Source organism: Callithrix jacchus, chromosome 5, assembly GCF_049354715.1.
Source record: "Callithrix jacchus isolate 240 chromosome 5, calJac240_pri, whole genome shotgun sequence".
Classification (NCBI taxonomy): domain Eukaryota; kingdom Metazoa; phylum Chordata; class Mammalia; order Primates; family Cebidae; genus Callithrix; species Callithrix jacchus.
In genome coordinates, this window is record NC_133506.1 from 146,230,159 (window position 1) to 146,374,337 (window position 144,179).

General features: G+C 39.9%; 1 protein-coding gene and 1 pseudogene across 2 annotated transcripts; one reads left to right on the plus strand and one right to left on the minus strand.

Annotated features, from left to right (window-relative positions):
* Positions 1 to 1,723: 1,723 nt before the first annotated feature.
* Positions 1,724 to 107,438, minus strand: USP12 (ubiquitin specific peptidase 12). Of its 2 annotated transcripts, XM_002748938.6 has the most exons (9): positions 107,164 to 107,438; positions 52,195 to 52,275; positions 42,358 to 42,571; positions 31,747 to 31,976; positions 25,958 to 26,034; positions 25,757 to 25,840; positions 10,447 to 10,644; positions 6,673 to 6,751; positions 1,724 to 4,947 (listed from the first exon to the last, which is right to left on the minus strand). In XM_002748938.6, the coding sequence occupies exons 1-9, from the start codon at positions 107,209 to 107,211 to the stop codon at positions 4,846 to 4,848; spliced, it is 1,113 nt and encodes a 370-aa protein (XP_002748984.1). In that variant the 5' UTR covers positions 107,212 to 107,438; the 3' UTR covers positions 1,724 to 4,845. The 2 variants fall into 2 exon arrangements, with proteins under 2 accessions (XP_002748984.1, XP_054112701.1); XM_054256726.2 differs by lacking the exons at positions 52,195 to 52,275; positions 107,164 to 107,438 and adding an exon at positions 38,137 to 38,219 and having other exon boundaries at positions 42,358 to 42,509.
* On the plus strand, positions 78,625 to 79,430 carry LOC100389058 (proteasome (prosome, macropain) activator subunit 2 (PA28 beta) pseudogene; annotated as a pseudogene).
* Positions 107,439 to 144,179: the final 36,741 nt, after the last annotated feature.

A 144,179-nucleotide genomic window follows, 5' to 3' on the forward strand; every position in this document is an offset into this window, starting at 1 on the left:
ACAGAAAAAGCATTTGACAAAATTCAGTACACTTTCTTGATTTAAAAAAAAAAATCATACTCAAATTGAAACAGAAACATGATAAAGGCCATATATTAAATACCCACAGTTAGTATTGTACCGTGGTAAAAGACTGAAAGCTTCTCCTCTAAGCTTTCAGTCAGGAACAAGACAAGGATGCCTACTTTTACCACTTCTATTCAATATAATACTGCAAGTTCTAGCCAGAGCAATTAGGCAAAATGAGTTAAAAAAAAAAGTCATCCAAATTTGAAAACAGGTCAGGTGCAGTGGCTCACGTCTGTAATCCCAGCACTTTGGGAGGCTGAGGCAGGTGGATCACCTGAGGTCAGGAGTTCGAGACCTCCCTGGCCAACATGGTGAAACCCCGTCTCTACAAAATATACAAAAATTAGCTGGGTGTGGTGGTGGGTGCCTGTAGTCCCATGTACTCAGAAGGCTGAGGCAGGAAAATCACTTGAACCTGGGAGGCAGAGTTTTGCAGTGAGCTGAGATCATGCCACTCTACTCCAGCCTGGGCAACATAGCAAGACTCCATTTCAAAAAATAAAAACTAAAAAAAATTATCTGTTAGCAAATGACATGATCTTTTATGTAGAAAATCTTCAAGATTTCACACTAACAAAGCTAATAATTCAGCAAAGTTGCAGGACACAAAACCAACAAGCAAATATCAGTTGCATTTCTATATACAGACAATGAACAATCCTAAGAGGAAATTAAGAAAACAATACCATTTATCATAGACCAAAAATAATAAAATACTTAAAAGATCTGTACAATAAAAACAACAAAACATTGTTCAAAGAACTTAAAGACCTAAATAAATGGAAGACATCAGTATTCACAGATTAGAAGACTTAAAATTGTTAAGTCAATTTAACCTTTAGATTGCCTTGGGTCGTATTGTCAAAGGCAATCTTGGGTAGTATTAGGCAATCTACAAATTAAATGCAAGGGTGGGTGGCAAGGGACTCGACTTTTCAACAGTTCATGAAAAACTCTTAGGCATATAAGATTTCATTTACTAAAAGTTCAATATGAAGTGTGTGATACAGATGCTTAGAAAAGAGAATTTAATCTTAGGTCCCCATCGACAGTCTAGTTCACCTGTTACTGTTTGTTCTAGGAACACTCTTTCAGAGACATGAATGAAAAAGAGTGCTTCCAGAATAGGGCTCCCAAGAAGGATGAAGTCTCTGAAAGCCATCTAATACAAAGGTGAGCCCTGAGAACAGAAGCACACTGGGAGACAGAAGGATGGACTGAAAATAATGACAACATAAATAACAATTCAAGTTATTCAACAGGCTCCCAGCACTCAAGTGCAGGTTGACGTACCTCTTGTGAAACAGATTTTAAAGGAACAATTACTACACAGGAAAGGAGGAAGAGCAGGAGAAACAGTGACCTTAACAGTATTTTACCCTCTAAGATTCTATGACTCTCAATTTTCAAATTTAAACTTTGGACTTTTCGAAGACATGCTATCACATAAAGATAACACAAGCTATGTGCTAAATAAATTCAGGAACATGTAGAATGTTATTTTACACACATACAATTCTGTTCTAGGGAAAATCTCTTTGGATACAGAAGTCATAGCCTGAGCAAAAGCAGTAACACAATTTCCAAAGCGTCTACTTCTACTCTGCAAATACATTTTGGGCAAAAAAGAAAAAACACACATAAAACCCACACGCACAAATAAACCAACTTTAATAGATATTATTTTGTATTTATATAGCGCCTTCTTCAAGAACCTTAAATGCTTTACAGACATTATCTCTAATTAATCCCCACAACAACCCTGTGAGGTAGGTATTACTCCCATTTTACAAGACAGGGAGACTGAAGCACAGAGAGGTTAAGTGACTTGCCCAAGGTCACACAGTTAAATTCACTGAAGAGCCAGGACATGAGCGCTTTAGCCTCCCAGCTCCTAGCCGAATACCTCATGATAGAATCTTTAATAAAAAGTGTCTTTAAAGAAAGTATGAAGAGTAGTTATGTTATGAAAATGAGGTCTTTCTACTGCCATCAAGGAAAGAAAAAACCCTATACTGATGGTTAGAGGCCACAAGACCCACATAATACAACATTTCCTTCTTTCCCTGTTCCTAAGCCTCCTGGTTCCTGTCATTAAAAATCTTCTAAAGGTAAAATTTCCAAGACAGAAGCCATGTGACTTAAGAAGTAGGACTTAATTTAGAATATTTACTTTTAGTTACAATAATTTATAGAAATTTTTATTCCAATATACAAAATATGGGACAGCCATCCCAACAATCATGTACATAGTTACACAGCAATCAGCCACCATTTACAACCTAACCGGCCCCGCATTTTAATCACAGTCAACCGACACACACCCTCACAATGCTTTCTTCATGGGTCACTGTTCTTACTTACTGTACCTGTATTTTCCCCCCAACACTTACCCTACATGTTTTAAAAGTATACTGGGTTTCTGATAAGCTTAAAAACATTTTACTTAGATCCAGCTGCATAAGAAGAAAAAGTAAATGTAAAACTGTCACCCCACAGTGCCTCCCCTGACAAACCATACTATGAAGTATGGTGTAGCTGTGAACAAAGTATGTGACTACCAGGAACTCAATACAAATGCTAGAACTTGCTTTAATATGGAATTTAACTTGGCTTTTACTGCATGTTCTTTTTTAATGCAAAAATGTAAAAACAAACACAACGTTGTATTTCAATGCTGTACCTTTATGCAAATGACTTCATCTATCTTTTTTAAACAGGCTGTGATATAGCTAATGTTAAAACTGACACAGCTTCACTTTCCTCTTTTTCTCTGTACTGAAAGCTGCAAAAAATACACCTTTAATTCCAAGACAATCTGGTTTAAGCCCTCAAAATACAAAGTGTACATCCACTTCCCCCGCCCTGGCTTTCCCTGTTGATTGTGATACTCTGTGCCATGCTGGTAGATCAGGCAGGCTATAAATAATTTGTACAAAACATCTCTAGCCAGGGTAAGGCTTTAGAAACTATCTTAGGAAAAAAAAAAAAACTGTCAAAATACTTTTGATATTTAGTAAATACTAAATATTATAATTTTCTCCCAGCACATCTGTTTAAGCAACCCAATTAGCTAAGTGACCCTGTTAAAGATCTGCTTATGGAACAAATAGGTGAAGTCATTTCCTGAGCCAAAAGATACAGTTAATAAATGTTAATAATAGCAGCACACTAAAAACATTCCTTTTTGTGGTTTGTTTTCCATAGTCAACAGTTTTAGCAAAAGAACTTTAGAAAATGACAGATTTTTTTAAAATTTACTGCCTGAAAAGAGTTTAATAAAGAACATCCAAGGCCTGATTGCTATTATTCTGAATATAACTTTCTATTATTTTCTGCAAGTTACATTCAGCTACTGTCAGACAACTTACTGATGCATAGAAAAATGTCCAAAAAACCTGCAATGTTTTACATACATTTTACGTTACATATATTACTTGTTAAAACCCCCAACAGAATAAAGTCTTAGCAAACACAATTTTTAATTTCTGAACACCCTTCCAGTAAGATTTGTAAAGGTGGGAGGAAGGATTTGTTTTTTGTACTCCTAGTCTACTTGATTAAAATTTAATCTTCAGAGGGTTTATTTAGCTCACTACCCAGGCTGCTAGGGTTATGATGAACATTATTACTTCTTTCCAGGGTGAAAAATGACATTTGAAAATAACATAAATGCTATGACGTGATTTTCCCAAGCATGACCTCAACTTGAAACATTAGAATACTTAAGAATTCTAAAGATTGGTATACCACCACTGCACCAGAATTTTTAATTATTCCAACAACTACAGGAATTTTTTAAATAGTTTTTTTAATTTTACAAAATTAAAGCTGAAGAAAATAACTGATTTAGAAACCATGATAAAAGGACACATATTTAGCCAGAGATATCAGTTCCTCCTGAAAAAGGATATTTACCTCCTCTCATTGTAGTTCTTCTCAAGGTATCTTACTGATTTCAGATAGAATTTAAAATTCACCTTAAAAATAGAAACAAACACAAGGACTACTTAAACTGACATTAACTAATAAAATATGCTCAAATTTACTGACAGAATCATGGGCACTTCATACAATACTTAGACTCTACCAGTTTTAGGTAAAATAAATAAGGAAAAAATTATAATTACAAAGCCAGTCTTTCCCCTTGGGGAAACAAAAAGCCACTTTTGACCAATTGTTCCCTACATATACATACACTGTATATTATTATAAGCTTCTTCAGAGAAGCAAAACATCTTTGTCTTCCCGACACTGGATTATCTAGCACGTTAGTTTTTTACATCAGGAAGGCAACTGCAAGTGTTGGGCCCAAAAGTATTTCTGGTTTACTCTTGAAAAGACCACTGAATATGCTTCTATACATACTGAACAAATTTTTGTGGTGTGTTCAACATCATCTCCTTATTAATACAGCACAGGTTCCGATTCTTTCTACTGCACCCCCAAGAAATTCAAAGCATTATTGGTGCAATTAATGAAGAGAAAATGGGTGTCAATGACTGGAAGGCTGTTTTACAAGAGGAGCTGGTATCTCTGATTTCACCTCCTTGTTGTATGGAACTGTACAGACAGCATGATACCTGAGCAAATAAATCAACTACCATGATCGGAAGGGCTTGTCAATCCATCGTCTTTGCTTTATCGTGTGCAAAGTGTGCTACTGCCCCCTGAGCTTCCTGCATTTCTCTTTTCTTGAAAAATCAGTGCTTGATCCTTTCCAAAATAACCAGAGAAGAAATGAGGCAGAAAGTATCTCTTCATCACGGTTCCCCCTCAGTCCCGAGACTGATAGAAAAGGATGTAACCAGACTCAGAGTTCTTTGAGATATCTGATGTCAACCCGTAGAATTCTTCAATAGCTTGTGCATCTATTTTCTGTGAGGCAAAATGTAAACATTAGTACATAAATGAGCTCTGTACAACCAGAATGACTTAAATTTAATAGACTGACAATACCAAGTATTTGGTGAAAATGTGGGGAAAATGGAACTCTCATACATAGCTGTAGGGAATGTAAATAGCCAAGGCACTCTGAAAAAATGTTTAGAAATACCTGTCCTCTAAAGCTGAACATACAACTACCCTTTGCTCCAGCAATTCTACTTCCAGGTATAGGATGAATTATATGAAACCACTAATAGCTATTTTGGACCTACAAAATGGCAACTTCCAATGATCCAACCTAAGATATACCCAAAACAAATGAGTGCATATGTCCAGCAAAAGGGGTTGTACAAGATGACCAATGCATTTTAATTCACAGAAGTCATTAACTGACAAAAAGCCAAATTTCTAACTTGGTATATTCATACAGTAGAAAATGACAATGCAGTAAAAAAAACTGTTATTACCACAGGCAACAAGAATGCATCTCACAAATATACTGAGTGAATAAAGTCTGGCACAAGTGACATCATAATGTATGAGTCCATTTATATTAAAGCATAGGCAAAATTAATCATAATGATAAAAGTTCAAAGAGCAGACTCCGGAGAACGGAGAGTAGAGGTGTGAGGTGTAAAGCAGTAAGTTCTGACCAGAAGGAGGAATAGGGGGGCCTACTGCGGTGTCGAAAATGAATTATATCCTGATCTGGACGGTAGTTACTTGTGTGTATGTGTGTGTAAGATATGGGGGGACACATGTATCTGGATGGTAGTTACGTACGTGTGTGTGTGTCTGTGTGAGAGACATGGGGGCACATGTATCTGGATGGTAGTTACGTGTGTGTGTGTGTGTGTGTGTGAGACATGGGGGGCACATGTATCTGGATGGTAGTTACGTATGTGTGTGTGTCTGTGTGTGTGTGAGAGACATGGGGGGCACATGTATCTGGATGGTAGTTACGTACGTGTGTGTGTGTCTGTGTGTGTGTGTGTGTGTGAAAGACATGGGGGCACATGTATCTGGATGGTAGTTACGTACGTGTGTGTCTGTGTGTGTGTGTGAGAGACATGGGGGCACATGTATCTGGATGTAGTTACGTGTGTGTGTGTGTGTGTGTGTGAGACATGGGGGGCACATGTATCTGGATGGTAGTTACGTGTGTGTGTGTGTGTGTGTGTGTGTGAGAGACATGGGGGGCACATGTATCTGGATGGTAGTGACGTACGTGTGTGTGTGCCTGTGTGTGTGTGAGAGACATGGGGGCACATGTATCTGGATGGTGGTTACATGTGTGCATGTGTGTGTGTGTGTGGTGTGTGTGAGACATGGGGGGCACATGTATCTGGATGGTAGTTACGTACGTGTGTGTCTGTGTGTCTAAGACATGGGGGACACACGTATAAAAATTCATCCAATTCAGATTTGTATACTTTACTATGTTACGTGGCTTAATAACATTAATAAAAAAAAGCCAGCTCTGTTGTTGAAAGCTTTCCCTTGTTTCATTCTCGGTGTGTAAAGGTTAGGTGACCACTCAACAGCTGGTTTTGGACACTGCAGAGTAGGAAGCAGGAACTGGACCACAAACTAAAGGCCCAGACGTTTGTCACGTTCATCACCAGTCATACATAAATGAAAAACTGTAAGAAAAAAGTGACGAGCAACATATACATACAGCCTTCAAAAAAATAAAGAGAGAAAGAAACTACTTACTTCTACAATGTCGTCATCAAACAACAACCAAAAATCATGACTCTTAACTATTGCAATGTAATGGCCTCGATTGGGACCACTAAAATAAACAAAAAGGAAAAGTTAACTTATTAAGATATTTAGTAATATCACTCGTTCATGCTCTAAATTTTATGTTTTGTAGAGACACTGAAACAGGTAAAAAATATCCCTTACCTATTCTTTCCAAAAAAGACAAAGCCACGCTGAGTTGAACTGGTAATCAATTTTAAAATCAAATAATTAGTACTCAAAGAGATATAATCAGTATTCTATTCACAGAGCTGTATTACTGAAATTCTTTACTGTCTTTGTAATAATTTTCAATTTTGCTGCTATAATCAAAGACAATTTTTTTCTATCATTTTATAAGGGAGGAGAACCACAGCAGAACATGCTGAGTTAAACTACAAAACAATGCATACAAAATTATTTCTAAGTCTCATTCCCTTGGCAAAGGTTTTTTTCTTGAGGGAAGATCCAACATGATACTTGAAACGGCAAAGATATCAAATCCTTGGCTCCAAAATCAAGCCTGAACTTCATAAAATGTCTTTAAAAGCAAATGACCTTTGCTCAGTGGTGAGTCACTATTAAGCACGTAAGTCTTAATACCACTGTAACTATTACTATGATTGCCCCTGCATCTCATCTTAAACAAACCTGGAATATATAAATGCACACATGCATAAAAATAAAGGAGGCATAATTTCTTTTAAAAGTGATTCTTTGCTTTATAAAAGGATATGACAAAGGTCTTAATCTCTTCCATTTTAAGTATGATTCATTATAAAGGCTTATATAATTATTTTTATTAAATTATAATTCTACAATTAATACAGAATTTGAAATTCTTTTCAACATAAATTCTTCTTTATGGTGAACACTATTTTATAAATAGTGACCAGACATTAGAATAAGACACCTCTTATCATGTCTTATGTTTCTCAGATCATTTGATCCAGTAGGGGAGATAAATATCTTAGGTGACAGAATAATTTCAACAAAAATACTTTTTTTTTAACTATGGAGGATAATACCTCAAAACTTTTAATAAAAAAAGCATTTAATGCTTTATTAAGTCTATTTCTACATTTATTGAGGACTCATCTAAAGGGTCTCGTGTGTTATGAGGAGAGGGTCAGAAATAAAAAAAAAATTATGAAAGATGAAATAAAAAACAAAGAAAGGTTGCAGAACACAGGGTGGAAGGAAAGGAGGTGGGTGGGGTGAGGACTAGTAAAGTGAGAAAAATTAGGCGGCTTTTTCCTTAGAACGGCAGACAAAATTTAATTTCATAAACTAAAAATAAAATGAGAGATGAAGGGCTGAACTTCCACCCAAGGAAGTTGTTTCTTAGGCATCTGATTTCTGGACATTAAACATACTCGGTTGACTAGTACAAATGCCGAATATATGCAAATAACTGTCTACTGCTGTGGAGATGGAGATATCAACAACTTCTTGCCCAAAGACCCCGTTAGTACAGTAGATAACTACTCCAAAAACATAATCCAAAGCAGAATATGTTATAAAAGTAGAGCCACAGAAGAGACCTCATCCAGTGAGAGAGGAGGTGGAAGGGAGACAGGGCTGGGGAATCAAGAAATGGAGCCCAGGTCTGACATGGGCTTGAAGGGTAATACTCAGTCAGCAAACATTTGCTGGAAATCTCCTCTAGGCTGAGCACTGGGGATAGAGAAGGAGCAAGCTGAACTGGGACTGACATGCTAACAATGAGGCTGTGCACACCCTCCACATTTTCATATGAAACAAATCTACAAATAAGTCTGATAGATAAAATACACCATGGAAAAATATTCTAAAATATGATTAGTCTGTTATTAGTGAGCAAATTATTTCCTGTTTTAAAAAGCACCTGTACTCACAAGGGAAGTAGACAAACACCCTTTTTGTACATACATACAGTACACAAAGCACTAAGACAGGGTTAGCAATGCACATCTAGTATTTATGTGAAGACAGTGGAGCAGCACCACGTGGGGACAGGGCTAGGCAGAAGAGCATCAAAGAAGACATCCAGAGAGAAGGGGCAGGAAGGCATGAGGCAATGAGAGTGAGACAGGAGGAAGAGTAAAACCCTGGAGTGGGGGCGGGAGTCCCAAAGACCTGCTGTGCCAGATTCCACCAGGAGTGAGTTCCCAGTGAAGGCAGACCACCAGGGCTGTGAGGAAAGTCAATAAGCATCTCTCTGCAATTTTCTGCAAGAATTCTGACAGTAGGGATTCAGACAGCTGGCAAGAGGATTTTACAGTACTTGTAAGTACATGCTTTAAATAACTGACTGTGGAGTTCAAGTTGGGAGAAGGAAGTGAGGTCAAAGAAAAGGTTAAAAAGGGAAAGGGTCAAGAGACCTGAGTGAGGATTTAAGGGTGGGAAAAGAATTGGATTACTTTTAAAAGGAGAGTGGGGAGGGAAACCCTGTTGCCATCTGAGTTAGGATTCTCAACTCAGTATCTCGTGAATAGTGATTCTAAACTTCTAGCATAATTAAGTAGGGTAGGACTATCACTAAATTTAAAGAGATTAAGAATAGTCTAGTTAGGGTGTGAGAAAGTAACTATGAAGTTAGGATGCGAGAAGGTAATATTATATTTTTGTTACTAAAACAACAGCAGCAGTTAAGTGATTTACATCTCCCTTTGAATCCGAACAAAGCAATGAGGTAGTTAGTACTATTGACACTTTCTAGAAGAGAAAACTGAAGCTTTTTCAGGAAGCTAGGCATGATGTCACATGGCCCACAACTGGCAGAAATGGTACTGATACCCAGGTTTCTCTCACTCTGAAAACCTGATCTGAATCATCACACCAAAGTTCTCTAAGTAATCTGACACTACTTCACTCCTTTAAGATGTGATCACTCTTAATTTAGAAGTAGAAGAAAGACACTTGCTGACGATGAAAGACTGGAGCCAAGATTGACCCAGGCAATAGAGGTGGAAGATGATTACTACAGAGCATTTGCTCCCTCCGGATTGTCCTTAAAAATTCTCATCTGAGAGGTGGGAGGAGGGCTGAAGATGGGAGAGCTGGACGTCTTTTTAAAGCATGTTGTTAGGACACGTTTCCCAAAACCAGCATTGATGAGTGCCTGTTTTAAAATTATTTTTAAAAATTCTAAGCAATCAATGAAGACAGTAGTTTACAAATACAAGTTTTGATTATGTGATACTCTTGCAATATGAAAATGTTTTGAGGTATTTAATAAGGTCAGTTATATGTATGTACATTATACAAAGATGTGTATACCATGTTGGAAAAGAAGATGAAAAGGAGACACAACACTAAACTGGCTAATAGGAAATGACAACTACACACATGGGTAAAATCAGAAAATGAATCTTTGAAGATTATTTCCAACGTCATTTTAAACCTTTATGACCATTAATATGAACATATGCAATTAAACTCAGAAGTGACTTATTTTAACAACCCTCTACACACACATGCTAAAAAGGGAAAAGAAAAACAAAGAGACCTCAAAGTTCTAGGAAATAAGATGTAGTAGTTGTAGAGTAACAAATGATAAAAATAAAAATAATATATTTAACATATAAAAACTTTAAGGAGTGATAAAATGTAAAGCTAAAAATCCATTTTGAAACAAAATTGTCTTGAGGAGGATATAGAATTTCTAAAAGTTCTATATTTGAATCATTCATGAATATCTTGAATGTACACTGCTCTTCCAACCTAGAAATTCCACTACTATGTACCCGGAGTTGTAATTACCTTCCACAGTGAACCACAACAGCAACAAGGTCGTACATTCTGTCTGGATTGGTGGCATCACCTGAAGTGTTAAATAGACGAAGTTCTAAAGGAAAAACTACCCGGTAAGAGAGTTTTGTATATCGATGAAGTTGATCCATATATTTAAATCTCTTCAGGTGCAGAGCTAGAATCATGGGCAGTTTTTTAACTTTCATCCTATTAAAAATAAAAATGAAAACAAAATTTCATAAAAGATATCCACCATGTCCTTGAATTATCAAACTTTATGATATCCAATGAACAGACAGCCAAGGGTTGGTTTTAATAGCCCAGCACTGCCCAGTTTTGCATATTTCTACCAATTATTTTTATATGGACAAAACAATATTCTGAACACCCTAAGACGACCCCACCCTACCCATCATTACCACACCACATCATTTGACACAGCACTCAATACAGCTCCAAGACAGATGGAATGGCATTAGTCCTTGGTTAAGGAATATTTATATTTCAAACACACATCTCTTATAATAAGGCTGAATGCACAGGGTGCTCAAGAGTGGTAGAGGAAAAACAAGTTTCTTGAAACTGACAATTCCTTTGGACTTGAGTGGACTGAAATCCATTTTTTTCTATCAGTCTATGTGATGCAGATACAGACTAACAATAGGAGACTAAAATAATAAAAGCACTAAAGACCATTCAATGTGCTTGTCAGAGATAAGAAATAATTCCATATTAAGAACAATGGCTATGTACAGCCTAGAAAGGGAATAAAATAACCTGGAAACTCAGGAGTTAAGATTTTAATTGTGAAACACAGGCTGTTCTTAATGTTCAAAATAGTCTTTATGATGCCTTTAAATGCTATTTCTCCCTGAGAGTGCCTTTGTACTCCTACTTCACCTAAAAATCTATTCTTCTTTTAATGGCTCAGCTCAAATGTCACACCCTCTGGCACAAATACCTGCTCTCTTCAATCCTCCATCAGCACTTTTCAGGTTCACTTTATATATGTCAAGCTTATTACATGGTAAAAGTTTTAGGTGGTTACGGTTCTTTTCTTCTAGGCCCTGGACCTTTGGCAGCTTAGAAAGCATTCCCTTCATTTTTATTTCTCCACTATCTAGCAACATGCCTGGCATATGATAGATGCCAAATGTTGCAGAACTGGATTTTAAATGGATTTAGTGAAGCAAAATATTCCTCACAATTTAAAGAAATGATAAATGGTAAGCCACTGCCTCTAGTAAGTAAAAAAAAAATCATTTTATAACATTACACTAAATCTGCATTCTACACATCTTAGATATGGTAGATAGCTTATTATTCCTAAATTACTTACTATTCAGCTAACTTGGCCTTTTGGAAACATTAGCCAAAGTAAAGGTAAACAACCCAGCAATATGAATTAAGAGCTTTTATGGCCTTTGGTTCAGTAATCCTATTTCTAAAAACATAAATTAAAATATATAACCTCAAAACATCACTTATGAGAATAATCTATTTGTAGAGTTCTTTTACATTGTGAAAAATCCCAGCTATTCAACAACAGGTAATGTTAAAATAAATTAGAATGCAAACATAACAGAGTGTTATACAACTTAAATAAAACAATGCGGATGAAAGTTTCTAGGTGACAATGGAAAATACAAGTTAAAAAGTATATAAAATTATACATAAAATAATTCAACTATGAAACATAAAAATCTTTGATTAAACCCACGTAGAGTTACTGAAACAAAATCTTTACAAAACAGCAGGGTATCCTTTGCGAATTTCCAATGAATGGCAGATGCAAAAGAAGAATTTTCTCAGCATAAAATGAGTGTCAGTGTACTATTAATAGATGGCAGTCAGGTAAGATTAGGAAGAAGAAAGATAATGAACATGGCCTGATGGTTAGGGAAAATGTGCTTTTAGAAATTAAAGAGGGGAAGTCCAAATGCAGAAAAAAGAAAATATCTCAATAATAGCAGATACAATATGTTTGATCAGACAACACATGAAGAAGATGAATCCTATTGGCCAAAGATCCTCCCAGAGAACTGCTGGCTACCACAAAGAAACCAACTGCCCATGGAACTGTCATGCAAAAATATGTGTGGAGCCATATTTTAAAGATGCTGCTAGCTTACAAAATTTCCCTCATATTGAAATGGTTCCAGAAGAAAAAGCAGAAAACTGCTTGAACATACGTGTAAGGAGTGTGAAACTCATTATGTAGATTTTGCAGCAGAAGGAAGAAAAAAAGGTTGATTTCCTGCTCGAAACACCAAGACCACCAAAACACCAAAGAATTTATAGGATTCTGGCTTTCCTTCTATTCAAACTTGTGGGGAGGGAGGTTATGTTAGGGAGCTCTTGATCACTGTCATTGTTTTAAAAAACAGTTGTCTTAGAACATGTTATCTACAAAAGACAAAATTTTGAAGAAAAAAACAGAAGGACAGAGAACATATTTTTCCTTTTTAAAGTCTGAATAGACAATGATTTTTAAAATTCTGTAAATGGATAAAATTAATTTTCTATTAAAATTTATTTTTTAATGACATTTACCGATCACATAAACAACTACTTAAAATGTGGATGAATTTCTGTTATTCAGTTGGCCCGCCACATCTGGGAGTTCCAGATCCACAGATTCAACCAACCATGAATTGAAAATATTCAATCAATCAATCAATCAATCAATAGAATGACAAGAAAAATAATACCATTTTAAAAAATACAGTGTAACAACTATATATAGCATTTACATTGTATTATGTATCAAAGCACACAGGAGGATGTGCATAGGTTATATGCAAATGCTATGCCATTTTATATCAGGGACTTGAGCATCCAGGCATTTTGCTGTATGTGAGGACCCTGGAATCAATTGATACTGAGGCACAACTGTAGGCATTTTCTTCCTTTTACGTCTTTAAAATGACAAATTGCATCCATTCTGTATTCTAACATAATAAGGGTTGCCTTTCTTGATAATGTCTAATTATAATTTAAAACTATTCAGAAAAGAAAGCAGAAGGATGGGAAAAGATACACCATGTAAACACCAATCCTAAGTAAGCAGGCTATCCTAATGTCAGACAAAGCAGACAAGATAAAGAATATTACCAGAGATAAAGAATACTTCATAATAACGAAGGTCAATTCACTAAGAGGACATAACAATCTTAAAAGCATGTGCTCCAAAATGGGAAAGAATTATAGAAGTAAACAGATAAGTGTATAATCAGAATTGCAATGTTTACAGACTTCTCTCACTAATAGCAAAAAAAAAAAAAAAAATCAGTACGGATATAGGAAAATATGAACAACCTAACTATGGATTTAATTGACATTTATGGAATACTCTATCCCAGACTGCACTATACGCATTCTTCTCAAGTTCAATCAAAACATTCACTAATGTATTGAACAATAAAAGAAGTCTCAATAAATTTAAAAAGATGAAATTGGAGTACGTCCTCTGATAAAAAAAAAAAAAAAATCTAGAAAATCCCCCCAGATATGGAAACTAAGCAACATATTTCTAAATAACCCATAGGACAAACAGAACATCACAAAAGACCCTAAGAGCAAACTCTGAGATAAAAAGTCCCAGTCCCAGGCCTGTGATTTATTAATGTAGTGGGTGGATGGACGGGTGTGTGTGTGTGTGTGTGTGTGGAAGGGGGAGGAGGGGGAGGGGTAGCAGGGAAGGGAAGGAAAACAGGTAAGGATTCAATCTCAAGCAAAATCTCAGAAAGGGTGGCTTCAGCCCAGTGTCACAGAGAAACTCCAGAAGCTAAATTTCACCTCAGATATATCTTGACCACAAGGTAGCTGCGCTTTCATATGCTCTTCAGCACCTGTCAGTGGCTGGTCAAAGACTGGGAATTTGAACCAAATTGCCAGAAACTCCCTTCTCCAGTAGCCCACGGGGGAGTCCTTCCCAAAGCCAGCAGGTGCTAAGTATTAGAAAACAATCCAAAGGACTAGGAAGAAGCTGGACAAAGGACCAACATCGCCTGCAACCACCCCCAACCAGAATAGCAATTACCCTGCCGCAGGCAAGCAACACGATTACTGGATGGAATGCAGACCCTGAAATCCAGTGGAGTCTCATCTCTGAATTGTTTTTCTCAATAGTCAGAAACAATTTTTAAAGTAAATTTCCCATTTTTATAAACTGTGTGAGCCAAACAGAGAGTTCTACAGATGGAATTTGATCCAGAAGACACTATTTGCAAGCTCTACCGCAGATGAATGTAATATCCAGCCACAGGCACTTATGAACTTGCCAACATCCTGTCAGCAGAGAAGTCCTGACCACACAGAAAAGCTTAATAATTATAAAGACGCACAGTTCTAAGGTCTGAATTCCATGCTCTTTTAAAGTGTACCATTAACAAGGATTAATTGTGGCACATTACAACGAGGGGGTCAGGGGAAATAGAATGCTTTACGTGAGAAAGACACTAAGGTAACTCAGTAAGATATAAGCAATGAGAGGACATTTAGGTGGCAGAACCTATCCCCAGCATGTGTTAAAATGAGGGATGGGTCACAGGCACAAATGAGGCCCATGGCGTACCCTAACATGTGTATAGAATACAGTATTGAGTGACAGACATCTGGAGATCCACGCAGGCATGCAGGCAGGCAGGCAGGCAGGGAGCCAGGTGGCACCAACTTCTCAACAGATGGAAGGACCCACCCAACTCAGATTCCAGAAGACTTGCACGAGGGTATGCATGCAAGAAGCAGCTGGAGATGTTGACTACAGCAAATCCCTATTGCCAATATGATTTTGACATGATACTACACAAGTAACCATGACTGGGACTGGCTACAGGGGAATAAGATATGAATCTAGTTGGGAAGATTAAATAAAAGGTAGGGCCTTCATCTCAGAAACAGGAAGCAACTCAGTCATTAAACCTAGGGCAGACACTCAGAGATGGACTGTGGCCATGACAATGTAATACAGAGTCACCTGGCCATGAATGGGTCTTCTTCAATACCTGGTAAGGACAGGACTGGTCCTAGAAGTAGAGTCAGGCACATATGGATTAAAGGGAGAGTTAAGAGAACTGAGAGAGGAAAGATGAGAAGGCAAGAAGCTCAGCCCCCAGTCCACTGTCACTAATACTGGATCCCACAGAGTAGTGACAGAAATACAAGCATACCTTGGAGACACAGCAAGTCCAGTTCCAGACCACCACAATAAAGGGAAGACCACAATAAAGTAAGCCACACATATTTTTGGTTTCCCAGTGCATATAAAGTTAGATTTATACTATATTGTAGTCTATTATATAATAGCATTATGTATGAAAAAATATCCATATCTGAATTTAAAAAGTTTATTGCTGAAAACTTAATGTTCATCTGAGCCTTTGGTGAATCATAAACTTCCTGTTGGTGGGTCTTGCTTCAAGGCTGATGGCTGCTGACTGATCAGGGTGGTGGTTGCTGAAGGTTGAGGTGGCTAAGGCAATTTCTTAAAATAAGAAAAAAACGTCTGCCACATTGACTGGCTTTTCCTTTCACAGATTTCTCTGTAGCATGTGATTCTGTATGATAGCATTTTATCCACAGTAGAACTTCTTTCAAAATTCAGTCACTCCTCTAAAACCCTGACACTGCTATCAACTACGGTTATGTAATATTCTAAATACTTTGTTGTCATTTCAACAATGTTCACAGCAGGTTCACCAGGAATAGATTCCATCTCAACAAACCACATTCTTTGATCATCCATATGAAGAAACCTCTCATTCATTCAAGTTTCATCATGAGATTGCAGCAATTCAGTCTCCTCTTCAGGCTCTACTAATTCTTGTTCTCTTGCTGTTTCCACCACATCTGCAGTGACCTTCTCCACTGAAGTTTGAACCCCTCAAAGTCATCAATGAGGGAATGAACTTCTTCCAAACTCCTGTTAATGTTGACATTCTGACCTTCTCCCATGAATCACAAATATTCTAATGGCATCTAGAATGGTGAATCCTTTTCTGCTCAGATCCATCAGAGAAATCTTAATCTATGGAAGCCAGAGCCTTAAAAAATATTAAATAACAAGACTTGAAAGTCAAAATAACTCCCTGATCCATGGCCTGCAGAATGGATGTTATGTTAGCAGGCAGGAAAACAATATTAATCTCCATCAGAGCTCTTGAGTGATCACATGTATTGTCAGTGAGCAGTAATATTTTGAAAGAAATCCTTTTTTTTCAGTGGTAGGTCTCAACAGTGAGCTTAAAATATCCAGTAAATCATGCTGTAAAGAGATGTGATGTCATTCAGGTTTTGTTTCTTTTCTACAACACAGGCAGGGTAAATTCAGTATAATTCTTAAGAGCCCAAGGATTTTATGAATAGCAAATGAACACTGGCTTCAACTTAAAGTCACCAGCTGCATTAACCACTAACCAGAGAATTGGCCTGTCCTCTGAAGCTGGGCATTGACTTCTCTCTAGTTATGACAGTCCCAGACACCCTCTTTTTCCAATAGAAGACTGTTTCCTCTACATTGAAAATCTGTTGTTTAGGGTAGTCTCAAAAACGATTTTAGCTAGACAATCTAGATAACTTACTGCAGCTTCTACATCAGCATTTGCTGCTTCACCTTGTACTTTTATCTTATGGAGATGGCTTCTTTGCTTAAACCTCATGAACCCAACCCTGCTAGCTTCAAAATTTTGTCCTGCAGCATCCTCACTTCTCTCAGCCTTCCTAGAACTGAAGACAGTTAGGGACTTGTTTTGGATTATGCTTTGGCTTATGGGAATGTTGTGGCTGGTTTGATCTTCTAACCAGGCCACTCAAACGTCTCCATATAGGCAATAATGCTGTTTTGCTTTCTTATCATTTGTGGGCTCACTGGAGTAGCTCTTTTAATTCCCTTCAAAAACTTTTCCTTGGCACTCACATCTCGGCTGTTTGGTGCAAGGAGCCTAGCTTTCGGCTTGTCTTGGCTTTCAATGCACCCTATTCACTAAGCTTAATCATTTCTAGCTTTTCATTTAGAGTGAGAGACATACAACTATTCCTTTACACTTGAACCCTTCAAAGCCATTGTAAGGTTATTAACTGGCCTAATTTCAATACTGTTGTGTCTCAGGGAATAAAGAGGCTCGAGGGAGAGGTAGGGGAACGTCAGGTTAGTAGAGCAGTCAGAACACACAACACTGAAGTTTATCATCTTAAATGGGTGCAGTTCATGGTGCTCCCAAGACAATTACCATAGTACCAACAACAATAACTGATCATAGATCACCATAATACATATAATAATGAAAAAGTTTGAAATAGTACAAGAATCATCAAAAATGTGAGACAGGAAATGTGCACATATTGTCGGAAAAACGGCACTGATAGACTTGCTCAACACAGGGTGGTCATGAACCTTCAATCTGTGAGGCGCTGTAAAATGAAATGCAATGTGCTGTTTTCTAAGACCTGAGCCCCAGCCTCCCTCTAACCCCCATGCCAATGCCCAGGCACAAAAAAACAACACCTGAAACATCCATCCATCCTTCTCATTACAGTTCCCAGGGCAATCACTCTCCTCTCACCTATATGCTTTAACCTCCTGGGGGATAAATGTATATGACTATTAGAGTGACATTTCCCAAACTGCTATCTTTCCTGAACTGTGCTATTTACAGAATTCAACAGACATGCTATATAAATAGAGTCTATGTGAAAGTAAATTCTGGAAAAGGCTGGATAAACTTAAGTTTATTTTATTTTGTGAGTCTTCAGAAGCATGAATATCTAACATAAAATGTTATTATACAACAAATTCATTTGATCAGAAAAAACTAATTTTGTGGCACATCATTAACATTCCCAGAAATCATTCTTCAGTGTTCCAGGATGAACCTTTTTGGAAGAAGATTTTTTTTTTTTTTTTTTTGAGACAAAGTCTCACTCTTGTCAACCAGGCTGGAGTGCAATGGCACGATCTCGGCTCACTGCAACCTCCACCTCCCAGGTTCAAGCAATTTTCCTTCTTCGGCCTCCCGAGTAGCTGGAATTACAGGCACCTGCCACCATGCCTGGCTCATTTTTTAATTTTAGTAGAGACAGGGTTTCACCATGTGGGCCAGGCTGGTCTCAAACTCCTGACTTCAGGCAATCTGCCCACCTCAGCCTCCCAAAGAGCTGGGATCACAGGCATGAGTCATAGCACCTGGCCAAGAACTTATATACATAAAAGCAAACATGGATTTATGAGTGACAAACTTCAAGTGTGTGTGTGTATTTTTTTTTTTTTTTTTTTTTGAGACGCAGTCTTGCTCTGTTGCCAGGCTGGAGTGCAGTGGCACAATCGCAGCTCACTGCAACCTCCACCTCCTGGGTTCAAGTGATACTTCTGCCTCAGCCTCTCAAGTAGCTGGGACCATAGGTGCGTGCCATCACACCTGGCTAATTTTTGTACTTTGAGTAGAGACGGGGTTTCACCATGTTGGCCAGGATGGTCTCGATCTCTTGACCTCGTGATCTGCCCACCCTGACCTCCCAAAGTGCTGTGATTTTCCAGGCATGAGCCTTTGCGCCTGGCCTCAAGTGTATATTTTTATTTTAGTTAAAAAGATAGGGCCGGGCGCAGTGGTTCATGCCTGTAATCCCAGCACTTTGGGAGGCCGAGGCGGGTGGATCACCTGAAGTCAGGAGTTCAAGCCCAGCCTGACCAACATGGTAAAACCCTGTCTCTAAAATAAATAAATAAATAAAAAGGTAATGAAATTTATAACCTCAACCATTTACATGTAAGGTACAGCAGAGTTATCCACATGAACATTATTGCATAGCAGATACTTTTTCATTTCCCAAACTGAAACTCTATACCCACTGAACAACCACCTCCCTGTGATCCCCTCCCCAACCCCTAGCAACCACCACTCCACTTTGTTTCTATAAAGTTTAACTATTTTAGATACACATATAAGTGGAATCACGCAGAAATGTCTTTTCTGACCAGCATATTTCACTTAGCATAATGTCGTCAAAGTTCATCCATGCCACACGTGACATAATTTTCTGCTTTTTTAAGGCCAAATAATACTCAACTGTATGTATTTCTACATTTTCTTTATCCATTCACCTATCAATAGACATTGAGGTAGTTTTCACCTCGTGGCTATTGTGAAAATGCTTCAGTGAATATGGGTGTGCAAGTATCTCTTCAAGATCCTGTTTTGAATTAGTTCAGACACATACCCAGAAGTGGGACTGCTGAATCATATGGTAATTCTCTATTTTTAATTTTCTGAGAACCTCCATACTATTTTCCACAGCAGCTATACCATTTTACATTCCTACCAATACAGCACAAGGGTTCTAACCCTAGTCAACACTGGTTATTTTGCTTTTTTTGATAGTGGCCATTCTAACAGGTGCAAGGTGATAGCTACACCATGTGGTTTTGATTTGCATTTCTCTGATAATTAGTAATGTTAAGCATCTTTTCATATGAATGTTAACCATTTGTAAATCTTCTTTGCAGAAGTGTCTATTCTAGTCCTTTGCCCATTTTAAATTGGATTATTGTTTTTGTTGAGTTGTAGGAGTTCTTTATATATTTTGCATTGTAACCCCTTATCAGTTTACCAACATTTTCTACCATTCCATATGTTACCTTTTCACTCTTGTCGTTTCCTTTGCTTTGCAGAAGTTTTTAAGTTGGATGTAGCCACATCTGTCTGTCTGTGTTTTTCTGGCCTATACCTCTGTAGTCACAACTAAGAAATCACTGCCTAATCCAATGTCATAAAGCTTTCTCCCTATGTTTTCTTACAAGAGTTTCAGCCGGGCACCGTGGCCTGACACCTGTAAGCCCAGCACTTTGGGAGGCCAAGGTGGGTATATCATGAGATCAAGAGATCAAAACCATCCTGGCTGACATGGTGAAACTCCATCTCTACTAAAAATACAAAAATTAGCTAGGAATAGTGGAGAGTGCCTGTAGTCCCAGCTACTTGGAAGGTTGAGGCAGGAGAATTGCTTGAACCAAGGAGGTGGAGGTTACAGTAAGCGAAGATCGCACCCCTCTTGAGTAGCTGGGATTACAGGTGCACGCCACCATACTCAGCTAATTTTTGTATTTTCAGTAGAGATGGGCTTTTACCATGTTGCCCATGCTGGTCTTGAACTCCTGATCTCGGGTGATGTGCGCACCTCGGCTTCTCAAAGTGCTGGGATTACAGGAGAGAGCTACCACATCTGGCTGTCAAACTGATTTTTTTTTTTCTTTCAGTAAGAACTATAGTTTGTATATCCAACACAAGCTTATCCTATTATTCCGAGGCTGAGAACTATAAACTTTTAGAGCTTGTAGCAATATTATAAGTGAACTCATCCAAGTAAAGATCAAAAATGCTAAATAAGGCCGGGCACGGTGGCTCACGCCTGTAATCCCACTTTGGGAGGCTGAGATGGGCCGATCACAAGGTCAAGAGATCAAGACCATTCTGGCCAACATGGAGAAACCCTGTCTCTACCACAAAATACAAAAATTAGGTGGGCATGGTGACATGCACCTGTAGTCCCAGCTACTCAGGAGGCTGAGGCAGGAAAACTATTGAACCCAGGAGGCCAAGGGTGCAGTAAGCCGAGATTGAGCCATTGCACTCCAGCCTGGCATCTGGCAACACAGCAAGACTCTGTCTCAAAAAAAAAAAAAAAAAAAAAAAAACTAAATGAATTGCTCAATATCACACCATGAATTATCAGAAAGGTTGATACTAGATCCTAATGAGAAATATGTAACTTCTGTAAAGTTGTCTTTCCAGGAACTTATGTATAATTTATCCTACAAAATGTCCAAAAATATGTGGGGATTCACACAAAACTGTTCATCAAAACACTGTTTATAACAATGTAAAAAGTCTGGTAGATATATGGTACTAAGGTACATTCATACAAAAAAATAATACTATGCAGCAGGCATAGTGGCTGGCTCCTGTAATTCCAGCTACTCCAGAGGCTGAGGCAGAGCACTGCTTGAGACCAGAAGATCAAGGCAAGCTAGGTGACATAGTAAGATCCTGTCTCTAAAAAATAAAATTCAAGGCCAGGCCCGGTGGCTCACGCCTGTAATCTCAGCACTTTGGGAGCCTGAGGTGGGTGAATCACAAGGTCAGAAGTTGGAGACCAGCCTGACCAACAGGTGAAACCTCGTCTCTACTAAAAATACAAAAATTAGCTGGGCGTAGTGGCAGATGCCTGTAATCCCAGCTACTTGGGAGACTGAGGCAGGAGAATCGACTGAACCCAGGAGGCAGAGGTTGCAGTGAGCTGAGATCACACAACTGCACTCCAGCCTGGGCAACAGAGCAAGACTGTTGCAAAATAAATAAAAATAAAATTTAACAAATTACTCAGTCACAGTGGCGCACATCTGGAGTCCCAGCTACACAGCAGGCTGAGGTAGGAGGATCATTTAAGCCCAGGAGTCTGAAGCTACAGTGAGCTAAGACTGCACCACTGGACTCCAGCCTGTGTGACAGAGAGATCTTGCCTCTTTAAAAAAAAAAATATATATATATATACATATACATATGCATGCAGCACCTCCTAAGAATGATATTAAAATATTTCTTCAGGCCGGGTGTGGTGGCTCAAGCCTGTAATCCCAGTACTTTGGGAGGCCGAGATGGGTGGATCACAAGGTCAACAGATCAAGCCCATCCTGGTCAACACGGTGAAACCCCGTCTCTACTAAAAATACAAAAACTTAGCTGGGCATGGTGGCACGTGCCTGTAATCCCAGCTACTCAGGAGGCTGAGGCAGGAGAATTGCCTGAACCCAGGAGACGGAAGTTGCGGTGAGCCGAGATTGCGCCATTGCACTCCAGCCTGGGTAACAAGAGCAAAACTCTGTCTCAAAAAAAAAAAAAAATTTCTTCATTGACATGGTCGCAATTTTTGAAGTGAAAAAAGTTTCAAACTCATATATAAAGTTTGATAACATTTTAGGCACTACGTGTGTATACAGGTACATGCTTTAAAAATCTAAGATATATACAAAAATGCTAACATTTTATAGCTTTTATAGTGATTCATGATTTACACTTATCTGTATTTTCTAATTTATTTACAAAGAATATACATTCTTCATGTATTTTCTAATACATTAAAATCTCATGTCTTTAAAACAAAGAGCTTAACTTTACAGACAATTCTCAATTACTCACATGTGATTACTTGTATAACCATCATTCTAGGGGAAGGGTGGCTTTTGTTCACAGATGAACTTTCAGAACTATAGTCTGAAAGTTGTATTTCTCTTAGCTACATTTAGTCCCTGACTCTTAACTTATCCAACAGTCTTAGGTACTTTTTTTTTTTTTTTTTTTAATTTTTTTTTTAACAGAGTCTCACTATCACCCAGGCTAGAGTGCAGTGGCATGATCTCTGCTCACTGCAACCTCTACCTCCTGGGTTCAAGCGATTCTCCTGCCTTAGCCTCCTCAGTAGCTCTGATTACAGGCATGTGCCACCATGCCCAGCTTATTTTTGTATTTTTAGTAGAGACAAGGTTTCACCATGTTGGCCAGGATGGTCTCGATCTCCTAACCTCGTGATTCACCCACCTCGGCCTCCCAAAGTGCTGAGATTACAGGCATGAGCCACCGCGCCTGGCAGGTCTTAGGTACTTTCTACGGCATTTTCAGGATGAATATAATGCCTCAGCCCCTATCCCTCTGATTAAACTTAACTGAATTGCTCCCCATCATCTGCACTAATGGACAGAAACAATGAGTAATCTGTTTTGAATCTGTGGTCCATCATCAAAAACACTTCCCTTCCTAGGAAATATGTCTGTGTCCAAAACGAAAATATAATCATTTAAAAATCTGAGCTTTTCCCCCTCCCTTAATGAACAACTCAGTTCAACTATTTGATGGGGCCAAATAACACAGACATCTGTACAGGCAGGAAAGGGGGAAGGCCAAGCAGAGGGGAAAGACATGTGGGGGGGAGGGGGTGTGTGCATGTTGTGTATGTGTCCGTGTGTGGGATGTGTGTATGTGTGCGTGTGTGCGGGTTGTGTGTGTGTGTGTGTGTATGCGTGCGTGTGTGGGATGTGTGTGTGTGTGTGTGCATGCAGGGAGCAGAGGAAGAGAGAATAAGCTGGGTTACCTAAAGGTGCACTGACTCAGTAAGTAAATGTAGTGAGGATAACGGCGGCCAACTGTACTGTTGGAGAAAGGAATTACAAATATCATGGGGGTGCCTATAACAAGATATCACCGTGTATTCATGGTTTTCAAAACAGATAAAGAGATTAATAGATGGAGAAAAGAAATAAATGCAGTGTGTGTATCTACAAATACACATCTGTTCTCTAGCTCTGCTCATTAAGGGGGCTAGAGAATAATGACATCCCAAAAGCAACAAGCACAATGATACAAGGTCCTAGTTTTTCATACTCCCCTAAGAGAAATCAGGGCTCCTTGGAGAAATGGCTTGTTTCAGAGTAAGGGCAAACAAAGACCAAAATGAGCCTGAATGGCTTGAGTCAGAAAGGAAAGAAGTACTGGAGAACGATGGGGCACATCAAGAAGACAGGAGCCAGCTTAGAGGAGCTCCCCCTGGCCAGACTGGGGATAATGTGAGCATGGAAGCAAGAATGCTAATGGATGACAATCCACTGAATACAACAGGAAACTCTGGGTCCACCATAAGAGTTTAAAAGTGAATAAATTGAAAGTTTAATGAAGAAAGGAGTATTTATAATCTCAAAATACTTCTACACAAAATACTCCTAAATTACAATGAGAAAAAGTGAAGATTAACAGTGAAGAACTCTGGAAAACATCTGGGGAACATTCACTCAGTGTTCGGTAACAGCCAAGAACAATAATGGGAGGTTCAGAAAAGGATTCACAGGGCCTCAAACTATCCTTAGAAAGGCCCCCTTCCATGGATGGTCCTTTTAGCATCTGGAAACTTGAATTTAGGACATGTTCCCACCATTCTCCAAATGAAAAGAGTGTCTTGCTGTGCCTAAATTGTTTGAACAAACAAGAGAGTTTATGCTGAACTCTTGCTTTCTTCCTGGGAGTCTGGAATTTGGGGGCATGGTAGGCAGAGAGTACCTATGTGACCGGCCTCCAGTAAAAACCCAGGGTACTCAGTATGTAATGAGCTTCCTATATTGCCACAATTCAATGTGGGAAGAATTAAGTAAGTTGTGTGGCTCCACTGAGGCAGTGACTCCTGGGCGCTTGCTGGCTTTCCCTTTGCTGACGGTGTTTTGTATCCTGTCCCTGTAATAAATCTTTGCTGTGAGCACGCCTGGATGTTGAGCACTGTGAGTCCTTCTAAGAAATCACCTGTCCCAGGAATGGTCCTGGGGATACTCCAACATATGGCACAAATCAAGTCACACATAACAAGACATGATGAAAAAAACACTAAGATACCTGTTCAAGACACATAACCTGAATCTAATCAGAGGAAAACATAAGACAAACTCCAATGAGAGACATTTTGCAAAATAACTAATTTATGATTTTCAAGAGTCAGCATCATTAACGTCAAGAAAGGACTGAGAAACTGTTCCAAATTGAAAATGACTAAAGAGACTGAATACTAAATGTAATGTGTAATTGTGGACAGAATACTTCTTCTATAAAGGACATTACCAGGACATCCTGTGATACCAAAGTAAGGTTTGCAGTAACAGTCAGTGTTACTTTCCTGATTCGGATGGATGTGGGCACATAGAAAACGTCCCAGCCAATACTAAAGTGCCAGTGATCATGAAGTACATATCAGTAACTTACTTTCAAATGGTTTAGGGTGAAAAAACTTTCTTGGTACTATTCATGCAACTTTTCTCTGAATTTGAGATTGTTTTGAAATAAGAAGTAACGATGATAATGATGTTTATTATTCCATCTGACACCAAACCACTCTTACAATAACACGCTAAGAGAACATACAAGATCCCATGTAGTAAAAGCAGAAACGGGGGTGTGGGGACAGGGAGTGGGGAGTACTTTCTCCCTCAACCCTCTTAACCAAGAAAAAAGTTTACATCATAAGGAAAGCCTCAAAGCCAAATAGTTTAACTGTACTGGTTTATGATGATTAAATAATCTCTAGACATAGAAAATCACTTGAGTTTTTGTCAAAAGAAACATCAAGAAGAATACCATTTACCAGGTAATACTTAATAAACATTAACTGTTAGTGACAAAATTAAGAATTTTTACTCAATGTAAATTTTCCTAGATTGTTTTTCTAAGCCCATCTACAACATCTATTGCCAAAAAAAAAAAAAAACAACTTAAAAATCCGTAAAGCACTAAATTACCGTTTGTGTGCTTCCTGTTTGCTGCGACACTCTTCACAGTAATACTTGTATTCACTGCATAGAGTTTCCGTGTTGCTGAAACCCCTGTGAGAAATTAAAAATAAATTTATTTTGTAGATACCCGGAAAGCATGTACCCACTAAAAAATATTCCAGACTAAAAATAATTATTAAATTTCAAATTAAATAATTCTACATATACCTTAAGCAGTGAGTAATTGATGTATTTTGTTCCACGTCAACAGAAAGGTCTAAAAAATCTTCATCTTTGCTGCTTATCTGTAAAAACAGTGAATTATCTTTGATTTTTTTTCAAATACTAGTAAACCACAGTTCCCAATTAACAGAATTAAGTGCATTCTATTATAAGCAGTAAGTAAACAATTCTTTTCCCTCAAGTTCAAAAGAAAACTACTTAATTGGATTATCCAAAAGGACACTGAATAAATAACCCGTACCAGATGTATAAGTAAAACACCAAAGCACACTTTTGACTGACTGATTCATTGGCAAAGGTTAGTATGATGTGAGATTTCATGACTTTCCAAAATCTTTCTGTTATTTTAAAGCATAAACAAACTGTACCGTACACACTGATTCTTAAAAAAACATAAGCCAAGACTGAATGAAAATGCTTCAAACGGGACATGATATCTGTATTGTTTTATCATTAAAAAAGCCCAAAATGTTAAATTACATTCTTCATTTATGACTGACTTTCTCTTAAAAACTTAAAGTTTTGTTTGATTTATGGATAAATAATCTTATAAACTTATCACTTGCGCATGTGAATTGGAATAGGACAGAATTTTAGATATAAATTTTCTTAGCTATTTCTTTCAGCAAGTCCATCCTGAAGGTACATGTGCAACAGAAGATCGTCTGGCTCAGCTCCCTGTGCCTCTCATCCATTCAGTTAAGCAAATGCTTTCTCCTTTTTTTTTGTTTTATGATACTGAGTCTCATTTTTGTCGCCCAGGCTGGAGTGCAGTGCCGTGATCTCGGCTCACTGCAAACTCTACCTCCTGGGTTCAAGCGATTCTCCTGTCTCAGCCTCCTGATTAGCTAGGATTACTGGCATGCACCACCATGTTGGGCAAATTTTTGTATTTTTAGTAGAGACAGTGTTTCACCATGTTGATCAAGCTGGTCACAAATTCCTGACCTCGTGATCCGCCTGCCTCAGCCTCCCAAAGTGCTGGGATTACAAGCATGAGCTACTCTGCCTGGCTGCTTTCCCATTGTATACTACATCAAGGTTATAAGCTCAGTAAGTTGTCAGAGATCGTGTGGCCATACATATTATGTATTTATGCAAAATATAAGTAAACCAGGGTACTGTGCATAGTATATTTTATAGATAGTTGGAGTTCCAATGGTGATTTTGACTTTCCTTGATTTTAACATTAAGCTAACCATAGGACCTAAACCCCTTCTCTAAGATGCCATTCCACTGTATGATGAAGATATAGCAACACTACAAGATAACTGACCTGAGCCTCAAAAAGTCCAGTGAAAAAGAAGGGGAAACACAGACAACTCACAGAGAAAACAAGAGAACACGATAGGTTTAAGGAAAACACATCAATTTTATAGAAAATTAGGTAGGGTGTCAAGAGATAGTATGGCAGAGGTAGGCCAAAGCCAGATCATGCAGGAGTTTACATGTAAGCTAGAGAAGCAAAGGTTATACTGTCTAGTGTTTCTCAAAATCAATTTTGTATTCTTCAAAATGAAGTCCTCAGACACCGCCCTAGCGGTGTTCATTTGAAATGTTCACTTTTATGATCATGTAAAAATCTAGACACAGGATGCTCTCCATCACCTGGGTGCATGAGTTACAACATTTATATCTGCAGTTGGCTTGATGCCAAGGGGTCACCAAGAAAGGCAGTATTTTACTTTTCAAAGTGGTTGTGAAGACATCTGGATGCTACTGGACTAATATGTCCCAATGTCATATCATGTATAATATGGGGAGACCCCAGCCTAAATCCTAGGGAAGAAGTCTAGGCTGGAGATGGGGACTTGAGACTCATCAGCACATGTAATAATAAAATAAAACATGATCCTCCCAATGCAGAGTGAGAAGCAACTGACAATGAAACCTGAGGAACACCCACATTGAGAGAATGGAAAAAGAGAAGCCAAGGAATGAGACTGAGAAGGGACCCTTATGGAGAACACCAGAAAAGGGTATTATAGACACCAGCTTCCTACCACCTGAGACATGACCAGTTGCATTTCTAAAATACAAGCATGAGCTCCTCGAGGAAGCCCACCTCTCACCTGCCCAAATCCTCCTCTCTCCCACCTGGATTAGGTCTACCATTCTGTCTGGCATGGTGTCCTGTGCATATACATACAATAACACACTGTACTGGAATCACCTGAACACTGGCTCACCATTCTTCATTACCTATGAGTATCTTGAGATCAGAGGCTTATGTCTTATTCATCTTCTACCTTCTTTTACCCAGCATAGCTGGTGCTTAGCACCCCCCAAAATTAATATTTAAATATAAATCTAACAAAACATGCATAGCACTGACATGAGAAAGAACTGCCAAACTCCAATTTAAGATATCAAGGAAGTAGTAAATAAGGGGAGACAGTGCATGTACTTGGATAAGAAGACTCAATTTTGTCAAGATATCATTTTGTTCCAACTTGATCTACAGGTTCAGCAAAATCCTTATCAAAATCCCAGCAAGTTATTTTGTGAATATTGATAAACTTGATTCTGAAGTTTACATGGAGAGGCAAAAGACCCAGAATAGCCAACAAAATATTGAAGGAGAAGAACAAAGTCAGAGGACTGACACTACCTGACTTTAAGATTTACTCGAAAGCTATAGTAATCAAGACAGTGTGGTAGTGGGGAAAGAACAGATACACAGACCAACAGGACAGAAGAGAGTGCCTAGAAAGACACTCATACAAATAGAGTCAACTCATATTTGACAAAGGAGCGAAGGCAATTCAATGGAGAAAAGAATCGTGTTTTCAACAAATGCTGGAGCAGCTGGATATCCACATGCAAAAAAATTAATTCAGAACAAACCTTATAATATCTTATACAGAAATTAACTCAAAAAAGATCATAGACCTAAGTATAAAACGAAAAACTATATAATTCCTAGAAGGTAACATAGGAGAAATTCTAAGAAACATTTAGTTTATTGATGACTTTTTAGATGCAACACCAAAAGTACAATGCATGAAATAAAAAGTTGGACTTTATTAAAATTAAAAACTAATACTTAAAAAACTAAAAACTTCTCTGCTGGCCGGGTGCAGTGGCTCATACCTATAATCCCAGCACTTTGGGAAGTCAAGGCAGGCAAATCACCTGAGGTCAGGAGTTCAAGACCAGCCTGACCAACATGAAAAAACCCTCTCTCTACAAAAATATAAAATTAGCCAGGTATGGTGGTGCATGCCTGTAATCCCAGCTACTTGGGAGGCTGAGGCAAGATAATTGCTTGAACCCAGGAGGCAGAGATTGCAGTAAGCCGAGAATGTGCCACTGCACTCCAGCCTGGGCAACAAGAGTGAAATCCATTTCAAAAAAAACACAAAAAAACAAAAAACAACTTCTGCTCTGCCAAAAACAGTGTTAAAAGAATGAAAAACAAGTTACAGACTGGGATAAAATATAAAAGACCTACCTGATAAAGAACTAGTATCCAAAATTATACCCCAAAAAAAGCCGCTTTAAAATTCAGCAATACTCAAAGAAAACAAACAGCCTGATTAAAAAATGGACAAAAGATCTGGATACATCACTAAAGATATATGTAGATGATAAATAATAAGACAAAAAGATGATCAACATCATATGTCATTAGAGACTTGCAAATTAACATGAGATACCACTACACACTTCTTGGAATCACCAAAATCCAAAACACTGACAACACCAAATGTCAGCAAGGATGTAGAGAAACAAGAACTCTCACTCACTGCTGGTTAGAAGGAAAAATGGTACAGCCACTGTGGAAGACAGAATGGTGGCTTCTTACAAACTAAATATACTCTTACCGTCCAATCCAGTAATCATGCTCCTTGATATTTACACAAAGTAAAAACTCACATCCACACAAAAACCTGCACACAAATGTTTACAGCAGCTTTATTCACAATTGGCAAAACTTGGACGCAACCAAGATGTCCTTCAGTAAGCGAATGAATTTTAAAAAACTACAGCACATCCATACATTAGAATGTTATTCAGTCAAAAATAAAGGAAATGAGGTACCAAGCCATAAAAGACATGGAGGAACCTTAAATGCATATTGCTAAGTGGAAGAAGCCAATCCAGACAGGCTGCATACTATATGATTTCAACTACACAATATTCTGGAAAAGGCAAAACTATGAAGGCTTTATAGGACTCTTAGCTTTCTTGCTTATAGACCCTCTTTTCCAATGTTATTAAATCCTAGCAGTGGAACTTTCATAGTAAAGACAAGATCATAAATAAATACTAAATCTTAGGCAAGATTTTGATGAGGAGGGAGGTATTTGTGTCTCCCCCCCGACTGCCTACTAATTGTAAACAGATTAAAAAAAAAAGTCATCATAAAGTGGAGAAACTGGCCCCGCATGGTAGATCATGCCTGTAATCCCAACACTTTGGAAGGCTAAGGCAGGTGGGTTGCTTGAGGCCAGGAGTTCAAGCCTGGGCAACACAGCAAGACCCTATCTCTACAAAAAATTTGAAAACTAGCTAGAGGTGATGGCATGCACTGTAATCCTAGTTACTCAGAAGGCTGAGGCAGGAGGATCATTTCAGCCAAGGAGTTTGAGGCTATAATGATCTATGACAATGTCACTGCACTAAGGCCTAAGCAACAGAGCAAGAACCTGTGTCCAAATTAAATCAAGTGGAGGAACACCACCACCTTGACTGGGTGATCAAAAATTAATTTCACCAACGAGAGGCAGACGGATACTGTGTGCCTACAGATGTGATACCCCGAGAAGAACACAACGTGAACGATGTATTATTCTAGCCATGAATGCATAACCTGCATCTAACCAGGAAGAAACATCAGAGAAACTAAATATGAGAGCATCTGATTTTAAAAAGGTGGGGGAGGCATATTCTTAAAAAATGTACTGTTATAACGACAAAAAAAAAAGATTATGGAAATGTTTCAGGTTAAAGAAGGCTAAAGAAACAACTAAATGCAATGTCCACCTCTAAACTGGATTCTGTACTGAATGGGGAAAATGCTATAAAGAATATTACTGGTCAGGCACAATGGCTCACACCTGTAATCCCAGCAGTTTGAGAGGCCAAGGTGGAAAGATTGCTTGAGCTCAGGCATTCAAGACCAGGCTGAGCAACACAGTAAGACCCTTGTCTCTAAAAAAATAAAAATTTAAAAATAAGCCGGGCATGGTGTCACATGCTGGTGGTCCCTGCTACTCATGAGGCTGAGATGGGAGGACTGCTTGAGCCCAGGAAGCAAAGGTTACAGTGAGCTGAGATTTGCCACTGCACTCCAGCCTGAATGTAAACATTTTCTAGCTTCATCCTTACAAAGTGTCCAGCAAATGAAATATTTTCCCCTTGTTGAGGGTACACTATATGCTTTAGTTTTTATTCCAACAATGGACACTGAAGGTAATCGTAGAAAAAGGAAAAACAAATTAATACGCCTCCCTGATCTGTATAATCCTATGAGATTATGTCCTAAGACATAATTTCCGTAACATGGTTCTATGGTCTCTTAAACTGAAAGAAAATCAAACAGTTCAATCTACAGTAAGTATCTTTCTATCACCTCAGGTATTCATTATCAATAAGCAATATTACATTAAGAGTACAGACAGATTCCTTTCAACTAAAAAATATATCTTTAACTCCTATATCTAAGAATTACAACTTTCAAGTTCATCTTCCATCCTCTCTTCCACAAAGAATAACCTTTAATGTAATGATTCAATTTTTTTCTACACAAAATTGTATGATATACTTACAGTTTCACAAGTAAGACATCTGGTTTCATTAGTTAATGTTCCCTGAAAAATCTCATGAACCCACGTTGGGTCTGGTGTGCTGTTATTATTTTCATTATCAATATTACCATTAGGTAAGCGACCATTTTGTTTTTCCTGCTTTCTCTCTTCTTGTAAAATATCAGCAATCGTGTTTAGTAGGTAATTTAAGAATTCATGAGCATCTTGTTGCATGTAGTTGTCAAAAAGCTCTAAAAATAAAAACATAATATTAGAAAATTATTTCTGAACATACAACTTCATGAAAAACCAATTTATCAAAGAAATATATAGTATTGGATCAGAACTAAAATATAAATGCACAATGTTTTTGTAAGGTGTAAAAAATAAATAACTTTCACATCTAAAACTTTCATCTAAATTTGGGGAAAATAAATGTAAAATTAATTAAAATCTTGTTTAAAAATACTACTAACTGATCCATGAGAAAAGGGCAAAACCTATCCTCAGACATCAGCATAACAGATACTGAGAATTTAAGAAGAAATTGCTTATTAACTTATCTAACCTATTGTTCCACCAATATTTCAACACAGCAAGCTTTAAAGAAGTTGGACAACCATTTGCCAATGCCAAGCCAACTGCTTAAGAACCACAAAGTTCATCAAAAATAAATTACTGAACCATACATCCCCAAGATTCTGATTTAGTTAGTAAGGGGTGAGGCCAGAATGTGGGGCTTTTCAAAGCTCCTCCAACTAACTCCGATGTAGAGTCAGGTTAAGAATCATGTTATCAAGAATTATCTATGTAATCTAGATAATCTCAAGTCCCTTCCAAATGTCGGATTTTATAATTCCATGAAATGTTCTCTGCAGTTATACAAATGAGTAAATATAATGGAAATATTGGTGGTGCTAACATCAAGTGCTTTACCCTGTGCTTGGCAATGTACAACTCTACCACAGAACAGTAAGGACTTTAGTGACAGCATCTCATTTGACCCTCAACAACCACGTAATATTGTTGTTAACTTTATTTTTAAATATGGAGATGGGACCAGAGAGGGTAAAGTCACATTGCCAAGAAATGGCAGACCCAGGATTCAAACTGGGCAGCCTGATTCCACCATGCCACACACAAAGTAATAGCCAGTGTGAGCCCACACATGAGAACATACATGAATTATTCAATAAAATGCATTGAGAAAAATAACCTTTTTAGAAAATTTTATTTTTAGATCCTCAATGTACATTTGATAAATTCCAGAAAGATTTTACATTTTAAAAATGAATGCATACAAATTTAGAAAAAAATTCAGGTAAAGTCTAAGATAAAAGCAATTAACAATTACATTTTAGAAGAGATACGGATATAAAATTAAGTTCTGTGTATTAGAAATATTTTAAAAGTTTAAAAAAAGTGAAACCTAAAAATTATTAACATTATAACATAGAAAATCTCACATTAAAAAAAAACAAAGTGGGCAATGGGCTTGCAATCAACAATTTATAAGAAAAGAAAATAATCAAAAAGCTAAGAAACATGAGAAAATGTCCAATACCACGGGAAGAAGAAAAAAACAGGCCAGGTGCAGTGGCTCATGCCTGTAATCCCAGAACTTTGGGAAGCCGAGGCAGGTGATCACCTGAGGTAAAGAGCTGGAGACCAGCATGGCCATGATGGTGAAACCCTGTCTCTGCTAAATACAAAAATTTCACCAGGCGTGGTGGTGCATGCCTGTAATCCTAGCTACTTGGGAGACTGAGACAGGAGAATCGCTTGAACCTGGGAGGTGGAGGTTGCAGTGAGCCAAGATGGCACCATTGCACTCCAGTCTGTGCAACAAGACCAAAACTCCATCTCAAAAAAAAAAAACCTCCGAATACCATCTTTCTTTGCAAGTTATTGTAAAAATAGAAAGGGAACGAGTGAAACTATTTATGGGGGGGCACAGCTGCTAGAGCAAGGCTGTCTGGGTTGGTGCTATGGTTCTACCTCTAACTGTATATGCAGCATAGGCAACTTATTCAATCTCCCTGTACCATAGTTCCTCATCTGAAAACTGGGGCTCACAGCAGTACCTACACCTTACAAGGCTGGTAGGAAAATCAAAAGTGCTCAGAACACAACAATAGATTTTGTTTTCTGTTCAACAGCAACCACAATAATAATATTGGCAGTATTACCACAGGCTGAGTATCCTTTATCCAAAATGCTTGGGACCAGCACTGTTTGGGACTTTAGACTGCTTCAGATTTGGGAATATCAGTATACACATAACGAGGTATTTCGGGGGTGGGACTCAAGTCTAAACATGAAATTTGTTTCATATACACCTTGTAGCCTGGAGGTGACTTTCTATTTTTAAATATTTAGTACAGGAAACTAAATTTGTGTACACTGAACTATCAGAAAGTAAAGATATTACTAACTCAGCCACTCATGTGGCATCATGCAGCTCAAAAAGTTTCACATTTTTGAATTAGGGATGCTCAACCTACGTTATTGTTGTTGCTACTGAACAGAATACAGAACACATCAAAGACTGACTACATAAAAATTAAGAACTTCTGTATGGCAAAGTCAACATAAATGGAGACAAGTGACATATAAGGAGAATTATTTGCAGTGCTAATATCTAGACTATGTAAAGGATTAATATACAGAATATTTTTTTAAAAAAACCTTTACAAAACAAGAAAAGAAAAAACCAATTTAAAAAACTGGCAAAGGAAAATAACAGACAATTCACAGTAGAAATACAAATGCCTGGCCGGGCGCGGTGGCTCAAGCCTGTAATCCCAGCACTTTGGGAGGCCGAGGCGAGTGGATCACGAGGTCAACAGATCGAGACCTTCCTGGTCAACATGGTGAAACCCCGTCTCTACTAAAAATACAAGAAATTAGCTGGGCATCGTGGCGCGTGCCTGTAATCCCAGCTACTCAGGAGGCTGAGGCAGGAGAATTGCCTGAACCCAGGAGGCAGAGGTTGCGGTGAGCCGAGATCGCGCCATTGCACTCCAGCCTGGGTAACAAGAGCGAAACTCCGTCTCAAAAAAAAAAAAAGAAATACAAATGCCTAAGTAATACATGACAAGTGACTGGGAAATAAAAATTAAAACAATGACAAAATATCATTTTGCCCATCACTTTGGCAAAATAAAAATTGACTTAGAGTTCATCCAGTGTTAGCTTGAGTTTGGAGAAATGGACATTCTCAACCATTGCTGTTGGGTGGTATAAACTGTTAAGGCATGTTGTAAAGGCAATTTTGGTAACACTTTCAAAATAATGCAATCTAGTTCTCCCAGGTAGTGATGCCAGGTAAGTATCTGTGCATGTACTGAAACAAACGTAAATCTGGCTGCTTATTTATAACAGCAGAAGTCTGAAAATATCCTAAATGTTTATCAACAGGAGAATGATTTATTTAAATTATGCTATAATTTTGTTAGGGAATGCTGGGCAACGGTTAAAATGGAAGCAGCTCCTTATGAATTAACATGGCAAAACTTCCAAGACAGGAAGCAAAACAAGGATGCTGGACATGTGTGGATCCCACTCATGAAAAACAACCGGGTGGGAGCAGTGGCTCACATCTGTAATCCCAGCACTTTGGGAGTCTGAGGCAGGCAGACCACTTGAGGTCAGGAGTTTGAGACCAGACTGGCCAACATGGTGAAACCCCATCTCTACTAAAAATACAAAAATTAGCCAGACATGGTGGCAAGCACCTATAATCTCAGCTACTTGGGAGCCTGAGGCACAAGAATCGCTTGAGCCTGGGAGGTGGAGGTTGCACTGAGCCAAGATCGCGCCACTGCACTCCAGCCTGGGCAACAGAGTATGACTCTGCATCAGAAAAACAAAAAGAAACAACCACCATAAGTACCCATAAAATGTAACTCTGGCTTCCTATTTGGACATATATATTTAAATGCATAGAAAAGGTCTGGTAGGATCAACTTATTTCAAAGGAAGATGAGACTGAGGAGCTGGGGAGAAAGCATAGCACTCAGGGAAACTTCTAGGTTTGTTTGGTACTGAAATTATAAGAATACAGGCATGTATTATTGTATACTTAAAAATAAAATAGAACTTTCCATACAAAAACTCTACTGTATTGCTCCCTATCACTGCCTGCTACACATTCTCTTATTTTTTAAGAGCTGGGGGTCTCACTGTGTTGCCCAGGCTGATCTCCAACTCCTAGGTGCAAGCAATCTGCCTGCCTGTTGCATATTATTCATATCCAATTACTTCCCAAGCCCTTTCAATTTTTAAAGTTCATTTCCTGCATATGTCTAGTCTGTTCCATTTCGATTTAAATCTACTTAGTTCATATCAGCTCCCTTCACTTAACCCACTAAGTCCCCTTTCCTTCAGTTTCACACTGCAAATAGACAAGCTTAATTCAGAGACCCTGAATCTCTCCCTAAGAATTTTCCCTGACATCTCTTGCATTATATGGTAAAATTCACAATACATTTTTCATGTTCATCATTTAGTTATTTTCACATATCCAAATCCATTCCACAAATTTGGGTCTCAAATCAAACACAATAATATTAAGAATGCAACTGAAGACACTTCGTTTCTCTGCTATAAGTTTAGCCTGAGGAACCTATTAGCCTTTAGCAAACTCCCCATGTTATATTTAAGAACAAGAAAAGTCATGAGTTCTAAGAGTTCAGTATTAGCCTACATGGACTTAAAAACTAACGGATCTTGAATTTGGTACACTGTGTGGGTTTTTGTCCACAAGAGACAGTAGATCTAAAGCACTCCAATCCCATTCCCTTCTCCCTGCTCAGAGCAGAAGTCTCTGCAGCCTCCAACACTGAGACAGCTTGCAACTCACAAACCTCAGCAGTCCACTCCATCCCTCTGAGGCCGGGCCAAGTCATGCATAGAACCTCACAAGGCTCCGCCAGCTGGAAAAGTCTAGACCACAGCAGAGCTAACTGAAGTAAATTATCTAACCTCGCCCCTCAATGCAATAATCCTCCATCCCTGAAAATAATAAACACTTCACCTCTCAACCGCAATCTCCTATCCTCTACTACTCTCATTTGCTTATTGTACCTTCTATTTCCTTTCTCGTCCTTGGGATTTTCTTTGTTGCTCCTTCAAGGTCCTGCATTCTGTTTTCCCCCATCTTATCAACCTTCAGCATTTTCTAGTTCCCTGCTCCTACTTGTTCTCAACCACAAAAATGCCCAAGATCCGGCCATACTATATGACCCTCAACCCTCCTCTCTCTAAGGCCATCTCCCAGCCTCCTCCTCATCCACTGATGGCCTGATTCACAGTTTCTCTTTCCACTCTGCCTCCTGCACCAACCCTGACACCTCAGTAACTAGGCAGCTTCCTGACGTGTATGCGCCTCAATCCCTTACAATTCAAGAACCTTTATCTCTCACTCATCCACCCATTTCTGGGTCACAAATCTGGAACCACCCACCGCAAACAGATCCACTATGTCAAGGAGTAGAAAATAATTATGCTAAAGTTGAGTTGAGGGGCTTAAGGAAAGTAGAAACCAATTGGAAAAGTCCTAGAGGAATCTAAAAAGGATAACCAGAGAGGACTAGTAAAAAAATTTTATAGGCACTGCTGAAGACCTAGCTAAGGTTGGAGATGATTAAGTCACCACAGTGGCTACCTACATACTGGCATGATGCCACAATCTGAAGTGGTCTAATTTTTCCCTGTGGGGGGAAAAAAAAATATTTGAGCATATACATGTTTCTCAAAAGAATTACTTTCTAAGCAAAAATGTGCAAATGTTTTTGCTTTTTAAAAATTTACATCATTTTTTTGGATGCTCTTTTAACACGGAGCAATAATTTCATATTCACAAAAATACCTCAACTGACTTGCATGCTCTGGAAATAAGATGCAAAGTAAACAAAAAAAAATCTTTAAACTTCTGTTGAAATATTTCTAAAATTATTTACTGTCCATTTTCCAGAGTATACTAAATACGCCCGAATCTTGCTGTACCTGAAAGCAGCCACTATAGTTTTAAAAACAACAACCAGGACTGCATAAACAGCAAAATAACACTGATGAGTGACCTCAGGGCAATCCCTGTGAACTGTATTATATTTATTTTTTAATTTTTATTTATTTTTTATAGCCTACAGCACCCGGTATTCCCAGGTGGTCTCCCATCCAAGTACTAGCCCAACCCTGCTGAGCTTCCGATCACAGACAAAGATCAGGCGCGTTCAGGGTGGTATGGCTGTAGACTATATTTAGTTTTTAAAACCCTGGTTTTCTTATGGTTTGCTTTCTTCTTTGCTAAGTAGCATAATGGGAAAGGTAGACTTCAAACTTGCTTTGGAAATTAAACAATTTCATTCATTCATTCACTCATTCAATAAATATTGAGTAAGCACCTACTATGTGCCAGGAACTGGATTATGTGCTGGGAATACAATGGTGAGCAAAAACAAATGGGTTCCCTCCGTCATGGAACTGACAGTCTAGTGGGAGAGACAGACAATTTCATTATTAAATAAATGTATGATTATAAACTACTATCGTCCTGATATAGCTGCAACATTAACGCAAAAAAAAAATGAAAAACAAAATCACTGCTTAAAAATAGGTTATGTTCTCCTCATAATTCAGAAATAGCTATAGCTCTCATTACACAAAATACCATTTATGTTCTTTTGAAGAAAAATTGTTTGAAATGAATATAAGAAATCATTTACTCAAATATATTTAATAGGTATTATTTGTGGGCAACTAAAATGTCCCTCACTTGAGGGAGACCAAGACTTAAATATGTCTGTTTTTTGTATCTCTCCACAGCACATGAAACACTGCTATGTCCATGCAGGTTCCTTAAGAACAAGGATGCTATCTATCTCATTCCCTGCTGTATCTCCAGGACTAACAATAGTTCCTGCCACTAATGAGATGTATTTCCCATTTTTTAATGAATGAATGGATGGATGGATGAACAATAGGGATTGAAACGGCTAAGATGATGACAGACTGGCCCCCAGACAATAACTTAAATGACTGACACTGCTAAGATTCAGTGAATCAGAACACACAGCTACAGATGCCAGCTGATATGACCCTCAGGCCCACCTTAAATGACCTCAAACCGTCCAGCTGAGGGTCAACTCTAGCTAACACAATCAGATCACCAACCTATGTTGTATTTCTTCCTAAATAGTAGACCACCCAGAGGCAGTACCTGCACACCTGTAAAGAGATGACTCCATTTCCTACCGGGGTACTGCAACAGCCTCCAGGCTGATCTCCTGCCTCAACTCTCATGCCGCCTGTGCCCACCCAGCAGCCAGAGGGTCTTCTCATCCAAATCAGAACATATCGTCCACCTACTCAGAACCCTCTCATGGCTTTCCAAATAAAACCCAAGCTTTAGGCCCCGACTCTCCTCTCTGACTTTATCTTCATCTTATTCCACTCTTGCCATGCTAATTTGCTCGCCCTCCCTCAAGCACTCAGGCAACCTGCACTTTCTCCTTACTGATGGTAACATTTTGCCTCAGATCTTCAAATGATGTATTTTTCTCTTCAAATTTCTGATCCAACCACTGACATATGAACTAGCAACTCCCTCATCCTCTGTCCCCTTTCTCAGTCTTCTTTTTATCGCGGCAGTGACACATTACATCATATAACTGATGGCTGTCTGCTTCCCCATGAGGGTGTCAGGTACTGGAAGGCATATTTCTGTATCATCAGTTCCTAGACAGTGTCTGGCACACAAAAGAAAATATATGTCATAATTAGTCTACTCAAACACTCAGCTAGCATGCATCCCATCAGCAGGCAGCATGCATGGAGCCAGTGTTGCTGTACTCTATGTAGGAGCACTGTGCAACAGTCCTCTTATGCTATGATTAGGTAACATGAGTTATTAAAATTGTAAAAACAAATATTCGTTAATAAATAAAAATTAAAATCAGTTCTTTCCAGGGACATCAAAAAGATTAGTAACATAAAGCAATGGTGGTTAAAACAATATGGGGCTAATATCTATTGAGAATAAAGGTTTTTAACATAGTATAGAAGGAAATTAATTTAGTAAGAACCAGCTAACAGTGAAAGTTCATGGAAATACTGAAATGAGTAACATACTTTCCAAAGATTTAAAACAATCAAAATCTCAGAAGGAAAGATAGGCAATGAATAATATATTAAATCCTCTTTGATTTGTATAGTCTTCTCTACACAATTCTCAAGGGAAAATTCAAAAGCCAAAAACATATTTCAAAACGTATTTGCAAATGTCAGCAACATCAAATAATAAAAATGCTTTTCTATTTAAAAAATGGCTTTTCTATTAGGCATTATTTCTGAAGCTTAGAAAAATGAAGCAAAACTTATGAGAAGATGGGCTTGGAATAAATATTTATTCTGGACTCAGTCTCTTTCAAAGAAGTATTTAAGAACTCTATTGTGTTACCAATTCAATCTGCCTAAATAAAAAAAAAAATAGAAACTACTGAATTATTTAAAATAATAATAATAATAAGGGCAGGCACAGTACTCATGCCTATAATCCAACACTTTGAGAGGCTGAGACAGGAGGATCATTTGAGGCCCAGAGTTCAAGATCAAGATCAGCCTGTGCAACAATAAAGAGACCTGGTCTCTACAACCGCCCCCCCCTCCCACCGCCAAAAAAAAAGAGGGAGAGGGAGAGAGAGAAAAGAAAAAAAAAAAAGCCCATCTGGAAAAAATAGCAAACACTGTAAAAATGCCCCAGGTTTGACAAGCAAACATATAAAGTTGTAAGTACATATCTGTATTTTTATCTCTGTTCAGCATGAGAGTCAACCTAAGTAAAAATAAATAAATAAATAAATAAATAAATAAATAAATAAATAAATAAATAATTGTATACTTAAAGAACACACATGATAGGTTAATAAAGACAAGACAAATGTACTATTAAATGAAAGGGGAAATAATGTATGCTCTGCATGAGCTGCACATTCCTGAACTTTTTTTTTTTTTTTTTTTTTTTTAAAGAGACAGGGGTCTTGCTCTGTTTCCCAAGCCGGAGAGTGGCATAATCAGGACTCACCGCAGCTTCGACCTCCTGAGCTCAAGGGATCTTCCTGCCTCAGCCTTCCAAGAAGCTGAAACTACAGACATGAACCACCATGTCTGACTAATTTTTAAAATTTTTTGTAGAGACAAGGTCTTGCTTAGCTGCCAAGGCTAGTCTCAAACTCTTGGGCTCTGGGATTACAGGAGAGAGCCACCATGCCCAGCCAATGAACATTTTAAAGATACTAATAAAGTCACTGAGAAAGGGTGCTGTGTTTAATTACCAAGTACATTAATTTTTTACCAGGACAAAACTGTTAAAGTTTCGTACAGACACAAAAAGAGAGAAGACTTAATTGCTCAATCCACATTCTAATAGGTTATATTTTATTTTCTAAAAACACAACATATACAGATCTATAATCAAAGTATATATGTTTAGCTTTCATTAGGGGAAAGAAGAAGTGATTTGTGAGCAACTCATCAATTATTCTACATGTGTATGTGGGGAAAATGAACAAATCTTCAACACGTGTTATCAAATTCAAGAATAATAGCCTATAGCCTATTTCTGGGTCATCTTATAATTTAGGGAACCAGATACAATACAGGCTTACCTCAATTCACATGATAATACACAGTGTCAACAGACTAATTTAAGGGCAGGATTAATAATCAATCTTAAAGACTTCTCTAATCCTATTTGTGAGCGTCTGTTTAATAGGTAACAAATCAAACTAAAAATGCCATTCGTTTCTACAATTATTGAAATGCCTACATCAAACAAAAGTCAGAATTCTACGTTACCTAACTTCCATTTAAATTTTTGAGGCAGTGTCCCACATTAGATAGAACACTGGGCTTATGTATCAGGGAGAAGTAAGTTTGTATACCAGCTCTACCACTTACTAACTCTGTGATATCTTGGGCAAATTAACCTCTCTGAGCCTCAGTTATCTCAGAGGGTGATAATGTCTAACTTATTGGCATGTGAAAATTAAATAAACAATATTTCAAAAGAGAAAAGGGAGGTGGGGCTTACTCAGTAACTATTTTTAAAAGAGGACAGAGTATCTACTCTAAGCCAGAAGGTCCTTTCTGGCTCTTTCCCTGGAGCATGGCTCCTGGCAAGCCTTTTTTAGCTTCTGATTTTCACTGCTAAAATGGGGGAAATGACATGCTCTCTAAGGCCACTGCAAGGATCCAATGAGTTAACACACACGAAAGCATTATGAAAATGACAAATGCATAAGCATGCAAAAATATATATATATATATATATCCTTCATTCTTGACAGAAAAGCCAAGCAAGCAAAAAGAGAAATTATGATTTCTCATTTGCTGCTGCCACACGGAATTTTATCTCTGTATAATGCAAAGCAAACATTAATTGTATCTTGTATTAATGACTGTGAGACTATTTCCTTCACTCAACAAGTGCCTCCTTGAAGAAAGGAGTGTCATCTTTGTTTCTTCAACAGCTAACATGTTATCAGGCTATAGCTCAATATGTGCTGGAATTATGGCATGCTATATTTGACCTTCCTAGCATGTCATTAACACAGTGGGAAGTAGAATTACCATTTTCTTTCCGTAATCTTGTGATGAACTTCTTAGGAGGTATTACTCCAACCTTTTTCTTCTGAGTGGCTATGCTGTGGAAGAGATCTGCTAAGCATGTAAGAAGGCTCTCCTTTTTCCTAGGTTGACTCTTATACGCAAGAACTTTTTCCCGAAATGGACGACAAAAATAAAGTGCTTGAAGAACTGAATTGCAGTAGCAAGTATTCCCAAACTGCAACAGAAAAAAAAAGTTTTGTTAAATTTAGGGCAACACGTTTTCAAGAGAGCAATTCCTGGTGTACGACTGAGAGAACAGAGAGAGATAACAATTGGTTACTACTGTAACACTGGCTGCGTTATATTATATATTTTAAAATACAACTCTCAAAAATTCTTTAGAAATCACAAAAGTAAGGTTTTGTATTAGATACATCCAAACGAAAACACACAAAAACAAAAAATAAAAAGATCCCCTGAAATGTTACATTAAAAAGTCACTGGTATTACAGTCTAACAACCACTGAAATGCCAAGTCACAGTATTCATGATGTTCACATCAAATCCTTAACTATGAACTTCTCTCTTACTAGCCATGTCATTGGGAGTATGTCACTACATCTTACTGAACTCTACTTCACTCCAGTATTTGGGGGCCAGGGAAGTAACGCTACTTCAGAGAGTAAATGACACACAGTTTGACAAATATGTATTGCCTTCCTTTTCCCTTCCATTAATAAACACTGGCTCTAAAAGTTAGCTAATAAAACATCTAAAAGTCAGTTGTGAATATTTGGGGAGCACTAGGAAACTATAAAAAAGAAATGAGAACCATTCTCATATTTCTACTCTGGGGTGAGATCATGTATATACAGTAATAAGTTAAAAAGGCTAGGCAGAGAAAAATAAAATTGGGTGATATCAAATGTATGTCCATAGACCATTTGCTTATATTTTTTAAAAAAATGAGGAAAGATAAAAAGCTAATAAAAATAGTTTTTTATAGGAGAACAGGAAAAATAATGAAGAGGTAGATAAAAGTAAGACTTCTTTAAAAGTATGTTGTTATAAAACATTTACTTTGTACCCCATCTCTTCTAACATAAAAAAAAAAATTTCTAAAATTAAAAACAAAAATAAACGAAACCTAAATGCATATGAACTCAATGGTAGAAATACAGAGAAAAGAATTACTTCAGGTCACCTAAAACAAAGAATGTTTACCATACACCCCTAATGAGATACAGTCTAAGCATTAAAAAAAAAAAAAAATCTATTGGTCAGACATGGTAGCTTACACCTCTAATCCCAGCACTTTGGGAGGCTGAGGAGGGTGGATCACTGGACATCAGAAGTTCAAGACCCAGCTTGGTCAACATGGTAAAACCTCATCTCTACTAAAAATATAAAAATTAGCCAGATGTGATGGCACATGCCTGTGATTACAGCTACTCAAGAGGGTGAGGTATGAGAATCGCTTGAACCTGGGAGATAGAGGTTGCAGTGAGCCGAGATCGCATCACCGCAGTCCATCTTGGGTGACAAAGAGAGATCCTGTCTCAAAAACAAACAAACAAAACCCCGAATTTATTGATGTTGTTATTTTGTAACTATTGTAGCTATATCATAGGATAAAGCAAACAAGGAATTATGTTAATAACCGTAAGAACCAAAATTTTTAATGTAAAGGAAAAGAAGACACTGTAATAAAAATCAGAAAAGTAAAAGCCCTATAAACTTAAGTTGGAAATATCAGTATAAACTGTCTTTTATAACTCTGAAAGTGTACATCTGTGTGCAGGCATATATGTTTGTGTGTACGTGTTTTCAAACTCTGTCCACTGAAAAGGTGTGGCAGGAACAACTTTCTCTTATACCCAGATTGTGTTCTCTAAACACCTTTTCTCCATCAAAAGGAACTCGGACATCTTGAAGATATGGCTTATATAAAATTCGGGACAAGAAATGTACAATGTGCAAGATTAGCCTGGGATATCTTGAATGTCAAGTGTCAACTTTAATACAAAAGGATCACTGCAATGGATTAAAATACACCAACTATATAAAAATTCATAAATTTAAAATGACATTTTAGGCTAGGAGCAATGGCTCCTGCCTATAATCCCAGCACTTTGGGAGGCCAAGGCAGGTGGATCAGTTGAGGTCAAGAGTTTGAGACCAGCCTGGCCAACATGGTGAAATCCCGTCTCTAACTAAAATTACAAAAATTAGCCAGGTGTGGTGGCACACACCTGTAATTCCAGCTAATCAGGAAGCTGAGGTGGTAGAATCCCTTGAACCTGGAAGGCAGAGGTTGCAGTGAGCCAAGATGGTGCCACTGCACTCCAGCTTGGTCAACAGAATGAGACTTTCTCCAAAAAAAAAAGCAGGGTGTGTGTGTGAATATAATGACATTTTTAAAAAGGAAACCCTCATTAGTCTCCACTGACAGCTGCAAACTAACATATAAAAGGAAAACATTAAAGATTCATCTTGCCTTTCTCATAAGAACCATATTTCAGGGCCACTAAACAGTTGATGAAGGAAGTTTTTGTTTATAAAGTAATTCCAGTGAATAAAATCAGAAGAAATGGTTGTAAATAACAGATTAAGCAATAATTATCAATGGATGCTCAAAGGATTAGGTTAAAAGCTGATGGAGAACTTTAAAACAGAGGGATCAGACCTAAACCTCCCATGCATTTCAGCTTCGCTGAAAGTGAACAACTGAATATTGTATGTCTTTTAACATATCTTACCTCCTATGAAGTATTCTTACCTTAAAAAAAAAACAAAACCATTAAACTTCAATCATGTCTCTAGATGCAACTATTAATTTACAAGACAGGCAACGGAAGAGACAATGTAAAGATGGAAAAGGTCAAGTGTGAAATGCGGATAGCCTCTAGGACATACAACCTAGTTTCTCCACAAATTGATGGCTTGAAAAAGAAAAAAGTTGAGAAGGACTCAAGAGATACAACAATCAAGTTGCAAATGTAAATGCTTGGAGTTTACTTAGATCCTGATTTATAAGCCAACTATGAAAAGTCATCTTTGGCCAGGCTCAGTGGCTCATGCCTGTAATCCCAGCACTTTGCGAGGCCGAGGCGGGCAGATCACCAGGTCAGGAGTTTGAGGCCAGCCTGGCCAACATGGTGAAACGCCCTCTCTACTAAAAATACAAAAACTAGCCGGGCGTGGTGATGCACTCCTTTAAACCCAGCTACTCAGGAGGCAGAGGCAGAAGAACTGCTTGAACCCGGAGCCAAGATCTCGCCACTGCACTCCAGCCTGGGCAACAGACTCCATCTCAAGGAAAAAAAAAAAAAAGTCATCTTTGAGACAAAAGAAGATATCTGAATATATCCCACCATTGCATGATACTGAGAAATTGTTGACTTTGTCAGGTGTGACCATTAGATGGTCATATTTTTTATAATGTTCCTGCTACTTTGAGACACATAATTAAACGTGCGCCATTTATAGCCAAAATGACATTGATGACTAGGACTTCCTTTTCCAGGGGAAAAAAAAAAAAAAAGGATAAGTGGAAGAGAATGAAAATATTGTTAATTGTTCAAGATAGGTAGATGGGTTCATGGTGATTCATTACACTTAAACTCTCCTCTCACTTTTCAAAGGAGATGTTTAATCTTTGAAGTAAATTAAATCATGTCATCGTATGTCAAAATCATAGCAAATAAAGAACCTAACCAGATAAATTCATAGTGAAGACAGAGACTAGGCAGAACCAATAATTCCAGGGGAAAAAATTTAAAAGCTCTGCTATGTTCAATCTAACTGTCTGAATATATTTCTTCTTTTCCACAGATATTAAACAATTAAGATCCCTCTGCCCCACTGAAACAAGAGTTACCAATTTTTTGAAGAGGCTTGGGAGATTCATGCCCTCTTCAGCTGAGGACCTGAGACCTAGTGAGGACAACGGCTTCTCACATCCACACTGCTAGCAGGAGACAAGCACTGGTTTCAGAAAAAGAGGTGCTTAAGCTTAAGAAGCATGTGGTTAAAGGGTACTGATATCAGTGATCATAAATGTAACTACAGATACACTTCAATGAAGCCTATCCAGGGGTTAAGCACACCTGAAGTAGAATCTACAATGTTGCCAGGATTAATTTATCCAGTATCCAGGATCAATTTTTCTTAAAAATATCCATATTGTACCACAATCTAAGGAGGCTAACAACCAACAAATCCGGTTATATTAATCAAAGAGATGACACAATCTCCATATTTTAGAATAGGTAACAGGGGAAATGAACAACTACCACCGAGTAGGGAAATGAAAGCAAAAGAGATCATCTCAGAGTGTATCAGAAATATTACAATAGGAAGTATTGACACATCTGTAAAAAATATAAGAAGCAAATAGGATAAGCTAAAAAACAAGAGGGAGTCTGTCTTGTAGACTACTGGAAGTCAGGATCACACTTCTATCCAACATAACTTGCTCATCTTCTGAATACAAAGCAACAGTAACATTATAATCAATTCTTTGAGGCCTGCCATTAGAATCTTCTTGTATTTACTTTCATCAATCCCATTAAGGAAAAATTAAAGGTTGCAACTACTATTATTTCTCCAGAATAAGCTAGCTTTCAATCTTATTAATAATTTTGAAACTTTTCCTTCAATGTCCTTGATTTTTTAAATTAACTTTCATTCAAGGTCCTAAGACCTAAAAATTATCTTTCAAGCGTATAGCGTTCACGCAAAAGGTTTTATGGGATGAGTTCCTCTATACTCTTCTTTGTGAATGCTCAATTTCTTAAGAAAAAAAAATTACTTTAGTGCTGAAATCTATTGCTGTATTATCTCAGCTGGTTTTGAAGATCAAGGTAGGTTTAGATCAGAGAGAAGGCATTTTAAAAGTTGCCACCCTACTCAAGGTCTGATCACTGATTTTTTTGATTGCTTATTGAACACAATAACTCATTCTTGCTTTCAAAGTGCTTTTTCTAATGCCTTTTTCTCCAAACTGTAACAAACATCCCACCACAAACATTTTTTTATATGTCTATTACTAAGACCATTTTGAGCACACATCCCTTAAGCATATTTATAAATTATATGTACTATATTATGTATATTAAAAATGTAAAGGAATGCAACTAAGAAAATGCACATTTAGATTTTTGTCTTATTTGTTACACAAGCTATTTTTTCACGAAAAATTATTAGTTTTAAGTGAGAGCAATGAGATTATTTTTTTTGTATAGATTTTAGATTTTAAAACAGCAATTTGATAGTCTGGGTTTATGTTCAGTTATTTGGACAGGTGGTTTTAATGGCTATCAAAACTGAAAAAGATACCTTCAGAAAGATATGTAAGTGTAAGGGAAGGAGAGTCTCACCTTTATTTTCTAAATCATGGTATCCAATGTGTCATCTTATCGACCAAATTAGTTTGAATTCACTTAGAAAATGCCTGCCTTGAGAGTAGCACAGCACAGTAATAAAGCACACAGGATCTAAAACATAACTGTCTAAGTTCAAGTCTGGTTCCACTATCTGTCCTTAAGAAATTACTAAACTGCTCTGTTTATCAGTTTCTTCCTCTGAAAAAAGGGGGTAATACAGCACCTACCTCTTAGAATTTCTTAAATAATTAAATGAATCATCCACTTAAAATACTCAGAACAATTCCTGGCCCTTCATCATTTCACGGCTACCTTTTTGTTTTTTGAGACAGGGTGGTCTTGCCGTCACCTAGGCTGGAGTGCAGTGGTATGATCATGGCTCACTGCAGCCTCAACCTCCTGGGCTCAAGAGATCCTCCCACCTCAGCCTCTGGAGTAGCTGGGACCTCAGGCATGTACCACTATGCCCCAGCCTTTTTTTTTTTGTAGAAACAGGGTCTCACTACATTGCCCAGGCTGGTCTCAGACTTCTGGGTTCAAAGCAATCCTCTCATCTTGGCCTCCCAAAGTAGTGGGATTAAAAGCATGAGCCACCACAGCCAGCCAATAGTTACTTTAAAACAACCTTTTTAGTTAACTAAAATTCAATTATATAATTCTCTAAAACTACGTTTAAATTATAATAGATCTGCCATAGCAGAAATAAATGAGAGACAGTTATACTGTCAACCCGCTGACATCATGGAACCTGAAGTAACATATAACCATATCGTATACAAATAGAGTACAGACACCAGTATCATCCATATGTTAAAAATAATGCTTAGTCTATCATTTTTACATAAAAATAAACATTAGAAATTCTAAAAATTTCTTCCCATTCCTAATGGATCATCTTACACACTTCATTTCGAGACTACTGGTTTTAACCCAATTCCAATAATATCAGGAATAGCATTGTCACTAGCATTACTTTGTTTAAATACTGAGGCTAGGCACAGTGGCTCATGCCTTAATACCAGCCCTTTGGGAGGCTGAGGCAGGAGGATCGCTTGAGACCAAGAATTCAACACCAGCATGGGCAATAGTGAGACCCTGTCGCTACAAAAACCTTGAAAAATTAGCTGAGCATGTTGGCATGCACCTGTAGTCCCAGCTACTCAGGAGGTAATGGCGGAAGCATGTCTTGAGCCAGGGAAGTGAAGCTGCAGTGAGCCATGATCACTCACTGCACTCCAGCCTCGATGACAGAGTAAGACCCTTTCTCAAAAAAAAAAAAAACACGGTGGCTCAAGCCTGTAATCCCAGCACTTTGGGAGGCCGAGATGGGTGGATCACGAGGTCAAGAGATCGAGACCATTCTGGTCAACATGGTGAAACCCCGTCTCTATTAAAAATACAAAAAATTAGCTGGGCACGGTGATGCATGCCTGTAATCCCGGCTGAGGCAGGAGAATTGCCTGAACCCAGGAGGCGGAGGTTGCGGTGAGCCGAGATCGCGCCATTGCACTCCAGCCTGGGTAACAAGAGCGAAACTCCATCTAAAAAAACAAAACAAACAAACAAAACAAACCCAGGTTTTTGAAGAAGCACAATTTCTTCCCTGTCCCTGATGCTGGGCTGCTGGACATGGGTGATGGTGCCTGTTCTATGAACATCCTAAGATGTTCGAAGGGAATGTCCTCTTCCACCAACCAGTTCTTGTTTAGGTGAGCACATTTTGGAACACTGTATTTCCACATTCTCCTACCCACCACTCTTACTGCAGCAGAGTGGGCCAGACATTGAGTAGCTAACCCGGAAGTCATCTTTTCATATTCCAATAGATGTCAGTTCCTTACCCTACAGGCTTACTCCACTGCCCCATACTTCCTTACAGGAACTGCTTTCCCTTCTCTATGCAAATTACTGTTGTTATCAATCAAAACCCTTTTACAGCCCTTCCAATGGGGTTGGAGACTTGATACAGTCTAGGCAGAGGACCTGGGCCAGAGCTCTTTTGCCAGGTTTGATATGGATATTCCCTGGACTCTCCAACAACATAAACCTCAAGTAAACTATAGCCATCAGCTGGTGAGAAACTGAATGAGAATGAAACTAAAGCAAAAATAAAATAAAATCCAGAACCAACAGACGTTGCCTAATGAAATTTATAACCCAAAACAGAAAGCTTCATTTGTATATATTTCTACAAAGGACCCTGCTCCAACTAATGACCAGTAGCAATTCAGTTTAAATAGACTTTTATATGATGGACTAGGAATTCAATCATAATTTTATAATAAAGATTCTGGAGGGAAAGCACATTTTTTTTTTTTCTCAACAACCTAAAACCTTAGAAGATAGGAAAAGCACATTTCCCAGTAGCCTCACAAATGAACCTACTGTGAGGCCTGCCTACTTGTGTGTTGAGGCCTACCTATATTAGAAAATTAATATAAGAACCATAGGATAAAACAATGAAAAAAAAAAGCTATTCAAAAAATGCACAGACTACATACAAGTAGGAAAGATACACTATACTGCGGTTTAAATCACTCTCTACTATCAGCTCTACTAAAATAAGTAGCAATCAGCTACAATATAAAAGGAAAAAAGGCAGTTTGACTTACCAGGTTAAAATAACTTGTTTTCAAAGAATTTAGCTGACTACGTAAATAGCTGGCCTGTATGTGAGATACTTTACAGCAAAAGAAAGCTTCCAAGGGCTCCTTTGCCCATCCCAGGGTCCTCAAGCCACACTAGTATTTCTCCTCTCTACTTTCAATAACATCAGGAATAGCACCGTATCTATGGGAGATAAGCTAAGAGGAAATTCTCATACCATGTATTTTACAAATTATAGTGACACGTAATTATCCCTCATTAAGAGTAAGCTGCCATAAGAGCTATTATCTGTGAAAATATTCTTCCGAGACAAAAATATCTGCAACTGAAAGTAACAGAAAACAGGTTGTCATTAAAGTACTAAAAAGCAACCACTCTGTTAATTTTCGGCTAGATTAAACTGTGTTATTTTTCTGCTCTCCATTAAAAAAAAAAAAAAAAAAAAAAAGCTTGGTCAATATAGCAAGATCCCATCTCTATAAATAATTTTTTAAAAAATTAGACAGGCATGGTGGTGCATGCATGTGGTGCTAGCTACTCAGAAGACTAAGGCAAGATTGCCTGAGCCCAGGAGGTCGAGGCTACAGTGAGCTGTGATCGAAACACCACACTCCAGCCTGCTGCCTGGAGTTAACCCCTCTAATAGTTTTGCTGCATCTACTCTGGCCACAGTTTTATTTCTGATCATTCACAATGTTCACCAACCTTTAATAGGCAGAGCTGTGGCCCCTGTAGAGACGTTAATTTTTTTGTATAATAACAAGGCACACAGACCAAAAGCTGTATTTCTACTCATCAAATGAATCTTTCCAGGGAATGAAGACAAAGCGTCTTCTGCTGGTCTCTTATTTTTATTGTTATTTTAAAATTATAATTAAAATGCTGTTTTTTAAATTAGAACATAAGGTTAAATTCCGGAATAAAATAAGTAAGAGGAATAATGAGTACCCTGTTCTAAAAGACAGAGAAGGGTAGGGGAGTGCTGATTCTGTTACAGGTTTTATGCATAGTGCACACACAAAGAATTCCCAAAGCACAGGGAATCACACACATCACTTCAACTGCTTTCCTCAAATCCATGAGAAACCCATCTCATATGTCCTATGTACAGACCAATATTTAGAGTCCACCAGTTTGTTCAATATAACTTACTGTGTTACCTATTTTATCAATATATGCATTTTAAAACACCTACCATGGATTCACCTGATAGTACAGTACAACTGTATGAAATAAACTACCACAACAATTACATGGCACGGGTTTGTGGTATTCTCCCGTGGCTCAGAACAGATAACATTCTGGCAAAACTTCTCAAATTTTCCCAAAGTTTCAAAAATGTATAATTACTAGAAATACCTCTGCAAGAACTGGGATGTACTTTTTTCCCCACAATTCACACTTTTATAGCTATAGCACTGGTACAATGACAGAAGTAAATTGTCAAATACCACATAGATACATAAAGGCATTCGCATAGCTAAATTTATACTTGTACATTTGTAACACTTAGTCAAATAAATTATTTTCAAACAATCAAGAGATCATTTGGTCTACGCTATACATCAATACTAAATTTTAGTGTTAATATAAATTAATACTAAATTTTGGCTATGAGAAATTTCTGACAAAATAGGGACAATCAGGCTGACAAGTTAGAAACTATTCTATCTCTAAGACTCTTAAGATGCTAGGCAACTTTGTTTCCCTTCCCTTAAAGATCATTTCAAAATTCCCAATCAAGTCTCTTGGCATTTAACTCTATTGATTAAAAAAAAATTTCTTTAAGAACTTATGAAATGCATTCATCATTTTTCAAACTGCTTCCGAACACGATTCTAAAAGCGTATCAATGGATACTTACATTGACTAATCCAAAATAATGCTCATTGACCGGAAACTGTTCTGGACCAATCTCTTTCTCTAATGCCGAAGCATTGGCGCCCTATAAAATGAAAAACAAAAATCTTAGTATTTATAGTACAGTTCTACACCACATAATGATGCTTCAGTCAATGACAAGCTGCAACACAATGATGGTCCTATCACATTACAATGGAGCCACCCTAAACAGGTGTGTCTTTATCCTTTACACTGTATTTTTAACAGTGCTTTTCTTAGGTTTAGATATGTTCAGATGCACACTTACCCCTGTGTTACAACTGCCTAGAAAGCACAGGAACATGCTGTACAGGTTTGTAACCTACAAGCAATAGGCTCTAACATCTAGCCTAGGAATGCAGTAAGCTCTACCACCTAAGTTTGTGTAAGAACATTCTATGATGTGCACATGCCCAACGACAAAATGGCCTAATGATGCATTTCTCACAATATGTTCCCATTGTTACACATAAATAACTGTATTTTCACAATATTGTCACAATTACACAGGTGTTAGAGACATCCTGTAAAAAAAAAACCTATCTATGATCCCTATTGCTAAATAACACAAAAGAAAAAGGAGAAGAGAAATAATAATATTTAAGAATAAAGGCTTTTGATAATGACTAAAAATTGGTTTACAGGAACTTTCTCACAGAACCAAAGCCTGGATCGAGGAATTACATTCATTTTTTTTTTTTTTTTTTCTAAGTAATGAATGAAATCTCCTGCTGTATCATGTACTCTAACAGGAGTGTAATCTGATAGCAGACATCTCTGAGAGCCGAAATTCTGTGAAGCTAAATATAAATATGTACATATTCAGTGGCCTAGCAATTCTGAACTATAAACCTGAAATTCTTACACAGAACTAAGCTGACAAGAATGTTTACTGTAGTGTCATTTACGAATGCAGCTGACAACAGTCTGGGTGCAGCTGACAGCAGTCTAGATGGTCCATCATTGGAGAAATAGATTCGTAAAATGTGACAGCATACTACATAGTAGAACCGGAATAAATGAACTAGGTTTACACCCAGAAACATGAGTAATCTCAAAAACAAAATGTTAAATGAAAAAAAGAAAAATTAGATTAACATAAAACACCACCGTGTGTGTGTGTGTGTGTGTGTGTGTGTGTGTGTGTGTTTAATAACACATGGAAAGTAGACTGAACAGTATATATTAAATATACTACATACCTGAGTGGGTGCTGGAAAAGGGATGGGCCATGGAATTGGGAATGGAGCACAAGAAGAAAAGAAACAAGGGTTTCCGGAAAGTGATCAACTCGATTCTGTGCACCTGTGGTCCCTGAAGACCATGTGAAAGGGAGGGGGACAAATGTGGTCCTGAGCACCATTCTGGGTGATGATACATAAATGGATACAACTAAATGGACTCTAAAATGTAGTCTGAAAAGGAATTAAAAGCAACTCTGTTAATATAACTTGGACTGTGTTTACCTTGAAAATTCCCAAGAAAACATACTAGATAAATGTAACTGATAGGACACTACTCAAAAAACACCCAATGTCACTGTGAACAGCTGCAGACAATGTGCTTCCTCAGCTACACAGGGCATAAGGTTAGCAACACACCAGCGCTCAGAAACTCACACCTGCTGCTTCCTTTCCGCACGTGACTTCTGAACCTGGGAAGCTCAGAACCTTTGTTAGACTGCATCTTCAATTTCCTGACAGTTTGAAGCCAAAAAGGAGGACTGATAAAGGTACACAGTGAGTTGGCAGTCAAGTTCCACCAAAACAAGACGTTTCTTCTAACATCCTCCAGCCAACCAGCCCTTCTATATACATGATACTGTCTTTATTTTTTTAACTTGGGAATTACTTTTAGGTTTTATATAAAACCTTGATACCATCACTAGTGAATAGATATCATTTATTTCTAAGTTTGGATAGCAATTAATATGTCATTAACAATACCAAATTCAATTATTACAGCAACTTCACGATCCACTAAAAACTGATGGGAATACTGCAAGCCCTACTACCCTTCACCCTGCCAGCTCAAGTACCCTGTTACAAAAGGCCCTCACATATGTTGAAAATAATCAATAAACCCAGGTTTTTTTTTTGTTTGTTTGTTTGTTTTTGAGATGGAGTTTTGCTCTTGTTACCCAGGCTGGAGTGTAATGGCGCGATCTCAGCTCACTGCAACCTCCGCCTCCTGGGTTCAGGCAATTCTCCTGTCTCAGCCTCCTGAGTAGCTGAGATTACAGGCACGCGCCACCATGCCCAGCTAATGTTTTGTATTTTTAGTAGAGACGGGGTTTCACCATGTTGACCAGGATGGTCTTGATCTCTTGACCTCGTGATCCACCCGCCTCGGCCTCCCAAAGTGCTGGAATACCACCTGTTGTAAAAATCCAAACTGATACTGGCTTATTCAAATGAGTATAATCATTTTCCCCCACCAAAACAGAAGAAAAGGTGCCATCATCCAGAATACAACCTCAAACACTTACCTACCTAGAAAAATAAAATACCAGTGAATATACCTTAGATGGCATTTCTAGCCCTTAAGATGCACAAAGAACAGGTAAGGGTTCTCTCTCCACTGTTAGCCAAATCACATGCCACTTGCCTTGTATTCTAACCACCCCGATGTCTGCCTGTCACCATATGTATCATGTACTTTTACACCTGCTTAGTAAGCTCTTCTCCTACCACCTTGTCCTCACAGAAGTTTCAACTATGGGTCGGGTATTGCCTCTCTGTGCCTCAGTTTCTCAACTGTTAAAAATGTCAGCAACTACTTTTTAGGGTGACTATAAATTAACAGAATTTTAACTTTTCTAAGGCCGCTAATGGTGCTTGGCACATAAGCAGGTGTCTAATAAATGCTGGTCCTCTTCTCACCCTTCCTTTCAAACACAAAGAAAATAAACCAGTCACAGTAATATATCTTTTCTGCTCCATGCAAAAGCTAAGAAATGACAGGAAGAAAATCAGAAAACAAAACAAGACAGCTGTAATATAAAAAAAAATAGATACTCTCCTTAGTTTGGCAGACAAGAGCCAATTCCATGAAGTGGCCCCCGGAGGTATCATCACTGTACTCCCCACCACACAGCCTAACAACAAAGCAGAATCATAAGCCAATTCAGAAGTCTGGGGACAGTAGGCCAAGAATGGTAAGTTGGAAAGAGCTGTAGATCATAATCGTTTAACCCTTCTAGATTGAAGAATCTTCATTTGCAAAAAGGGTCAGAATCCTCAGCGATTTTCAGAATTCCCAGTTCCAAATTTATCTGTTGGGTTTTTCAAGTAACCTTTACATGAACTAAGATTTTCATGGCTAAAACTACTCAGAAAATGAAAAGATTGTGTGATTTCTAAAATCGCTTCTCACTTCTCACTCAACATTCTACCATTTTCGATCACTTTCATCGATGCTTCTGAAGACATCAGTGTATTAACACAAAACTCCAGGGAAGTCCGAGGCAACCAATATATGCCAAGCCCACAATTCAACAGCTTGAAGAATGATGGTTAGGATGGAGAGAGGGGAGCAGATCAAAATGAAACGTACAAAAAAAGAACACTCAGCTTATTACAGTTCTAAACTAAGGCACAGCACCGTAAACTATGCCTTCCTGTGGTAATGACACTGCACAGCAGATTCTGCAGATGCAGGAGAAGCACGATTACTGCATGGATTCAAGGTTTTCCTCTGCAGAAATGATCAGAGTACACTCCTCTCTCTAGCCTAATGCTAACTAAAAAGGCAAAAGCTTATACTAAGCAATTGGTTCCTACTGAGTTGTTTATAACTTTAAGAGTTTTCAACACCAAAGTTAGATATAACTGGTGAAAACCAACTGCAAAGTCAAAATTTTGCTATACAATTGTTACCATCTTTTTTTTTTTTTCCAGATACTGAGTTTCACCATATTGGCCAGGCTAGTCTTGAACTCCTGACCTCAGGTGACTGACCCGCCTCAGCCTCCCAAACTGCTGGGATTACAGAAGTGAACCACCATGCCTGGCCAACTGTTACCATTTTTAAGACATTCCTGAAGGATTTTGTTGAAGACTGACAAATTCTATTACGTCACATAATGGTCACACAATCACCCGAAAATTTAAAGTGAGCCTAGAAAAAGTAAACATTCAATAATAATAGTTCCATTCCCACATTTGAGAAACATGACCCTGTCAAACCTAACCATGGCTTTTATGAAATCAGTGATTCTTTACTGGGATAAAGGGAAAACATGGTGGTGACTTACGAAGTTCTGCTCCAGGTCAGGTGTGGCGGCTCACGCCTGTAATCCCAGCACTTTGGGAGGTGGATCATCTGAGGCCAGGAGTTCAAGACCAGCCTGGCCAACATGGTGAAACCCCGTCTCTACTAAAATTACAAAAATTAGCCAGGTGTGGTAGTGCATGCCTTTAATCCCAGCTACTCAGGAGGCTGAGGTGGGAGAATCGCTTGAACCAGTAGGCAGAGGTTGTAGTGAGTTGAGATCACACCACTGCACTCCAGCTAGGCAACAAGAGCAAAACTTGTTCTGCTCTGGAGCCTTCATAGGTATCAGAATTTATTTTGTCTGAGCACATGGCACACACAAATGGAAAAGGACATTTTTTTCTGACTTCTGTCCCATTTTTGTAACTTAGGCAAAAGATTACTATAGAATTCATCATGAAAAAACAATTAGATACTCAGACCCTTCTGATGAAAACAACCAAAAGATGGAAGAAATTAAAAAATAACAATAATTAACTGAGCTAGTGATAAAATAATCTGCAGAAATCAAAAAACAAAGTGATGGGGGAACTACGCGAGAGAAGCAAACACCAAAGACTTCCCACTGTGGGTATCTTTGACTTTAGTGACCTTTAAATTCTCTTCTAACAGCTGAACGGAATGGAGTGCAGAAAACAGGTACTAAAACAGGGACCACTCAAGACAGGGAGGACAACAGGAGATACCAGCATGAAGCTGAGATCCCCAAAGGGTTTCTCTTCAGTTTAAAAGAAAACCATACCACAAGAAACAGCAAGAAAACTTGCTTGGTTTGTCCTTGGCACTTAGGAGTAGAGACAGGAAGAAAGAAGAAATAAATCTCTTCCAAAATTCATAACTGTAACGAGGCCCTCGTAAAAGTTTGTGACCCAAATTTCCACAAGCTACGTGATCTAAAAACCAAACAACCAAACAAAAAACACCTCAGTAGAGAATTCAAAGAAATCCTAAATTGTGAGTACCCTCTTCCACCCCACAAAAGGCAGAATTACAAATTCACTCTGGAAGGAGATAAATTCAATCCACCCACAAAGAATTACCACAAATATAATGCCAAGAGATTTGAGTTCCTAAGTCAAAAATTATAAAAATACACAGGAAAAGCAAGCCCCATGAGTAAGAGCCCCATGAAGAAATGTAGACAGCAGAATTAAACTCAAAAAGATATTAAACACCAGACTATCAGACACAGGATACAAAACATGTGTCTAATGTGTGCCAGGAAATGACAATGACTTGATTATAAGAACAAAGATGAGACTCTAAGCAGATTTTTTAAAAGAACTAAATACAACTTCTAAACATAAAAGTTACAAAAGCTGAAGTAAAAACTCAAAGGTGTAGCCAGGCATGGTGGCTCATGCCTGTAATCCCAGCACTCTGGGGAGGCTAAGGCGGGTTGATTCAGGAGTTCAAGACCAGCCTGGGCAACATGGTGAAACCCCGTGATATGGTTTGGCTCTGTGTCCCCACCCAAATCTCATCTTGAACTGTACTCCCATGATTCCCACCTGGGAGGAATCCAGTAAGAAATAATCTGAATCATGGGGGTGGTTCCCCCACACTGTTCTCATGGCAGTGAATAACTGTCACAAGATCTGATAATTTTATCAGGGGTTTCTGCTTTTCAATCTTTCTCATTTTCTCTTGCCACCACCATGTAAGAAGTGCCTTTCACCTCCCACCATGATTTTAATGCCTCCCCAGCCATGTGGAACTGTTAAGTCCAATTAAACCTATTTTTCTTCCTGGTCTTGGGATATGTCTTTATCAGCAGTGTAAAAATGGACTAATACACCCAATTTTTATCAAAAATACAAAAAATTAGCCAGGCATAGTGGCATCTGTAGTCCTAACTACTCAGGAGGCTGAAGTGGGAGGATAACATGAGCCTGGGAGGTGGAAGCTGCAGTGAGCCAGGACTACACCACTGCACTCCAGCCTGGATGACAGAGTGAGACCCCACCTCAAAATAAATAAACAAAAATAAGTTTAAATTAAAAAAAATTTTAATGGGTATGCTTAAGAACTAAACAAGGTTAATATCAGATAGAATTTTTTAGCCAATATTCCTGTCAATGAAAGGTTATTAATAGAAAACTCAAGTTTCATTAAAAATAGGAAATATTTTACAGAGAAGATTTCATGGGAGAATCATCCATTACAGAACTGCTGTAGAGAGACCATAGTATACTACAAGTAGCACTGAACTAGAGTCTGGGCTTGGCCATGACAGTAAGTTGTAAATGATTTGAGACAAATGCTTCTCTCCAGACCTCAGTTTCCTCAGATACAAAACCTCTGTCTATAGTACCTTCCATCCCCACATTCTAGCAACATATGAATCTATCAGCTCTCATTAAAACATTAAATATACAATATTGGACAGTCTATTAAAAGTCAAACAGTAACAAAGTCCTGAATGAGTTAGGAAACAGCATCATCCCTCAATAATAGTAATAATAATCCAATACTAAAAATCTGTAGGCTGATATGGTATGATGGGTTGGCTCTGTGTCCCCACCCAAATCTCATCTTGAATTATAGTTCCCATCATTCCCAAGTCGTGGGAGGGACCCAGTAGGAGGTGACTGAATCATGGGCATGGGTTTTCCCATGCTATTCTCGTGATATAAGTCTTGTGAGATCTGATGGTTTTATAAAAGGCAGTTCCCCTACACACACTCTCTTTTAAGGAGGTACTTTTATTTATTTGAGACAGAGTCTCTTTTATTTATTTGAGACAGAGTCTCGCTCTGTCACCAGGCTGGAGTGCAATGGCGTGATTTCGGCCCACTGCAACCTCTGCCTCCCGGGTTCAAGTGATTCTCCTGCCTCAGCCTCCTGAGTAGCTGGGACTGTTACAGGCGCACACCACCACACCTCAGCTAAATTTTTGCATTTTTAGTAGAGATGGGGTTTCATCATGTTTGCCAAGATGGTCTTGATCTCTTAACCTCATCATCTGCTCGCCTCAGCCTCCCAAAGTGCTGGGATTACAGGTGTGAGCCACCGTGCCCGGCCCCCTGCACACACTCTCTTGCCTGCTACCATGTAAGACGTGCCTTTGTTCATCCTCTGCATTCCACCATGGTTTTGAGGCCTCCCCAGCCATGAAGAACTATGAGTCCATTAAGCCTCTTTTTCTTTATAAATTCCCAGTCTCGGGTATTTCTTCACAGCAGTATGAAAATGGACTAGTACATAGGCCACAGGGCAAGTACCTCCTTAAACTTACCTAGCATGAATTCCTGAAAAGATGAGGGCTTGTTCTTTTCATACCCAGAAATTGCCATCCAAGTGAAATAATAGGTTAGAATTACAAAGATACCTTTAGTCTATTATTCTGATAATATAAAAGTAACTATATATTAAATATTGTAAGCAACATCAAAATATCTGCAAATAGAAAAAAACAATAATATGGGATATGGCTGTCCTGCAATTAAATAATTTTTACATAGTCAACCACGGAAAACACAACTAACTACCTTTCACTGTGTCGTTATGAAAAAGATACAGATTACACAAAAGTAAACTGATAACCTGGAATGTTTTCAAGAAAATAATTAATTCATTCTGGAATTAACATAATTCCCTAACTTAAAAATCTCCTGGCTCACAACATCTATATCTAAAGTTAGACTATGGCTAAAAAATGGTGTCTATGAGGGTATGTCATTCTGAAAAGTTAATTATATTCAGTATACACTGTTTTAGAAAGTAGAGAATACACCTTACCAAGAAATTAAAAATTATGAAAACATAAAAGAATGCACATCTATCATCTGGAAAATGTACTTAAATAGCCAAACTGTTAGTTTCCACACAACTTTCTTTTAATACAAATAAACAGAAAATTCAATATACTGTTCCAGTTTCATGTTTCAAATCCTATTTTAGAATCCAGCATGTATCACTTTAAGTTAGATCAAGTCAGTACACAAAGGAGAACTGCCAAATCAGGCAGGAAAAGCTTCCCAGAGGTGGGAAAAGCATGTGACTTGGTAAAATAAGAGAAGTTCTGAAGGCACAGGGAACAGCCCATGTGAAGGTGTGAGGGTATAAACACAACAAAGAAGAGAATGTGAGCCATAAGAAGACGAATCCAAAGTATAAAGGTCAAACAAGTTTATCTCATAAATGAGAAGTACAAAAGGTTAAAGAGAAGACTGAATCCTCATACCTGTTCTAGAAAACACCATGTGCTCTGAAACCAAATCAAAAGCAATGAAGATATTTATAACAAAACACACTGTATCTGTATGATGAGTCTGAGGAATCATAAAAAGAGTATCAAAGCAGTAGGTTTCGGGATATGTGAGATTCAGTATCTGACTATCTGTGTTCTCTCTAGCCCTGTGCTAGAAGCTGGAGAACATGATATTCAAAGTGTGGCACTCATTAGTGAGCGGTGAGGTCTTTGCAGTAGACCACAACTACCAGCTTCTTTTTCGGGTAAAACAGATCAGATACATATCTTTATTAGCAGTAAACAAAGGCATGTGAAACTTTTGTTTCAATATATAAGTATGTATATATTAGGTCTCATACTCACTGTATGTTGAAATTTTTTGATTTTATATACAAAAGCATAAGAAAAATTTCAAAATCATAATTCAACTGGGGAGTACATAGTAAATAAAAATTAGCTTTTCATTATTGCATATAAATAAAAATCTATTTAAAATAAATTTAAAGATGCAGAGATAAGAGAATAAGCATCAAAACTATGTCCCAACACAGGAGGTACTATAGCACGTCTGGACAGAAACAACAGTGAGTGCTGGAGAACTTGGAAAAGCTTCACAAACAGAAGGAACAAAACAAGCCAAGCCTTGACTCTTCCTTCGGGGTATTTCATTATAGCTTTTCATGTTGGTAAAATGAAAGCCCTGAACTACAAAGAATAGGCATTTAAACGATCCAACTGCAGGATTAGCAGGGGACTGAATGACAGCCTTCAAACCAGGCGGCTGCATTCCTGTCCCCATTCTAATAGAAACTACCAAACCATTGCAATAAAACACTGCCTCAGTTTTCTCACCAGCAAGAGGGGAGACCAGATTTGTACCATCTACTGCAAATCCAAAATGCTACAATTCAAAAAAAAACAGCACTACTACACAGTTACCAAAGTTTAAATTTAGAACAAATATTGTACCCCTTTCAGTGTCAAGTTACAATCTACAAAAAAGGGGCAAACAAGACTATAAACATGGTCCGTTTCTGTGAAAAATGTATAGATGATGTTCAGAACAATGCCTGGCACAACAGGCTCGAAGCACACTTCCTCTGCCCATCTTCCTCCAACCCAACTACAATGCCATCTATTACTCCTTCCCTCAGATGAGCCTTTCGAAAAACACAGTCCTGACAAAATTTCTGTGACTTGGAGGGAAAGTATCTGGGGGTTCCACACTGACCTGTGGTCATCCTAAGAATCTTGGTCTATAACTCCTCTACCGGCCTCCTCTGTTTTTAACTATCCCATCAAAGTTAAAATGCGCACCATAAAAAGTACGAGGGATTTTTAGAAGGGTCTAGACCTAAAACTGGCATTGTACCATTGCAGCACACATGACAGAAGCCTGCAAAAGCTTAAAATCAGAAATCAGCACAAAGCAAAGTGACCCCTCGGTTAAGATATGATAAGGTACCAATGACACAAAAGGGAACAGAGAGGTTAAGTTGTCAACACTAACGGAGAAGTCAGAACATGCTGCTAACTCTGAGAGAAACGAAATACTGTACAGCCAATTATCAAGCTCTAATAATCATATGATCGAAGGGCCGTTGCCTCTGTTCCTCTCTATCACAGGTCTTCTGAAAGCCATTTGTTTCATTGCAGAAGGAAAGAGAAACATATGAATTTCCTGTCCAGTAGTGTTTATGCTTGTGTATTCATCCCATCCTCTCACCTACTCTCCATATCACTCCCAAAAATCTTCAACCTGATAGGGAAGATTTCTGGCAAGTTTTCAAAAACAGAATTTCTTCCAGAAGAAATTAAAAGTAGCTTACTTTCTCCTTCAACTGCCACCACAGAAGATCATATGTAACATATTAAACATGTAGATTTCTCATCTAATCAGTTCAGAAAAATCTAATTATATGATTAATCACTGGGCAAATAACCACAAATTTAAATTTACTCAGAGGACACCACTTGTGTAATAAGAAACAAGTTACATATCTGAATCAATATTATAATTCATTGCTAAAGTAAATAAACTAAAACCAACAGGCATGTAATTTTAACTTTCAAAAGTTCAAATGTCTACCAGAAACTCAAGGTTCCTATCAGATGTGTCAAAAGGCACAATATTCCAAGTATCTGATTCAGTATTTTCAATGAAGTTTCACCATCTAATTCATGGCTAAATGTGTTATAGAGAATACTTATAGAGATTCAGATTTATCTTAAAGTCTTTTAACTCAGTGAAGATATGGAAATACAAGAACGCTGAACACCAAAAAAACAAACAAAAAACAAGCTTTTGATCTGTAAATGCTGACAATGAGACAATGAGCTACCGAAAGAAATCTCATTACATCATCTCTGTCAGAAGTAACAGTAGTAATATTGGCCTTTCCAAGAACCACTCTGTCAAGCCTTCACATTTGGCTTAACAATAACATCAAAAGGAAAATTCTCAAATATGACCAAACTCAGCCTAACAACATAGTTAAGTGTGCACAATTAAACATTACCGCTCTTACTTTCCTGTCAATACAAGAAAACTTTCAAAAAATTCATAAAATATTCTCATGAATAGCTAAACATTTAAAACATAACTATATCTGAACTCCGTAACTTGCACCTAGGGGCAGGATATGTTTTTTACAGCATCTTCACATTGTCTTCAAGGCAAAGGATTTACCCACTTTGGTGAACAAATTACAAGAATGTTTCATCATGCTCTTTCTACCATATTCTTGACAATTTATGTATCTATTTAACCACATAATGTTTCAACTCTATAAAAAGCAAGGATCCCTGGATTGCCACCCTGCATACCATCCATACACCTGACTTGGGTAACAGATTTCTGTGATTATGCTCAATCAGAAAATCTGTGTTGATGTTTTTCTGCTTATAAAGACATGAACACCTCTAGTTTTCCAGATGCCAATGTTGTAGTATAATGAAGTATCTGTAAAGTACCTACCACTCCTGAGAAGAAAATCACTATATAAATAAATACAAGGTATTATTAAATTGAAGTAAAACCAAAATCAAATTACATTATGGTCTGACTTAGTTTATAGTAACAGAGTTCATTCTTCAGATTCCATATGCAAACTCTGGCTCACCCTAAAAAAAAAGCAAATTATCATCAAACTTACATAGTTTTATCAAATATTCAAAATATTCCATACACTTCAAAAATAAGGTACTCACATCATGAACTGTCTCAGAAAGAGTTCTTCATTCTCACCACAATAAGAAAGTGACCTGTGGCTCTTTCTGTGTCACTGAGACAACAGGAATATTATAATAAACCAGGGTTGAGTGGAAAGAACAAAGTAGCATCTCTGCCAGTCCTGTTTTCTAGACCTTGATTCCCCTGACCTATAAAATGTGGTTCTCTTTGCCATTTTCCAGCTATAAAACTGTGAAAGAACTGAAAACTTTTAAATTCTACAAAAATAAAAACCATTCTTAGCAACCACACCGTTAACAGCTCAGAAAACAACAGTGTCACTCTGAAGACATGCATAGGCCAGGTGCAATGACTCACACTCATAATACCAGCACTTTGGGAAGTCAGAGCAGGAGGACTGCTTAAGGACAGGAGTTCTAGAGAAGCCTGAGCAACACAGCAAGACGGTCTCTACAAAAAAACAAAATTTTAATTCCCTGGATGTGGAGCACGTCTACAGTCCCAGCTGCTTGGGAGGCTGAGGCAGGAGGATCATTAAGCCCAGGAGTTCAAAGCTGCAGTAAGCTATGACCTGGGCCACACAGTAAGGCCCTACCTCAATAATCATAGAAAATAAAAATAAACGTAAGCATAATTTTTGTGAAGGATATTGGGGAAATTCTTCAAAATATTTTACGCCATTAATATAGTTTCAGTCTCTTTAGAAACAACAACAAAAAAGCAGCATTGTTTGATAAATAGTGGGGAAGTAGAAAAGAACTGGCTACAATTGGCATGAAGTGCAGTCACATCCAAAACAAAAGAGTGGAGTCACCAACATGGAAAACGGCAGAGTAGAAAGCTCCAGGCATTAGCCCTTCCACCAAAACCATTAAGCTGAAAAATACATCAGAATCAACTATTCTGAACCTTGGAACCTAACCTGACATTAAACTAAACACCCAAGGCAGTGGTTGATGAAGGGAGAAGAAAGCAGAGCATGCAAACCAGCTATCATCCCCTACTTCTCAGCGCCCCTCCACCCCACTAGAGATAGGCACAGGAGTACCTCCTAGAGCAGCTTCTTGGTACCAGGGCTGGAACCTTGCCCTCCAACAATTTGGGATTGTGCACTTTGCTCAGTCTGGCAGTAGCCTGGGGGAACAGCACAGATGCTTGCCTTTGTTTCTATCCCCTTAGACTGCAACCTTTCTCTACTGGGGGGATAGAGATCCAGATATTGGTAAATCTCTATCAAATTACAGTTGTCCAGAGATAGTAAGACAGAAACTTCAGTGACCACACACAACAAGGAATACAGACTTTGCAAAACTGGTTTAGAAAAGTCATTATACAAATGGATGACTGCAAGCCTCAAAAAAGCAATCACTGAGGAGGCGGAGAATCTGATTTTCAGAGTCACCACATTACAACATTCAAACTGTTCACTTCTCACAAAAAAACATCACAAAACACGCCAAGAAAAAAAAAAAGAGGAAAAGATGGTGTATTTTCAGGAAAAAAGAATCTGACAGAAACTATCCCTGAGGAATTCCAGACATTGGGAATTGCTAGTCAAAGTTATTAAATCAATCGTATTAAGGGTCCCAACACAAGAGCTGAGCACGCTTCCTTCCCCATGACCACGCAGTTTGTCCAGTGAGTCACTTGTGGAAATCCAAAATTTCCTGGATGAGAACCATTTCTGCCGAGTTCAAATGAGGCCAAATCACAAGTTCAAAAAGATTACACAGTATCACAAGTCCAAAAGATTAGTTAATTCTTGAAGGCAACAACATTTAAATTCTACCACTTTGCTTCAGCAAGCCATGACGCTTCAAAACAAGGGTGTCTGAAAAATTCTGGACAGAAGGATGAAGGTAAGGAAGGAATAGTGTTGTGCAGCTGCAGAAATAACAAGAGCTGAATCACACTCAAAGTTTATGTGTGGCATTTTCAAAATGCAGTAAAATTCACTTTTTAAAATAACACACATTTATATACGTTAAGCACAATTTGAATACAAGTTGAGAATGCAGGAAGCAATTAATGTGGGAACTTGAGTGTGGGTACATCATAAAGAAGAAAGGTAAGAGATCCAAGGTGGCCGATCCATAAAAGCTCAGGATTGCAGCTCTCAGTCAAAGGGCACAGAACTAGAGGATGCCACACTTTCAAATTCTGGTCGCTCACGGAGCAGAAGATCCCCAGTGTTGGGTCGCCAGCGCGACTCTTGTGGCCAGCGCAGCGGTTTTGCCGGCACCTCGGCAGCTCTCAGAGCAGAGTAAACAGGGCCGGCTCCCTTTCTGACTGAGGTTTGGAGGACCCACACGGGTTCCCAGCAGGACTCCTGAGACCGACGCAGCGGCTGTGACGGCACCTCAGCGTGGCAGCTCTCGGCACAGAGTAAACGAGACTGGTTCCCCTTCTGAACGAGGTTTGGAGCCAGGGGAAGGTAGAGTCACCCATTACGGACATAAGAAGGAAGCCAGACAGGAGAATCCTGGGCAGAAAAGCACCATCAGTCTTAACGCTGCCATTCTGGCCCTGGGAACTAACAACTTGGACGTACAATCAAGAGACCTAATCTGAAAGTTGGTAATTTCAAAGACGACAGGAGGATAAATTTACAATGATGGGAAGAAACCAGCATAAAAAGGCTGAGAATACTCAAAATCAGAACGCTTCTCCCTCTAAAGATGATCACAGTTCCACATCAACAATGGAACAAGGCTTGACGGAGAACGAGCGCATCCCAACAACAGAATCACTCTTCAAGGAATGGATAATAAGAAACTTCTGTGAGTTAAAAGAACATGTTGTAGCCCAACGTAAAGAAACTAGGAACTTTGAAAAAAGGTACGACGAAATCCTATTGAGAATAGACAACTTAGGAATATAAGTGAATTAACGGAACTGAAGAATACAATACAGGAACTCCGAGAAGTATGCACAGGTTTAATCACTCGAATTGTTCAAGCAGAAGAAAGGATAACAGAGGTCAAAGTCCAACTTAATGAAAGAAAACAAGAAGACAAGATTAGAGATAAAAGGATAAAAAGGAATGAGCAAAGTCTCCAAGAAATGTGGGACTATGTGAAAAGACCAAATTTACGTTTGATAGGTGTACCTGAATGCGACGGAGAGAATGAATTCAAGCTGGAAAATACCCTTCAGGATATTATTCAGGAAAATTTTATTGAACAAGCAAAGCAGGTGAATATTCAACCCCAGGTAATACAGAGAACATCACAAAGATAATCCTCAAGAAGAGCAACCCCAAAGCACATAAATCGTTAGATTCACCAGGGTTGAAACGAAGGAGAAAATACTAAGGGCAGCCAGAGAGAAAGGTCAGGTTACCCACAAAGGCAAGCCTATCAGACTTACAGCAGATCTCTCAGCAGAAACTCTACAAGCCAGAAGAGAGTGGGGGCCAATATTCAACATCCTCAAAGAACAGAACCTTCAGCCCAGAATTTCATATCCAGCCAAACTAAGCTTCACAACTGAAGGAAAAATAAAATCTTTTATGAACAAGCAAGTACTCAGAGATTTTATTACCACCAGGCCTGCTTTACAAGAGCTTCTGAAAGAGGCATTACACACAGAAAGAAGCAACCAGTATTAGCCTTACTAAAAATATACCAAAAAGTAAAGAGCACCAACATAAAGAATTTTCATCAACGAATGGATCAAACAGCCAGTTAACATCAAATGGCAGTAACCCTAAATTTAAATCTATTAAATCCCCTAAGCACTAATCAAAAGACACAGCCAAAACCCAACGGCATGTTACATCCAGACCTGTTTCACATGCAAGGATACACAAAGACTCAAAACAAAGTAATGGAAAAAGATTTACCAACCAAATGGAGAGCAAAAATAAATAAATAAAAAGCAGGAGTTGCAATTCTCGTAGCGGATAAAATAGATTTTAAAGCAACAAAAATATAGTGGTAAAAGGATCAATGCAACAACAAGAGCTAATGATCCTAACACCCAGATACATAGAGACTTAGATTCAATGAGACAGAAAATTAATAAGGATATCAAGGACTCGAACTCAGATCCGGAACAAGTAAACTTAATATTTATAGAGCTCTCCACTTCAAATACATAAAATATACATTCTTGTCAATACCACATCACACCTACTCATAGGTTTAATTGAAACATTGATTGGCCATTATTAATACCCATTTTTTTTTTCAGAATAAAGCAATATTTCCGTTTACCCTCCCTCCCTCTCTTCCTCTTTCTTTCTCTCCTTTACTCATTTTTTTTTCTTTCCTTCTCTCAAAAAAAGAAATAAACTTGTAAACCTCTAGATCCAGGTCGGCAATGTCTCTCTCATTGCTTGAATTCCTTCCTTCTCTTCCCTCCCTCCCCCACTTCCTCCCTTCCTTCATCCCTTCCTTCCTCCCTCCCTAAAAAAAAAAAAAAAAAAAAAAAAAAAAGAAGAAAGGTAAGAACTGGTAAGAGAGACACTTTAGCCATTGCAGGCCAGAAGGCTGTGCGGGAGTGAAACCCTCAAGGTGAGTGGGTGAGCAGTGAGCTCCACCACCACTTCTCAAGCCACGCGACTCTGGGCGAGTCACTTTCTTTGTCTTAGTTTCCTCACCATATCACACAGGAAAATACCTACTCTGCCTACCTCAGAGTTGTGGAAATCAAATAGTGAATGTGAAAGTGCTGTAAAACGTAAAGCATTATGTAAAGGTATGACTAGAAACATGAGTCATTTAGATTTTTCTAAGTAATCGTTTTATCAAAGTAAGCAACAAGATGGAAACTTGCAGCAGGAGAGGGAAGTACCTTGTTCAAGCACACTTGGTTTTGAAAGCTACTATGTAAATGTAAAGAAAAGATACCAATCTTGAACCTATGTACAAGTCTGAAGTTAGCTTCCCATGGACAGTTAAAATAGCAGAATAAGCACCAAATCCCTTTCACATGCTTTGTTTAAAACTTTATGAATACCGTAAGTTCACAATCTAAAAATAATTCAAACTGTAAAGAGGGTATAAAACTCGAAGTATTATTCACCACTCCCTCCCTTAGGGTTCATTTCTCTGGAGACAATCTCCATTAACAGTTTTAGTTTTTAATGATGATTATCATAATTTCAAATAATATATTGCAGGCCTCAGTCAACAGCTCTTAATTCTGCACTTTGCAAGAAGAAAAACTGGCACACACACTACCTCCTGACACTCCTTCCCTAGACCACCTCCTAATTTTTATTATGTGTCATTGGGTATAGTATTGTTCTAGTGCTTCTACTAACTAGTTCTGCATCTAAATCTTTAGCTAGATTTACCAGTTTTCATATAGCACATAAGAAATCTGGGCTATGAAACAAAAGGAAAGAAGCACGACCACCTTTCCTGCTATCCCTCATTTCCTCCACCCCCAGCCACTTCCTCATATATTCAGGGATTATAACATTTACATTTGCTTCTATAATTATGATATCTTCCATGCTTTATCTTTGGTGTATTCAAAAACCAATCAACTAGAAATAGTGGATACTTGAAGGATAGCTAACATGTGCTAAGGAGACTGGTTTGCAAAGTAGAGAGGGGTCCGTAGAAATGTTAGTAAACTGCAAACTTAAGAAAATTTTCGTTACACATGAGGCGGAAGAATCGCTTGAACCCAGGAGGCAGAGGCTGCAGTGAGTTGAGACTACGCCACTGCACTCCAGTCTGGCGACAGAGCAAGACTCTGTCTCAAAAAAAAAAAATGTACAGGTTATTAGCAAAAAATAAACAAAATATCATTCCGATAAACTTGCAGCAGGAGAGGGAAGTACCTTGTTCAAGCACACTTGCTTTTGAAAGCTACTATAAAAAGCAAAAAAGAAAAAAAAAAAGCAAAGGAACAGAGTCCTCACTCATAATTACTGCCCTTCAAAGGAGACTCTTCCATGTTTCAATCTCTTGGTTTTCCTCAAATGTCTGGAAATCCCTGGTTGGCTGTTCGGCTTTGTGAATGAAAGATGGTTAATGTAAGTATATCATGTGGGTTTCCGCTGCATTTGTGTAGGTCTGGTTGTCCTAAAAGATCGCTGGTTTCAAGTTCTGTGTGTATGATGAGCTGGTGGGCATGTTAACAAGAGCAGTATTCTGAAGGTAGGAATGTCCTTGTCCCGTGTCTGCTGTAAAAACCAAAGTGCCATGAGCTCTTCTCTGCTCTCTCCATTCTCATGCTCTCCTCAGATAAAAGATCACCCACTTTCTGGCAAGACCATGACTCTAGTTTTATCCTAAAGGTGAAAGCCTGGCATACCAGCTACTCTGAAGGGGGCAGAAAGAAGGCTCCACCGAGCCTGCTGTTCTGAATGAACTTCTGTAATTACCATGGTAATGGCAACACAGCCATGCTCCCATTATGAAACTGTTGATTCCAAACTCACACTTCCACCAGGGCTCTCTTGAGAAGCCCAGGACCAGCTGTGAACTAACACCTAATTATTCTTTCTCCTGCTGCAACTTTTTCTACTAGCTGTTGTTTCTCTAATCCTATTTACTATCTTGTAATCCTCTAGGAATCCTCAAAAATATCTGTCAATTAATAACACGGTCTATCCTCTAGCTCTATTACAGTTCAATAAACTTAACGCAAACATCACTCACCACACTCATATGACATCTTTCTGTTATTTCTATACAAATTTTAGAAGAAATGGGTGTGTACATGCTTAGCCTGAGCTCAGGATTCTTTACAACATAGTTTAACAAGAATAGTATTACTTCAAAATAGTCTACTCTTCAATATAAATTACATAAAAAGCTCTGCTAATAAGCATCTACAATAATGGGAGGAATACCTGGAGCTAAATCAATGTGATCGGAAACTCTCAGCTCATACCAAAGCAGGTTTCATTCAGACCATTATTCCAATAATAATCACCAACAATGTTTTCTTAAATACTACATATAGAAATGTTAAAAAAAAAATTTATAGATTATTCAGAAAAAATTTCTAATTTTATTCTAATTTATAAAGCAATATTGGAGCTGGACGTGTTGGCTCATGCCTGTAATCCCTCCACTTTGGGAGGTTGAGGCAATAGGATCACATAAGGAGTTTGAGACCAGCCTGGGCAAGACAGTGAAATCTCATCTCTAAATAAGTAAAATGAAAACATTAGCTGGGTGTGCCCATTAGGTGGTGCATGCCTTTACCCCTAGCTACTTGAGAGCCTGAGGCAGGAGGACGGCTTGAACCCAAGAGGTCAAGGCTGCAGTGACCTATCATCATGCTACTGCACTCCAGCCTGGGCCACAGAGCCAAACCCCGTGAAAAATAAATGTTGTCAGTCACACATTATAACTGAAATGTGTGACTGCCCTATAAATGAAAAAGACAAAAGAAGCTCTCTCTATAGGCTTACTAACAACTCACAGGACAGAACTTTGAGAAAGGTAACATACAAGAAAGTGTTTTGATCAAAAGCAATTCCATTTCTAAAATTTCCCTACCACATCTGGCTTGCCATATAAGCTCATTCTCTATTATATTCTGAAAAAGAAACACAGAAAAAGGGGAAAATAACAGCAACTGAGAGGGTGAAAAAATAAAATTTCAATGAGTTTCAAGGTGAGAAAACATACTTCAACATGCCCACATATAAAGTAAGCTTTCTCACATATAAAGTAAGCTTTCTCCCAAATCTGTCAGAAAACAGAGTTACTTTCTTATCAGGTCCCCTAAAGTCTTCCAGATTACAAAATATACTTTCTCAATTACTTAATTTTGAGCAATGAAGGGTTTTCCAAAGAAGCCTCATAAGCCTAAAACAACCTCAAATGAACAACAATTCTGGGTGCCATTAAAGAAGAACTTGAACACTTTGTAAATTATGCCTAGAGATACGATGTCATGGTTGTACAAGATAGATGTCCTAATAAATAAGCCATCTTCGATCAGTTTTATAAAAAGACTAGGTCAGTAATTAACGATCTATTAAGTGGGGATATTAGCAAACAAAAAAACAACTGTCAATATTATAGAAACAGAAATGCTATCCCAAGCCACAGTACTCACTGACACCATCAAAAATGAATTTAAAAGTGCTGTAAATAGATGTACACTTAAATGAAAGTAGACATGTTCTAACAAACTATGCTAGATTTCATAAAAAATAACTAAATATTTCACAGATGCTGAAAATACCTATGAACAGTTAAAAATAAGATTGTATCATAAAATGAGGCCAGGTGCTGTGGCTCATGTCTGTAAACTCAGCACTTTGGGAGGATGGGGTGGGCAAATTTCTTGAGCCCAGTAGTTTGAAACCAGCCTGGGCAATATGGCGAAACCATGTCTCTACTAAAAAAAATACAAAATTAGCTGACACGGTGGCATCCACCTGTAGTCCCCGCTACTCAGGAGGCTGAGGTGGAAAGATCAATCACTTGAAACACCGAAGACAGAGGTTGTAGTGAGCCACAATCACAAAACCTGGGCAATAGAGCAAGACCTTCTCTCAAATAAATAATCATAAAATGAATGAAAACATTTAGAATTTATTTTGTTTGATCTCACATCTCTATCTTAACATTTATAAATTTTTTAAGTATACTTTAAATCACATCTAAATCCCTAAACATTTATATACTCAAACGTTTAAATATTGGTGAATGGAGGCTGGCTCACTTTACAATCCCAGCACTTTCGGAGGCCGAGGCAGGCAGATTACTTGAGGCTAGGAGTTCAAGACCAGCCTGGCCAACATGGTGAAACCCTATCTCTACTAAAAATACAAAAAATTAGCCAGGTATGGTGGCAGGCGCATGTAATCCCAGCTACTCGGGAAGCTGTGGCAAGAGAATTGCCTGAACCCAGGAGGTGGAGGGTGCAGTGAGCCAAGACTGCACCACTGCACTCCAGCCTGGGAGGCAGGCCGAGACTCCGTCTCAATAAAAAAAATTAGCCGGGCATGGTAGCACACACCTGTAATCCCAGTTACTAGGGAGGCTGAGGCATGAGAACTGTTTGAACCAGGGTGGTGGAAGTTGCAGTGCGCCGAGATCACACCACTGCACTCCAGCCTAGTTGAAAGAGTGAGACTCTTGTCTCAAAAAAAATAAAATAAAATAAAATAAAATAAAATGGAATAAATAAATAAATAAATAAATGTTGGTCTAAGGAATACATAAATTCAAATCTGCTATTTTACACATGTATATAACTACATATAAACACTGACAGAAGCTAGCTAGGGAGGGGAGAAGGTAGCAATGAAGGAAAACAAGCTTTTCTTTACTTCCCAAGTTGAATTTTAAAATATCCCATCCCAAAGCATATGAATTTTGTTTTAACAGGGCTCATTTTATATAGAATTCAGGCAGCATCATGAGTTACTGTTACAGGATTCTCAAATGATTCCTGCCCTGAGATCGAAGTTTTATTTTAAAACAGACCCTAATTTTCTGTGACACTGCTAAGAGTGGGAGAGTTAGGTGACTACAATAAAGTAAACCACTTTCCATGTTCTGTTTAACCCACTGCCTTCTTTCAAAACTACAACAACAACAACAAAAACAAACAAACAAAAAACACGACTGTTAGAAAAGCACCAAAACTTCAAGGCTCCTAAGTCCAAGTCTATGACCAAAAGAAAGCAAACCTTAATAAAGACCCTTGACCAGGCGCAGTGGCTCACGCCTGTAATTACCCAGCACTCTGGGAGGCCGAGGCAGGTGGATGACCTGAGGTCAGGAGTTTGAGAGCAAATGCCTGGCCAACACAGTAAAGCCGTCTCTACTAAAAATACAAAAATTAGCTGGGCGTGGTGGCAATGCCTGTAATCCCAGCTACTCTCGATGCTGAGGCAGGAGAATCGCTTGAACCCAGGAGGCGGAGGTTGCAGTGAGCCAAGATTATGACACTACACTCCCGTCTGGGCACCAAGAATGAAACCCTGTCTCAAAAATAAACAAATAAATAAATGCCCTTTAAGTAATTCAAAAAAGTTGAAGAAATTCCTCTTCAATGGAGAGAACAGATAGATAACTTATCCTAGGTGAGTTTGTAGACTGAATTCACATGAAATCTGAGAAGGCAGACTTTTCTTAAGCGTATACTTACATAGTTTTCCAAATTTGGCATTGGAAACTTGAAATAAGGATTATAGGGTCCACATGCTCAGGGAGCATTCAGTATTAAAAAAGGAGATCAGACATATTAAAAGGGTAAATATACATTATTTAATAAAATGATATCTGGAATTTGCCCCTAAAGAATCTGGGAAGGTTTAAGCTGCGGGGAATAAAAAAGACACAACATTGGTTAAGAGATGTTTTTTGCTTTAAAGGACAATAGGTACTTGGAGGTACATACTACTATTTTGTCTACTTCAATATACATGTAAGTTTTTCTATAATAAAAAAACACTAGATATGGTTAAAGCAAAATACATGATTAACTGCCAAATAAGTGACAAAGATAACTACTGCATTTGTTCAGAAAGAGACACCTTTCCTCATTAGGTGACATGTGCCAGTAGTCTTCCATATTACAAAATATGCTCCCTCAATTCCTTCATTTTGAACAAAGGGTTGTCCAAGAAAGCCTCATGAGCCTAAAACAACCTCAATTAAACAATAATTTTAGGTGTCATTAAAGAAGAATTTGAACACTTTATTAATTATGCTTAAGATATGATGTCACAACTGTATACAGTAGGTGTCATAATAAATAAGGCATCTTCGATCTGTTTTATAAAAAGACTAAGTCAGTTATCAATGATCTATTAAGTGGGGATCTTAGCAAACAATAAAATCAACTGTCAATATTATTGAAATGGAAATGCTATCCCAAGCCACAGTACGCACTGTGCTCACCATCAGAAATGAATTTAAAAGTGGGAGCTGTAACACAGATGTACACTTAAATGAAAGCAGACATGGTCTAACAAACTATGCTAGATTTCACAAAAACAATCACAAGTAAGATACCACACTGATTAAACCTCAGTCAGAGACTTCTCATTGATAAGTTATTGTGAATGTTGTCCTGTGGTAAAACGTTCCCCCTCATCTCATGGATACTAGGTCTTCTAGTACCCATGCCTTTGTATAATTCCTTCCCCTGGAATATGAGCAGGACCTGTGAATTGCTTCTAACCAGTAGAAAATGACAGAGGAAATGGGATGTCACTTCTGTGACTATGTGACATTATACAAGACTTCACGCTGCTAGCAGACTTGCTCCCTGACTCCCTCATTGGCTTGGAAGGAGCAAGGTGCCATGCAGAGACGGCTTATGCAGAGGGCCACATGACAAGGAATGTAGGCAGCCGCTTAGCACCGAGGGCATTTGCCAATCGGCAGCCAGAAAAAGCCCACAGCCCTCACTTAGTCTTAACAGCTACAATCAGCCAGCACTCTTAAGTGAGCTTGAAAGCAGATCCATTGCCAGTTACAACTGCAGATGTGACCTAAGCCCTGGCCAACACACTGATTACAGCCTTGCAGAGGGCATGGCTTATCTACAACAGAAACTGTTATATAACCTGTGTTCGCTTAAGCTGCTATATTGCGATAATTTGTTACACAGCATAGAAGAGTAATACAACCAACTATTTAACTATAAACTTTTGCTCCTATATGGCCTCCTGAGAGGCCAAAGAGGCTAACAAATCCAGTTTCTCAGAAAGAAACATGTAATAGGGACTTATGAACAGAAGCAACGTCTTGGGCAACTAAGAAATGGTGGATCCCGTGTCACCCTCTAGAAAACACCCTTTATAGATAGAACAAGCTTCTAGAGCAAACACATGTGCAGCTTAACATGCCTCAGTCTTCCTTAGGAAACTTGTGACCACTGGAGAGTTTAGATAATCACCTCCATGAGGCATTATCAATGCTACAGGCATTGCTTTTAACTTTGCTGCGGGAAAGCCTTGGTATGCACGGGTCAAACACTGGACATTATTATGACTGGTTTCACTTCAAGACGGTGTCACTCTTGTCATGCAACAGGCTGTTTTCCTATAATTACTCTCATATTTTCAGTTTGACAGTTCCACATTTGCTATGTTTTGGGTAGTGTTTGCCTTTTTAGTTATTCTACTATTACTCCCTTTGAGTTTAGGGAAATATGAATTCTAGAATTCTAGGGTGCAAAAGAAAAACCCATATTCACCTGTAACAGAATGGCCAGATGTCCCAGTTTGCCAGAAACAGTCTGTTCCAGCTGTCATAGCATAATTAATAGTATGCCTTTCCACTCCCAAAGTGTCCCAGTTTAGACGGTAAAGTATATGATCATTCAGCCTTATAATTGCATCCTATATATTAACCAGTATCTTTCCAAGGAAGATTCTTATTCTTTTCAGTTTGTTACTATTGCATCCATTTCTAGTATCAGTAACCTTTTGCTGGACTCTTCCCAGATTTGTGATTTGAGAAACCGGTTCAACGTACAGATCAAGATACAGTACCTAAGATGCAGACACACTTAACAGAGCTTTCTATGTATCAATTCATATTTTACCCTTCATCTGAGTAATTTGTTTATATAATACTGATATACCCTATATTCTTACAATTGTAATTTTCCTACAGTTTATGCTACATACTAGCATAAAATTGTTTTTTAAAATAGTCAGGTGTGGTGTGCCTATAATCCTAGCATTTGGAGGCCTAGGCGGGAGGATCACCTGAGGTCAGGAGTTTGAGACCAGCCTGGGCAACATGGTGGAACCCATTCTCTACTAAAAATACAAAAATTAGCTGGGCGTGGTGGCATGCGCCTGTGGTCCCAGCTACTCTGGAGGCTGAGACAAGAGAATCCCTTCAACTCAGGAGGGAGAGGCTGCAATGAGCCACGATGACACCACTATACTCTGTCCTAGGAGACAGAGTGAGACCCCATCACCCAAAAATAAACATAAAATAAAGCAAAACAGTCACTCTTGTATAAACTGATAATGAAAATAGAGCTCTCCTACAGCAATTTCATACATGCAAGTCCCACCCTAAATTCTTTCATATATAAATAAATGCAGGTGAAGTCACATACAAGTGTGAACATGTACTTACTTCAACTGATTCACATATTTATTTTTAAAACATTTTCTTATATGGCTTATGTGTGCCAGGAACTATGCTAAGGACCGGTGATACAAAGTTATGACTTATCCTTACATAAAAGGAAACAGAGGTTCTGACTTGTTGTTCACAGACAATAAACAAATGATAGTGAAAAAAATTATCTCTCAAAAAGGTTCTACTGATTACCCTCTAAGAGAATAAAATACAAATTAAAACTATACTCCCTACCTGCAAAATACATTACTACTGTACTTACATTAAAAATCACACTATGCAATATAAAAAATTATTTACAAAGCCCATTTCAAGTTTCTTATCTAATGCAATTCTAATCCCCAAAACAGTTATTTTTAAACGACATGTTTTGAATAGGGCACAATAAACAAAAAGTCATAAAACTCATGCAATGGCCCTTGAGAGCATAGATGTTGTATAATGACTGGGAGGGACTGAATGGTGGTTTCCAAAGTGCTGATGATGTTCTAATTTTTATTATTGGATCCAGCTGCATAGGGGTAGTTTGTCTGAATACTCGCTGAAGTTTACACTGAAATTTTACATTGAAAATGATGTGAAATTTTCATTTTCAATTCAGCACAGTTATGAAAACACACAGTCAAACTTTTAGAATATGAAATCTTAAATCTATATCAATAAGGAATATTGATCTGCCCACCTCGGTTTCTCAAAGTTCCAGGATTACAGGCGTGAGCCACTGTGCCTGGCTGTGAAGTCACCTTTTAAAACATTTCCTTGCTATGTCCACTAAGAGGGACTTATGATTAAAAACCATGATACCTCGCTAGTAATGAGCACATCTAAAGCCACCATCATGGTTTCTTTTTTTTTTTTTTTTTTTTTTTCTGAGACAGAGTCTTGCTTGTTGCCCAAGCTGGAGTATAGTGGCACAATCTCTGCTCACTGCAACCTCCGCCTCTCGGGTTCAAGTGATTCTCCTGCCTCAGCCTCCCAAGTAGCTGGGATTACAGGCACCCACCACCACGCCCAGCTAATTTTTTGTATTTTTAGTAGAGACGAGGTTTCATCACGTTGGCCAGGGTGGTCTCAAACACCTGTCCTCGTGAGCCACCCACCTTGGCCTCCCAAAGTGTTGGGATTACAAGCATGAGCCACCCATGCCTGGCCATCTTGGTTTCTAAATGCCATTCTCCACTAAAAGAAAGACACTTTAGATTGTAAGGCTGGAGAAAGGAAGATACAAGATGATTCTATCTTATACCAAGAAGTTAGAAAGAGCTCAAAGAATGATAAAAACGTGAAAAATGAACACAGGAGCCAGCCTGAAGCTACTGGTCCCATCAGGAACAATTTGTGCATCAAAATCAATAATAATCAATCACATGAACACAATAAAAGTCCATACTGCTATGAAAAAGGAAATACTTTTCTTGCTGTAGAATGCCAACTAAAACACAGAGAAGCAATGACAGTCCTACTACTAGTACAGGTTAAGCATCTCTAATTTGGGTGCAAACATAATACCACAACTGGAAAATTCCAGACCTGACCTCAGCTAACGAGCTGAAGTCAAAACACAATGACAGAGGCTGGGCATGGTGGTTCATGCCTGTAATCCTGAACTTTGGGAGGCCACGGTCGGAGGATCACCTGAGGTCAGGAGTTCAAGACCAGCATGGGCAACATGGTATAGAACACTGCTTCTACTAAAAAAGAAAAAAAGGGAGACCAGAGATCTAGCGACTTGAAGCAGCATGGCCAAGCTGTGTGGGGTGCGCCTGAGCGGGGAGGCCCGCAAACAGGTGGAGGTCTTCAGGCAGAATCTTTTCCAGGAGGCTGAGGAATTCCTCTACAGATTCTTGCCACAGAAAATCATATACCTGAATCAGCTCTTGCAAGAGGACTCCCTCAATGTGGCTGACCTGACTTCCCTCCGGGCCACACTGGACATCCCCATCCCAGATCCTCCACCCAAGGATGATGAGATGGAAACAGATAAGCAGGAGAAGAAAGAAGTCCCTAAGTGTGGATTTCTCCCTGGGAATGAGAAGGTCCTGTCCCTGCTTGCCCTGGTTAAGCCAGAAGTCTGGACTCTCAAAGAGAAATGCATTCTGTTAATCACGTGGATCCAGCACCTGATCCCCAAGATTGAAGATGGAAATGATTTTGGAGTAGCAATCCAGGAGAAGGTACTGGAGAGGGTGAATGCCGTCAAGACCAAAGTGGAAGCTTTCCAGACAACCATTTCCAAGTACTTCTCAGAACGTGGGGATGCTGTGGCCAAGGCCTCCAAGGAGACTCATCTGATGGATTACCGGGCCTTGGTGCACGAGCGAGATGAGGCAGCCTATGGGGAACTCAGGGCCATGGTGCTGGACCTGAGGGCCTTCTATGCTGAGCTTTATCATATCATAAGCAGCAACCTGGAGAAAATTGTCAACCCAAAGGGTGAAGAGAAGCCATCTATGTACTGAACCCAGGACTAGAAGGAAAATAAATGACCCAAATAAAACAGAAAAAAAAAAAAATTAGCTGGGTGTGGTGCATGATGGTGTGTGCCTATAGTCCCAGCCTCTTGGGAGGCTGAGGCAGGAGAATTGCTTGAACCCGGGAGGCAAGGATTGCACTGAGCTGAGATCGTGCCACTGCGCTCCATCCAGCCTGGGCAACAGAGCGAGACTCTCTGTCAAAAAAAAAGAAAAGAAAAAAGAAAAAAAGTGGAACAATGAAGTAGTAGTCAGCTTGGAGAGGCTTCTACTGGCAAAATTGAGAATAATTTGAACATCGTCAAAAAGAATGCTTGTAATTGATTACTGAACAACTATAACGCTGAAAAAATAAAAATCTATTATGACACAAAAAAGAAGTAGAAGAACAATAAAGTGGAAAAACTCATTCACAGCATGGGTAGAAAGTATCACATTGATTCCTTATTCTAAAAACTGGCAACTGAAGACTTCATTATCTACTTCGCCCTTTCTGAAGGAACTGTAGTTTAACACCAGTTAATGAGAGAAAGTTCTTCTTTACAGAGGAATGCCTACTAATAAACAGGAAAAAAATAACAGAATTAGAAAAGTACCATTTTGCGAGACCCAATAAAATAACTCAAAGTGCCTTAATTGTCAATGGGTGTGCTGGAGAACAAGCTATTGGTCAACTGTCACATCCCTCAGATTATGTGGTAATTACGAAGTGAAATATTTCCCTTATGAAGAAGACATTGGTGGTCTCCACTTGAATCCGATTATCAAATTCAGCATCACAGAGTGATACAACTACCATCATGTTCCATACGATAATCTGCAATATGAACAACACAGTATCACTTAAGAATTATTCATCCCCAAAAATGTTTACCCTCAGTCTAATCAAGCCTGTAGATCTAATTCCCATTTTATAAAACATATAATGGACAGAGGAGCAAATTAAAAGATACCATGGCCAGGAGCGGTGGCTCAAGCCTGTAATCCCAGCACTTTGGGAGGCCGAGGCGGGTGGATCACGAGGTCAACAGATCGAGATCATCCTGGTCAACATGGTGAAACCCCGTCTCTACTAAAAATACAAAAAATTAGCTGGGCATGGTGGCGCATGCCTGTAATCCCAGCTACTCAGGAGGCTGAGGCAGGAGAATTGCCTGAACCCAGGAGGCAGAGGTTGTGGTGAGCTGAGATCGCGCCATTGCACTCCAGCCTGGGTAACAAGAGGGAAACTCCGTCTCAAAAAAAAAAAAGATACCATAAGGAAATGTTCAGACAAATTCAGATAGTGTCATTCTATGAGACAATCAGTCTTACCTGTTCAAATAGTCGAGGCAGTCCAGGTGCAGTGGTTCATGCTACAACCCCAGCACTTTGGGAGGCCAAGGTAGGTGGATCAGTTGAGGCCAGGAGCTAAAGACCAGCCTGGGCAACATGGTAAAACCCTGTCTCCACTAAAAATATGAAAATTAGCCAGGCGTGGTGGCACGTGCCTATATTCCCAGCTGCCTGGGAAGCTCAGGTGGGATGATCAGTTGAGCCCAGGAGGCGGAAGTTGGAGCCCAGACTGCACCACTGCACTCCAACCTGGGTGACAGAGTGAGTCTCTGTCTCCAAAAAAAGAAAAAAAAGGGTCAGCCAAGTGTTGTGGTTTACTACACCTGTAACCCCAGTGCTTTGGGAAACTAAGGTGGAGGCATCACTTGAGCACAATTTGAGACCACCTGGGCAACATAGTGAGACCCCCTGCCTCTACAAAAAAAAAAAATCAAACATTAGCCAGGCATGGTGGTGCACACCTGTAATCCTGGCTACTCAGGAGGCTGAGGCAGGATGATCACTTGAGCCCAGGAAGTCAAGGCTGCACTGAGCTATTAATATTATCACACCACTGCACTCACCACTGCACTCCAACCTCGGCAACAAAGCAAAACGATGTCTCTTAAAAAAAAAAAAAAAAAAAAAAAGAGGAGGTGAGTCACAGAGACAAAAAAAAAAAACTTCAAACTGCTATATATTAAAAGCGACTAAAGACTGAGTATGAGAAATGTAAATACATTTAGCAAAGTAAATATATTTTTTAAAAAAAGAGACATAACCAAATGCAAAGCATGAACCTAGATGGAATGACAGTGGTTCAAAAAAATAAAACAGAAAACCACAGAAGACTCTTTTTTGAAGGCTTTAAGAAATGGGAAGGAACTAGGCACAGTAGTTCCTGACTGTAATCCCAGCATTTTGGGAGTTCAAGGCAGGCAGATCCCTTATGCCTAGAGTTTGAGACCATTCTGGGTAATATGGCAAAATCCCATCTCTACAGAAAAAAAAAAAAAAAATTAGCCAGGCATGGTGGCATGTGCCTGTAATCCCAGCTACTCAGGAGGCTGAGGTGGGAGAATCACCTAAGCCTGGGATGTCAAGGCTGCAGTGACATCCCAGTGTAATTCTGCTGTGAGCCATGATTGCACCACTGCATTCCAGCCTGGGTGACAGATGAGACCCTGTCTTCCCCCACCCCACAAAAAAAGAGAGATAGGAGGTCTCACTATGTTGCCCAAGCCAGACTCAAACTCCTGGACTCAAGTCATCCTCCCACCTCAGCCTCCTAAGCAGCTAGGACTACAGGTGCACACCAACATACCCAGCACGTAAGGTATTGTTTTTTTTGAAGAACTCAGGGAATTGGAATATGGCCTGAATATTAGATGATATTAATAAATCACCATTACTTTTCTTGGGAAGACACTGGAGTTATATGTAGAAGTATGCCCTTATTTTTCAATGATATATCTAAGCACTGACTATTCATTCCTTTGTAGTTAATATTCTCATCAGATATTACCGTCTTTTCACTTAAAGGTTAAAATGTTTCATCAGAACCTAAATGAAGGAAGAGATTAAGTACAATTCAAGGGTATAAAGAGAAGGCCCTTGGTCACCTGAGGGGAGAAGTCCCTGACATCGAGTGGCACTGCTACTGTGCTGCTCAGAGCTCTCCCCATGTCTTTCCCTTCCCCCTTCTATTCACCCAAGATCTGCCCTAAGTTTTGACTGGGAATTATCACCTCAGTAAGAAGGTAATGTGTGGAGAACTCAGGAGAGGTAAGATGTCATTAAAGCTTATTTTGCTGATAGGAAGAACACATAAATTGTGGTTATAAGTATATGGTCAGCCATGAAAATACAGGGTTGCTAGCAGCCACCTGAAGAGCTGAATAAGGCAACTAACATTTACTGAACTAGGCATCGGATATACACTCATTATTTATTTCTCCCAATAACCCTTAAAGCACTATTTTTAAACAGGCAGGTGGTTGAGTAGGATGGCTATAGAGAGACTCTGGGCCAGGCACGGTGGCTCATGCCTGGAATCCCTGCACTTTGGGAGACTCAGGTGGGCAGATCACCTGAGGTCAGGAGTTTGAGACCAGCCTGGCCAACATGGTGAAACCCCACCTCTACTAAAAATACAAAAATTAACCGGTCATCGTGGTGGGTGCCTATAATCCCAAGCTATTTGGGAAGCTGAGGCAGGAAAATGGCTTGAACCAGGGAGGTGGAAGTTGCAGTGAGCCATTATCACAACACTGCACTCTGCCCAGCCTAGGTGACAAGAGCACAACTCTGTCTCAAAAAAAAAGAGAGGGAGAGAGAGAGAGGCTCTGAATCCAGACCATAGTGATTCAAATCCTAGCTCTATCAGCTTCATCACTGTATGACCTTGGGAAATTCCTTAAATTATTTGTGCCTCGGTTTTCTTATCCATAAAAGGTAACGGTTCCAACCTTGTAGAGTTGTGGAGATGAAGTGATTAAGTATGTGTAATGAGCTTAGAAAAATGTCAAGCACAAACTAAGTACTACTCCATTATTGGCAGATATTAAATTCGGCCTATTTTATAGGAGAAATAAACTCAAAGACTAAGATTTGCCCACAGCAGTAACTAATAAGCAGCAGAGGGGACCTGAACACAAGTCTTGGGCTCTGTATCAAATGTAGAACTCCCACTCTTCACTGAACCTCCTCCTTTCCTTCCAAATGGCAGGTCTCCTCAACTACAAAAGTGTAAGGTATTGCCCAGTGAGTTTCCTTCTTGAAGAATGAAACTCTTCTTCAAGAAGAAGGCAAAAAAAAACCCATGAAATTCTGGACCAAGTTTTCTCCATATGCCAATAGTTGCCCCTGAGAATCAACTTTTCCCCACAGCGCTGAACCAATATAGTAACAATATTGCTAAAAGACACTTTACCCATTTGGCCAAGAAATATGGTTGCCATGGGACATGAATAAGCTCCCAACAACTGACTTTAAAAAGTCATCTTTGAAAATCTATCAGTTAGGCTTCCTGCATAACTATTTTCTTCCAATGCCTGTTATTCTAGTTTAGCAGCTTTATAGTTAGAAAGACATTTAATAATAACCTAAACCCAAACTAGCTCCCACATTAACTTCAATCTAAATTACTAAGCTGAAGGAGTTCATTTAGAATCTGCTCATCACTGTGAAATGTCGTGATCTCAGATTTAGTTCCCCTGCAATACTCATTTGTCACTTCTGTAAAGGTCTACTTGTCCTAAAGTCCCTTCTTTATCAAGAAAAGTCTGCAATTCTGTAACACAACATTTTGTTAAGAATAGAGAAAATGAGAAACAATGAAAAGAAATGTGTCTTGGTCCCCAAAAGGTTACAAAATGGAAGAAAAGCAAAAATAGTCTGAGTCCTAGCCTTCATAATTATCTACAGAACAATATTAAGAGAATATGTAATGATCCAGATTTTGTTCCAACAATCATGTTTGCCATAAACAAACTGGGAACACACTCACAACAATACCAGTTACGAGTAATTATTAATGGGTTACAGGTGACTTTCAGTTTCTTCTTGACACCTTTTTACACATCACATTACATATTGATTATACTTAACTTATTTTATTAAACAGTAACATTTCTTTAAAAGTGCCTATAGAACTAGGCTGGGCACAGTGGCTCACGCCTGTAATCCCAGCACTTTGGGAGGACGAGGCGGGTGGGATCACTTGAGGCCAAGAGTTCAAGACCAGCCTGGCCAACATAATGAAACCCTGTCTCTACTAAAAATACAAAAACTAGCTGGGTATGGTAGTGGGTGCCTATAGTCTCAGCTACTCAAGAGGCTGAGGCAGGAGAATCACTTGAACCCATGAGGCGGAAGCTGCAGTAAGCCAAGATCACATCACTGCACTACAGTCTGGGCAACAGAGCCAGACTCTGTCTCAAAAAATAAAAGTACCTATGTAATATTACACAGGGTTAAAGACTAGAGGTGTAAGGCAGAAAGGGGAGTAAGCAGTTACGGAGAGGATAGAAACAAGCAATTAACTATACCCATTTCTAGGAAATGTTAGCCATTTTAAGATTAATGCAAGATTAACTGTCAGTTCTACCACAGCAGAGCTCTAATGTTGGCTTATAAGTAGGTTTAGAGATAGTTAAAAAGAACCAATTGCTACTCCCCTTGAAAAAGTATGATTCCCTGATTCTCCATTTTGTTTCAGAAGAGACATAAGATGGCAATATTCCTTTAAGTTATCTGTTACAGACTGAACTATGCACACCCTCCTCTAAAAAAAGATAAATTGAAGTCCTAATCCTCAGTACTTCATAATGTTACTTTATTTAGAAATAGAGTCTTTACAAAGGTAATCAAGTTAAAATGAGGTCATGAAGGTAGGCCCTAATCCAGTATGACTGGCATCCTATTAATAATATTATAAAAAGGGGAAATTTGGACACAGATACACAGGGAAGACGTGAAGATACACAGGAAAAAGAGGGCCATCTATAAGCCATGGAATGCCTGAGGCTACAGGAAGCAAGGAGAGAGGCCTGGGGAAGACCCTTGTCAGCACCTTCAGAAACGGCATGATCCTGGCAAGATGCTGATTTTCTTCTTCTGGAAACCAGAATTAGAAGATGATTTCTGCTGTTTAAGCCATTCAGATTACGGTACATTAGGAAAGCCCTAGAAACGGATACACCATCGTACAAATTCCACACAGCATGACACCCTCAGAGCCACTACCTTTAAAGAGCTAGCACTGCAGAATTTTACATATAGAGTAACACCTAGTCTAAGCAACACACAACTCATGAAAGAAATGTGTATCACCATTTTATTTTAGTTTGCTTCCAATTTGATTACAAATGTCTTCTATGAGAATGTCTGTAATATTTAACTATAATAATATGTTATCAGCTGAGACATAACAATTCTGAATCTAAACATTCTAGCCTACAAAGTTAATACACTACAACTGAAGTGTCCAATTTTTTAAAAAATACTTAATTGAAAAATATAGGCATTTAGCATAAGCTAGAATTTAAGAATATATGTCATAAAAAAGAAAAAAGTATAAACACTAACACAAAAAAAACATCAACAAAATAGTCATGATAATAAAAATGCTGAAAGTCAAGACAAAAAGAGGAAGCAAGAAAAGAAGATGCATCACTTATAAGGGAAACTCCAGTAAGACAAAAAGCTGACTTCTAAGCAGAACCTATAATGCTGGGATTATAGGCATAAGTCAGTGGGGTAACATAGCCAAAGTGCTCAAAGAAAGAAAAAAGAAAAAATTGTCAACCAAGAATGCCAAATCTGCCAAAACTTCCATCTAAATGTGAAATAAAGACTTTCCCATAAGGGCATGGTGGTTGACACCTGTAATCCCAGCACTTTGGGAGGCTGAGGATGGAGGGTCGCTGATGCCTAGGTGATCAAGACCAGCCTAGGAAACACAGGGAGACACCATCTCTGCAAAACATTTAAAACTTAGCCAAGCGTGATGGTGTGCACCTGTAGTCCCAGGCTGCTCAGGAGATTTGAGGTAGGAAAATCACTTGGGCCCAAGAGGTCAAGGCTGCAGTGAGCTGTGATGGCACCACTGTACTCCAGCCTGGACAATAGAGCGAGACCCTGTCTCCAAAAAAAAAGACTTCCTGAAACAAAAACCTAACAGAAGTTGTTGCTATGCTAACAGATATACCTTACAAAAAATACTAAAGAAAACTGTTCAGGCTAGAAGCAAGTGTTCTCAAACAGCAAGTCAAGTTCACATGAAAAAACATACAAGAGTACCGATAACAGCAACTGTTAATTACAGGACATTATAAATGTATATTTTTTTCTCCTTTCATCTCTTAACTGATTTAAAAAGCAACTGTATAAAACTATATATAGAATATATTATTGGGCCTATGTCACATAGAAATATAATATATAAATAAACCAACGAGAGCACAAGAGGTAGGTTGAAATGGGCTAATGTAAAATAATGTATCAATTGAATAAAAAAAAAACAGAATCACAGAATCATCTTAATACACACACACACACACACACACACACAAACACAGGTGACAGAAATCCAACACCTTGTCATGATAAAAAAAAAATGCTCAAAAGGACAGAAATAGAAAAGAATTCCTCTCTGAATACAATAAAAATTGTATTTATGGGCCAGGTGCAATGGCTCATGTCTGTAATCCCAACATTTTGGGATGCTGAGGAGGGAAGATCACTTGAGCTTAAAAGTTCGAGACCAGCCTGAGCAACATGACAAGATCCCATCTCTACCAAAAATACAAAAAATTAGCTAGGTATAGTGGCACACGCCTGTAATCCCAGCTTCACAGGGGACTAAAGTGGAAGAATCACTTTTGCCAGGAAGGCAGAGGTTGTAGTGAGCCAAGATCACATCACTGCACTTCATCCTGGGCAACAGAGCAATATCCTGTCATCAGGGGAGAGGGGAAGAAAATAGAAGAGGAAAAGAACTCCTCAATCTGACAAAATGCATCTGTAAAAAATTAACACTAATATATTTAATAGTGAAAATACTGGATGTGTTCCCCCTAAGATTAGGAAAAAGGCAAGGAAATTCTCTCTTTTTCCTTCTTTTCAACACTGTACTGTAGGTTCTAGCCAGAGCAATTAGGCAAGAAAAACAGGCATTCAAATTTGAAAGAAAGAAGTAAATCTATCTTTAGATCATATAGAAAACCCTAAAGAATCCACTAAAATATCACTACCACAATAAATGAGTTCAGCAAGGTTGCAGGTTCTAAAATTAATACAGAGCAATCAATTGTATTGATCTCATAAAACTATGGAGTAGAATAGTGGTTACTAAAATAGAGGATGGAGATGTAGGGTGTGGGAAGAGTAGCCAAGGGTTGGTCAATGAATACAAATTTACAGCTGGGTAGGAGGAATAAATTCTAGTGATCTACAGCAACAGTCCCCAACCTTTTTGGAAGACAATTCTTCCACGGATTCAGGGGGATGGTTTCGGGATGAAACTGTTCTCAGCTCATCAGGCATTAGATTCTCATAAGGAGTGTGCAACCTAGATCCCTTGCATGTGCGATTCATAACAGGGTTCACACTCCTATGCCTGCTGATCTGACAGGAGGCGGAGCTCAGACAGTAATGCTGCTCGCTGGACACTCACCTCCTGCTGTATGGCCCGGTTCCTAACAGGTCACAGACCAGGGGTTGGAGATCCCTGTTCTATAGCACTGTAGGGTGACTATAATTAACAACAATTTATTGTATATTTCCAAATAGCTAAAGGAGCAGATTTTGAATGTTCCCAACACAAAGAAATGATAAATGTTTGAAGTGATGGATATGCTAATTCCCCAATTTGATCATTACACATTGCATACATGTATCAAAATATCACACTGTACCCCACGAATATGTACAATGTCTATTTAAAATAATAAAAAGCAAAAAAATTAATTGCATTTACATATGCTTGTCCTGAACAATCTGAAAATGAAATTAAGACAACTCCACTCACGACAGCATTCAAAATGATTTAAATAGGAATCAATTTAACAAAAAAAGAGATAAACATTTCAGAGTTTCAAAACTCTGAAAACTACAAAATATTACTAAAAGAAATTAAAGAAAATCTAAACACAGAGAAAAACATACCATGTTCACAGACTGGAAAACTTAACACTTAAAATGGCAACACAAACCGATCTACAGGCTCAATGAGATCCCTATCAGAATCCCAGCTAATAATTTTATGGAAATTAACAAGCTGATTCTAAATTTATATGGAGCTTGGGCTCAGTGGCTCACCTGTGTAATGATCACTTGAGTCCAGGAGTTCAAGACTGCAGTGAGCTATGATTGCAATGATGACAGTGTGGTACTGGCAGAAAGGTAGACATACAAATCAATGAAATAAAACTAAGGATCCAGAAAGAAACTCATACATCTATGATCAACTGGTTTTCAACAAGGGTGCCAAGTCCAATCAACAGAGAACGAATAGTCTTTTTAACAACTGGCACTGGACAAATGGACAATCATGTGCAAAAGAATGAAGTTACCTTCACCTCAAACCATGTACAAAAAACTTACTCCAAATAGATCAAAGAAGCATATGAAAGAGCAACACTCAGAAAACTCTAAAAAGAAAATACTGGATTTGGCAAAGGATTGACATGGGATTTGGCAAAGAATTACAGAATATGACACCAAAAGCAAGAGCAACAAAAGAAAAAGTTAGTCTGGATGCCATGGCTCATGTCTGCAATCCCAGTACTTTGGGAGGCCAACGCGGGCAGATCACCTGAGACCAAGAGTTCAAAATCAGCCTGGCCAACATGACAAAACTCCATCTCTACTAAAAATACAAAAAAAAATTAGCTGGGTGTGGTGGCGCACACCTGTAATCCCAGCTACTTGGGAGTCTGAGGCATGAGAATCGTCTGAACCCAGAGGCGGATGTTGCAGTGAGCCGAGATCCAGGGACAAAGCAAGACTCTATCTCCAAAAAAAAAAAAAAAAAGGAAAATAAATGAAAAAAAAAATCAGATAAATTAGACTTCATCAAAATCAAAATTATTTTGTGTTTCAAATGGCACCATCAAGAAAATGAAAAGACAACCCACAGAATGGGAGGAAATATTAGCAAATAATGTAACCAACAAGGAACTTGTATCCAGAATATATAAAGAACTCTTACAACAGGGTCAGGAAGGGTGGCTAATGCCTGTAATCCCAGTGCTTTGGGAGGACTAGGCAAGAGGATCCCCTGAGGGCCAGCAGTTCAAGACCAGCCTGGGAAAAATAGCTAGAACCCATCTCTATGAAAAATATAGAATTAGCCAGGCATAGGGGCATGTGCCTGTACTCCTAGCTACTCCGGAGGCTGAGGTGGGAGGATGACTTGAGACCAGGAGTTGCAAGGGATGATCATGTCACTGCACTCCAGCCTGAGTAACAGAGTAAGATCCTGTCTTGAAAAAACAAAACAACAAAAAAACTCTTACAGCAATTAAGACAACTCGAAGAACTGCCAAAAAATGTAAATAATTTTCCACAAAAGATACACAAATGGCCAGTAAGTACATAAGAGGTGCTCAACATCATTACTCATCAGGGAAACGCAAATGAAAACCCCAATGAGATACCACCTCGCACTCAAAATGAGATTGCTACAATCAGAAAGTAAGATAACAAGTACCAATGGGGACGCAGAAAAATAGGAACAGCCATACACTGTTGGCAGGAACATAAATGTTGCATCTTCTTTGGAAAACAATCTGGTAGATCTTCAAATGATTAAATAGCAATTCTACTCCAAAGTACAGACACACGGGAAAACAAAACATATGTCCATACAAAAGCTTGCACTCCCAGTGTTCACAATAATATTATTCACAAGAACCATAAGGTAGAAATGCTCCAAATGTTCATCAACGAACAAATAAACAAAATGTAGTATATCCACACAATGGAACAGTATTTGTCCATCAAAAGCAATGCAGTACTGGTATATGTCACAACATAAATGTACCTTGAAAACATGCTAAGCGAAAGCAGCCAGTCCCAAAGACCATATACTCTATGATTCCACATACTAAAGTCCAAAGCAGAGAATATATAAACACATAAAGTAAATCAGTGGTTGTCTAGGGCTAAAAGGGGGAGGAAAAAGAAGGAAGGGGAGGAAAATGATGGCTAACGGATATAAAGTTTTTTTCGAGGGGATTAAAATTGACTGTGGTGATAAATGCACAACTCTGTCAATATACTAAAAACCACTTAACTGTACACTTTAAATGAGTAAATTGTTTGATGTGTGAATTATATTACAATAAAGCTGGTTTAAGAAAAAAGAATTGGTATGTTAACTTGGGAGTCTTTTTTAATGAATTGTTTATATTCAACATTTAAAAAGCTTAGTGTCCAGGCCAGGCATGGTGGCTCACACTTGTAATCTCAGCACTTTGAGAGGCCAAGGCAGGCCTATCATCTGAGGTCAGGAGTTCAAGACTACCCTGGCCAACATGGCAAAATCCCATCTCTACTAAAAAATACAAAAATTAGCTGAGCATGGTGGTGGGCATCTGCAATCCCAGCTACTTGGGAGGCTGAGGCAGGAGAGTTGCTTGAACCTGGGAGGCGGAGGTTGCAGTGAGTCAAGGTTGCGCCACTGCACTCTAGCCTGGGTAACAGAGTGAGACTCCATCTCAGAAAAAAATAAGTAAATAAATAAAGCTTAGTGTCCAAAACTCAAATTCACTTCTAAAGTCTTCAATGTAAATTTTGTTTTTTAGATAAAACATATAAACATATGCATGCAAAAACATATAAAATAATGAAATAGAAGTATTTTCTAGGTTCAAATAAGTTCCATAAAATCTAACAACAATAAACTCCAAAAGTACTAAGAGTGGATACATCACTTCTATAACAGAGAAAAGCTGTTCTATAATCCATTAATCGGTACATTAGAGTTTTGGATCTTGTTAATACTCAAGAATTAAATGTTTAGCCTCTCCCCTTCCACCAATCACCCTCAGAGAGCTCATTCACCTACTTTTCTGATACATTCTGTTGGATGTGAATTTTAAGTCTCTTCTCCCCAACAAGACCTTATCTTCCTTAAGAGTAAGACCCACTCATGCCTAACAGTTCACACAGCACAGCCCATACATAAATATCTACTGAGTATTCTCTTCTGTCTTCCTTACCATCTCTCTTTTCTTGGCCTTTCTTGCTCTAGAGAAAAATAAAGTCCTTAAAAGTCCAGGTTCTATGTTTCATCCTATCTCGTGAGTTTACTACGACATCAAATCTAATTATGGCAGTCGTTTAATAAGTGCAAAACAAAACTATTTTGAGATCTGGCAATCCTCAAATTAGAGTTTCTTCTGATACTATCTTTAACCACTAAAAATCTATTTCACATCCCAGAGACATTTCTGCATCTTTCCCCTTTGCCTAAGAAAATGTCACAGTTGCCCTTTTTTTGCCCTTTCTTCATTAGAAAGCACACAGCCTAAGTAAGGCCTTCTCTCTAAACCTCCAAGACTGTCTTTTAATGAAACCCAACCATCATTTAAATTACTATACTGTAAATATAAAAGGTTCTGATCTAATCTTAAAACCCTAAAATATGTTTCACATATGCTCTGTTGAGCAAGGCAATGTAGTATATATAGGTTTTATTCCTTTCATCCATTTCAAAACCTCTCATGCTACCAACCCTATATTTACTTATCAAAAGTTGTGGCACATTTGTAATCCTAGCACTCTGGGAGGCCAAGGAAGGCAAATCACAAAGTCAGGAGTTCGAGACCACCCTGGACAATATCGTGAAACCCCATCACTACTAAGAATACAAAAAAAATTAGCCTTGCATGGTGGCATGAACCTGTAGTCCCAGATACTTAGGAGGCTGAGACAGAAGAATCACTTGAACTCGGAAGATAGAGGTTCCAGTGAGCTGAGATCATGACACTGTACTCCAGCCTAGGCAAACAGAGCAAGACTCCGTCTCAAAAAAAAAAAAAGTTGTTAAAAAAAAAACAAAAAAAAAGTTGTAAAAGTACTGGTAGCTAATTTTCCTGAATATTCCACTGCATCTTTACTTTTCTCCTGCTGAGACTGGTAATGTGCTAACAGTACCTGAAGTAAAAATTCCCATTCTGTTACTTCAAAAACTACAACAGATAACCACCTCTTAACCTTCACTTAACACAAAAGGTGTATGTTCACAAATCCACTCGACTTCTTCCCAATATTTCACCACAACCTAAAATTCATTAAATGCATATCAGGAATTGATTTTCACCTCTAATATATTTTTAAGGTTAAAAAAAAAAAAAGTGCACACAATGTGGTAGTAGAAAAATAACTGCCTCCCTCAAAACGTCTAGATCCTAATCCCCAGAACCTGTGAATTCAAGTTGCAGAAGGACTTATGGTTCCTAAAATCAAACGACCCTGATGAGAGATTATCCTGGATAACCCAGGTGAGCCCTGTGTAATCACAAGGGTCTTGTAAGCAAAAGAGGCAAACAGGAGAGTCCCTGTCCAAGGGAAGTAATGAAAGAAAGACTGGTCAGTCATGGGATTACATGGGAGTAGCTGCAATTACAGGCATGCGCCACCACGCCCAGCTGATTTTTTGTACTTTTAGTAGAGATGCGGTTTCTCCATGTTGGTCGGCTGGTCTCAAACTCCCAACCTCAGATGATCCGCCCGCCTCGGCCTCTCAAAGTGCTGGGATTACAGGCGTTAATTTAAATTCATTCTTAGGTCCGTTTCAACTACAGCATTCTGTTTTTTAGCTTAATGTATACAAAACTTACCAAGCAAAAAGGAACTTAAACAGCTTTGCATCTCTAGTGTCTAGCACATAACCCAACTTGATGAATACTTCTTGATACTGTTTGCAATAATGGACCTGATTGCACCATTGGTTTTATCGGGTGAACTGTGTTCCCTAATAAAGATACGTTTAAGTCTTAAGCCCCCGTATCTCGGAATATGACCTTATTTGGAAATAGGGTCTTTACAGAGGTAATCAAGTTACAATGAAGTCACTGGGGTAGACCCTAATCCAGTGTGACTGGCGTCCATGTATAAAGGGAAAATTCAGACACAGGCATGGAAGGAAGACAAGGTGGAGAGACAGACACACAGGGAGAAGGCCATGTGAAACGACTGGAGTGATGCATCCACATGCCAGCAAACCACCAGTAGCTAGGACAGACCAATGGAGGAGATTCTCCTCACAGCCCTCAGAAGAAACCAATCCTGTCCACATCTTGATTCTGGACTTCTAGCCTATACAATTGTAAGATGATACATTTCTGTTACAGGCATGTATCACTTAAAGAGATACATTCTGAGAAACTGGCTGTTAGGCAATTTCACCATGGTGCGTACATCTGAGTGTACTCACGCAAACCTAGATGGTATGGCCCATGACACACCTAGGCTATGTGGTCTAGCCTTTTGCTCCTAGGCTACAAACTGCATAGCATATGACTGTTCTGAATCCTGCAGGTAACTGTAACACAATGGTAAATATTCCTGTCTCTAAACACATCTAAACATACAAAAGGTACAGTAACAATACAGTATTATAATCCACATACACAGTTTCTGATACTTTGCTATGGCAGCTATAGGAAACTAATTATTGTTTAATAAAATGAAAATGTGCAAACAGTATTAGATCACCAAACTTTCCAATATGATAGACACTGAAGACAATGGGAAATTAAAATGCACACAAGAGTTCTGACACGGAATGAAACATGATGACAACCAAAAATGCACAGTATATGTTAAGTAAAAAAGCAAATAAACCTGCAGTCTTAAATTTTGGGGGGAGTAGAGGGGTGACATACACACACACACACACACACACACAATACCTCATGTTTGTATATGCACAGGTAATATCTGGCAACAAACACACACATATATCCCAATTCTTTCTAGCAATTAGTTCTTAGGAAAGGGTGGCCTCTTCTCCTTGTAAGAAATGATTTTTTAACTCACACAATTCGGCACTTTTGAAAATAGTAATTTGCTTTTGTTTAAACTTTTAAAAATGCAAAATTAGGGGGAGGTGGGGAGGGATTGCCAGGGGAGAAATACCAAATGTGGGTGAAGGGGAGAAAGCAAACAAAACACACTGCAATGTGTGTACCTATGCAACTGTATTGCATGCTCTGCACATGTACCCCAAAACCTAAAATGCAATAAAAAAATAAATAAAATTAAAAAAAAAATGCAAAATTAAAAGAAACTACCATTTCTAAGGTAATCAGATATCACTTTATTCTTTAAGAGTACATACAGTTAAACCTGAGTAATTAAATTTTTTTTAATTCCTCACTTTGGTAGTTTAAAAAACAATGTATGAATTACTAAATTACAAGGGCATATCTACCATCCAATTTCCAAAAGTTACTATGACCTTATATTTCAGAGTCAATATCAAACACAGGCTGTTCCCAAAAATGGCAAGAAGCAAATAAGATTTTTTTTTTTTTTTTTTTTGAGACAGAGTCTCACTCTGTCACCAGGTGCCAGGCTGGGGTGCAGTGGCACAATCTCTGCTCACTGCAACCTCTGCCTCCCGGGTTCAAGCAATTCTCCTGCCTCAGCCTCCTGAGTAGCTGGGACTACAGGCGCATGCCACCATGCCCAGCTAATTTTTGTATTTTTTTTTTTTTTAAGTAAAGACAGGGTTTCACCATGTTGGCCGGGATGGTCTCGATCTCTTGACCTTGTGATCCGCCCTCCTTGGCCTCCCAAAGTGCTGGGATAACAGGCTTGAGCCACCAAACCCGGCCGAAAATAAGATTTTTCAAACACCATTCTATTTGCATCAGGCATATAATTCTGGTGTTTTACAAGTGTTTTATCATTAAATTTCATTTCTCTACTAGGCCATACCTACTCAACCCAGTCTTCTCTATCAATATCCAGTAACATTTGTAGAAGGCCTTGTTAACTTTGATGTCAACCAAAAATGTACTCAAATATCCTAACTCTCTTTAACAATTTGTTCTAGATTTATCATCTATACATTTATCTAAACTCAACTGAAGTTTACATGAGGAAGGTGCATCTTAAAATAACAGAGCAGGGACATTCCCTTTTCCACAAAACAGGATATAATGTTTAGAAGGTTTCAGACTTAACAGCTTGAGAGATGAAGCTTTACGGAGGGGAATACCTCTACTTTTTATCATTGTGAGACCTGGATCTGTGAAATGCTTAGCAATAGCATCACCAACCAGCCACTCAATAAATGTCAGACTCTGATGTAAGTTCCTTGTTAAAGCTAAAATTACAGAAGTCACATTAAACTTTACAAGCCAGCAAAGATGACCTAAGTCATCATTAACATAAAATGACAAGAACATCACAGTAGGCTGCTGGCACTGAAATGGTGTAATAATTACAAACCAGTTTCAGACATGAAAAGGAAAGATAGTAGACTATTAAAGCAACTAACATCTGGGTTGAAAATGTGTAACAGAAGAGAGGCTTCATAGACACAAGGAAGTAAAAATCTGTGGGGAACACTTGTCAGAAGCAGTAACCTGAGCAAAGGCAACTGTGCAGTCTTTAAAGAATGAAAATACCCCCTTATATATATACCATATGTATCCATTATTCCTCAATAAAGCTGGAAAAACTCAATAAACAGAGAACAAAAAAGGTGACAGATTTCACTTACGTATTTTTAGTTAAAAAGAGCAAAATAATGACTCCAACTAAGACAATGATGCAAATATCCAATTTTTATCAGGCTAAGGCTTGATTTGTATAGTGAGAAAACAACCAGAAGTGAACTTCCTTTTAGCTTTTCATTTGCAAAGTTAAGGTCTCAGTTTTAACCAGTCACGTGACAATGACAGGTCCTTGTTCAGCAGGGTCTCCTGTGGAGAAACTGAAAAATATCCTCAAATTGAAAAAAATGCAGAAAAGCAAATAAAACTAACCAGTAAAGTTAAAAAAAAGTGGCCTTTTAAAAACAATATGTAACAGAAGACAACAAAAAGATTCTAATTTGCCCAGCAAAGCCAAAAGCACAACATTTTTGGTTGTGTTTTTGGTCAGTTATATCCAGTTTTGAGCCTTTGATGTTTCAAATTTGTTCTGAATTTTGTCCACCTTTACATAAAATCCCTGACTACATCAGCCTGAAGAAATGATCAGCATTAAACCTCTAGGTCCATCAAATAACAAACAGTGAAACCACTTGATTCCTATTCCTCACCTGTTCTTAAAAGAACCAAAGTATCATGTTTCTTTTTTTTTTTCTTTAACCTCAAGTTCCAGGACACATGTGCAGGATGTGCAGGTTTGTTACACAGGTAAATGTGTGCCATGGTTATTTGCTACATAGCTCAACCTATCTCCCTGGTTTAAGCCCAGCATCCATCAACTATTCTTCCTGATGCTCTCCCTCCAGCCGTCCTCTCCCCAGGTCCCAGTGAATAGTGTTCTCCTCCACAAAGCATCATCTCTCAAGGCCACTGTCTGAAACCTTCTTTTGTGGAAAAGAGAATGCCCCTGCTCTATTATTTTAAGATACGCCTTTCTTATGAAAACTTCAAAGTCCCAGCTACTATCCTCATGGTACCACCTTAATCATCCTGCATATGAGTATCTTCATCCTGCACATGAGTATCTTCATTAAGCAAATGAAACAACCAGGGAACCTTTGCAACATCAGCAAAGAAAAACTGTGAAACAATATTCTAGAGAAACGGTAGAAATAACTTCTTCAAAGTTATAACAGCTAGATTTTTGGACTAAGATAATCACATATAAAGCAGAATAAATGTTCATCTACAAAAATCTCAAATTATAAATGTATTTTCCATTTCAAAGAACAAAAGCCTTTTATTTTATTGTCTCCTTACCCTTATAACTTAAGTACTTCATGGCTTATTTTACTTGGGCCCAAAAGGGCTCTAGTTTTGAAAGACTCTATTCAGGGATTCCTGAAAAACCTAGGTAGATGAATACTGTAGAAATCAAGGCAATTTACTCACCATAATTCTACAGCTTAAAAGAAATGTTACTAGAAGGGAACTGCAGAGTTTACTGACATCAGAAGTTAACTACAGGCCAGGTGTGGTGGTTCACGCCTGTAATCCCAGCATTTTGGGAGGCTAGGTGGATCGCTTGAGCTCAGGAGTTTGAGACAGGCCTGGGCAACATGGTGAAACCTTATCTATATAAAAAATTTATTAAAAAGACAAATTAGCTGGGCACGGTGGTGTGTGCCTATTGTCCCAGATAGCTTCAGCCCAGGAGGCAAAGGTTTCAAAGAGGCGAGGTTGTGCCACTGCACTCCAGTCTGGACGACAGAGCAAGGTTCTATCTCAAAAAAAAAAAAAAAAAAGACAGCCACTTTATGAACTATAAATTCTTAACACAGTAAAAAGATTTTAAGGGCAATCTAAAACTACGCTTCGTAGATTAAAATACTCATGTTCAAACTTTGAAATGACTACACTGTGTCAAAGGTAACTTGTGAGCCCTGTTATAAATCCTACAGTCTCACAGTATCTTAATGTGCTTTCCATCCTTTCCTTAACAGGGCATGGAGTCTTACCAATAATGACCATTTAAGGGTGATGTTAATATGTGTTTATAGTACAAAGGACGTTCACATGTGTCATCTCAGCTGCTCTAATGGGGAAATTATAATTTCATTTCATAACTGAAACCAGTTATATGGCCTACCCAAGTGAAAATAACTGCTGAGGGAAGTGGGACTCAAAGTCACACACAGAGACATGCAGCTGAAAAGTCAGGAATAAAAATTCCCCAATTCTTGAATAATTTTGTCTCAACCATCAAACCTGCAACACATTGGCCCATAGATGTCATAATGAGTTTGGATGTCTAGAAATTTGGACCCCATCCCTAGTTGCTGTAGGGGTGACTTTAAGCTTCTTTTCCATTTTGTGAAAATGTGGCTAATATTACCTAACTTTTCCTAACTCTGAATCTTCAAGATGACAGATACAGAAAGACTAACAACAACAAAATAAATTATTTTGAAATATCTCAAAAAAACCTGTTGTTAATTTTCTTAGGTGTGACAATATTGTGTTATTGTTAAAGAGATTGCCCTTTCATTTTAAGTAGGTTTCTTATTAAGCAATATTTTGTTTTTTATCCAATCTGATGGTTCCTTTAATATAATGCAGGTAAGTCTGATCCCTTTGGAGTATAACTAATGAACTAGAGCTTATTTCTTCCACCTGAGTTTTCTATCATTCTTTTCCATTTTGTTTTTCCTACTTTCCTTCTCTCAGAGTTTGAATGGTAATGTTTAAATGTCTGCTGGCATGGAAGCAAGAAAATTCACTCCTTGTTTGAGTATTTATCCTTAATTTTTTAACATGTATATACAACCCTAAATTTTCCAACAGTGGTTGTTTAGATGGCTCTTAAATAAGGAGGCCCTTAACAAGTTTTAACAACCCACTGAATTGTCCTTCTACCCCATCCATCTTGTTTTGTTGTCACTTTATCTTTAAAAAAAGATACAAGCAAATTTTGAACAATCAATGTAATTCAGTTTAGCATATTTTTACCAACTCCATTGTTTCTTATATGCTCATGACTGTCCTCTGGACTTACATTTCCTCAGGCCAAACACATACTTTAATGATCTTTTTTTTGAGACGGACTTTCGCTCTTGTTACCCAGGCTGGAGTGCAATGGCGCAATCTCGGCTCACCACAACCTCCGCCTCCTGGGTTCAGGCAATTCTCCTGCCTCAGCCTCCTGAGTATCTGGGATTACAGGCACGCGCCACCATGCCCAGCTAATTTTTTGTATTTTTAGTAGAGACCGGGTTTCACCATGTTGACCAGGATGGTCTTGATCTCTTGACCTCGTGATCCACCTGCCTTGGCCTCCCAAAGTGCTGGGATTACAGGCTTTTTAATGATTATTTTAATGTGAATCGACAGTTGGTAAACTCTTGGTATTTCTTTAAATATGCCCCCTTCCTACTCTCCAGCCTTACTGTTCACAAGACCCGCTTTCATGCCAAACCACTATAGAGCCTAAGAGTAACACATTATCTACTTACCTCTGGTATCCCATCCCTCCATGTCCACATAATAAAGGCCATTTGTTTTGCAAAGTTCAACTCTCTTTTAAACTTTTTCCTGAAGCCCTCTTCTTTTCTCTCCCAGAGAAATAACCACCTTCTCTTTCACATATAATTACCATTACTTACAGCAATAAGAAAAACATCTCATTGTGTGCATTTGTCTTACATGTTCATCATCCTCTACAATACTGTAAGTAGAGCTGGCTTCCAATCTTTTTCTCATCAGGAAACACAGAGAAAATAGTATATATAGAGCTCACAGGGATATGGGGATGGCCAGGTGCAATGGCTCACACCTGTAATCTGAGCACCTTGGGAGGTCAAGGCAAGAGGATAGTTTAAACGTAGGAGACAGCCTGGGCAACAGAGCAAGACTACAAAAAAAAAAAAGTAATAAATAAAGATACAGCTAAGTCTGCTCTCACCAGAATGGGACTGGCTAAGTGCCTCTAATCAACCCAGATACCTCCAGGCTGTCCAGTCAAGAGGATTACTTCCTCAGCACAACTATACCCCACTCAGGACATACTGAATGTAATTCTGAAGTTCTATAAGACCAGAGTTTGTCATAGTCATCTTCATATTCTCAGAACCCACATGCAGCCTGATATAATGTAGGTCTCCATGAATCCTTCCTCAAAGTACTTAGGAAAAAGCACTTTACCCCCCAAAAAATGGGGAAAAAAATCACTGTCAGGCAGAGGCTTACTAGGTCACTAAAATAAAAAGCACTAAATTAAAATCAAAGGCAACAGTACTCTAACTCCACTAATATTACGATTTAAACCCCCATTTACAAATAAAGAATGCATGATTACCTATGAAGCATTTCAGTAAGAACATCTGTCAGTTATCACTGAAATAAACATCTACTTCTTGTTTTAAGTTGGAAATAAATTTTGATTGGTAGGTGGCTCCGGACATGTAGATCACTACAGATAAATAAACCAAGCTTATAAATCTCTTCTTTAGACATAACACACTCTTTCCAAGCAGCTAATGGTCCTTCTTACAGAGAAGCAGCAGAAAAGCATAAGCCAGGGAACAGAGAGGGCTATAGCACCTCTCACAATGGAGCTCTACATTAAATTTCTTATACTTTACACTATCACAAAAGTCTTCTTGAGTTTGCTGTGAAAAAGCAAAGACTTAGTAGTTTTTCTTCCAAAATAAATGTATATAAACTGCCACTCTAACCTCCCAGTACAACTTCTGCACATAAGATATCAAATGATCAAATGTTATGTATAAGTATTTTCAACAATACTGGGCCTCCGATTGAGAGTTTTCAGTTCAGCAAGCCTAACTCTTCATAATACAACTCTTCACTTACCATTTTCTCCCAAAACCTTAAAGTACCTTAATTTTTAAGAGGTAAAAACCCTCTTCCAGACTATGAGATTGGGACAGCAGGTTTTAGACAAGATATCTAATACCAGGGTGGGTAAGTGCATTGTAAGCCAACAAGAGATGTTTTTCTCTTGTTATGCTCCCTAAAAGATAGAGCATAAGAAAATTAAATATAATAATATGGCCTCAGTAAACGGGAAAATCTGCAAAGAAATAAGTCCTGAAGCTAACTTGAATACACACACCTTGTTCTAGTAATGACAAAAAGCAGTGAGCTTTTTTTTTTTAGTATAAAATAAGACAGATTTTTCTTCTGAAAGTATAAGGTTGATGCAAAAGTAATTGCGATTTTTGACATTCCCAACTTACCTAAACTTGTAAAATATGTTTGAGAATGTCACAAATTAGACCAGTTATTTTTACTCCCAGACAAAAGAAATAAATTCTTCTAGAAACTATTCAAAATACAGCAAGAGGACAATCTACATTCCTAGCTTTCATATTATCAATTAATCCACCTTATTTCAAAATAAATTAGTGCTTTCTTAGGGGTGCATACTACTAATAAACTAACATTTCTTATGAAGAAAAGGAACTGACAATTGTATTTCACAAAACAAATTTCCATTTTGGTTAGCATATGTTGAGCTAACAGATTAATCAGTAGTGCCAATGAATACTTTTTACCACAGGGAGGGAGGCAAATCACGTTAGAAGAGTAATAGTAACAGCCAACATGACCCAGTGGTTACCATGGGCCAGGTACTAGTCAACAACCTGATGTTATTTTACTCTCATTTTACAGGTACAGAAAAGTAAAACTTGCCCAAGGTCATACCCACAACTAAAGAAATAAATGTGAAATCTCAAAAAAATTCAAATCGTTTTTCTTTTTAGTGGTTTTGGCAAAGAAAACAGTGTCAAAAATGAGTAAACAGCTTTGTGGATTATTAGCCTGTTGTGACTAAAATGGCGATATCAGTAACCTCCAGTAAACGGTTCTAAAGGAAGAAAAATATATTTAGACTGTAAAAACTAGGAAACTAAGTGAAATTCATGCTTAATTATATCTCATTCTATGCTTTTTATATTTGCAAAACATAATTAAAAACTCCCACAATGTTCTAGAAATGGGCTACAGAGCAAAAAAAAAAAAATTAATTTTTTTAAAAAAAGCTCCCAAAATGATGAAAATGACACCAATAATCATTTATAAACTATCAAAGTATCAGAATTTTAGATCTAGAATGAGACAAGCACATAAGGAGTATCTATTAAAGAGTGTCTAGTCCAATCCCTTTATTTCACAGAAGAGAAAAATTACCTCAAAGTTTTAAGAAACTTTCCCATATATACAAATCTAAATGTCAAAATGCGGACTAGAATTTAGCTTCTGGTCCAACTGCTCTTTTTATTATACCATGCTATCAAATATACAATAAAATATCATATTAAATTTCTGGAATAGGGCTTTACTAAAGGAGAAACCAAAACAAAATTAATTATTTAAATCGAAAAATGTTTCTGGAAAAGAAATATACAAAGTTTACAAATGCCTAAATGATACTTCCTAAGACAATAAAAGTTCCAGAAGAGCTAGAATAAATATGGGTTTAAAGGCAGGAAGAAAGGAATTTGATAAATGACAGAAAGGAGGCAGACTCAATTTGGGGGGACTTGGTAGAAGTCTAGAATCAAAACAACAAGAATCTGACAACATCTGGCTGAAACTGGCCGACATGGATCCTGGTAGGGTAGATAATTAACCTACTTTGAGACCTATTAGCCACTTATTAGCGAAAGGTGAAAGGAGAAAGCCACCAGAAGGTAAGCAAAGCCATATGATATAAAATAAGACCATACTATTTATACACATGCCACATAATTGAATATGGTATTTAAAACTAGCATTTTTAAGCATATTAAAAATTTCAGACCCTAACAAGTCCTACCTTTGTGATAACTAAGTGCCTAAGATTAAACCATCACCTCTTATAAAATTCCATTTCTACTAACTATATTACTTTACCCTCTAATAATCATTAAACATATAACCTGTCCATGACCTAGTCCCCTACCACTATGCTTTATTGGGCTAATCTCAACACCTCATCATTTTCTAACATTAAACTCTTCATGTTCATCCTAAAATTGGGCAAATTTTATAACATGATAATCATTTATGGGAAAACAATATAAAATTATATCTAGGGAATATAACTCGAGTTTTTTAAAAAGTCAAAGAAAATATGCCCTGGAAGGTAAAATAATTGATCTTCCTTTGGCTTTCTCAGAGTTTTTATATTTTCCAGATTTTCTATGAGAATGTATCATTTTTAATGTCTAATGTCTAAAAATGTATTTTAGACAAATTCAAAAGATCAGTGGGCTTAAATAAAACTTTTATAATACTTCTTCTAAATGTTCTCTCTCCACCAAGCTCAAACATTCCATGGACCAAACATTTATGTAATAGAAGATTCCTTATTTTTTAATGTTGTCTTAAAAAAAAAAAAAAGCAGGCTTAAGAAGCTTATGTTTTCTTCCTTCTTAAATTAACACAGCAAAAATTAGACAAGTAAAACATGGCAACTCACATTTAAATGCTCCTATCATGAAAGTACTATTTTACTAATAAAATACTCATTTAAAAATAAGAAATATTTTATTAATAAAAGAACTATATCCACCCTATTTCTTGAGAACGAAAAAGGAATTTTATTATTTAATATAATATGAAGAGGAGACTTCCACACACACACTCCCAACAAAGCATGGGATTTGAGGCTCGCCCCACCTTGCCTTTATTTCTGTAGTAAGGATAAACTACGCTGACTACACATACTCTTATTTGGATCCCAGTGAGACTGAGGCAGTAAGAACAGGCAAATATATGTCCTTTCTAATTTATATATTTTTAAAAACTTTGTTATTAAAATAGAACAAACAAAAAAGAAAAGACAGCCAGCTTAACCTTCAGCAAGTCAAGTTTACTATGCTCCGTGTGCTGGGTGAGGCACAGGCTTTCTCAGAAGTAAAGCCCATCAGACTCTCCCAAGCAGCACCTTCCTTCCGGCTTTGGCCATATTACCACCACGTTCTAATGGATCTAATCTCAAGCTCTTGTAAATGAGGGTGGGCAAGCAGCCAGGCCATGCCACCCCATGATCTAACTCTACCCACCCCCTGCACCAACAACTCCTCCTTTGTCCAGTCCCACTCCCGACAACGCCTTCCTAGCTATGACTACTACAACCCAAATAGGAAGAGAGAATGATGATCAGAGGCAGAGCTAACATTTATGGAGCTAACAGTAAGCAGTGCCTGCCTCCATGCAAACAACAGTCATGACGGACCACCCGGATTAGCCACCTCAACTGCAAAACAGAGCCCTTCTACAACTATTCTGTCACTTTTCCCATTAGTTCACACTTATTAAGTATAATATTAACAGATACATAGGTACTCTGTGCCAGGCCCTGAAGTCTGAAACTACTTCAAAGTCAAAATAAACACCATGTGATAATGAAAATGTATTATTTCACTAACAAATTAAAAAGATGTATTTCAAGAGGTACCCTTGAAAATGTACTCACTGCAATCTAAACATAATCATTTGGGTCAGGCTATAATACTATCTTATGAAAAACAAATTTTACTAATTTTCACATGTAAGCAGAACACTAGTGATCTAAAATAACGACACAGCTGAAGAAAACTATTAACAGTTACTTAACCCAATTAAGGTACTGCACATGTGTCCAGGTACCTTATTTTGACAAATGAAAAAATTATATACACTTCAGTATTTATAGAATGATATTTCAACTTATCCTAAATGTTTTCACAGCTGCTGATTTTCTGAGAAGTATTTCGTTTAAGTCCAGCCCATCTTCTCTCCACCATTCCACACACACACCCAGTATCATCCCTGCTTCACCCGGCATTCCAGGAGATAGGAAGGACTTTTAACACTTTTATACTGAATGCAGAACTTAGTACTCCAGATCAAACTGTAGAAGTAAATGTAAATGATAGTCTGATAGTTCTTCCCCTTCAAGGCCCTCACAACTGAGTAAGAGTTCAAAGAAAAATATACTACACAGTTTAAATATGATAGGTGCTACTGACATTTCAAAAATGGCATGAAGTTGTATGAGGGGGATGGAGGGTTGGGTTGGAGAGGGGTAGGATTATTCAAGTAAAGCTCCCTGCTTAAGAGGTACACATCCTCGCAATACAAGGATGGGGGGTAGGGCAGAGGAAGCATTCCAAGCCTAGCAAAACGGCACCTACAAAGCTAAAGAGGTATCTTTGTTTTTCAATTTTGTGATTCTCAAGAGGACAGATAGCATTTTCTTTAAAGAATAAGACTGCAAACTACTTTGAGATATTTAGCACTATTTGAGGGTACATTAGAATGTATTCAAATACGAATAAAGACACACCCAATTTTAATAGTACCTTTTGAACAATCTCGTTCGGCCAGGCACTTTCAGTATTTGCCAACAATACACACACCCCACCTGTAATTAATGCATCTGGGTGGAAGCCCTAGAAAGAGCTCCCGATTCTGATCTTGGAGATCAGAATCCCACTTACTAAGTGTGCGACGCTGGCAAATCCCTGTGTCTCACTGTCCTAATGTGATTACAGCACATATTTATTAATATATTAATTTAAATACAGTTTGTGTCCATGAAGAACGTAAACACCATGAAAGCCGGGGCTATCCTGACCACTACAGCATCCCCAGCACTCAGCCCCACCTCTAGCACCTAGTAGCTGCTAAACGTAGATGTACAGTACCTGAGTGAATGAATAAGAGTATCACACCACTCCTGAAATCCCATTCTTTGACAGTGAACTATGATCATTACAATGTGTGTAGATCAGCAATCTGGTATCACTGTAAAAGACCTAATTATCGCATTCTTTTGAAACTGAGTAAGATAATAATTGGCGTATCTGAAAATAATTAGCCCAAACAATTCTTGAAAATCACTTTAAAATAGTCCATTTAATACCAATGCCTTCCTAAAACGTAAACTTTGAGAAAGAACCACCATCCAGTTGGGAAATGGAGTCTTCAATATGATTTCTTAAATATTGTCGATTTTATGTCCAGCTGATTTCAGCCATTTTTTGTACTGTTCCTCAGCATGCAGTAGAGAATCTGCTTTTAAAGCATCTTTCCGATCAGATTCACCACTCCTCAAAGAAAAATATACACAATGGACCATCCTTAGATGGAAAATTGCTTGAGGCTCTCCTATATGAAATCGGTTGCATAAATAGGGCCAGTGAGGCATCAAACACAAGCTTTCAGAAGTCTTTAATAACAACCAATAGGTCCACGTTGCAAAGAACAACTTTTTTCGGTGATGACTCATAAATTATGATCCCTACATATAAGCTCATGAGGCGCTAATGAAACGAATTTGTCTCATCATGTGGAAAACTGTGGTCCTTCTGGCCAAGCACAAAACACCAAGTTTTAAACGCGCCCACGTTTTGCTTAATTCGGGACTTCCAGCGAGGATTAGCGCTTTTCCTTTATAGTCTATTTAAGCGCCCTAAGAAAACAAATATCATCGCATTGGCAGGCGGTCCCCGCACACAGACAGACGTAGCTTCACCACATACAGATGTGTCTGGTGGGCCGAAGTAAACAAATGACAGGAAAGCTAATGCTTTTAAAGATTAACGTGCATTCCCACAGACAAGACTGCCACCTGGACACACGGCTGGAAACGAGAGCTCGTGCCTCTCCGAAGAGAAAAATGGAGAGAATTTCAACAACACTTATTTAAAGTTTCCATCTTTACATACGCCCCTTTCCGCCAGCGCGGGGTCGGGGACTCGGCCCGGCCAGCGGCGCGAGGAAATCTGCACTTGACTTCCGTCCTCTCCCTGGCGGGAAAGAGCGCAGCCCGCCCCGGCAGAGACCCTTCCTTCCTGCCCGCCGACCCCCACCCCGCCCGGGGACACCTCCCTCTCGGCGCGCGGCCAGGAGGAAATGGAGCCCTCGCGGCTCCGCAGCTCCTCGCCCCCTCCTCGGCGACCCTGGCCCAGGGCCGCGCTCGGGCTCCTGCGCGCCCACCCGCTGCCCCGCCACAGGCCAGGCGCGCTTCGGCCCTTGGCCCGGCGCGGACACCAGCAGTTCGGTCGGGGACTCCCGGAGGCCAGTGCCCACCCCTCGCCGCGTCCCGCACCGTGGGCCCCTCACCGCCACCCTCGCGCAGCCCCGGCCCGCCAGGCGGCGCCCCCTCCCCGGACGCCTGGGCCGCTCACCCCCGCGCTCCCCGCCCGAGCGCCGTCCGACCGCCCCCACCCGGGCCGCCCGCACGCCCGCCCCCGCGCTAGGCCCCGCGAGCGGCCACAGGGAGAAACGGGTCCAGCGCCGTCCGCCCGCCCGAGAGGTCCCGGCTGCCCCTGCCGCCCGCCCGCTGCACCTACCATGGTACAGATGGAGGCGAATTTGGAGACTGTCATTAGGATTTCCATCCGCCCAGCGCCATCTTCCACCCAATCACAGCGGCGGCGGCGGGCGGGGGATGAGGGGAGCCGGGCCGCCCGCTCGCACTGCAGCCCGCGGGCGGACCCCGAGCCGCAGCGGACCCACGCACCGAGCCCGCTGGGCCGCCGCTGCCGTCGTCGCCGCCGGCGCTCAGGCACTCCCGGCCTCGGGCCCCAGCCCCCCGCCTGCCGGCCGCCGGCCCGCCCCCGGCTCCGCCCCGGCGCAGGGCGCAGCCGCTGCCTCCGGGCCCGCGCCTGCCCGCGAAGCCGCCCGCCGCCCACCCCGCCCAGCGCGCAGGGGAGCGGACTCCGCTGAGGCCCTAATGCCCGGCCTGCCAGGCAGCAGCGCGGCCCGGCGGCGCAGCCCCGCCCACCCCTCGGCGCCCCCCTCGGCGGCCCGGGAGCGCGAGCCAAGGAACTCCTGCCCGGCCCCACCCCGCGCGAGGCCGAGGGCGGGACCGAGGGCGGGCACTGTCTTTTGCCTGCGTCCCTGCGGTCCTAGTGCCGGGCGCCCGAGCCCCCTCGTAGGAAGAGGGGCGGCGAGGAGTCGCGGGGGCGGCTGCGGCGACCTGGGAGAACCCGGGAGGGGCCAGACTGCGACACCCACCGCGGGCGAGGCTATAGTGATCTCCCGCTGCCTAAACAGAAAACGGAGGCGATGATCTGGGTAACTTCGTGCGGAGTGGGAGGAAACATGCTCTGCACAGTTAAGATAACCCAGGTATGCGTCCCAAGAACTTGGTTTCTTTTTCCGTGTATTGGATGAATTCCTGGAGTCAAACACAACTTAGAAAAAGACAAAATAATCAAATAAAAATGAAGCGGCAAAGAACAAATTACACGTTTAACTCTTTGAATTAAGAAGAAAGATAAGTAATGGGGGAAGTGGGGAGAGCAACGAATCCTGTCGGCCTGTTGCCCATAAATTTAGAATAGGTTTCTAAATATCTGCACATTGTGCTACAGAATAGAGAAGATCTCAAGCCAGCAGTGATGATGATATTACCAGAAACAAGAAGCCCGCAAGCAAGAAAAATGCCCTGTGAGAAATCCTCAGGCAGTGCTGGCTACTGGCATGGGTAGTTCCTCTTTTCTCCTCTTATAAAATTCATCATTGCACCCAGTTCATCGTGTCTGGCAGCTCAGCTTTATTTTTTCCTATTTGAGAAAGTAGTTCAAGTGAGTGGAATAGCTTCATAAATTATGATGTTAAAAAGCTCTTTTTTTTTGAGACACAGTCTCTGTCGCCCAGGCTGGAGTGCAATGGCGTGTTCCTGGCTCACCGCAACCCCTGCCTCCCAGGTTCAAGCGTTTCTCCTGCCTTACCCTCCCCAGTAGCTGGGGTTACAGGCGTGTGGCACCACGTCGGGCTAATTTTTGTATTTTTTTAGTAGAGACGGGGTTTCACCATGTTGGTCAGGCTGGTCATGAACTCCTGACCTCGTGATCCGCCCGCTTCGGCCTCCCAAAGTGCTGGGATTACAGGCTTGAGCCACCGCGCCCGACCCGTGATATTTTCTAATTGCTGAAGTGATGGGGTACTTTTCTGGGTTCCCCTAATTCAGTGGGGTTGTGGATCTGAATTCAGACAGCTCTAAATCGTAAGTGCCTCACCTCAAGTGTTCAAAGCAGTCAAAAACAAAAAGCATTCAAACAAAATGTAAGTGAAAAATAGACTTCTGGTACATGAATACTGTTTCCATAGTGATTCCATTATAAGCTTGCTTGGTGGGGGGGGGGAATGCAGATTGAATATAGCCAAGTCCCATGGTATCTGGCCTGGTTCTCCAGGTGCCTGCTTCCGTGGAAGCCAAGAGCCCTGATACCCAAGCCAGGGGCTTCCCTGTCTAGACTTGATAGCATCACCCACCTGAATTCTTTCTTGCTCTTTTCTACCCCGTTTGGACAAGGCTTCTACATCTTGAGTATTTTGAGTGTCACTATGGCTCTGAACCATGTCTGTCTGTCCATCCTGATAAATAGCTGTGGTCATCCTGTCCTTCCCACTTGCTGTTCTATTCCAGCAAACAGGTCTGATGTGCCAGAATTTTAGCCCTGCCTCCATCCGCACTTACCACCCGATGCCTCCTTGCCCATTAATCCTAACACACCACAGGAACAAAGCCTTTCTAAAATGAATTTCTAGGCCAGATATGGTGGCTAATACCTGTAATTCCAGCACTTTGGGAGGCCAAGACAGGTCAGGATCACTTGAGGTCAGGAGTTGGATACTAGCCTGGCCAACATGATGAAATCCCATCTCTACTAAAATACAAAAATTAGCCAGGCACACACCTGTAATCCCAGCTACTCAGGAGGCTGGGGCATGAGGATAGCTTGGGTCCTGGAGGTGGAGGTGCAGTGAGCTAAGATTGCACCACTGCATTCCAGCCTAGGTGATGGAGTGAGACTCTCTTAAATAAATAAATAAATAAATAAATAAATAAATTTCTAGGCTGGGCACAGTGGCTCATGCCTATAATCTCAGCCCTTTGGGAGGCTGAGGCAGGAGGTTGTTTGAGCTTGAGACCAACTCCCTTAAGGCCAGTGAGTTCAAGACCAGTCTGGGCAACATAGTGAAACCTTGTCTCTACTAAAAATAAAAATAAAATAAATCAATGGTGCATGACGGTGCATACCTATAGTCCCAGCTACCTGGGAGGCAAGGTAGGAACATCACTTGAACCCAAGAGATTGAGGTTGCAGTGAGCCATGATTGAGCCACTGCACCGTAGCCTGAGCAACAACCAAAACCCTGTCTCAAAATTACAATAAAATGAGAAAGGCACAGTGGCTATTGCTTGTAATCTCAGCACTTTGGGAGGCCAAGGTGGGTGGATTACGTGAGGTCAGGAGTTCAAGATCAGCCTGGCCAACACGGAGAAACCCCATCTCTACTAAAATTAGCTGGGCATGGTTGCAAGCAAGCTATTCAGGAGGCTAAGGCAGGAGAATCAAGTGCACCTGGAAGGAAGCAGTGAGCTGAAATCCTGCAACTGCACTCCAGCTTAGGCAATAGAGCGAGACTCCATCTCAAAAATTAAATTAAATTGGCTGGGCACAGTGGTTCATGCCTGTAATTCCAGCACTTTGGGAGGCCGAGGCAGGTGGATCAGGAGATCAGGAGTTCAAGACCAGCCTGGCCAGTATGGAGAAACTCCATCTCTACTAAAAATACAAAAATTAGCTGGGCACGGTGGCAGGTGCCTGTAATCCCAGCTACTCAGGAGGCTGAGGTAGGAGAATCGTTTGAACCCGGGAAGCAGAGGTTGCAGTGAGCTGAGATCATGCCACTGCACTCCAGCCTGGGTGACCCCGCGAGACTCCATCTCAAAAAAAAAAAAAATTAAATTAAATTAAAAAGTAAATAAAATGGATTTCTGATAGAATTATCTGGAGTCATATCTAGTTGATATTGGAGCCATCTAAATTCACAAAGTCATGAAATCTAATCGCAGAGCCTCACAATGCCTTGTCTCCATAGCCTATGGTTGATTGGAGAGCCACAAATGTAAAAGAGAGGTGTGTGTGCTAGGTGTTGTACTGAGTGTTCTTTACCATATGTAATGCATTGGAGAATAAGTTTGGCTGAGACTCCACACTTTTGCACCCTGAGCTAGGAAAGGGTAATCTAGCTTTAGAACACAGCTTTACACAGCTGTGTAATTGGTTTTACAAAGAGCTTCCTGTGCCTAGCAAAAGATGTTTGTGTACAACTGACTCCTTTTGGGCCTTCTTGAATCTGCAAACTACAAAATATACCCAGATGCCTCAGGGACCAGGCAAGTAAATGAATGATGTCCAACCTTAATCCATTTAGTCAGCACAGCTTTTTTTTTTTTTTTTTTTTTGGAGATGGAGTTTCGCTCTTGTTACCCAGGCTGGAGTGCAATGGCGCAATCTCGGCTCACCGCAACCTCCGCCTCCTGGGTTCAAGCAATTCTCCTACTTCAGCCTCCCGAGTAGCTGGGACTACAGGCTGTGCCACCATGCCCAGCTAATTTTTTGTATTTTTAGTAGAGACAGGGTTTCACCATGTTGACCAGGATGGTCTCGATCTCTTGACCTAGTGATCCTCCCACCTCGGCCTCCCAAAGTGCTGGGATTATAGGCATGAGCCACCGCGCCCGGCCTAGTCAGCACAGCATTTTATAATTTTTTCATTTGCATACCTTTGCACAATCCTACACTCTCCAGTTGCTTACAGTCTGCCTCAAATTTTCCGTTATTCATTCTGTTCAACAGTTTAACATAAGTCACTTTATATAGTTCTGCCACCTCTCTTCTCTCTGAAGGCATGTGGGTTTATACCAGCGCACATAAATGAGTGAAGCTTTGCTTGTGGTGGGTTGGGAAAGAAAGTGGTGGGGAGAGGTCCAAGAAGAGGTATAAGCATTTTATCTAATCCTCACAACCCAACGAAGCAGGTTATGATTATCCCCGATTTTAGATGAGGAAACCAAGGCACAAAGATAATCTTTCCAGGATTGCACAATTAACTAGTAAGCAGTGGAACCAGGGTTTGAACCTGTCTCCAGGGGCCACACCTGTGTCCACTCTATTACATCAGCTTTGTAAAAGTACTTCATTTTGATTTTGAACAGGATGAAGCTGAGAGGCACTGACTACTTTTGGACTTACATGAAGATTTTATCTACAAAATATACTCAAACAGATACTTCTTTGTTTCACTTTCCTCATATGGAAAATATCGGTAATAATTATGTTGCAAGTTTTTAAACATAATTATGTTTAAAATAGTGCCTGGCACTCAACACAAAGTGGAGTGCTTAGAATGGCCATTCAAAGTCAACATTTTAAAAGTTGGGGTGGGCAAATACAGCCCCCAGCCTGCCAGTTTGCTCCTCCAGATTTAACGGGCCTCCACTATGTGCCAGTCACCTAATTAATTCTTTATATACATATTCCAATGTAACCCTTACAGTGACCTTACAGATCCATCATTTCCTGCTTATTTTACACCCAAGGGAATATGACATTCATCATTGCACTAGCCAGCACATACAGGGCCAGGATCCACACAGAGGCTCTGACGCTAAAACCTGTGGTCTCTCTGCTTCTCTACCCAACTTCTTAATAGTTGAAGCAATCAACCTTCTTGGTGCCATTCATTAATATCATCCAGCCATCCAGCAGTAGATGTCAATCAAAACAGTAATTTTTTTTTTATTGGCTTAAATTAACAAATCAGTGACTTAACTTTTCAAGCCTTTCTTTTCTTTCATTTTTTTTTTTTTTTTGAGACAGAGTCTCATTCTGTCGTCCAGGCTGAAGTGCGGTGGTGCGATCTCACCTCACTGCAACCTCCGTCTCCTGGGTTCAAGCCATTCTCCTGCCTCAACTTCCCAAGTAGCTGGGATTACAGGCATGAGCCACTGCGCCAGGCTAATTTTGTATTTTTAGTAGAGACAGAGTTTTACCATATTAGTTTGGCTGGTCTCCAACTGCTGACCTCCAACCAACACAATACATTTCAAGGCTTCTCAAGCACTAACAGATATTCTGCCTGCTTCTCTGAATCTCTTCTTTGGATTGGAGTTTCCCATTTTCTTTTCAGCATTTGCTCAACGTTAATTGGAAAGTTCATCAGAAAAAAAAAAAAAAACCACAAGAAAATGAAACATCCCCGGGACTCTGAGAAGTCTCCAACATCAGGGTCTAACTTCCCCATTCCCAACTCTGATTTTCTTTATTTGTGCTCTTTAAAGAGTTTTCCTATGGATACAGTCAGAGTCTTCCTTCTTCTTGCCTCAGAGGTACTAGGTAGATATTTATTGACTAAGTAAACAGAATTCAGATATATACTGTGCATTGCTGAATAATTGAGCAATCAGAAGGGATCGTGTTAATGTCCCAGGTTGTCAACGTGTTCTACATTCTATGGCTCTCTCTCTCCTCTTTTTTTTCTTTTCTTTCTTTCTTTTTTTTTTGAGAGTTTCGCTCTTGTGATCTGGGCTGGAATACAATGGTGCGATCTCCGCTCATTGCAACCTCCACCGCCTCCCAAGTTCAAGCAATTCTCCTGCCTCAGCCTCCTGAGTAGCTGGGATTACAGGCACCCACCATCATGCCTGGCTAATTTTTGTATATTTTCAGTAGAGACAGGGGTTTGCCATATTGGCCAGGCTGGTCTCTCACACTCCTGACCTCAGGTGATCCGCCTAGCTCGGCCTCCCTATGTACTGGGATTAGAGATGTGAGCCACCATGCCTGGCCAGCTCTTTCTGTCTCACTTTTCACAGAAGAAAAGAGTGTCTAATGAAAGCATTTGAAAAGGTATCCTCACAGTGTGTGGTGGTTCATGCCTGTAATCCCAGCACTTTGGGATGCCAGGCAGGCAGATGGTTTGAGCTCAGGCATTTTAGACCAGCCTGGGCAACATGGTAAAACCCCATCTCTATTTAAAAAAAAAAAAAAAAAAAAAGCAGCTACTACATACTAGAGTGTCTTCTCCTGCTCCTCCTTCCTTCCCTTCTTCCTCTTCTTCTCCTCCACTTCCCCCTCCTCCCCCTTTTTCCTCTTCCTTTCTTCTCCTCCTTCTTCTTCCCCTCTTCCTCCTCATTCTTGTTCTTTTTGTTTTTCTCCATCTCCTCCTCCTCTTCTCCCTTCCTCCTCTCACCTGTCTCTTCACCTCCTCCCTCTCTCCCCTCATGCATTATGTTCCTCCCTCTTGCTCCTTAAACACTAGCAAGCTCCACAGCACCTCCGAGCCTTCGCCCTGGCCTTTCCTTCTCCGGCCACATTCTCCCTTCTTTGCACAGTAAGCTTTTGGCATGGGACTTCATGTCACATGTCACCTTCTCAAGGAAACCTGGCCTAATGCCTGGTGCCATCCTGGCAGTGTAAGCTCATGAGAACTGTGAGCAAGCATGTCCATTTGTATAGCTCTGTTCTTAACACCCGAGAAAGAAATATTACTAAAAGAACTGAAACTGATGAACACCTACTCTTTAAGTATGTCCCATTCCAGAACAAATAAAAGTAAAACAATTCTGATACACAGGGATGTTTTATCTTCTCCGTCCAACACAATACATGTCAAGGCTCCTCAAGCACTAATAGATATTCTACCTGCTTCTCTCAATCTCTTCTTCCGGTTGGAGTTTCCCATTTTCTTTTAAGCATTTGCTCAGCTCTAATGAGAAAGTTCACCAGAAAAAAAAAAATAACACAAGAAAAGGAAACATCCTCTGGACTCCGAGAAGTCTCAGCATCAAGGTCGAACTTCCCCATTCCCATCTCTGATTTTCTTTGTTTGTGTCCTTAAGAGTTTTTCCTACAGATACAGTGTCTTCCTTCATCTTGTTTTCTTTCTACTACCTACTTCTCACATTTTTCAGAGTATTTTTTCCACATGCTTTACCAAGGTTTAACCATTTGTTTGGAGTTGTATTGTAAACCTTTGGGTCTAAGTTGTGATTTTGCTGTCAGTTTCATATTCAGATTGGCATTTTGGCACCCACGGGACCTCCTTGCCACTTGACCTTCATCAGCCTACCTAGGGTACCCAGGGAGAGGTAATGTGTCACATTGGGGTTTCCCAAAATGTTCAAGCTGAGTCCTTAGTTGATGAAATATACATGGTTTTTACTTCTTCTTTAAAAAGAAAAAAAAACCTCTATTAAAATAGCTAAGCACAGCAATGTTAAACCAAATTAAAAATTCCAAAATATATTTAGAATAAAGAAACTCCTGTCAGATACACAAGAAACTGTTAACGGTGATTTCCTGGACTTGAGGAAATGGGAACTAGGGGAGAAGGTGGAGGAGGGAATTTTTACAGTATACTTTTTTTTATACTTTTTGAGTTACACATGCAATGTATAACTATTTCAAAACTTCAGTAAAGTAAGTATTTTTAAAATTTAAAAGACATATTTATGTGACATTATTTTAAAATTAGTAGGGCACAGTTGACATTTTTTTTTCTTTTTAAAAGTCATGTATTGGCTGGGTCTGGTTGCTCATGCCTGTCATCCCAGCACTCTGGGAGGCCAAGCTTGGCAGATCACCTGAGGTCAGAAGTTCGAGGCCAGCCTGGCCAACATAGTGAAACCCCCATCTCCTTTAAAAACACACAAAAAAATAGCCGGGCATGGTGGTGCATGCCTGTGGTCACAGCTGCTCAGAAGCCTGAGGCAGGAGAATTGCTTGAACTCAGGAGGCAGAGGTTGCCGTGAGCTAAGATCGCACCACTGCACCCCAGTCTGGGCAACAGAGCAAGACTCTGTCAAAAAAAAAAAAAAGTAACGTACTGTGAGCCAAGTTTAACTCTGATTCCTCGCTGCCTAAGTAGACCATACACATGTACTCCAACACTCCCTCCCTAGGACTCTCTCAAGGTGCTTATCTTCCACCTTCATTGGCCCTGACTCTCTGGGTGAAGAAAGAAAACAATCTCTTATACATGAAGTAGAGGGCAAGCATCTATTTGCCTGCTTCAAGAGGGCTGGCTTTGTGTTGTTTTTCCAGCACTGTCAAAAGGAAGACGTTATGGGGGAAGTGAGAGGTGGAAAGAAGGGAAGTGAACCCCCAATTTTCTCATTGTTCTCGTGTTTCTGCTGCTTCATCCTCAAGACCCAAAAAGAAAAGAGATGCAGTGGGCCCCAGTCCATGGCGTGATCAATGCCCTCACCTGCCCACTAAAGGTCCCACTAGGCCTTTTCCCCAGCACAGGAAAAGTACTTGTTCTTCTAAGCTCCTCTCCATCTTAACCTTTTCTGGTTTGCTGGCTTATTTTTTAAAAGAATTTACTTTGGTCTTTCCCAGTTCCCTCTGGTCAATTCTGCTAGGTATGTTGTGCACTTTTATTTGCTTTTTTTTTTTTTTTTTAACAATTACACTCAGGAGCAGATATATCTGCTTTCTGGCACAAACCTTGAGGATACACAAGTGACAGATTTACCAGAACTTTTTTTAATAGGTCTTCCAGGTAACAAGTAAATGCACATCTATCTCTCCAAGGCTCAAGCCAGGCCTGCTTCTCTAGCCAAACTGCTGCAGACTAGCACACAATGTCCTGTCCCCAGAGCCATTCAAAGAGCAAGGAGTTTTACATCTTAAGGATTCTATTGTTAATTGTTCCTGGGAAACAGGAAATAGACAACAAAATAATGAACATGGAAAAGTCAAAGTTCACAAAGTTCTATAGTAGGAATGGTTGACCCTGAAATACTAGAAGGTTTCAAGTTAAGACTTAGGATGTCTGAAGGCTTGACTGGCTTTCCCCATACACACATGCAAATACACATGCAGGTTGTTCAGTTTGTGACTTTTTTTTTTTTTTTTTTGAGACAAGTCTCACTCTGTCACCCAGGCTGGAATGCAGGGGCATGATCTCGACTCACTGCAACCTCTGCTTCCTGGGTTCAAGTGATTCTCCTGCCTCAGCCTCCCGAGTAGCTGGGATTATAGGCGTGCACCACCACGCCTGGCTAATTTTTGTGTTTTTAGTAGAGACGGGGTCTCACCATGTTGGTCAGGCTGGTCTTGAACTCCAGACCTCAGGTGATCTGCCCACCTCAGCCTTCCAAAGTGCTGGGATTAGAGGCGTGAGCCACCGCACCCCGCCAGTTCATGATTCTGAACAAGCTCTTAACCTTCTCAGCTCTAGTTTCCTCACTATACAATGGTGAAGACCCCCACCTCATCATGTTGTTGAAAGGATTAAATAAGATATTGTACATAAGTTCTCAGCACCAGACTAAGCCCACAGGACAAAAGAGATAAAAGGAATGCATGGTTGTGCACCTGGAATCTTCACCTGTTCTTAACAGGACACTTCAGTCAAAATAGCTTGTGATTCTTTGGCTCAAAAAGTAATGAATTTCCAACAGCCAAAAGCTGGAAATAACCCACATGTCCACTGACAGAAGAATAGGTAAACAAAACGTAATATAAACATACAATGGAATATTATTTGGCCTTAACAAGAGATGGTATCTCGACATATGCTACAACACAAATGAAACTTGAGGCTGTTATGCTAAGTGAAATAAACCAGTCACAAAATGGCAAATACTGTATGATTCCATTTGTATAAGGTATCTAGAGTAGTCAAATTCATAGAGCCAGAAAGGAGAATGGCTGTTGCCAGGGACTTGTGAAGAGGGGCAGAGGGAGTTATTGTTTAATGGGCACAAAGTTTCAGTTTTCCAAGATGAAAGAGTTCTGGGGATGGATGGTGGTAATGGTTGCACGACAGGGTAAATGCCCTTAATGCCACTTAACTGTGCACTTAAAATGATTACATAATAGTAAAGCCTATTACATGAGTCTTCAGAGGAAGATAAGAGGCAGTTTGGTACAGGGGTTAGAGAGCTAAACTTGGGAAAGACCTGACCCTTTCAGTTTGTCAGTTACTTACTTCTTCAATCAGAAGTCAGTGTCTTGTAACAGTGTTGCATAAACACTGAAGCACAGTCCAAAGGCAGGCTGACTATCCCTTATCCAAGATGCTTGGGACCAGGGGTAATCTGGATTTACAATTTTTTCAGATTTAGGAATATTTGCATTCTCACTGGTTGAGCATCCTAAACCTGAAAATTTGAAACCCGACATGCTCTATGATCATTTCCTTTCAATGTCATGTCAGCACTCAAAAAGTTTGGGATTTTGGAGCATTTTGATTTTCAATTTTCTGATTAGGGACACTCAACCTGCAGCAGGCATCTTTAATGGATTTTTTGCAGAGTGTTTCCTAATTCACATTGCTAAGTCCTGTTATTCTTTTAAAATCTAAGCCTGTCACACAAGAGCATGAAGATAATATGTTCAGGCATGCCCCCTGTGAGCACCTATTATCATAGGGAATGGTTAAATAAATGTCGATGCATCCACACAACTAAATATAATTTGAGCCTTCAAAAGATTAAGACAAGGCCAGCCTCAGTGGCTCACACCTGTAATCCCAATACTTTGGGAGGCCTAGGTGGGAGGATCACTTGAGCCCAGGAGTTCCGGACCAGCTAGGCAACATAGTGAGACCCTCATCTCTAAGAAAAAATAAAAATTAGCCAGTCATGGTGGCACACGCCTGTAGTCCCAGCTACTTGGTAAGCTGAGGAAGGAGGCTTACTTGAGCCCAGGAGGTCAAGGCTGCAGTGAACGGTGATCACACCACTACACTCCAGCTGGGGTGACAGAGCAAGTCCCTCTATCAAAAATAAAATAAAATAATAAGACAAGAAGCGCCCCCAAAAGGTATCCATAATCTATTATTAAGTTTAAAGAAAAAAGATACCATGGCTGAGCACAGTGGCTCACGCCTATAATCTCAGCACTTTGGGAGGCTGAGGCAGGCAGATCACGAGGTCAAGAGAGCAAGACCATCCTGGCCAACGTGATGAAACCTGTCTCTACTAAAAATACAAAAATTAGCTGGACATGGTGGTGTGTGCCTATAGTCCCAGCTACTCAGGAGGCTGAAGCAGGAGAATCACTTGAAACCCGGAGGTGGAGGTTGCAATGAGCTGAGATCACGCCACTGCACTCCAGCCTGGCAACAGAGAGAGACTGCATCTCAAAAAAGAGAAAGAAAGGAAAGAAAGAAAGAGAGAGAGAGAGAGAAGGAAGGAAGGAAGGAAGGAAGGAAGGAAGGAAGGAAGGAAGGAAGGAAGGAAGGAAGGAAGGAAAGAAAAAGGAAACAGCAAGTTTCAAGATAAGATGTAAGAGAACAGGTATAGTTTAACACCTAATATTTGGAAGATTATAAATTTAATTATTAATTGTGATTAATTCTGGTGAGTAGAGTTATAGATGCTTTCCCTTTCTTCTTTGTGTCCTTCATTGTGGTTTAACATTTCATATTGAAAATGTATTACTTTTATAATAAAAATGAAATAAAAATAGTGTTTCAAGGTTACAAGCCCCGTAGCTTCTTGCTGTCTCTTCACATGATAGAGTTGCCATGGATCTGATGGAAACTGGATGACATGGAAGCATTGTGAGGCTTTGCTCTTTGCTCTTTAAGCCATCCACTGTACAGGCATAACCAGGCCTTTGGAAATCATGTTGGCACCTCTATGAGGTCCATTCATGAAGTTGCCATGAGCCACCTTGCAAAATGATGAAATATGGTCTGAATGAAGCGTCCCTTTGGAGGAATCTAGTCTTGGTTCTCCCACTTACCATCACTAGTGCCCTACTTAAAGATTTTCGAAGATAAAGTGCGTAAAGAGTGTTGTAAGACTCTTACATAAATTAGTGAAAACGCCCACATAAATTCCTTTGCTGGCGTATGTACCCAAAGCCTTAGAGAAAGGGCAGCTGAGATAGGACAGCACAGAGTGTGTCATGGGGTCCAGAGGCAAGCCCTCGTCATCAGACCTGAAGCTCAATTTTTCTAACAACGAACACATTTGGTGCAAGAGAGACAGACAAAAAACAAACAAACAAACCTCACAAGGACCTATTAGGATCTCTCTCTCTCTCTCTCTGTATACAGAGACTTGTGTGTGTGTGTGTGTGTGTGTGTGTGTGTGTGTGTGTGTGTATATACATGAAACTAACAAGCATTGGCAAAGATATAGAGAAATGTAGAGAAAATTGGAACTCTTTCCTCTAACAATGTAAGAAAATTACTGGTAAGAATATACAATGGTGCAGCCAATGGTTAAAAAAACAGTATGGCAGGCCGGACGTGGTGGCTCACACCTGTAATCTAGCACTTTGGGAGGCCGAGGTGGGTGGATCACCTGAGGTCAGGAGTTCAAGACCAGCCTGGCCATCATGGTGAAACCCCATCTAAAAAAAAAAAAGTATGGCAGTTCTTAAGAAAATTAAGCATAAAATTGCCATATGATTCTGCAATTTCACATCTTATTATATATCCAAAAGGACTGAATGCAGGGAATCCAACAGATATTTGCTCTCTCATGTTCATAGCAGCATTATTCACAATAGTCAAAAGGTGGAGCACCCAAGTGTCCAATGATGCCTGAATGGATAAACTTAAAATGTGGTATACACATAAAATGGAATATTACTCAGCCATAAAAAAGAACGAAGGCTGGGTGCAGTGGCATATGCCTGTAGTCTGCTGCTTGAGGTCAGGAGGTTGAAGCCAGCTTGGGCAACATAACAAGACCTATCTTTTGTCAGACTAGGCAATATAACAAGACCTATCTTTGAAAAAAAAAAGAAGAAAAAAAAGAAATAAAATTCTGATACATGCTATAATGTGGATGAACATGGAGAACATTTTAAGTGAAATAAGGCAGACACAAAACGACTAATGTATGGTTTCACTTATATTAATATGAAATAGCTGGAATAGTCAAATTCATAAACATAGAAAGTAATCTAGAGATTATCAGAGAGGATAAGGGGAGTTACTGCTTAATGGGTCCAGCGTTTCTATTGGGGATGATGAAAAAATTGGGCTATCGATAATGGTAATAGATGCACAACCCCGCGGATGTATTTAAAGCCACTGAATTATATGTTGACAAATGGCTAAAATGATAAATATTATGTATATTTTACCACAATCATAAACTAAGGATATAAAGAAAAATCCTCACAAGGGACTTGAGGACAAAACAGAATGCCAATTTGTTAATTTACACCTATTTCCTTCCTCCTCCAGGTCCCCAGAGCACCAACACTTCCAAGACTGTGACCTGCTTACAGATCCACTCTTCTAACCCCACAGTCCATGGGCCCACTGGGGGCCATGGCTTATTGATTCTTCCATGTATCAGCCCAGGGATCCCTGCTGCTTTCTGAATAAAGGGTGCAAATGCACAAAGTATGCTTGCAAATCAACATAAAACCAGGCTTCCGATACTGCTTCCCTGCCTGTCTGCTTCCACACTTCTCACTGACGGACTTCCCACCTCCCCTGGGCACCCTGTCTCCTTTTCCATCTGTGCTGACCCTTTGGCTTAGTGACTCAGCTTTTGTATTGGCCACTTGGCTGGGCCCTTGGTCCCTGCAAGACTGAGCTTCCTGTATCTGCTCCCTGTCAACTCTGAGTCAGCCAAACAGCTGAGGTCATTTTCAACTTGTCACCACTGATGGGGACAGAGAGCCAACACTACCAGTTTCCCAGGCTGGAAATTTAAGCATCATTTCTTCTTTTCCTTCCCAGCCTTCCCATCCTTGCGAGCCAGTCAGTTCCACCGTCCCTGCTCGCAGGCCAGGCAGTTCCACTCCAGGAATGTTCCACCCCAGGTGTACGTATTTCCTTCTGAAGCCCCATCCCCATACGGCTTGAGATCAGGGCCCATCATTCCCCCAGTAAACCATTGTCCAGCCTCCTGCCTCACCTCTAGCCTCTAGTCTGTGTCCTCCAGTTTTTTACACCCTGCTAGAGTGACTGCAAGTCTGGTTGGTGCTGCCCTGTGGAGAAACCTCCACAGGTTCCTATTGCCAGAGAACCAAGTTGAAGCTCTTTGCGGGAATTGTGCCCTCTCACTCTGGCCAGCTCACCACTCCAGCTCAGCCCTCCTCCTGCAGGCCAACACGATGAACCTTTTGCCTTTCCCAAGGGCTTCCATCATCCTCCAACTCTGTCCACATCGCTCCCTCTGCCAAGAGTGATCACGTGGCCTGGTTTGCCCAGAACAATCTCTGTCTGTGCCTATTGCCTGATGTAATTGTTAATTAACCACCCTCCCCACCCCCTGCCCAAGTGTCCTGGTTTGAACAAGTTACATGGGCAGATTACATTTGCCCTAATTCTTCACCTGGCAAATCTCTGCTCATCCTCCAAGATCTGCTTTAATGTCAGAAGCTCTGGGAAGCCTGGCCCAAGTCCTGACCTCTCCTTCAGGGCTCCCTCAGCCTGTTATGCATGACTTCATGACAGTGTTTACTAGTATGCATTGTTAGGCAATTGTTTACATGTCTCGTCATACCTACTAGACCTTTTGAGTCTTGCATACGCTCACTTAGTATTTGCTGTGGAGGAATGAAAAAATGAATCCATTAAATAGTTACTAAGTAAGGGCCAGGTGTGATGGCTCACACCTGTAATCCCAGCATTTTGGGAGGCTGAGGCAGTCAGATCACTTAAGCTCAGGAGTTCGAGACCAGCCTAGCCAACAAGGTGAAACCCCATCTCTACCAATAATACAAAAATTAGCCAGGTGTGGTGGGTCATGCCTGTAGCCCCAGCTACTAGGGAGGCTACAGGAGAGGAGAATCACTTGAGCCCAGAAGCAGAGGTTGCAGGGAGCCAAGATGGTGCCACTGCACTCCAGCCTGGATGACAGGGTAAAACTGTCTCAAAAAAAAAAAGGTACTAAGTAAGAACTATGGCTGGGCATGGTGGCTCACGCCTGTAATCCTAGCACTTTGGGAGGCCGAGGTGGGCAAATCACCTGAGATCAGGAGTTCAAGACCAGCCTGATCAATATGGTGAAACCCTATCTCTACTAAAAATACAAAAATCAGCTGGGTGTGGTGGCATGCGCCTGTAGTCCCAGCTACTTGGGAGGCTGAGACAGGAGAATAGCTTGAACCCAGGAGACGAAGATTGCAGTGAGCTAAGATTGTGCCACTGCACTCCAGCCTGGGCGACAGAACGAGACTCCATTGCCCCTCCCCCCCCAAAAAAGAACTATGTGCCAGGCACTGTCCTAGGTTCTTGGTGAAATAGATAAACATCCACTCCCTCTTGGAGTTTTCCTTAAAGTAGGGGAAAAAGACAGAAGTTAATTTCTGAACCACTCACTGTTGAGGGTACAGGTTCAGAATTTCCTCTGATTAAGCAGCCTTGCTCCGGGAGCTGAGTCAAGGGCTCAGCTCCCCTTAAGCCACAAGGCTATGTGAGGGAAGAGGGACACATTTTGACCAAACAAGCATTCTGGGAATAGGGAAGAAGCACGGGGCCAGGCTAGGTGGCTCAAGCCTGTAATCCCACAGCTTTGGGAGGCAAAGCTGGAGGGTTGCTGGAGTTGAGGAGCTTGAGACTGGCCTGGACAATATAGCAAGACCCCATCTCTAGAAGGAATCAGCAAGGTGTGGTGCCATGACTGTAGTCCCAGTTACTCCAAGGCTGAGGCAGGAGGATCACTTGTTTATAGTTGTACATACTCAACACTAGTGACCCTTGTCACGAAAACTCCTCCACCATCACTGCTACCTAATTTTTGCTTTCAGCAATATTTTTTATCTATCATGATATCAAATCTGTAGAAAAGTATACCCAGAGAGATTGCTATCTGTTAAATATTAAAAATAAAAACAAAAATCAGGCCAGGCATGGTAGCCCACACCTGTAATACCAGCACTTGGAAGGCCAAGGTGGGGGAATCACCTGAGGTCAGGAGTTTGAGACCAGCCTGGCCAACATGGCAAAACCCCATCTCCACTAAAAATACAAAAAAAAAAAAAAAAAAAAATTAGCCAGGCATGGTGGCGCATGCCTGTAATTCCAGCTACTCAGGGGGCTGAGACAGGAGAATCGCTTGAACCCAGGAGGCAGAGGTTGCAGTGAGCTGAGATCATACCACTGCACTCCAGTCTGGGCAACAGAACAAGACTCCATCTAAATAAATAAAGAAATAAAAACAGAAATCTAGAGAAAGGAGAATGGCAATGGGGTCTGTTCTTTGGAGATGGTTCTGACAAAAACAAGACAGCAGGAACACTAATCTCATTGCTACATTGCTTCAGGATTAAGCCCTGCCCTGGAAAGCCCTCATACCTTTCCTCCTGGGTGTATTATTAACTTGTCTGAGAAAGTCTCAATCCTATAACCAAAAGCACATCAAAGAAAGTTTCTTCTTCTCACTGTTTTTACCTTGAAAGATGATAGCAAGTTTATGGATATCAAGTAGGCAGTGTAATGGAAACCGGACCAGAAAAAAGACGGAATAATTCTTTTGTGCTCTTTCCTTTTAATGCTGGAGTCAAAGCAACCCATCTGGTTTTCTTCGATACTGAGTTCTGTGTTAGTGCTCCAGGGAGGCAGAACCCGCTCCGTGGAAATGATTCATTACCTGTGTTAACTTGAAAGGTGTTGCTCTTCATCTGCCTTCTCTTGTTCCATGGCACCACTGTAATTTAAATAATCTGCCTGCTTCCAATACTGTAGCAGAGTTGTTCCTTTTGCTTTCTTTCCTTCTTTGTTTTTTTCTTTTTTTTAACCTTTGTTATGGAAATTATCTAACCTAAAAAAATTGGAACTGTAAAATTAATCTATACATCATCCAGCTTCTCTACATAAAATGTATATATAGTAAAATGCATGCAAATAAAGAAAAATAAACTGGGTCCAGTAGCTCATACCTGTAATCCCAGCACTTTGGGAGAATGGCAATGGGGTCTGTTCTTTGGACATGTTCTTTGGGAATTGGAAGTGGGTGGATCACTTGAGGTCAGGAGTCCTGATCAGCCTGGCCAACATGGTGAAACCTCGTCTCTACTAAAAATACAAAAATTAGCCGACTTGGTGGCACATACCTGTAGTCCCCACTACTTGGGAGGCTGAGGCAGGAGAACTGCTTGAACCTGGGAGGTGGAGGTTGTAGTGAGGCGAGATTGCACCACTGCACTCCAGCCTGGATGACAGAGCAAGATTGTGCCTCAAAAAATTAAAATAAAATAAATAAAAAAGGTTGGGCAAAGTGGTGGCAGGAGCCTGTAATCCCAGCTACTTAGGAAGCTCAGACAGAAGAACTGCTTATACCCAGGATGTGGAGACTGCAGTGAGCCGAGATTGTGCCACTATGCTCCAGCCCGAGTAACAAAGCAAGACTTTGTCTCAAAAAAAAAAAGTAAAATGCATCGATTTTTTCATAAATGTATATATCTGTTTAATTTCCACCCACAATTAACATACGTAACATTTCCATCACCCCAGAAAGTTCCTTTGCCATTCCCCAGGTTTACCAGTTTTCAATACCTGGTCATGCTTGTTTCATTTAGACAAATACCCTACAAATGATTTAGAAGCAAATTTACACATCAGAAATAATTTTCTCTGTAAATATTTTCTTATGTTTCTTTAAAAGATAACCAAAATATTTTTATCACACTGAAATGAACAATATTTTTTCCACATTATTAAATACCCAGTCCCTGTGCATATTTCCCCAATTCTTTTTTAAAAGATTTATAATTGCTTTATTCACCTTTGATCTAGCCTACTGATTTTGATTTTTTTTTTGCCTACTGATTTTGAAAATCATTCCAGATTAACATTTCCATCCACCATCATGATTATCTTCTTCCTTCCTTCTTTCTTTTTCTTTCTTTTCCTTTCTCTCTCTCCTTCCCTCTCTTCCTCCCTCCCTCCCTTCCTTCCTTCTTTCCTTCCTTCTCTCCCTCCCTCCCTTCCTTCCTTCCATCCCTCCTTTCTTTCTTGGTGTCTCACTCTGTCACCCAGGCTACATTACAGTGCACAATCTCAGCACACTGCAACCTCTGCCTCCCAGGCTCAAGCTATTATTGTGCCTCGGCCTCCTCAGTAGGTGGGATTATTGGTGCACGCCACCATGCCCAGCTAATTTTTTGTATTTTTAGTAGAGACAGGGTTTCACCATGTTGCCCAGTCTGGTCTTGAACTCCTCCTGACCTCAAATGATCCACCCACCTTGGCCTCCCGAAGTGCTTGGATTACAGGTGTGAGCCACTACACCCAGCCACCACCATCATGATTATCTATTAACTGAGAAGTCTAGCACAACTTTGACTCAATATAGCTATCCAGTTTAAATTTCCAACATTGCTATTCATATGGCTTATCTTTCTGAGTCAACTAGCTTTTGTATGAATAAAACTTGTTTCTCTGCTTGTGAGAATTTGATTATGCTGTCTCTTATCTCTACCCTGCCCTAAAACGTTCATTAAACAAATGTTTATGCAACACCTACTAGGTGTCAGGGCTAATGCTAGTTACTGGGCAATCACTAGGGAACAAGATTCACATAGTTCTCGCACCCAGGAAGGTTATGGCACCCTCCCCCATCTACCTGGTGGAATCCATTTACTTTAAGGTAAAATTCAAATGTCACCTCTAAAGAGATCAGGCCAAGTCAGCCTGATCTCTTTAGGCAGAAATCAGGCTTCTAGAGTATTCTCTCATTCTTTTAAGACTCCTGCTTCACTTCATTTGCACAACTCCTAGAAAACATACCATATGGCAGGGGACGGTGGCTCATGCCTAGAATCCCAGCACTTTTAGAGACCAAGGCATGTAGATTCCTTGAGCCTAGGAGTTCAGAACCAGCCCTGGTAGCATAACAAGACCACATCTGTAGAAAGGAAGGAAGGAAGGAAGAGAAAGAAAGAGAGAGAGAGAGAAAAAGAAGAGAGAAAAAGAAAGAAAGAAAGAAAGAAAGAAAGAAAGAAAGAGAAAGAAAGAAAGAAAAGTAAAGAAAGAAAGAGAAAGAAAGAAAGGAAGAGAAAGAGAGAAAGAGAAGGAAGGAAGAAGGGAGGGAGGGAGGGAGGGAAAGAAAGAGAAAGAAAACATACTGCATAAGGGGCTTGAACATAAGATCTCCAGAGGTACTTCAACTTTTGTAGTACCCTCAGCATCTAATGGAAACAGTGAATGAATATATTAAGAGCAGTTCTTAAAGAAAAAAATTACCCTTCAGCTGCCAAACTTGACCCAACAGTTTGAAAAAACATGTATTTGAAAATTCTCAAGTTGGTATAGGTGATTGCAATGCCCTGAGGAGATGTGGGGAGAAAAGCCCATTTATAAAGCGATTGGAAATTGACCTGTCGATTAAAGGACATACCTTGAAGTAGTTTCCTTCTTTTAGTTATCTTGTTCCATTATGGTATATTTCTGAACTTGACACCAATTAAAAATGAAATTAAAAAAACAATTTTCTGTAGTCAGAAATTCTTAAAAATTGTTCTGTGCTATTATAAAAATTTAAAAATATGGCCACATGCCTGGGAGGCCAAGGTGGGTGAATCACCTGGGGTCAGGATTTCGAGACCAGCCTGACCAACACAGAGAAACCCCATCTCTACTAGAAATACAAAATTAGCCGAGTGTGGTGGTGCACACCTGTAATCCCAGCTACTCAGGAGGCTGAGGCAGAAGAATCTCTTGAACCCGGAAGGCAGAGGTTGCAGTGAGCTGAGATTGTGCCATTGCACTTCAGCCTGGGCAACTGGAGTGAAACTCCATCTCAAAAAAAAAAAATTGAAAATATAAAAAGGAAAAAGAATTAGCCATAATTCACCACTGTGGCTATTCTGGTGTACTTCCTTCCTGTCTTTCTTCTCTGCATATGGAAAACTGGAGAGCTGGACTTCACAGTGGCACTGAGCATGAGTGGACCTAAGAAAAAACGTTTTGTTTTCCATATTAAGGTCAGGTGGTCTTTGTCTGCTTTCTGGTCTAGGTTTCCCCACTAATGACCTCCTCTCTTTCTTTTTTTCCTATTTTGTTCTAGGCCTTCCCTCATTCTGGTCTTGTGACCCTAACTTGAGTCTTCACTCAGATCTCTGGTTCCAATGTCATGCCCCTGACTGGGATACTGACCCTGTCACCTTAAATCCCTTTACCTCAGCTACTTGGCTCTGAAACCAACTTCATGGACCAGACCAGACCTGATCTTTAATCTTTATTATATTTTTCTTTTTTCCCCCGCAGTATTAAAAAGCCTTTGTAAAAAGAAATTTTTTTGAAACAGATTCTCCCTGTGTCACCTAGGCTGGAGTGCAGTAGTGTGATCTCAGCTCACTACAACCTCTGCCTCCCAGGTTCAAGCAATTCTCTTGCCTGAGCCTCCCGAATAGTTGGGATTATAGGCATGTGCCACTAAGCCCAGCTAATTTTTGTATTTTCAGTAGAGATGGGGTTTCACCATGTTGGCCAGTCTGGTCTCGAACTCCTGACCTCAGGTGATCCACATGCCTCAGCCTCCCAAAGTGCTGGGATGACAGGCCTGAGCCACCACACCAGGCCTGTAAACAGAAATTGAATGGCTGCATATTATTCTTTTATGTTTGACCATAATTATCTTATACTGACCTTATGTTACTTTTAATTTGTCATTATTATGAATAGCATTGTGATGAATATCTTTGCAAATAAAGCTTTAATTGTATATCAGGTTATTCTCTTAAGTCAAATATCTATAAATAAAAGTATCGACTAAAATATGTCATTAAAATATTTAATGCAGGTTGTTAAATTGACCTGTAAAGGGAGCATACACACTTACACTCCCACTGGAGAGGAATGTGTCCGTTTTGTTGCATTGTTGCCAGTAGAAATAGGGAACAAAAGGGAAGTTAGGAACAGAAAGGAGTTTTCTCAATGTGGTCAACAGCACCTATGAAAAATGCACAACTAGCATTGTACTTCATGGTGACAGACTGAAGCTCTTCCCCAAGAAGAAGAACAAAGAAGGATGTCCACTAACATCACTTCTATCAGACGTTGTATTATTTTTAAATATTTGCTCATAGGAGCTACTTAAAATCACTCTGCATTTCAAATTACATTGCTTTGCTTAGTTGCAAGAGGAACTTTTCTGTCATCTTTGCCCAGGCTTCCGTCTTTGTCCTAGGGCTTTTTAAGTTATTTCTGTTGAGTTCTCTATGTTTTCATCTTAAATATATCCACAAATTTGTAGTATGCTTTTCATTTTTTGTACGCCATATTTTTAACATGAAGTTTTTTTGTATGGGTAATCAAAATCATTGTTTCTTTTCAAGTTGCTTTTATGCTTAAGCATGTCTTCTTATAGTACTTCACAGTACTGCAGAAACTATACTGCTTCCATATTAAAGAACTAGTTGGGTAGTTCATAGCCTATTATGTAGATAACCAATTTTCCTATGAAAAGCAGTTCTTATATCCTGCAACTGGTGTCGTTTGTATTATTATAAGGCATCAACAAGAAAAAAATGTCAGAGAATCTATTTTGAAATACCGGTTCAAGATCATAACATGTAGGATTTATTCTAGGTTCTGAGTTATGTTTTCATCTGTAAGACTCAAAATAAAGGTGAGGTTGATATTAATAATTATACAGAGGCATAACAGTTTATGACAGAGTTTTACAGGAAGGGATAGCCTAATTTGGCATCGGATGATCATCATGCTTTCATAATTGTTTGATATGGAAATGGAAACGTGTCTTCTCCTGTTCAGGAATAGCTTAAGAGTAAGGAGGATAAATAAGAACTGCTGTTTTCACGTGTCATTAATCAACTGTTTTTTTTAAATATATGTATATTTTTTGTATTTTTAGTAGAGATGGGATTTCTCCATGTTAGCCAGGCTGATCTCAAACTCCTGAGCTCAGGCAATCTGCCCACCTCAGCCTCCCAAAGTGCTAGGATTACAAGGATGAGCCACCGCACCCATCCCAGTTAATTAAATATATTGAGTATTGAATTTTCTAAAGGTTTTAGTCTGGAAAGGAATATATATTTTTGAGACAGGATCTTACTCTGTCACCCAGGCTAGAATGCAGTGGCACAATCTTGGCTCATGGCAGCCTCAACCTCTGGGGCTCGAAGAATCCTCTTGTCTCAGTCTCCTGAGGGGCTAGGACCACCAGTATGTGCCACTAACTCAGCTAATTTTTGTCTATTTTTGTAGAGAGGGAGTCTGATGTGGTTTGGCTGTGCCCCACACAACTCTCATCTTGAATTCCCACATGTTATGGGAGGGACCCTGTGGGAGATAACTGAATCATGGGGGCAGGTCTTTCCCATGCTGTTCTCATGATAGTGAATAAGTCTCAGGAGATCTGATGACTCTGTAAGGGGGAGTTTCCGGGCACAGGCTCTCTCTTTGCCTGCCGAATATGATGTGACTTCCTCCTCCTTGCCTTTGGCCATGATTGAAGGCTTCTCCAGCCACATGGAACTGTGCATTCTCCATTAAACCTCTTTCCTTGGTAAATTTCCAGTCTCGGGTATGTCTTTATCAGCAGCGTGAAAACAGACTAATACAGCGTCTCATTATGTTGCCCAAGCTGGTCTCAAACTCCTGGACTCAGACCTGCCTGCCTCGGCCTCCCAAAGTGCTGGGATTACAGGTGTGAGCGACCTCACTGGGCATATGATACTTTTTTTAAATGTTAGTCTGTTAGTTTATAAAAGTAACAGTTTAAAAAAAAATCTTTTAATTATTCAACTTGACTTGTAGCTTAGCTCATCTATAATTATCTTCAGGTACTAGCCTGGATCTGATATATGACCTTATTTTTATGCCTCGTATTCTTTTGTCTCATGATGAGTCTGAATGTGAGTCAATAAGAGAAGATGTACCTCAGTGTCACCACTTTCCAGAAATAGTATAAATGTATGATGAGTAAGATTTTTATGATACCAAAAAAATTCTTAACATAAAACAACAAGAAAGTCCATATGAAACAATTTAAGGAGAATATTTAGACAAAAGTACAAAAAAGAATTCATCCGGATTACTGAATTTCAAAAAGAAGTCGTCTGGCTTGGTGTGGTGACTCACGTCTGTAGTCCCAGCACTGTGGGAGGCCAAGGCAGGTGGATCACTTGAGGTCCAGAATTCGAGACCATCCTCACCATACAGTGAAACCCCATCTCGTTAAAAATACAAAAATTAGTCAAGTGTGGTGGCACGTGCCTGTAATCCCAGGTACTTGGGAGGCTGAGGCAAGAGAGTCACTTGAATCCAGGAGGTGGAGGTTGCAGTGAGCTGAGATCGCACCACTGCACTCCAGCATAGGCAACAGAGTGAGGCTGTCTCAAAAAAAAAAAAAGAGGAAGTCACCTATCAATCACTATTTCAAAATAAATCAGTGAAGAGAAAAGGGAACCGCAGAAGCCAGCAGCACTGAAAGGTGCCCAGGACAAGGTGAGCGTGCAGCACAATTCAAGCCCCTTGCCACTTCACTGACATCTCACTCTCTCTGCTCAAGGCCAGGGAGCCTTTCTCAAATCTGCTTTCTGTACAGTGCAGTACCTGCACATAGCAGCGACTCCAGAGAGGTTGCTATTACTAGCACCTTTTCGGTAGGTCCTTGGGGAATAGAGTCAGTTTTCAAAGTGTTCCATGGTGTGGCAATCAAGATGCGGGCTCTGGAGCCAGGACACCCAGATGCAAATCTGGGTCTGCTATTTACCAACTCTGTAACCTTAAACATGTTATTTAACCTCCGAGTGTTGGTGTACACTCATTTAAAATGGACATAATAGTAGTATCATAGGTTTATGTCAAGATTGAGTGAGACAAGACACAAAAAGTACCTGGTAGAGAATAAGCATCTGGTATAGCTGAGCAAGTCACACACAGAGGAAAGTATAGCACCACCAGCTGGACACTTTCTATCTATAATAGCCTCTGCAAGTAAAACAAAACAAAAAAATAGAAACACACTCCAAGGGACATTGACTCAGTTAAGATTAGGTTTAGCTATCTGAAATTAACCAATAACCATCCTACCCCATGTCCACACACTCAGACACAAACACACACACACACACACCCCTAGCAGTTTAGAAATATAGAAATTAGTTTCTCTCACACATAAAATAAGTCAGAAAGTAGGCAGCCCAGCCTTGCACAATCACCTGGATTCAGGCTCCTTTCATTACATGGCTCCCCACTCCTGCTGTATCTGCTTCCTGGACCTGGAAGGCTGCTTGGCTCCTACCATCTCATCTCCTTTTCCAGGCAGTGAGGAGGAGGAAGATGCAAAACTAGATCCACACACTTTACCATTTAAAAACACTTCTCAGGCTGGCCTTGGTGGCTCACCCCTATGATCCTAGCACATTGGGTGGTCGAGGCAGGAGAAGTGCTTGAGCCCAGGAGTTTGAGACCAGGATAGGCAATATAGGAAGACCCTGTGTCTACACAAATTTTAAAAATTAGCTGGGCATGGTGGCTCACACCTGTGGTCCCACCTACTTGGGAGGCTGAGGTGGGAAGATCACTTGAGCCCAGGAGGCTGCAGTGAGCTATCATGGCACCACTGCACTCCAGCCTGAGCAATAAAAGCAAGATTCTGTCTCCAATATAAATCAATCAATAAAAATAAATTTAAAAATTTAAAAAATAACAGCTGATAAGCTGTTACATCCAATATTTCCATTGGCCAAAATTTGATCTCAGAGTCTCATCTAGCACTCGGAAGTAGTCTTTATTCTGGGTGGGCATGTGCCCAGCTAATAAATGGGGGTTCTAGCACAGATAAAGGAGAGAATGGATATTATCGAGGAAAAGAAGATTCCATTCCTCAGCCTGGTAGATAACAAACCGGATCTGAGCAAGAAACATAACGAAAAGATTCACACACAAGAAGGCAGCCTCAAGACTGACTTATTTGCTTATTTATTTGTTAGCGCATAATTGTCAATAGTTTATTTGTTGCATCTTATAGAATCATAAACTGGATTATGTCCTCAGGCCTCCTGGAAATGCTTGGCAGAGTGTGTGTCCCATTCAACCTCCACAGTGTAAAGGAAAGGGAAGGCACTTAGGGAGGATTTCAAAGAAAAGCCACCAGGATGACTAATAGCTCAAAACAATGAGACCTAGGGTGCACTGTTAAGGAATGAGTCAGCCAGGGAAAGAGATGGCTAGAGGGTGACTAAATAATGATCACTTGCTATAGGAAGGACTCTGCACAGAAGAGGAGGGAGTGGGAGAGGAGAAGGAGGAGGATGACCGGGAGTACGGTCACCTCTACTAGGGACTGAATGGAAGGAAACAGGAGCAGGAGTGACTTAAAGAGACCTGAAAGGTCAAATGTGCTGAAGGGGATGCTTGTCAAAATACAGGAAATGATGTAAACATCTAGCACGTGGGGATTATACACTGACATCTCTGACCACCTCGGTATTTGAATGTGCTCCTCCCTGAAGCAATGGTTGATGGTTTGGTGGGGTGGGGTGGGCTCACAGGTCGTAGGAGGGTGAACAACCAGAACCTCTGTGATTTCCTTCTCTGTGTCTCAGTTTCCCTCATGGAATAACTATATGTTACAGTTCAGAAAAGAGATCCTATACTGATTTGAAAGATACACGCTAGTTTTGCAGATGTACAGAAAATAATGACTAAATATCAGTATGTGGCAGAAGAGATCCTACCAGTAGAAAGGAATGTCCTTTCTGTCTTTTAAGATCTCATCTTTTAAATTATAAAAGCAATACAATGGCTTTCCAGTCATGATGGCCCAGTAAGATGCATGTCATCTGCTACACACATTCAACAATGTCAAACCAATATACAAAGAAAGAAAATAAAAAAGATATAGCATAGCTCAGAAACAGGACAATTACTTACATGGACCAGAAACAGAAAGAGCTGAGTGAGGCAAAAACTAGGAGCAGGGGTTGTGGGTCTCAAACAGGCAGAGATAGTCCAGAGTCCGGATTCGCTAATAAAGCATGCTCTACCTGACATTAGAGATCAAGCCAGATGTCTGTAGAAACCAGGGCCTGCAGCAGAAATCGCTTTCCTCCTCTTCCCCAGCCCCTGCTCCACTCCCACTCCCCAGGGGTAACCACTCCCCTTTCAGCCCTCCTGAGGGCCACTCTGTAAGATGAGGACACACGGCATTTACAAGCCTTCCCACCTGGCTTCCCCTTCCCTGATTTCTATTCAATTCTGCCACTGTCCTTACATCTTCATTCTGTTCTTTATGATTCGTTTGTATTTTGTATTTAGGTGCACTGCAGAAGCAAGTAATATGACTAAACCCATAGAAAAGGAAACATATTCTATGCTATTAAATCTGCCATGATTTAATAGAATATTTTTCCAAATTCTATATGTAGCTGAAAATCATGTCATATTTTAGTTAGCTTCAATTTTTTTGTTTGTTTGTTTTTCGGGGTTTTTTTAAAAGACAGGGTGTCACTCTATCACCCAGGCTGGCGTGTACTTGTGTGATCATGGCTCACTGCAGACTCATCCTCCCATGCTCAGGTAATCCTCTCACTTCAGCCTCCTGAGTAGCTGAGACTACAGGCATATGCCCACAATGCCCAGCTAGTTTTTGTATTTTTAGTAGAGACGGGGTTTCGCCATGTTGCCCATGCTGGTGTCAAATTCTTCAGCTCGAGCCATCTGCCCACCTCTGTAATCCCAGAACTTTGGGAGGCCTAGGTGAGCAGATTCCTTGAGATCAGGAGTTCAAGACCAGCCTGGACAACATAGTAAGATTCCATCTCTACAAAAATTAAAATTAAATAATTAGCTGGGCATGGTGGCACATGCCTGTAGTTCTAGCTACTCAGGAGGGTGAGGTAAGAGGATCACTTGAGCCTGGGACATCAAGGCTACCTTGAGCCATGGTGGTGCCATAGCACTCCAGCTGGGTGACAGAGCGAGACCTTGTCTCAAAAAAAAAAAAAAAAGAGGTATTATTCTGGTGGCTCCTTGACTTCCTGTTTTAATATGAACTGATGACATTTTTTTTTCTTTTTTTGAGATGGAGTCTTGCACTGTTGCTCAGGCTGGAGTACAGATCTCAACCTCTGCCTCCTGGGTTCAAGTGATCCTCCTGCCTCAGCCTTGTGAGTAGCTGGGAATACAGATGCCTGCCACCACCATGCCCAGCTAATTTTTTTTGTATTTTTAGTAAAGACAGGGTTTCACCATGTTGGCCAGGCTGGTCTTGAACTCCCGACCTCAAGTGATCCACTCTCTTCAGCCTCCCAAAGTGCTGGGATGACAGGCATGAGCCACTGCATCTAGCCTTGAACTGACAACTTTCTAAGCCTGTTATACAAATGACACCTGCGCTTCCTTCTCAATGATTTCCTAGGTGAGTGTCCTTGTTCTTGGACTCCATGTCTCCCTCTTGGATTCCGGTTCTGGTTGGAAGTAGAGCATCCTCAATAATTTTTTTCAGAAAGGGTAGATGTAGAAAGAAACTTTGTGAGTGCTTTTTATTTCATTCTCACAGCTGCCTGTTTGACTAGATGTCCATTTCTAGGTTGAAATCAGTTTTCCTTATAAATTTGGGGTCACTGTTCCGTTATCTTTTAGCCACGTTGCTTTAGCTATATCTAATGACAATTTGTTCTTCATTTCCACATGAGTAACTTTTATTTCTTCTCTGTAAAACTTTAGAGTTTTCCTTTTTAAGCTTGGCACTCTTAAATCTCACCATAGTATGTCTAAGTGTGATCCTCTTTTTTCCATTCATTGTCTTTGGTACTAGTGTCTCTTTCAATATGAATGCTTGAAGCTTTCTTCAGTTCAGGAAAATTAGCTTTCATATCTTCAAATGCTTTCTCTTCATTCATTCTGTCCTCCTGGAACTTCTGTTAGATTGATACTGAGTCCTCTCTGTGTTTTCATGTTCCTTCATTATGGCTCCATATTTTGGAACACCTCTTTGTCCATATCTTTAGATCACTATACAATCTTCTACTTTATTCAGTCCTTCTATTTTAAGTTTTCATTTTGGCAATCATGATTTTAATTTTTGAGAATTTTTTCATATTTTTTGAGTGTTCTTTTTTCGTGGCCATCTGTTTCTGTTCTTTTTTTCAATAGATAAATAGCATGTCTTCTGGGGCTCAGCTTAGAAAGGTCTTTTTTTAAGTTTTATTTCTTGCATTACATGTCTCCAATTCTCTGAAGTAATGTATTCAATTGGGCTCAAATTGGTCTTTCACAATATTAGATTTTTTAAAGTCTTTTTTTAAAAAAAGAGATGGGTTTCTCCATGTTGGCCAGGCTGGTCTCAAACTCCTGACCTCAGGTGATCTGCCCACCTCGGCCTCCCAAAGTGCTGGGATTACAGGGGTGAGCCACTGTGCCCACCAAAAAAAGTCTTAAAGGCTAGGTGTGATGGCTCACACCTGGTAGTCCTAGCACTCTGGGAGGCTGGGGCGTGTAGACTGCTTGAGCCCAGGAGTCCAAGAGCAGACTGGGTGACATGATAAAACCTCGTCTCTAAAAAAATACAAAAGAATTATCTGGGCATGGTGTTACATGCCTGTAGTACCAACAACTTGGGAGGCTGAGGTGGGAAAGTCTCTTGGGCCTACTGCCCTCCAGCCTTGGTGACAAAGAGAGACCCCGTCTCAGGAAAAAAAAAAAAAAGAATTTTTTTAAAGGTACTGACTTGTCTGATTTAAGGAATAACTAGAAGACAGGTGTCATGGCTCAAGCTTATAATCCCAGTGCTTTGGGAGGCTGAGGCTGGCAGATCACTGAGGTCAGGAGTTCAAGACCAGCCTGGTCAACATGGCAAAACATCATCCCTACTAAAAATACAAAAAAAAAAAAAAAAAAAAAAAAGGGCTAGGCATGGTGCCACAGCCTGTAATCCCAGCACTTTGGGAGGCTGAGACAGGTGGATCACAAGATCAGGAGTTCAAGACCAGCCTGGTCAACATGGTGAAACCTTGTCTCTACTAAAAATACAATAATTAGCCAGGTGTGGTGGTGCACACCTGTAGTCCCAGCTACTGGGGAGGCTGAGGCAGGAGAATCACTTGAACCTGGGAGGCAGAAGTTGCAGTGAGCCAAGATTATGCCACTGTACTCCAGCCTGGGTGACAGAGCGAGACTCTGTCTCAAAAAAAAAAAAAAAAAAAATTTAGCTGGCATGATGGTGCACGCCTGCAATCTCAGCTACTTGGGAGGCTGAGGCAGGAGAATCACTTGAACCCAGGAGGCAGAGTTGGAGTGAGCCAAGATTGCACCACTGCATTCCAACCTGGTCTCTTTTTGAGATCCAATCTGAAAAAGAAAAAAAATAATAAAAAGGAATCATGAGGGTGTTTCCAGAAGAGATTAGCATGTGAGTCTGAGTGGACTCACTGGGCAAGACCAGCCTCAAGATGCGGGTGGGCACCATATAATCAGCTGAAGTCCCAAATAGCACACAAACAGAAAAGTTATATCCATCTCTTTCTCTGGGAGCTGGGATATTCTCTTCTTTCCCTGTCTTGGACGTCAGAACCCCAAGATCTCTGGCTTTTGGACTCCAAGGTGTACACCGGTGGCCTGTCCTGGTTCTCAGGTTTACAACCTCAGACTGAGAGTTACATTATCTTCTTCCCTGATTCTGAGGCTTTTGGAGTTGGACTGAACCACGCTACCGGAATCCCAGGGTGTCTTCAACATGGCCTGTTGTGGGACCTCTTAGCTTTTGTAAATAAAGGGGACCAATTCCTCTAGTAAATCTGCTCTCGTATATCTATTTAATACATATATATTATATGTAGATATAGATATATTAGATATACATCTATGGGTACTGTCTCTGGAGAACCCTAATACAGGAGCCAAGTGAGGTGGACATATTTAGCACCCTACCTTCTCTCAGCAGGGTTGCTGTGGGTTGACTGCTTCAAAGGCATCACTTTCCAGTACCTCATTTACCAGGACCTGGAAAATCCTTTCACTACCCCCCTTTTATATCAGCAAAAACAACTAAAAGCAGTTTGCCTTCGTGTGTCAAGGACAGCAATATCTTATCTGTCCTGCCTCGGGGCTAAGACAATTCCCACTGTCATAATATAATCTGGAGGAACCTTGTTTGTCTTGCTGTTCTACAGAAAGTCACATGGGTTCATTATATGAATGATACTATGCTAATTGGATCCAGTGAGCAGGAAGGAGCAAGCATCTTAGATCCATTAGTAAAACATTTGCTTGCCAACGAGTTGGGAAATAACCCCCTGGGAAGTCCAGTAGCCTGATACATTGATAAAGTTCCTGAGGGTCCAGTGGTTTGTTGGAGTATCCCCTTCTAAAAGGGAAGATCAGCCAGGCACAGTGGCTCATGCCTGAGCCCAGGAATTTGAGATCAGCCTGGGCAACAACATAGTAAGACTCCATCTCTATCAAAAAAAAAAAAAAAAAAAAAAAAAAGGAGAAAATTCCAGGCACAGTGGCATGCACCTAAAGTCTCCCAACTACTCAGGAGGCTGAGGTGGGAGAACTGCTTGAGCCTCGGGGTCAAGGCTGCTGTGACTTGTGATTGTGTCACTGCATTCCAGCCTAGGTGACAGAGAGAAACCCCTGACTCAAAAAGGAAAAAAAAAATCATTAAAAGGAAAAGGGAGAGACCACGCTTACCCCTTTCCCCACCTGTCACGTAGGAAGCACAATGCTTAGTGGATTTTTTTGGACTTTAAAGACAACATGAACCATACTTTGGTGTGTTCCTCTAACCTTATTACTGCATTATTCACCTGATATAATGGGCACAGAGTAGAAAGAGGTTCTGACAAGTCCAAGCCACATACATCACAAGCAGTCTGACAGCAGACCCAGTGGAGTGGAAGAATCTGTGGCAGACAGAACTGCTATCTGGGGATCCTGGCAAGACCCAGTGCAACCCGAGTAAAGCTGTGACCTCTTCTACTGACAACTGTTCTTCACCGGAAAAGCAGCTCCTGGACTTAGAGGTCTCAGACAGAGACTGGACATCTGACTCTGGGTCACAAATGACTGTGTGATGTGAACTGCACATGATGACCTGGGCCCGTTCAGCAGCGTTCACTGTAAAATGTAAATGTAGTCTAGTATCTTTTCCTCACCCAGGACAAAGTTCATGACTGAGATCCCTATAACAAAAGACGGATTAACAAGAGAGACCAGGAATGGTGGCTCACGCCTGTAATCCTAGTACTTTGGGAGGCTGAGGCGGGCAGATCACTTGAGGTCAGGAGTTTAAACCAGCTTGGCCATCATGGTGAAACTTCATCTCTACTAAAAATACAAAAAATTATCTAGGCATGGTGGTGTGTGCCTGTAATTCCACCTACTCAGGAGGCTGAGGCAGGAGAATCTCTTGAACCCAGGAGGCGGAGGGTGGCAGTGAGCTGAGATCGCGCCACTGCACTCCAGCCTGGATAACAGAGTGAGACTCTATCTCAAGAACAACAACAAAAAAGAGGAAAGCATATAAATTTGCTTAATATAAATTTGATATGACATGGGAATCTTCAGAAATGAAGAACCAATAAAAACAGGGGAAAATGTGTATTTTCAGTCGTACAGTGGTGTAATTGGAGGACAAAAGGTCTAATCTAATGTCAATAAACTGAGGGGATCTTAGCAAGGCCTGTTTCTTCAGATTCTTCAAGGCATCCCTGTGTCTTCATTCTTTTCCTCCAGGAACAGGGCAGGACCCCTCTGGAATAAGGATCTTATAACTTATTTTCAGAAGAAACTCACGTCAGGTTTTATGGCTCCTTTGAGGGACAAAGAGGAAAGAGAAATCCTTTCTAGTTTCTATGACCTCCTTCTACTGTGTCCTCAAATGCCAAGGCGCCATAATTCCAGGTGGCATTTCCTGTACCACATCAGTATATATGAGACCAGGCTTTGGCAGATATGGAAACCACACAGAGACTTCAGGAGCACACAGTGGTGGAGGCTCCCATGGTACCTTTCCCATTGCCCCGTTGTTCCTCTATCAACACATACCCATGGCCTAACGGGGAGTTCCCTACCCCCATTAAATAGAGGGGGGTGAAATGTGGGTCAGGTTTATTAATGGATCTTCATGGTAGGATGGAACCAGCCAGAAATGATGAGGTGTTGAGCTATACACCACCCAGGAATAGGCTGAAAGAGGGGGTGAAAGACAATCTTTCCAGTGGGCTTCAGGTGTTAGGTCTGGTTTATTTGCATGGAAGGGAAGACAGTCTGAGCAATGACCCTCTAATCCATGGTCAGTCATTGACAGGTTCACCAGGTTAGCAATCTGAGAAAGAGTAAATTGCATATTTGGTGACATGGAGGGCTGGGGAAGAGGTGTGTGGACTATGCACAGAATGTGAGGATGTTTCTAAACCAGGTAAATGCCCCCCACAGCATCCACTGTGAAGGAGCCTCTCTTAATTCTTTTGGTGACTGGGCTGCCCTAACATAGTGACACAGTCTGGGTGGTGTAAACAATAAACGTATTTTCTCACAGATCTAGAGGCTGGAAGTCCAAGATCAGGTGCCATCAGTGTTGGTTTCTTCTGCAGCTTCTCTTCTAGATTTGTAGACAATTGCCCTCTCTTGTCCCCACGTGGCATTTCCTCTGTGTGTGTGGAGAGGGAGCGCTCTCACTGTCTCTTCCAATTCTTGTAAGGACATTAGTCCTATCAGATTAGGCCTCACCCTTATGATCTCATTTAATCTCAATTATCTCCTGTCTCCAAATATAATCACATGGGGAATTAGGACTTCACTATGTGAATTTGGCGGCAGCAATTCTGTTTCTATCAATAATCATGTGGTCAAGATGATCCAATCTGCGGATATCTATTGATCTCTTTTCCTCACTTCCCATGTGTTTACTTGATTGGCCCATGAACAAAGCACACATACGGCAGGGATGGATGATACGCATGGGCTCAGTAGCACACTCTCTCACCAAGACTGATCTGGCCTCTGTCAGAGCTCAATGTCCAATTGGCCACAGCAGATGAACACTGAGACCCTAAAATGGTACTATTCCTTCAGGGGACCAAGCAAAGACAACTGATTGCAGGTAGATAATTTTAGATCCCTTTCATCAGGTAGGAGGCACAATTAGCCTCACAGAGAAAAATACTTGCTCCAAGTATGGATTTGCCTTTCCTGTCCCCAGGATGTTGGCCAGCACCAAAGTTCATGGACTTAAAGAATGTCTTCTGTATACCAAATGGTGTCAAAACTCAAACATCTCCCTGCAGGGACACACTTTTCAGAGGTGACAACGTGAAAGCAGGTTCGTGGCCATGGAGTTCATTGGTTTTACCACAATTCATTCTACTGAAAAATATGGATTAATTGGATGGCAGAATGGCCTGCTGAAGACACAGACACAGTGACAGCTGAGAGGCAATGCCTGGCGGGGTGGGATGCTTTCCTACAAGATGCAGTACTGACTCAAACTAGCAGCAGCCAGTGGTGCCACCTCCTCCATAATCAGATTTCATCAGCCTGGGAAATGAGGGGTGGAGGCAGGAGCGGTCCTTCTCACTATCACTAATTCGCCATGGAAATAATTCTTGCTTTTTGTCTGACCCTGGGCTCAGTGGCTGACCTAGAAGAAACACTTCCATCAAAGAACACAAAGTTCCATTCCATTGGGAGTTGAAACTGAGTGTGACCCTCAGCCATCTGGGGTTCCTCATGCTGCTAAACCAAAAGGCAGAGAAAGCAGTTGCTGTACTGGCTGGTCCCATTGACTAGAAGGAAATTCCTTTGCTGCTACCCAACAGGAGAGACTCTTCCAAGAGATTCACTGAGGCATCTCTTATTCTAGTAGTCTGTGGAAAGTGGTACAACCCAGAGAGGTAGGTTCACTGAGGACTCAGATCACAGGTGAAGGTATGGATCACCCCGCCAAGTAACAAACCCCACTCAGCCCACAGGAGGTAATGGGTGGTGGAAGAAGGAAGCTATGATTATCAGCGTGGGCTTCATGACTTGTTCTAGAAAGGTGCTCAATAGCAGTTATGTTTCATTTAAATTGTTTTAATTGCCCCCCGACCCAAGTCTCCTTGAATCTCCCCCTCCTTCATACCTTCAATGATGGGCACTGGCAATGGCTACCATTTTAGACTCAAGGTTACACTTTGACTGAATTGAAATCACCATGCAATGATACGGCAGTTGATAGGAATTTTGTGGGTGCCCTCTGCTGGGAACATAAATATTTCACCTGGCAAAAGGATAAGGGTGGATGCTTGAGGGGATCCCATACTGGATAACTTCCATTTGTCCCATCTAGCTATCTTCAGACCAGGGAGGCAGGCCTGTATGGACTGCAGCAATGGGTTTTCTTGCCCTCTGGGTTCTGGTTAGATTCAGCCAATAGACTACGTGGGTAGGAGATCAAATGGTGAAGAAACATGAAGTTGGGGTCACTATTTCCAATTTTGGCTGTGCCCTCTACTAAAAGCTTTTCCCTGGGTTTTGGTAACCATTCTCTCCCTTTGCCCCTCCACCAAGCCCTGTTATTAACTTGGGTATACCACACCATTCCTTGTTGGTTTCATGGAACCCTGCCTACACCTTTGTAATAGTACCTTTGGGGTTTTCTGTTGTTCTTTTTCTAAGACAGGATCTCACTCTGTCACCCAGGCAGGAGTGCAGTGGCTTGATCACAGCTTACTGCAGCCTCAAACTCCTGGGCTCAAGCGGTCCTCCCAAAGTGGGAGGGATTATAGGCATGAGCACTGCACATGGCTACAACATCCTTTTGTTAAATTTCCCTTGATTATCCATTTTGAGGGCACCATCTGTTTCCTGCCAGGAACTTGCCTGGTACAACCATGGCCCTGGGGTTTAAAAATACAGACCTGTTTCTCAACCTCAAGGAACTTGTGCGTCTTAGAGTTGAAACAATTATGTAGAGATACATAATTGAAATGACATGTAACAAAATGCATAATAGTATGTGAGGCATACTGTTCTACCAAGGAGAGAGTGATCAGCTGTGCTTCCAGATGGGGGTGGCTATGGGGGAACAGGACCACGCCCCCACCTCAAAATGAAAGATTTGAATTGGGAAAGAGTCTCACAAATTAGTTGGTTCTTTGATTCTCCCAGGTGCCAAAAATGCCTCCAGCAATATCTCCAGTGTGATAGGACAAAAAGAGAGGGAGTCCAGAGAAGAGACAAGTTGCACACTGCTCTGAGAGAGGCGGACATCAGAGACAGAGGCTGTGAGGGGGTGAGGCAAAGAGCAGCTTCCATGCCATTTTCCACACTAGTCTGCCCCACAATGATGGCCTTAACTTCCATTGTGTATCCCAGTTGCACTGAGACCTGAGCAACCTCAACATGCAGACCCCTTTCTGAAGGCAGCATCATTCTTACCCCCTACCAAGGAGGAATAACGCAATGGACTGTTACTAACATTTAATAAGTTTCTTTACCAGATGAAAAATCTATGGGAAATAGAGGGGAGAGACGAACATGTTAAATAATACCATAGAGTTATGATCAGCAAAATCCAAACTAAGCCCTATAGTACCAACTGGTTTATCCCAAAAATAAATTGTAAGGAAAGCAAATGGTTTTGAAGAAACCCAAATATTAAAAGAGGTCTAAAAGGGCCATGTGTAGCGTCTCCTGTCTGTGATCTCCACACTTTGGAAGGCAGAGGCAGGAGGCAGAGCTCAGGAACTCAAGACCAGCCTGGGCAACATGGTGAAACCTCACCTTGACAACAAATACAAAAATTAGCCAGGTATGGTGACATACACCTGTAATCCCAGCTATTTGGGAGGCTGAGGCAGGAGTACGGCTTGAACCCAGTAGGTGGAGGTTGCAGTGAGCCGAGACTGCACCACTGCACTCCAGCCTGGGCAACAGAACAAGACTCCATTTCAGAAAAGATAAAACAAAAAACAAAACCACTAATGGCTAAGGCCTTCCTCTAGAAATTCTGATTCAATTTAACTGGGCTTTGGGTACCACTTTTTAAAGTTTTCCAGATAATGCTAATGATTTCTTAGAGGAATATTTTTAGGTCCAAGTGACACAGGCAATTATTTCCAACTAATTAATGATGCTCAGAATCAACCATTCATTCAATCATGTATTCATTTATTCAGCTTCCAACTCTAATGACTGAATGTTCTATTTCCAAAAAATTATGTCAATGAAATTCCCATTTTTCAAATAGTTTTTTCTTAAACGTTTTAAAAGCTTTTCTCCTTTTTTTAAAAAATTGCATTTTAGGTTTTGGGGTACATGTGCAGAACATGCAAGATAGTTGCATAGGTACACACATGGCAGTGTGTTTTGCTGCCTTCCTCCCCTTAACCCACATTTGGTATTTCTCCCCAGGCTATCCCTCCCCAGCTCCCTCCCCTATACCCCCCAATAGACCCCAGTGTATAGTACTCCCTTCCCTGTGTCCATGTGTTCTCATTTTTCATCACCCACCTATGAGTGAGAATATGTGGTATTTCATTTTCTGTTCTTGTGTCAGTTTGCTGAGAATGATGTTCTCCAGATTCATCCATGTCCCTACAAAAGACACGAACTCATCATTTTTGATGGCTGCATAATACTCCATGGAGTGTATGTGCCACATTTTCCCTGTCCAGTC

What these genes read in the sequence shown, in the direction of transcription:
- USP12 (XM_002748938.6), bottom strand. Translation starts at nt 107,211, where the DNA reads ATGGAAATCCTAATGACAGTCTCCAAATTCGCCTCCATCTGTACCATG. An exon ending in TCGCCTCCATCTGTACCATG is followed by an intron (nt 52,276 to 107,163) that starts GTAGGTGCAGCG and finishes TTCATTTTATAG; the next exon opens with GGCGCCAATGCTTCGGCATT. An exon ending in AAGATTACGGAAAGAAAATG is followed by an intron (nt 31,977 to 42,357) that starts GTAATTCTACTT and finishes TTTTATTTTTAG; the next exon opens with AGCTTTTTGACAACTACATG.